Source organism: Phyllostomus hastatus, unplaced genomic scaffold (genome assembly GCF_019186645.2).
Source record: "Phyllostomus hastatus isolate PE091 unplaced genomic scaffold, TTU_PhHast_1.1 phas_contig_17, whole genome shotgun sequence".
Classification (NCBI taxonomy): domain Eukaryota; kingdom Metazoa; phylum Chordata; class Mammalia; order Chiroptera; family Phyllostomidae; genus Phyllostomus; species Phyllostomus hastatus.
In genome coordinates, this window is record NW_025333664.1 from 26,129,475 (window position 1) to 26,265,214 (window position 135,740).

At 41.0% G+C, this 135,740-nt stretch overlaps 5 protein-coding genes and 1 long non-coding RNA gene across 13 annotated transcripts in view; 3 read left to right on the forward strand and 3 right to left on the reverse strand.

The window, feature by feature from the left end:
* Window positions 1-5,197, forward strand: part of CHGB (chromogranin B) — a 13,327-nt gene extending 8,130 nt beyond the window's left edge. Inside the window, exons 4-5 of the mRNA XM_045833727.1 lie at window positions 2,217-3,970; window positions 4,779-5,197. Coding sequence (XP_045689683.1) covers window positions 2,217-3,970; window positions 4,779-4,862 — 1,838 coding nt within the window. The 3' untranslated portion in view covers window positions 4,863-5,197. The remainder of the gene's footprint in view (window positions 1-2,216; window positions 3,971-4,778) is intronic.
* Window positions 5,198-12,583: 7,386 nt separating this feature from the next.
* On the reverse strand, window positions 12,584-25,259 carry TRMT6 (tRNA methyltransferase 6 non-catalytic subunit). 2 transcript variants are annotated; one of them, XM_045832981.1, is made up of 11 exons: window positions 24,974-25,259; window positions 21,268-21,395; window positions 19,472-19,581; window positions 18,844-18,935; window positions 18,634-18,717; window positions 18,249-18,373; window positions 17,129-17,487; window positions 16,652-16,737; window positions 15,869-15,971; window positions 15,679-15,765; window positions 12,584-14,257 (listed from the first exon to the last, which is right to left on the reverse strand). In XM_045832981.1, the coding sequence occupies exons 1-11, from the start codon at window positions 25,099-25,101 to the stop codon at window positions 14,066-14,068; spliced, it is 1,494 nt and encodes a 497-aa protein (XP_045688937.1). In that variant the 5' UTR covers window positions 25,102-25,259; the 3' UTR covers window positions 12,584-14,065. The 2 variants fall into 2 exon arrangements, with proteins under 2 accessions (XP_045688937.1, XP_045688938.1); XM_045832982.1 differs by lacking the exons at window positions 19,472-19,581; window positions 24,974-25,259.
* A 109-nt stretch (window positions 25,260-25,368) lies between these two features.
* Window positions 25,369-66,140, forward strand: MCM8 (minichromosome maintenance 8 homologous recombination repair factor). 7 transcript variants are annotated; one of them, XM_045832571.1, is made up of 20 exons: window positions 25,369-25,481; window positions 27,486-27,547; window positions 28,040-28,192; window positions 28,491-28,574; window positions 30,353-30,435; window positions 30,855-31,004; window positions 33,002-33,105; window positions 33,637-33,835; window positions 36,964-37,049; window positions 38,668-38,819; window positions 39,048-39,243; window positions 42,325-42,355; window positions 42,887-43,027; window positions 46,254-46,395; window positions 52,581-52,776; window positions 54,899-55,118; window positions 55,392-55,601; window positions 56,630-56,706; window positions 64,580-64,769; window positions 65,650-66,140. In XM_045832571.1, the coding sequence occupies exons 3-20, from the start codon at window positions 28,045-28,047 to the stop codon at window positions 65,740-65,742; spliced, it is 2,502 nt and encodes an 833-aa protein (XP_045688527.1). In that variant the 5' UTR covers window positions 25,369-25,481; window positions 27,486-27,547; window positions 28,040-28,044; the 3' UTR covers window positions 65,743-66,140. The 7 variants fall into 7 exon arrangements, with proteins under 7 accessions (XP_045688527.1, XP_045688529.1, XP_045688526.1 ...); XM_045832570.1 differs by having other exon boundaries at window positions 25,399-25,711; XM_045832573.1 differs by lacking the exon at window positions 27,486-27,547 and having other exon boundaries at window positions 25,379-25,481.
* On the reverse strand, window positions 56,758-77,279 carry LOC123814655. Its single transcript, XR_006784975.1, has 4 exons — window positions 77,159-77,279; window positions 67,754-67,838; window positions 61,953-62,152; window positions 56,758-57,089 (listed from the first exon to the last, which is right to left on the reverse strand). It is a non-coding gene; the product is annotated as an uncharacterized LOC123814655 (long non-coding RNA).
* A 97-nt stretch (window positions 77,280-77,376) lies between these two features.
* Window positions 77,377-100,632, forward strand: CRLS1 (cardiolipin synthase 1). Its single transcript, XM_045832576.1, has 7 exons — window positions 77,377-77,833; window positions 80,649-80,786; window positions 85,764-85,893; window positions 94,491-94,576; window positions 95,420-95,488; window positions 97,191-97,282; window positions 99,310-100,632. Exons 1-7 carry the CDS (start codon window positions 77,528-77,530, stop codon window positions 99,395-99,397), a joined length of 909 nt encoding a protein of 302 aa, XP_045688532.1. The 5' UTR covers window positions 77,377-77,527; the 3' UTR covers window positions 99,398-100,632.
* A 3,972-nt stretch (window positions 100,633-104,604) lies between these two features.
* LRRN4 (leucine rich repeat neuronal 4) lies at window positions 104,605-112,526 on the reverse strand. Its single transcript, XM_045833173.1, has 5 exons — window positions 112,339-112,526; window positions 110,616-111,267; window positions 109,273-109,477; window positions 107,924-108,061; window positions 104,605-106,454 (listed from the first exon to the last, which is right to left on the reverse strand). The coding sequence occupies exons 2-5, from the start codon at window positions 111,256-111,258 to the stop codon at window positions 105,233-105,235; spliced, it is 2,208 nt and encodes a 735-aa protein (XP_045689129.1). The 5' UTR covers window positions 111,259-111,267; window positions 112,339-112,526; the 3' UTR covers window positions 104,605-105,232.
* Between the last annotated feature and the right edge of the window lie 23,214 nt (window positions 112,527-135,740).

The window sequence follows — 135,740 nt, forward strand, 5'->3', positions numbered from 1 at the left end:
AAGAGTAGGAAAGAATCACTGGTTTATGGCTTGAACAGACATTAGGGAATGTGTAGTGCAATTTCTTAACAGGTATAAGAATCTCTTTCACCAGGTTGATCTGGTCATCCTTGGACCATCATAGGGATGGAACAAGCATTTTCCCCTTTCAACTTGAAAGTAAGAGTGAGCTTTACACCTTGGTTTTACAGATTGACAATGACTGTGCTTGCTAATCATAGATAGGCCTCCTCTGATCTCACCTGCGGGGGCTTAAAGCTAAATTTAGGAGAAAGTGCTAAGCCTCAGGCACAAGTTGCTATAGGCAGCACACAGTTAACTGGAAAAAGGTAAAAATACTTCTGTTCCTGACCAGCAGGCAGTAGGCACAGCCTCTGCCCTGGGAAGCTGAGACCCTGTCTGATCAGTGGCATTATTTCAGCTGATGCTCAGAATGACGTCAGTATCTGGCCAAAGCCTCCCTGCTTCCCTATGCCTACCTGGCCAGACCCACCAGCCTCCTTGCTGCACATATCACTCACCAGTGGCTCCGAAAAAGGCCAAGGCACAGGTGAAGGGCCAGTTCCCAGGTGTCTGGGTGTCTAAGGGTCACGGAGTCAGGGGCATCTCAATTGTCTCATAAAACCCGAGAATGTCCTCATGGCAGGCTGGGCCTTAAGCAGGGAGATACAGACCTTCCACTATTCCTTGGATATCTTTTGCAAAACAGACCATTCTTTTTGTATTTTGTAAATGTCAGTTCAAATGACTCACCAGAGCTGTTTAATAAAATTACTGTGTGAACCACAAATATAATTTCAAATTTTCTAGTAGCCACATTAAAATGATAAAAAGACAAGTGAAATTAATTTTAATAATATATTTAATTTTATCTAATATATTTTACTTAATATATAATTTAGATACTTCCAATAAATATATGATATATATTATCCAATACATTCAAAATAGTCATTTCCACATAAAGTCAATATTAAGTATTGAGATATTTTACATTGTTTTATACAAAGTTCTCAAAATCTGGTGTCTTACACTTAGAGCACATCTCAGTTTGGACCAGCCACATTTCAAGTGCTAAATAGTCACTGGGGGTGGGTGGTCCCTACAATGAAAGGACAGCTCAGATGTGGACACAGAGCTGTGAGTGGCCTTGGATTCAGGCATTCTCTCTGAACTCAGCGATCTCATTTGAAACCCAAATCTCCCAGCTAACAACTCAGAGAGTGTTAATGGCATATCTCCTTTCACAGGATGTCCTTGAACTAAGGAGGATTTAGTAAAGGATCTGTTGACATTTGGAAAAGATGGGGGAGAACAGCATTCAATTAAAATATCAGTTATTACCATCTACTATTGACTCATAAAACACAAGGATAACTCAGTATACGGAGCTTCATCCTCAACTTTGAGAACATGTTGGGCAGATGGGACCCGAGTGAAGGCAGAAATGGCCTTTCCCCTGCTGTGTAGTTTTCTCAGGGGAGAAGTATACACCTTTCTTATCACCAAATACTAAGTAATATTGTCACTTTCTGCTAGGTTGAGTCTACACAGTTGATTGGGTAATGAAAGCCTGATGAAATAATAATTAAAAAATTTTTAATTCTCTTTTGAATACTGATATTTCTTATTTTGGCTATTTAACTTTATTTAGCAGGGTTCTACTTAGAGCTATGAATACAATGTTAACTTTTCAATTCGTACTTAGAGCAAGTATGAAAAGAATGGTTCTAAATCACACCTCTCTGAGTCTCAAGGTCTTAGTCTGCAAAAAGATGAGGTTGAACTAGATAAATCCTAAGGTTTCTTCTGGTTCTAAATTATAATATTTTATTTTTTAATTATGTATTATTAATTATGCTATTATAGTTGCTCCAATTTTTCCCCTTTGCCCCCCTCCACCCAACACACAAATTATAATATTTTATAAACCTATACTTGGATTTCAATTCACTCATTAGTAGTACCAATGAGAAATGCTGCTGGTTAGGTGCTTTGAAAAAATAAAAATATAGAGAGTTTATTATTAGATTGAAACATAGTCATGGAGCTTTCATACCATTTGCTTTTAAAATGAGTATAATCTTCATTAACTTAAAAAATTATCCAAGTGATTTTCAGGGTCCTTAGGATCTATAGTAATCACTAAGGCTGGTACTTGTTGAACTACAAGCAATTCTGAAGTTATTCTTACTCTTTTTAAATTTTCATTACAGGTGGAAAAGAGGTTAAAGATGAAGAGAAAAGTAAAAATGAAAACACAAGGTTTGAAGTAAGATTGTTAAGAGACTCAGCTGATGCCTCAGAAGCCCGAGGGCCCTCCAGCAGGGAGGACACAGGAGTCCCAGGGGAGATGGACACACAAGGCCCATCAGTGGCCAACACAGAGGGAGGTGGGCACAGCCGAGAGGGAGCAGGCGAGTCCCAGGGGAGCCTCTACCCCTCTGACAGTCAAGTCTCCAAAGAAGTAAAGACATACCATTCTGAGAAGAGTGAGGGAGAGGACAGGGAGGAAGAGGAAGGAGAGAAATATCAGAAAAGAGAGCATGGGGATGGTGGCAGTGAAGAGAAACACCTAGAAGAGCCAGGAGAGACACCAAATGCCTTTCTTGACAAAAGAAATCAGGCCACAGCTAAGAAGGAAGAGGAGGTAGTGTCCAGATACGACACACACTCGGCCAGGCTCCCTGAGGAAAAGACACACAGCCAGGAGAGGAGTAGCCAAGAGAGTCCAGAAGAGACAAGGAGCCAGGAGAAACACGTCCAAGAGTCTAAAAGTCAGCCTGGGAGCCAGGAAGAATCTGAGGAAAGTGAGGAAGATGCCAGCCACGAGGTGGACAAACGACGCTTGAGGCCACGACATCACCATGGGTGGAGCAGGCCTGACAGGTCATCTCAGGAAAGGAATCCTCCCTCTGAGGCAGGGGGACAACCCCATGAGCAATCTGAGGAGTCAAACGTGGGCCCGGCCAGCGTGGGGGACAAGAGGGGCCATTATCCCACCCACGACAGGGCTTCAGAGGAAGAACCCGAATATGGGGAAGAAGTGAGGAGTTACTATGCAGGCGTCCAGGCTCCTGAGAGCCTGGAGGGGGCACGATATTGGAGCAGAGGAAGTGAGAAGTACAGGGCTGCCAGGCCTCCCAGTGAGGAGATCCAGGAGGAGCAGGACAAGAGAAATCGCCCCAACTCAGAGCATGACAACACGGCACGTGGATATGGTAAGGACAGCGAGGAAGAGAGGGGCCCAGAGTGGGGGTACCGCTACAGAGCTAGGGGTGGGGAACATGGTGCCTATTCTCCTCCAAACAAAGAAGAGAAACGATTCTTGGGTGAAGGACGCTACCGTGTTCAAGAAAACCAGATGGACCAGGCACGAAGGCACCTACAAGGGGAGTGGCAAGAGCAGGACAGAAACTACCTCAACTATGGTGAGGAAAATGGTGAGGAAGGAGCCCACGGGCCGTGGCAGCAGCAGGAGGACCTGCAAGACACTAAAGACAACAGGGAGGAAGCTAGGCTTCAAGGCAAGCAGTATGCTCCCTATCACACCACCGAAAAGAGGAAGAGATTAGGGGAGCTGCTCAACCCGTACTACGCCCCTTCCCAGTGGAAGAGCAGCCGTTTAGAGAGAAAAGGCAACACGGATGACAGTTTACTGGAGGGTGAAGAGGGAAATGGCCTGACCTTGAATGAGAAGAATTTCTTCCCAGAATACAACTATGACTGGTGGGAGAAAAAGCCCTTTGAGGAGGATGTGAACTGGGGATACGAGAAGAGAAACCTCGTCCCCAAACTGGATCTGAAAAGGCAGTATGACCGCGTGGCTGAGCTGGACCAGCTCCTGCACTACAGGAAGAAGTCGGCCGAATTTCCTGACTTCTATGACTCCGAGGAGCCCCTGAGGCTGCGCCGCACCTCAGACAATGAGAAGGATGCGGCTCGCCCAGGAGTGCTGACAGAGGAAGAGGTACCGTGTGGGGATTTTGTTCAAAATTAACTTAGGATGGTAATGTTGATATGTTTGAGACGGTCTGAAATTAATAGGGAGACACTGGTGGGGATTAGTCACCATGATAACGTAACCCTACTTAACGGAGTGGAGACAACACCTGGGTTTGATTTCTAATATCTAGCCATTGTCCACATTGCTGCCCACCTCATCCTACTGCTGCGCTTCTCAACCTTGGCCACATACTGCAGTCACCTCAAGAGCTTGAAAAACTACTGATGCCTGGGACCCACCCCCCGAGATTCCACTGGGAACGGGGGGCTGACGGGGCATCGGAATTTTTGAAAGATCCCAGGTGGTTTCAATGTTCAGCCAAGGTTGACAACTGAGTGTTCTGGTGTCTTCCCTTCGTTATTTGACTTTGCATCACTATTTCCCAGGGTAGGAAAAAACAGATGGTAAAGAAATTAGTTGCTTTGGTCTATCTTTGCCAGCTTGTGACCTGTAACCATCCGAAATTTACATCTGGAAGAGGTGACATTAATTGAGCTGTCCCCTTTTCCTCATATTGACTATGTAGGTGATTCTCAAATCTGAACGTGCATCAGCATCATGAGGGATTCCTAGCTTTCACAGTTTGTGATTCAGTAGGTCCCATGTGGAATCCAGGAATCTGCACTTCTGACAAGTTCCCCAGTGGTGTTGGGTGTCTCAGCCTCTAACACATCAAAAATTCCCATTTATACTACCTTAAACTACAACAAAATAAATTAGTCTAGGACCTCATGCTTTTATTTATTTATTTTTTTTTGCGTGTGTTTTCCAGGAAAAAGAACTTGAAAACTTGGCTGCAATGGATTTGGAGCTACAGAAAATAGCTGAGAAGTTCAGTGGTAATCGAAGGGGCTGATGGTTGTTGGAGCCAAGGGCCTGTTTAAGAAGTAGGCTTCACATCACCTGTTCCTACCACATAACTGAGAGACACCATTTATTTACCCAGAGGCAGAAAGTAGAATTTACTATTTATTAAGTGCTTGAGGCAATTAGAAATGTCTTTAATTTTTGCCAGAATGCTATTGAAAATAAGAATAGCATGACTTGTAGCATATTCTTTCTCTGCAAAAATTGACCTATTAACATGCTTGTGACAATGACTGTGCTACCATCCTTGAAAAAAACGTGTTTGCATCTGTTTAAAATAATAAAAGATTCACCTGAAGCCAAAAAGCTTCATGTTCTCAGATTCCTTTGGGCTAACAGAGAAGAATGTGATTTTCAAATCCATTCTTTAAAGTGAATTGTAAAAGACTACACTACTAGGATGTAGAAGCCTTTGGATGCAGAATTTTTTTAAAAAAGTGAAAATTTCAAGAATGTAAAGAGAAAGAGATCAGGAAAACACAGCCATTCCCCTAGGCTAGAGGAAGATGAAATAGGCTTGAAGAACCTGTTTGGAAAAGAAAAAAAAAGCCCAAGCATAAGACACTACTGTAAAAATTCTGTTACCTGGAGGCATCTGGGAGTATCTGGCCAATGGTCAGTTTTCACAGCCAAGGAGAAAGCCTGGGTAATTGGGAAGAACTCTGGATTGGGAATCACAACATGTGGGCTGGCCCAGAAAGATGCCCGGATCCTCAGGGCCTGATTTCTATTGTAAGCAGGCAGGACTTGGACTCTGGTACCAAGTAGCTTTGGATGAGTTATTTTCCCTCTCTGGACCTCAGGTTCATCAGTAAAATAAGGCCATCTGTCTCATTGGGTTGTTATGAGAATGATATGAATTTCTGCACAAGACTCAGAGCAGTGCCTGGCATATAACAGTGGTGCAGGAAATGTAGCCGCTGCCATTGTTACACCCACAGCTTCTTACAGTAAGACAGTTGGACAATTCCTCCTTCTCCCTCCTTTTACCTGTCTTTTGATTCCTCACCAACGAGTGCTTCTGCTTGGTTGATTTCTACTGTTTTGACAGTTCTGGTGAAGAGCTGTTTTCAGGAGGTAGCAAAAGTAAGTCTGGGGATCGTATATGGCTTATATTCATCCAGGAAAGCCTGATTCTCCTTCTGATAAAGTCAAGAATTATCTGTGCTGATTTAACCAGATTATTTTAGATTAATGTTCAGTCTCATACTACTGCAAGAGGGTTTCAGCCTGCAAGTCTGTTTCTCTTTCTCCCGTCTCTCACACACATGCGTACACACAGTGGACACTGCTCACAGGGAGAAGCTGCTGGCAGATAGAGCAAAGCACTGCATGACACCCAAGCTTGGTGACGGTTCACACAGCTTCCTCCTGGCCCACACCACCTTGCCAATGCCCCGTGCATTAGCACATGCTTTTATTTTAGTTTGCAAACACTTCAGGGCAGGGGAGTGTGTGGGCACAAATGATCTATCAGGGATGCAGGCAACACTAAGAGAATCCTGCCTGGTTTGTGTGCCCAGCAGAGTGCCATTTGGGTCTCGGGATGCCACAAGGACTACCCAGAACCACTGATTTCTTTTTTTAATTGAAATGATATATGGCCCTGGCTGGTGTGGCTCAGTGGATTGAGTGCCAGCCTGCAAACCAAAGGGTCACTGATTTGACCTAGTTTAGGGCACATGCCTGGGTTGCAGGCCAGGTCCACAGGTGGGGGCACTCGAGAGTTAACCACACATTGGTATGTCTCCCTCCCACCCTTCCCCCGTCAATAAATAAATAAATAAATAAAATGATCTATATTAATGCTTAAAACATCAAGTTTATGACAAAAACACTCTGGCTGTAGGGAACATGAGGGCAGAAATGCAGACGCCAGTAAGTGATGGTAGGGAGGAGCAGTTACACTCTGGGTCTGTTTAAGAGAGCCATGGCAGGTAGAGCTGATAGATTTGACGTGGCATGAGGGAAAGAGGAGTCACAGATGATGTCAAGGTTTCAGGCCTGGAGAAGAGAGGTGGGGAGACTGCAGGAGGGACTGCCTTGAGTTGGGAGGTGTGGGCAGCTCGGGTGTGTGAAGTTTAACATGTGACTCCACACCAAGTGGAAGTGTTGAGTTGGGTATTTGGGCCTGGAACTCAAGGAAAGGTCTGTGCTAAAGACAATGTGGGAGTCACCATCATAGAGATGGGATTGAAAGCCTTCAAACTGGGGAGATCGCCTCGTGTTACACAAATGAGCCCAGGACAGCCTTTGTGCATTGGCCCCCAGGTGGGTTATTTTCTTCACTGCAGGCTGAGAACTGTTAGCTCAAAAGCCTGCCAGTGCCACACACAAATTTTACACATCATTTATTTTAAACATTGTCCGCATGAGCAAATGTGTAGACATTTAGGGCCTACCTGCTTTGCATACCTCCGCTAAACACCACCCAGCATCTGCTGGCCATTGATAAAATAGTCTTGCAGTTATAAAACCCTGAGCCTTGTAAGTTATACGACTGTTGCTCCTTAGAGCTCTCAGACCCAGCAACTCCCTGCCACACTGCTGAGCGACACTGCCAGACACAAAAGGTACCTCTCCGATTCCCCTCTCCCAGGGAGTTCCCTTGTCCCCCTCACCTCAGTAGCAAACCCAAGGTGTGGCTTCTAGACAGATTCCTGCTGTGAGGGACATCTCCCCCTACATTCAAAACCTGTTAGGTGTCACCTGGTAGAAGAAAAAGCATGTGTGTGCTACTGCCACCTTATGGTCATATCCGTCTTTGATCATTTCCCAAATCCCTTCACTGATGGAGCAAGTATGGACAAAAGTAGACACAAAAAAATGAAGAGGTGCAACTGATGACCCCTAGGGTACACCAATGTTTCTCTAAACATTCATCTCAGAGGTGATGAGGAACTAGTAACAGAGATGGAGGTAGAAAGGCCAGAAGGACAGGAGGGAAACCAGCAGAGTGATGTCCTAGAAGCCAAGTGACAAACCACAGCAAGGAGAGGGGTCAACCTGCTGGACACTGCCAGGTCTGGAGGACCCAGAAGAATCACTAAAAGCCATGGTCACCACACGCTTTCTTAAAGGGCCAGATAGCACATATTTTAGGCTTTGAGACCACATGGTCTCTGTCACAACCATTTGACTGTGCCATAGAACAAAAGCAGCCAGGGACAATACATAAACAAATTAGCGTGGCTGTGTTCCAATGAAACTTCATTTCCAGGCACTGCAATCAGAAAGTCGTGTAACTTCCACATGTCACAAAATGATTCTTCTTTTGTGCCCCCACCAACCATTTACAAAATGGAAAAATCACTTTTAGCTTGCAGGCCATACAAAGACCTGGCAATGAGCCATACTAGGCCTGTGGGCTTTTGCCGACTTATTTTTTTTTTTAATCCTCACTCGAGGACATTTTTTCATTGCTTTTAGAGAAAGAAAAGGGAGAGATAAAGAGAGACATCAATGTGAAAGAGAAACGTTGACTGGTTGCCTCCTTGTATGTGCGACTAGAGACCGAACCTGCACCCTGGGTGTGTCCTGACCCGGAATCAAATCCACAACTTTTTGGTCTATGGGACCAACCAACCCACTCCGGCCCGGGCTGCTGACAGGATTTACATCAATCGTATCTCTTATTTTTGCCTCATCTCTTCCTTGTGCCTGTCACCCCACAGCTTTAGCTACCTCGTGTCACTCACAGGTGATGGAAAAGAACTGGGAGAGACCACTGTACCCACTTGTGGAAAGCACTCCCAAAAGGCTAAGAAACTTCTGCTCTCCTTACCTCCACCCTCTGGATTAATTTCTCCACTTTTGGTTTAGAATTTGTTGGTTTAGAATGCCAACACTGAAACAGATTGAGCCCACTCACATTTTGAAACAAAATTCTTTAACACATTGTCACATGTCAATGTGAAATTGAAATGTCAGGGATCTTTCTGGTCTTGTTTTACTATCTCAAGTAAATGTAACTGCCAGAAGCCTCTATTTTAATGGAACTGTGAAAGAGGCAAAGAAGGGGTGGCGTATATGAGATTATTTCCTATGCTTCAGAGATTTTGCCTGTTCTCATAAAGGGTTAAGAAGCAGTGAATATCTAATAAATGTTAATGAGGGTTATCAGTTGCTTTTCAAATAGCTAGCTGTTCAGACACTTACATTTCTTGCCATCTGACCTGTGCTACAAAGTTAAATCCAACAAAAAAAATCTGTAATCTGTTTTACAAAAACAGAGGCAACATTATATTTAAAGACATTAGATACTCAGGGGACCTTTCTAGAACTGCACTTAAAACCTTCCAAAATCAGCAACACTTAGAACAGCAACTTTCAATGTTTTTCATCTCATGGCACACATAAATCACTAAAATTCCGTGGCACATCAAAAATATACTTTTGCTGATCTGACAAAAATAGGTATTAGTTTGATTCATTCACACAGGACAGCTATTGTTTTGGCTGTTGTCATTTTTTTATTTGACAATTTAAGGGAAGAGGTCAGTGTCCCTGACTAAACAGTCAGGTACTGCATGTTTTGAAAATTCTTGCAGCACATTGGTTGAAAATTGCTGATTTAGAACATAAATCTTTTTTTTAGTTTTTTTAAAGATTTTATTTATTTATTTTTAGAGAGGGAAGGGTGGGAGATAGAGAGAGAGAGAGAAACATCAATGTGTGGTTGCTGGGGGTCATGGCCTGCAACCCAGGCATGTACCCTGACTAGGAATCAAACCTGCGACACTTTGATTCGCAGCCCACGCTCAATCCACTGAGCTTTACCAGCCAGGGCTTAGAATATAAATCTTAATGACCAGTTTAGGAAATGCCTTTTAGTATTTAGTGTTGCTCTTGCAGTATTTAAAACCAATGCTTTAAAACATAATGCAAACACTCTAGCCTTTTTCAGAATTTTGTACATTTGGAGGGGTGTCCTAAACGTCCCCCCTCCCACTGAGTGTACAGCTATCCATGGCCAATTCATTCTGAGAGAAATCTAGAAGCTAGCCACATGACTTCCACACATCAGATGACTATGTCCGTACTGAAGTGGGAAGAAAAGGTCGAGACACACTCCTGGCATAAAGTCTACCCCTGGCCCAGTGCCAGACAATTGAGGGGGAACCCTAAACTCTCAGCTTATTCTTGCACCCCAGCTTTTTGGAAAGCCGGTGGGGCTTGTGCCCACGAGACCCACAGGAGGAGGGCGAACAAAGCAGCAGTTCTCGGCTGCAGGTGAGCACTTACCACAACTCTCTCTACAGCTCAGTGCTGAGGGAGCAGCAAAAAAACTCCGTCTCCTAGTTTCTCCCTGGAAGAGGCTTAATCATTATTTCCCAGCTGCTGCCCGAGAATCGAGCTCATTATCAGTCTGCATTTAGGCACTGACAGCAGTTCTCCCCTTTGGGACACAGAGGGCTTGGTGCTGGCACACCCTCAATACCTGGGAGCCTCTAAGAACAAAGATGGCAGCCTGGACAATCACAAAAGTTTGAGAGACAAACCAGGAGCTCGGACTGGGCTGATTGATGAAGTTCATTTCCTACATGATACCATCAGTCTGTCCAGGCTGGAGAGGTGGCTGCTGTATCTAAAGCGCAGGCACCAACACAGAGTGAAGGACAATGAAGAAATGGAGGAATATGTTCCAAACAAAAGAACAAGATAAAGCTCCAGAAACATGTTAATGAAACAGAGGTAACTGGTTTACTTGATAGAGAGTTCAAAATAATGGTCATAAAGGTGCTCACCAAGGTCAGGAGAGCAATGCACAAACAAAGTGAGGAGTTTAACAGACATATAAGATATATACATAAGCACCAAACAGAAATCACAGCTGAAGGAATTCATCCACTAGCCCAGCCTTACAAATGTTAAAGGGGGGTCTTCACGCCGAAATGAAAGTTGCTGACCAACTATTTAGTAACATGGAAACATGCGACAGTATCAAACTCATTGATAAACAGTTAAATTCACGATAGTCTCACTTATACTCGTAATTCTAAAAGACAAAAAAATTAAAATAACTATAACTAAACAAATTTAATGGATACTCAATTAAGATGTAAATTGTGACATCAAAATCATAAAATGCAGTGTGGGGCGCAAAACTGTAGGGCTTTTGTTTGTGGGTCTATCTGAAGGGAATGAAATCATGGCCTGGAAAAGATGCCTGCACCCCCATGTGCACTGCAGCATCCTTCACAAACACAGAACACGGAAACAAGTGTGTCACCGAACAGATGGATAAAGATGTGAGATATCTCTCTCTCTCTCTCTCACACACACACACACACACACACACACACAATGGATTTACTATTCAGCAATGAGAAAAACAAGAAATCCTGCCATTGGCAATGTGGATAGACCTTATGGTAGCCATTACGTTAGGTGAAATAAGCAAAAGACAAATACTGTATGTCATTTGTATGTGTAGTGCAAAAAGCTAACTTGTAGGAACAAAGACTAGAATGGTGGTTGCCAGGGTCTGGGGGCAGTGGTGGGGAAAATGGGGAGACATTGGTCAGAGGGTACAAACTTCATCATAAAACTGGTAAGTTCAGGAGACCTAATGTACATCATAGTAAGTAGAGTTAACAATACTGTATTATATCCCCGAAAGCTGCTAAACTTAACTGTTTTCACCACAAGAAAGAAATGGTAATTATGTCATGGGATGGACGTTTTAGCTAATGTTATGATGGTAATAAATTTGTAACATGTGTTATCAAATCAATACATGCTCACCTTAAACTTATACAATGCTATGTGTCAGTTATAATACAGCTGGATAAAAAGATTTCATACAATTTTAGTGTCCCTCTAAGCTAAAAAGAAAACCTAATTGGCACCAGTGTATATTCCCAAGTCCCTAATGCAATGAAGAAATAAGATGGACATTACATAACGGTTATCTTTACTTTTTGACTGTCCCTCATTATATTTCACGTAACTCTTCTGGTGGCTGGACATGCAGAAGTCAGAGTTATCCATTTATCTGCTCCAAAGGTGGTTGTCCACTTTACTAACAAGACATAAACATTGTACACTTAGCGGCACTCATGATGTGGGTGTACAAACAGGTGTCTCTGTGAGTTGTTTTTGGGCTAGCAGCACCAGCATCCCCTGGGAACTTAGAAATGCAGCTTTTGCCCACCCCAGACCTACTGAATCAAAAACCTGGGGGCGGGGCCCAACAATCTGGGTCTAATAAGCCCTCCAGGGGATCCTGGTGCACACTCAAGTTTTCAAACCACTTAAATCATCAGTACTCAGTGATGAAGTCAACTACATTGAGAGAAAAATAACTCTATCTAGGTTAGTGTTAACTCAATGCTGGTGTGAGACCAGTCCACAAGGTAACTGCAGGGGCAGCTGTGTGGGTGCACAGGGCCTTGGCAGTGCAGACCCCCAGACTGAGTGGAATGGGAAGGGACAAGGAGACTGGCTGAGCCCCAAGGTGGAGACGGTTCTGATGACAGTGACGAGTGGTGACCAGCCACTACTGAATCCTGTCTCTGCACATTTTGTGTCCTTTTGATCAAATGTGACTGGCTATATATGGGTGACAACTGCAAGGGCTGTTTGCAAAGACAAGTTCAGTGAGGTGCCAACCAGGGCATGTTTTCTTACACTGACCACGTGTCACAATCAGCTGGAAGCCAGTGAACGCGGTGTCACAGCCGGCATCATTAATGTCAGGCCAAAGGATCACAGTAGGAAACACTTTTATTCTTCAAAAGCAGTTATTTTAAGAAAAAAGAATCAAAACTGTACTTGGTAATCACACTGGCCATCATCAGAACAGTACATGCTATTAGGAAAAAGCAGTTTCTTTTTTTTCTGAGATGCTCCTCGCTGGAAGATCTGCATCTATACTGTAACAGTGTGAACAATACACATGATGAGTGTTTACTGAGCAAGACTCATGGCTCTTGCCTTGGCTTACTTTAAACACTTTTCTTGGCTGCAGCAGATAACCAAATAATTTGATTATATTTTTCAGAGCTTAGAAAGACTAACCACCTAATCATGCCAGAGCTTAACAAACCAGCATTAATAATCACCAAAAAAGGCACTTTAAAATACATTTGACAAGGAGTGACACTAATGCAGTAACTGGTCTAAGCCCTGCACTAAACTTTGTCAGAGTTCCTAGAGATAATGCATTCTGGCTCCACATATGTGTGTATATATAAATATATATGTATGTGTATATACTGACATCCATATACAGCAAATCCTCAAATAACATCAGTTCATTCACTATCACTTCATTATTACACTGATGAGATGCCATAAGAACTTAACTCTTGTTTGTATGAACTAGCCCATGGTAAAACTGGTTTCAGTATATATCATTCTGCTTAAAGTCGCAGAATCTATAGACAACGTTGAATGAGGACTTACCATATGTATATATGTGTATACATCTATCTCCATAAGTCTCTGGGGAGTTAAAAACCATGTTTCCTTTCATTGAATAGTGCACCAAAATTCTAATCACTTTATTTGGAACAAAGAATGAAGAGATTGCTGAGTTAATGCAAAAAAGTACTGTATTACACCTTTCTATCAGTAAAAAAAAAGGAATAAAATAAATACTTTACTTTCCTAGATCATCAACTATTAAAATAAGAAAATCTAGCATTTTAAAAAAGTTTATTCCACTGTAGGGAACAGGCCATTGTACCAAACATGTACCAAAACAGGACATTTTTTGGTACTGTAAATCTAACACTCACACATCTGTATTGCTTAGGTTTCAGAGAGTGGAATGAACAAGGAATTTCTTCTACAAATTCCTTCCTTTAAGTACCCACCAAGTTTTAGCTATGTTGTGTTATTCCACTTAGCTTAACACAGTCTTGTATAAATATATTTTTAGGATGTCTAAATTCTCCATTTCTGTACAGAGTACTAAAAGTACTTGCAGCAACGTTGTGAAATAAACAGAATTGGCCATAGCTCAGTCCACCGCACACCCCAGGTTTGGGTATTTTGGCTCAAGGTTTTGACAGACCAAACCCATCTGTGTCAGAAGTGAACACAAGACTTACTTATTTTTCCCAGGAACAGGTGTACAAACATGATCTTAGGTTAGAATATGAAAAACTGATTAGTGATGACATCTTAAATTTAATTACTAACTGTGCAATGCCTGAGAACAAAAATCAAAGCAACTTTTGAAGATTAGGAGTCAGACTCCAGGTATTTCCACTTTTTAGCTGCTGGCTCTTCAGTCTCATGTAATTCTAAAGTGCTCGAGTTGGATTTGAGACTGGGGTCTGCTTTAAGGTTTTCCATGGCAACAGTGAAGCCTGAGAGAAGGTACCCCCCACCTCCACTCATCAGTAGTTTGGGATGGCTTCGATCTGGCAAAACCTGAATAAGACAGAAAGACAGACACTCATGTTTTCCCAAGCAGGTAAAGAACATACTAACAATAAACATGCCAGACATCAGAATTTAAATGACACAGATTCTCTTGAAGATTTAAACAGACCAGTTTTTAAGGAGCTCCTTCCTTCAAATGATAGTGCTGATAAAAGTAGATAAATTGGTTTAAGTGATTTTCTTTTGAAAAATAAAACTGAAGCTGTTTCTCTTAAACCTGACACAACTTTTTGGTGGCAAATGAGCAAACAGCTTGCATAGTGCTCTGGGCCTGTGAGTGGCTTTCTTGTCCTTGGCTCCAGGATGCTTTATGGCCAACGGCGGAGCTTGGGTCCATGGAGATGTAGCCACTGGACATGCACTCACAGCCCCCCTTTCCTAATGCCCTGCTGACTCTGACAAGGCTTCTCTCCTGCTACTAGCCAAATAAGATGGCTGCCATGAAGGGCAGGATGGCTCAGGGCTGGAGTGTCCTGTGTTATGCAAGGACACTCCAAGCTTCAGGGCAGGGCCTGTGGCAGCATGGAGATGCTCCCTCAGATCTCTCTTCAAGAGGGAACTGGCTGTGAGGATTTCAAGCAGCAGAAGGCCTTTAGCAGCTTCCCCAGCATTCACTCCCAGGGAGGCTATGGGCTGCTCCAAGTTGAGAATGGCATATGGCCACCAGGACTGCACCATTTCTGGCCAATACAGGGCTCCTTTACTAGGAAGTCTTTGCTCTGGGGCTTTGCACGATCCTGGCTGAGACTTTCTCCCTCCCCTACCCGCTTTGCCCCTCTTTCACAGCCACCAGACCTGCACCATGGTCTGAAGGCTCTCTCTGCCGCCCCAGTCCTGCTCCCTCCCTGCTTATCATTCAAAGGCATTTCCCCGATAAGTCTATTACACTTCTAATTCCACTTGACAAATGCCTTCCTGAACTGACCTGAACTGACAGAGCCCACCGGTAAATAGTGAAAACTTGCTGCAAAGACACTTCAGCAGACAGGAGAGGGTCACTTTCTTGGCGTGGGGATTTTGCAATTATTAGTCATTCCCTCCACAGTGATCTGGAGGCCTTAAGTAAACACAACCTCAACAGTTTGCACTGTAAATGTCTCTGAATTGGAGTTACTGAGTAATAGATCTTGACATAAAAAGAGAAAAGAAGGGCCAGGCCAGATCAGGGCACTTTCTCTGGCAAAACCTGAGACCTTGATGCTGGCCTTGCACCTCAATCTCTCTTTCCTTGTCAGGTCTCCTTAGCCCTCACATCAGACAGTTTCATATCAATCTGAGTTATAGGCATGAGACTGTTTCATCTCTGTAAACAGAAACAGGGATATCCATATTTAACAACTCCCAGCAGTACTACGGGGAGCCAGAGACTTGGGCGATCAGCTCCTGGGCCTGGCTGTAAGAACGTATACCTGGTAATTCCTGAGCCAGGTTTCAGACAACCGGAGGTTGATGACCCCTCCTCTTTCCCGCAGTTTTGTGTAGCATTCCAGCAGAGGCTGAAGGCATAAAGAAAGTTCTATTAAGAACTAGTGCTTGGGATACAATTTGAGAATCAACACTTGAATACAAGAATTCCCCTCCACTCTGTTTTAGCATTACCTCTTTATACTGACAGTAGACCACGAACGGCCTTGAAGGGGCCACGAAATCCAGCAAAGACAGCAGCAGTGGAGTGGGATGGAAACGACTGGCTACAATTAAACTGCAAGAAAGATGTCAGAGATGTTATTCTCTTTGCTCCCAAAATGGAACATAGGTTTTAGAACACATTTACAATGATCATGCACTTATTTGCATCACTTTTACACAAGGAAGAGCTTTAAATACAACATTCCAAAATTTCCAGATAAAATCATGAGCTACTAATTTCTAGGAAGCACAAGCTGAATTATAAGTTCTCAAGGTGTTTGGCAACTCCAAGTAGCATTTAACATTCTTGATTTAAGAGAATCACCTGGAGTACACTTGGAACCTGTAAAAATTTACTAACCAATGCCCCACCAGTAAATTCAATTAAAAAATCATCTGGAAATAAATCCAACCTTGATGCTGGCCTTGCGCCTCAATCTCTCTCTCCTTGTCAGGTCTCCTTAGCCCTCACATCAGACAGTTTCACATCGATCTGAACGCCCCCGCATCTGCATGTAGGCAGGACTACACATCCCCGGCTGATGCACCATCATTGGAGAAATTTCTTTAAAGACTCCAAAACCAGCACAATTTCCTACCTCTACCAGATGCAGCCTCCTTTCTTAAAAAACCCAAGACAGAATCATCGTCTCTGCTCCCATAGAATCAAAGCAGACAAGCAGAGAATGCTAATCTGTTTGAAGCAGAGCCTACAAACAGCAAGATGTCACCTGCATTCTTTCACCAACGCACCCGTCTGCGTTCCTTTCACTCAGCAGAGCAGCAGCCTCTAAATGTCTTTTCCTCTGCTCTTCTTGTCTCCTCTGCTTTTCTTGACTCTTCAAGAAAAATAAGAAACCGAAGTACTGAGGTCATTCAGACATGCTTATGGAAACATTGGTCTGTCAAAACATTTCAAAAACATTTATCAACTCGGACTAAAGCAGCAGAAGGTCTTATAAATGTATAAGGAAGCTGAAAACACAAGAAAACCCTTATGTTATAGAATGATCATTATGCTACCTCTATACAATGTTTCTGTATCATAAAGCTCCATCCCACAGACTGTATCACACATGTGTGTACACCCCCATACACACTCTTTCTCCATCTGTTTTAGTATTTATTATTTTGGCTGCAAAGCCAAATCAAATCTCAGTGCTTAAATGGGGTTAACTTAGGTCCTGAGTGGAGTATTATGAGGGCAGGGGGACTCTTTAACATCCTTACATAATCCTTTTTGCTTCCTCTCTCTTTAGGCTCCTTGTAGGCTGGATCTGGAGAGATAATCTCCACTGCTCCCTGTTCTTTGGGGTGGTTGCTCTCTGGGGCCTCTGCCGTGCTGTCTTCGTTCTCCTGTTCTGAAGTCTGTTTTTCCTCCAGTGTGTCACTACTTTCTTCAACTGAAGCACTGTCTTTTGGCTCCGATGACAACATCTCAGCAGAGAATGTTCCATTTAGGAGACTGCCCACTTTGTTGAGGGGGAATTCATAAAGACCACTCAGGAAAGATTTGGGAAATCCAAAACATGCTGTGGCTGCCCGAACTGGTCCACCTCCAGGGTACAGCTGAATAATGGAACCAAAACCTGAACAGATAAAACAAACATCTCTTGATGAAGATGACTCCAGATTTTGCAAATCCTCAGGGTCCCCCATAGTAAGAAGACTGAAGGTCTTTACTTGACTCTGTTCAGTGGCTGACAGATGAGATGATGCAGCTCCTCTGGGAGTTTATAATCTATGAATATCCCCAATGGATGTAATGTAATTCCAAAACAGGTAAACAGAAAGTCTTAAACAAGTTTACTCCCACCTGACACTACAGTAAAACTGTGAGCTTGCAAATCTGGATGTCACGTGATTGGTGACTGCTTCTCAGCTTTCCCCCAGTCCAATGACATTACTTTCAAATAAGAGAGTTAAAAGTTCTTATGTTCTAAAGATAAGTGGGGTCACAGAAAGAGCAGCCTAATCAGGTTGTACTATATCTTCCAACAGAGAATACATTCCTAGTATTTTCCCCCATTCAATTCAGGCCAATAAAATGAGCAACAGCTATACAAGAGTTTTCTGAAATCACTGCCCTGGAGGTCTTAGCCAGCCACAGTGTTCAGAACCACCCCCACTGCTACTGAAGCAGGGAAGGGCAACTGCTGTCCAGGGGCGCCAACACAGCGTGGGCTGGGAGATGTGGACCATGCAGAACGGTCCCAGGGACTGGAGCTGCCCAGGCCCAAGTCACTTCAATAACCTCATAGTAATTCAACCGCACTTTCCATGAGATTGAAATTTTAATTTTTTTAGATTCCTTTACTCAAAACGTGAACTTGAAAATGTTAAAACTTACCTCCCATTCGTTCCATCATTGCACCCAGCACTAAGCCTGCACACGTTTCCATTACGATCATTTTATTGCCAGCACGAATATTTCCCAATGTCAACATCTGGGCTAGTGTATCATATCTCATGTGGCTATGAAAAAAAGAATAGTTCATTCATTTTTGGCAAAGCAAGGTCTGTAATTTTAATAATCATTTTTCAAGTTTTGTCACATTAAAAAGCATGTTGATAAGATTATTGATTGCTTTGGCAGCAATGGTAAAAAGAACTTACAATTTATGGGGTAGGAGAATATTTTATGCAGGTGAGCAAGTTTTTGTTTTACTTAAAATCATGACTTTCTTAAAGATAAATTCTCCCCAATTATACTTTTGAAAGGAAACAAAGCGTACTTAATTTTTCCAGGTTCTCTGGCATAATACATAATTGAAAGAATGCGGGTGGATGGCTTCACAACAGTAATGATGGCTTCATATCTGGGGGAAGAAGAAAACAGAACACCAATTTTTAAATACCAGTTTAAAAATATTTTATTTTTAATAATGTTTTTTAAAAAGTCTACAAGAAGATTTAATGTTTCTATCTTTCTCAAACAAACTTACTTCTTTTTCTTCTTTTTTATATATTTATCTTGAGCAAATTCTGTCTTGTCTCGGAATGTTGTGCTATTTTCAATTAACTGCTGAACTATTTCCTATAAGAAAAGGAGCAGATTTCCTGAAATTTTATTTTCATAGAACACATCACTTCAAAGGTTTCTTACCCCAGAATGTATCCAAAGGTCTGATTCTCCAGTTCCTTTTCCACAGAAGTCTAAATGGATGAATTCTGTAGTTTCTTACTCTATCTAGAATTTGTATTAAAATACAAGTACTTTATAACTCTGTTTAAACTAAAATAAAAAGGACATACAATAAAAAAAGAAGAGAGGTAAAGGAAACCTGTCATTCTTGGAGTCACTGGCTGAAAACATTATTGAAAATAAAGTTAAGCTCTAATATGCACTGTTATTAAATTTTCTTTTGCTAACAATATTAGTAATCTTATTCACTTACATTCCTGCATATAAGAAATGAAAATTTTGACATAGTGAATTGCATGTACATTCCAAGCTATTTCTAATAAGTATACAGTATTTTTACATTTTACCTTAGGTAAAATCTGCTTTAAAAACCAAGCATTTCCCTAAATACCAAACAAAAACAAAACACAATATCCTTTTAATATTACCTCTCCTTTAATGCCCTTGTCCTTTAAAGCTTTTATGTCATCTTGAGTAAGTTTCTGAGATTTCCCATCATCAACTATATTTCGATTATCAGTGCCCGCTTCTTTGGTCTCTAAGGAAGGAAATTGCTTTATGACATTTATGATCTGAAATTATTAAAATATCTTCCTTCTTCTAAGTTCATGTCTACTTCCAGCCCATCAGTCACTCAAATTTGGCCTTCCAGTTCCACTGGAATGTACATGCAAACTATCCTTTCTTGCCACTACTCCAAGTTTCTAACTCCTCTTCCCACTCCCACTTTTGCCCCCTTACAACCCACCTGTAAGTCAGTTATCTTTAAAATGCAAATCAGCTCATCTATTCTCATGCAGAAACCACAAAGAGGCTTCCAGTATCAATTAGAATACAATGCAAAGATGATCTGCAAGTTTGAGTATGCTCTGGCCTTTGGCTATCTTTTTCTGGCCTGATTTCTTGACTCCCATTCTCAACCACATTGCCCTTGTTTCTGTCCTAAGCCCCTAATCACAAACCCACCACAGGGCTTTAGTACTTGCTGCTCCCTGTTTGGAATACTCTTAAGACAATGTGAGTGGCTGCATCCTTTCCATCAATCAGAGCTGAGCTCATCACTGCAGCCAAGTCTCACTTCATCCAATCAGGCTCCAGTACACCTCTCTGCTTTGTCATCTTCATAGCACACAACACCATCGGAAATTATGCTGCTTGCTACTCTATTAGATTATTTTTGGTATTCTCTGCTAATATTTTTAAAAATATTTATTTATTTTTAGAGAGGGGAAGGGAAGGATAAAGACAGGGAGAGGAAATGTGGATGTGTGAGAGAAACATTGATTGGTTGCCTCTGGCACTCCTCCAACTGGGGACATGGCCTGCAACCCAGGCATGTGCCCTGACAAGGAATCAAACCAGCACCTTTTGGTTCACAGGCCGGCGTTCAGTCCTGAGCCGTGCCTGTTAGGGCTCCACTAATACATTTTACTAGATGATCCATTTCATGAACTGCTAAAATCGCAATGACTAATCATGCCTGAAACATATTTGGTACTTAATAAAAATATGGATGTTAATTTAAAAGTATTTAACTAACTTGTTTGAACCAGAACTTTAATACTATTTTAATTATTTAGTTTTTATAATTATTTAAGGATACTTAATTTACTAATAAAATATATTAAGTACATTTATTTGAACAAATATTAAGTACTTAATTTTAATTAATAATAACAGCTAAAATTATGACTGCTTAACTATAAGCAAGGCACTATTAAGAACTTTCTATTTATCCTATGACTCACTATGGCCTAGGCATTAAATATTTACTGCCCCATTTTACAGATGAGAATATAAGATTTACAGAATAACTTGTCCAAGGTTACAAGGCAAATAGAGCTGAAACTTAAACCTAGCCAACTGAATTCAAAGCCAGATGTCTTAATTTCCTCCCAATATGTTCACTATCTCAAAGCTGTTCCTCAACTTCTGGGAGCTGAAAGGGCTCTGCATCTGCTCTTACACTGAAGCACCAAGGACTCATGGGATTAAATGCCTGGCCCAAGGTCAGAGAGCCAATGAATGACCGGCTGGAGCCAGATCCAAGTATCTCAAAGCCAAAGGCACACCTTGCTTCATTGCATCAAACTACAGTTCTTAGATTCCGAGTTTAGATTTCTTTAGAGATAGCCTGGGCTGGCACTTTCGAATTAGTTAGGTTTGACAGATTTCTGACTGGCCAGCTCAAGAGCACCTATTACATATACCCAAAGTAGTGCACCTGAAGGAGGCTCTTCCTTTTTCTTCGTAGGCTGAAGGCTTCCTCCACTGGTCACTTCAAATGTGGTTCCGTAACTATGGCCAATGACGTTATCCAGATAGAACCACTGTTTTTCAAAGGTTACTTTTCTGGGAAAGAAAATGCAATCAATTAGTCAATTCTCATTTGCATTCAGTATAGAAAAAATATGTTCACTCTAGTCTATTTCAAATCTGGTCTACACAACGGATGATCTACAACATTACTAGAAAGAATCTGGTTGGGGAAGAGACATAACAGTAATAAAGAAGCCACAAAAACATTGAATTTGGAACGAGAAACAAGGACAAGACATCCCTCCTCTGAGGCATAGGTCTGACTCCAGTTAGTATTATCGACAGGATATCCAAGCTCACAGGCTCTGCAGACTTCCCAATAGCACAAAGGGTGGCCAAGACTGCCAGGCCACTGGACACATTGACACCCCTTGTAACTTACATTAAGAAAATCTCAAAACTGAACAATCTTTGAGATGACAGGGATTTAACAGATTCCCTAGCTTAAATGACCGTTTTCTTGAAAAATTATCTAGTAAAAGCAAATTACATTTACAAATAAACATTACTGACAATATACACATTTGGAAATGGCGCTTAACAATGATGATGCTCTGCTGAGCACCAGGTGACTTTAGCTTTTCCCATCACCCAGATGGTTTTTTTTTTTTTTGGCAGTGAGAATAACATTTATTGAGAATGGCTTATTACAAACAAAATCCTATTATCCAGATTTTTATCTTATTACAATTTTAAAGTGAAATTCCACAAAAAAAACAAGAACCTTTCCTTCCTCAAGAAGAAAACTAACATCCACTGAGTGCCAGTCAGGTACTAGGCAGTATCTGCCAGATGTTTCACCCTTTTTAGTTTAATTCTCACAGTAATTCTGGGGCACAGCTCTTTCCAGGAGAGCAATATGAGACTGAAGGAAAAGTCCAAGGTTCAGTTAAAACGTGGGAGCTGGGATTTGAACCCAAGTCTGCCTGCACCCAAAGCCTGGTTCTTTCCACTGCACCACATGGCAAAGACCAATGGATCTCAGAAGTCCTGCCCAGTTTCAGGATGTGGCTCACACTGATGGACCTCCAACTCCTGGAGGACACATCTAGTTAATTTTCTTTGTGCTGCACCCCGCACCTTCTCTTCCTTTCTCTGTTCCCACAGAGGCTGACCATGACAGAACGCAAAGGGCACATCACTCAGGCTCCCTGCCGAAGGCTTCCTACCACTGCTAGACTCTGAGTGCATCACAGTCCCTACTAGTTCTCTAAACCTTGCCACCCCTCTGTATGTTATGTGTATGTGTCACATCTTCATTAAATCTCCTCACTTGAATCATCTGAATCATTTCTGCAAGATCCTAAGTGATCCTCATAGAGCCAACTCTCTTCTCTGTTGGGTCTTCAGTTCCTAACAAATGACACTCAACATATTTGCTAACATAAAAGCTGACAAAGAAATTGAAACTCAGCTCAGCCTTGATGTGCACCTCCTCCCCATTCTTTGAGTACCCAGTGCTAATGAAATACTGGGTATTTGCTGGGGTAGAGTTTATCCCTCTGGCAGCTGGTTTGATGTGCAAAGGAGGGTATGTAGCTCAAACTGATTGGCCTGGTAGGAGGTCACTACCCTAGTCAGAAAAGTGGGGCTCAGTCAGAGGGATGTGGAGCCAAGTCTTCACGGGGGGAAAAAGTGGGATTTGCAATCTCCTTCTAGATACCTAGGACTACTTCTGGCCAACCAGATGAGTGTAGCCCTAAGGGGAGGGAAAATTTGGCCTGGGATGTAGCTGACCTCAGAGGGTCATTTTCTAAACGTAAACTAATGTTGTGGCTTCTGCCAAGGAAAGTGATAAAAAGTGTTTCCAAATTTTTAAAAATTCTAAAGAGTACTTTTAAGAAACAGATATTACTGACTGCCTCCTTAGTAAATGAAAAATTCTTGCCTAAGCATATTTTTAAGAAGCACACTCAAAAAGCTACATTTAAAAATCAGGCAAGTTAAAAAAACAGTATGACAAGGAAAAAAGAAAAAGAAAAAACAAAGTTTCACCTGTACAGTCATTATACAGTTGTGTAACTTTGACTTCACTGAACTTACAACTTAACAATGTTATACTTCAATTAAAAAGTTTAAATAGTTGGCACTTTCCAAAACTTATGTACTTGGGAGCAAGCACACGTTTCTAACCAGTCTGAAAATAAAAAAAAGTACTGGTTTCAAGAATACAAAATACAGTCCTGTGTGAGCCACAGCCAGTGTGGCTCAGTGGTTGGGTGGTGTTCTGTAAACCAAGAGGTAGTGGGTTCAATTCCTGGTCAGGGTACATGCCAGGTTTTCAGGTTTGGTTCCCAATCAGGGTGCATAAGAGGGGCAATCCAGTCAATGTTTCTCTCCCTTCTTCTCCCTTCCTTCCCCTCTTTCTAAAAAAAATAAAAAGAATACAAAATACCATAATGATGAGGGATATATTATAAAATGTCTCTAATCTCAAGCACCAAAATGAAGATTTTGTCAATGGAGAATTTAGAAAAGCTTAAAAGCTGGTGCCGATATTACTGAACTAAACTTATTTACTGAACTTTAGTTCATTTCTGAACTAAAAGAAATCCCTCCCCCTTTGTATTTATCTTTAGTGGATGGTGTTTGTGCAAAAAAGCTTGGTTGTCATAATGTGAAGCAAAATAAGTCATCTGAACTGAGCACTTACCAGAAATTCCAAGTCTCACAACACCTAGACTTACGGTCTGCTAGCTGTTCTCCTGACACTGCACTGAACTTCCTTCTTTGTCCAAAACACTGTAACAACCCACCTCAAAAGAAAGCTTGGTTGTACTTTTCAGATAATCAAAACATCCCAATACATTTTCACCATTAATATGCAACTGGGATTTAGCCTCACCACCTCTGCTAAAAGTTATCAAAATTCCCACTTTCCTAACACTAAATCAGTGATAACTAATCAGCAGGTTCACAAACTAAACTTAATTTCAAGTTCTGAGAACTTAAGCAAACTGCTTCTAGGCAATTTAACTTTTCCAAAACTCTCATGGCCTGGTGTAAAATTGGGAATCCTAGAGTGACCACACATTCCATGGGAAGTTATTCAGTGTAGACAAGTAGTTCCTTTAGGTAGAGAGAAGAGTCCAGAAGATCACACAAGGCCGGAGAGGTTTCATTTTTGAACAATTGATCCTGGCTGAGGGATTAGGGAGGAAGGGGGTCTATAGGAGAAGGGAGCTGGGGTGGGGTGAGAAGCAAGGATAAGATCAGGGGTAAAGGGTGGGTTCTGTGAGAAAAAAGGAGAGTGGAAGGGAACCCCAGGACAGGAGGTGGGGGACAGAGTGACGGGGATGCGCCCGGGCAATAGAGGGTCAAGAATGGGAAAAATAACTCAGCAGAAAGACTGAGAAGGATGCTGAAGACACAGGAGCAGGTATGAGACCATGGAAGGGGGTCTCTGTAGAAAAACAGGAAGGGTAGAGGAGACCCTGAGGGCCGAGGATAGGATCCTGGGGGAAAAGCCCTCTGTGGGAGGATCCGAGAGCAGACAACTAGAGAGGACGCTGACAAGGACCCACAGAGCCAAAAATGACACCCTGCTGTGAGGGGTATGCAGGGGATCTAGAAGATGGGGAGTTGGACCCTAGGCCAGCGACCTGACTCACTTTCTCCGCTGAACTTGCACTGCTTTGAATACATCTTCCCGTTTCAGCACCACGAAGTCGCCGTCGCGGATGCGGTGGTCCCTGGGATGCTGTGGCTGCGGGTCCGACTGCTCTTCAGAACCCTCCATGACGCCCGGCGGGTCTCCCGACTTCGCAGCCTCTCTCCAGCCCCGGCGCGCGTCGCCAGTCCTCAGCGATCGCTGCAACCAGCTTCAGTTCCCACAAACTGAGAGGACGCCGATCCCACCGACCGGTACCGCCCCCACGTGTTGAGCGCCGCTTCCGTTTTCCGGTCAGACCCTCAGGACAGCTTCCGGGAGCCTCAGGTTGTCCCTCTGGCTGAACTCCTTGATTGGCTGCGTTTCGTCCCGCCCCTTCCGTTTTCCCGCCTTTTGGGCGGAAGTTGCGTTATAGTAGCGCCAAAATGGAACTTGGAGAAAGGCTGAACTGCTCTGCACACATCTTTCCGTGAGCCTTCGGGGACATAGTGGAGAAACAGGTCCCTGAGGTACTCCCGAAGCTCAGACTGGTCCCCGTGTGGGGATGTCAAGAGAGCTGCAGCTGAAGGGAACTACGGGACTTGGCAGGGGTCACTTGAGGATATTGGGGTCTCCTTTCGGCCCCGCCCTGCTTCTCCCCGAAGGGAAGGGAGAACTGGCGGGGCGGATCCGCTCCTACCCAGGAGTCGGTCGGCCCGGATGGGAAGTAGGACGACTTTGGGATCTCTATCCTTTGCCTGTAAGAACTTAGCCTGAGGAGGCTTAAGTGAAGTAGGGTATTTAACGGAGCACAGCAAGCCGACGGATGGCTCCTTTACTCATTTTCCAGTCATACTACTTGCATTTGTGTTGGAAATTTTGCTAGTTATTTTCACCCCGTTATCTCATTAGAGAAAGGAATGCCACGTAGCGTTGTCGAAGGAGCGCTTCAGCTGGGGTGTCTGAAGAGGAAGTTTTGAGCTTAGTACTGCCACCAAACAACTTTGATTTTGATCAATTTCTTTGGCCTTTAGTTTCTTAATTGTTAGTGTCCAGACGATTAGCAAAGTCCTGTCTTGTCCTAACATCGTGATCTTATGTAGTTAACCTATTACTTAAATCTCTTTAAAGAAAGATTCAGATACGTGCTCTTTAATGAATTGTACTACTGTATACGGGTATATTATTTTTATATTTAAAATATGAACTATTTTTTAAAAGACTTTTTCAGAGCAGTTTTAGGTTTACAGAAAAATTGTACAAGGTGTAAAGAGTTCCCATACATATCCCCCCTCCCAATATTCCCCTATTTGCATCCTGCATTAGTGTGATAAATTTGTTGTAGTTGATCGACCAAATTCAATACATTATTGTTATCCAGAGTCCATAGTTTACATTAGGATTCACTGTTTGTACTGTACAGGTCCATGAATTTTGACAAATGCATAATATATCCACCATTACAGTATCACAATGGTTTCACTGCCCTAAAAAATGCCCTGCGCTGCACTTACGTGAGGACTAATTTGTAAAGGTCACATATTTCAATTTATTGATACTCAGCCAGGAACTATTTTTAGGGGTTTAAATTTAATAAAAATGAGTGTCTTGCTATGTACAAAATAGAAAAAAATGTGAAGGCATAATTAGCAAAAATAGTATAACAGATATGGATATACTTTCCAAAAAACTTGCATTTCAACAAATTTACCTAAAAACTGCAAATAACCCACTTAATCGGTATTGACCTAAAATTGATCTTGCTTCCATTGTCTTTTAAGCCAGTTATGGAAGTCTCCTGGAAAGTTAGCATCTTTCCCCTTTGGTCTCCTACAGAGAAAGGGAGGTTGAAACATGTATATATGAGGTCTGTCCTGAAAAAGTCCAGCTATTGTTATGTAATGAGAATGCTTTACCCCACATCATTGTAACCTGGCAGCCAAGGAGAATGGACTGGAATGTGCATGCATGAACAATGAGGACTTCACTGGACTGGTCAGTGGGGGTGATAGATGCCATTGAGTGAGCATGTTGTATTGTGGCCGTTACATTGAAAATGACTTGAGTGAGTAGAGCGATGAATCTGCATCAGATTTTGCATTCAGCTTGAACTTTACTCTGTGGAAACTATTTAGATGATTCAGAAGGCCACAGCTATAGGCAACTGGTGACTGGCAGCTTCATCACCACAATGCACCCACTCATGCATCATATCTTGGACAGAGGTTTTTGCCAAAACATTAAATCACCTTGATGACTCACCTCCCCTACAGCCCAGATATAGTGCCCTGTGACTTTTGGCTTTTCCCAAAACTAAAATCACCTTTGAAAGGGGAGAGATTTCAGACTATCAGTTAGATTTAGGAAAATAGGATGGGGCAACTGATGGTGATTGGGAGAACTGTGTGAGGTTCGAAGGGGCCTGCTTTGAATGGGACAATGAGGCATCATTGTCCTATGTACAGTGTTTCTTGTATCTTCTTCAATAAGTGTCTCTATTTTTCATATTGCATGGCTGGATACCTTTTGGACAGACCTTGGATGTACCCTTCCCCACTCCTTTGCTTCCCCAGAACGGTCTACCTTAGATGCTTGTGTAAGAATATCCTTGTATCTCTGGAAAAAGTGGGTATGGCACTGCAGCATTGACTATATAAAAGATAAAAGATCTATGATGATGTATTCGTAGTGTCTCAAGGGTTGGGATTATGTTCAGCCAGTGGTGCCCTATAAAAAGTCTCAAAATACTGCAAACAAGGTATCTTAATTATCTGTCTTGCTCTCAATTCTACTGTTAGAGCTTCTTGAAAACAAGTACAGTACCTTTCTTTATTTTTATCTCATGAACATTCAGTATGCTTGTTAAACATCTGTGATAGACCTTAGAAAAAGATGAGGATTAGAAGAGTATAGAAGAGTAACTGCAGATTGCAAGAAGAACAGGTTCATACCACATTGTACAGTGCTGCAAACCTGTTGACTATTGTTAAAGTACATTGTATTACTTTCACTTATTTACTAGTGAATGCATTTTTGGGAGCACTATTTCTCCTATAATTTTGATGAAAACTTTCCTAATCTCTCTTAGAAGACATGAATGGAGAGTATAGAGGCAGAGGTTTTGGACGAGGAAGATTTCAAAGCTGGAAAAGAGGAAGAGGTGGTGGGAGCTTCTCAGGAAAATGGAGAGAAAGAGGACACAAACCTGACTTGAGTAAAACGACAGGACAACATGCTTCTGGTAGGGGAGGTCAATGATTGTTTTTGTTTTCCTCTTTTTTTTTTCCATAAAGGAATCTATTCATGCTTGGCATACAAAGCAATTTAACTCAAATTTCAGTCTGTCTTTTACTGATTGAAGACAGACTGCTTGTCTGCCCATTAAGGTAGTTTTTGAATGTTAATATCCAAAAATTCTTATTGAAGCCTGTAATTTAGATACTCTTAATATCAAGTCAAGTTCTCATTGTTGGTAGGTGGAGCAAATTGGAAAAAATGTTTGCTGTTTCTACTAACCTAGTTTTCTGTTTTGTTTTCAGAACAAACCTCACAATCTTTGCTACTACAGTCAACATTAGATCAGTTCATACCGTATAAAGGCTGGAAGCTTTATCTTTCTGAAGGTAGGATAATAATGCAAAAAGTACCATAAATTATAATTTTTTAACTTGTTTTTGGATGCTACATCTCATATTACTATAATTCATTTGCTTACTGATATATACCCCTTCTTTAATATTAGTTCACCCAAAGAAATCACGTTTGTTTTAAGACTATTATATTTAGGTTTTGTATCAGTGGGGAGCACAGAAGTCACACTAGGTATTTCAAAAGAGGGATTTAATATAGGGAATTGGTTATAAATATGGAAAATTAAAACAGCAAAAAGGGAACATTGAGGTAAGCGCCCAGATAGTAGTAACTTCAGGAAGCAGCAACTATCCTTATGACTGAGGGAACAAAAGTTCTGAGGTTACCAGAACCTAGGAATTCAAAGGAGTGGCCACAGCGAAACCATTGCATTGACCTCTGAAGGACACCCTAAAGAGTTGTGCTTAGACATCTGAAGTGAATTAAACTGGTTGCTGCCGGTAACTGGTGGAAGAATGGCACAATTGAAGCTTGAAGTTGGAAGATGGAACTGTAGCTATCCTTTGTAGCTGGAGGGATGCTGAGAAGAATTGGAAATAAGAATAGATTATTTTCTTCTTTCCTGCCACCTTCGAGCCTCTAAAGTGCCTCCAGCTAGCAGAACCTGAAGCAGTCTGGGAAATTCAGTGTGCAGATCTTGATCATAAGGTCACAGGGTGGAAAACAGAGAGTAAACTTGGAACCGAGAGATGATAACCAACACAGGTATCTACAGAAACACAGTTAAGGAGTCTCCCTTTTATAATCAAGAACACCAGCTAATGTCATACGTCTGTCTATATAGGTTTGGAGAATTGTCTTCTCTGTGCTGTTGCAGGATCTAGCTTGTTATGTCTCTTACAAGATAAGAGATAGATTGATCAGTGGTTTTTCCCACTAGACCAGTGGTTTTCAACCTTTGTGCTGCAGCACACTGGTGTGCTGGAACAATCTTTAAACATGCAATACCTGACTTTAGTCAGAGGCACTGACCTGTTTTCCCTTAGATTGTCAAATAAAAAAAATTGTAACAGCTAACACAACAATAGCTATCCAGTATATGAATCAAAATTGTAGCTATTGTGTTTGGTCAGATCAGCAAAAAAATGTGTACAATATTTTTTGGTGTACCACAGAATTTTAGTAATTAGTTTGCGTACCTTGAGATGGAAAAGACTGAAAATTTCTGTTTTTTCAATTATAGTTGACATTAGTTTCAGGTGTACAACATAATGATTTGACATTTATATAACTTGCAAAGTGCTCACCCCGTAAATCTAAAGATATCTGTTATAAATGTTGGTGCTTTTAGGGCCATACCTGCTGTCTGCGTTTCAGGTTATTTAAACCTAAATTTGTTTCAGAACCTTAAGTATACATTTCATACCATTTGTTTCTTTTTTCTTTTTCTTTTAAAAAGATTTTATTTATTTATTTTTAGAGAGAGGGGAAAGGAAGGAGAAAGAGGGAGAGAAACATCAACGTGTGGTTGGTTGCCTTTCATGCACCCATATTGGGGTTCTGGCCCGCAACCCAGACATGTGCCCTGACTGGGAATTGAACAGGTGAACCTTTGCTTTGCAGGTCCATTCTCAATCCACTGAGCTACACCAGCCAGGGCCATTTCATACTACTTCTTGTCTAAATGTACTCAGAAGGCAAAATAATAGGAAAAAGCCACCTACTGTCTGTTTTGTGTTTTTTCTGTCTCAGGAAAATTATGCTTATGTGCATGTGATTATTGGTGCTAATGTCATATTTGTTTGGTTAGTTTACAGTGAGAGCTCTCCTTTTATTGAGAAGATCCAAGCATTTGAACATTTTTTTACAAGGCGTATTGATTTATATGATAAGGTAAGATTCCTATGCAATAAAACACCACTAATCCACTTTTTTGTGTCGTCTAACTGAACAATGTATTTGAGGTGCTAGGTGATCATAGATACTGCAGCCAGACTGTCTTGCTCCAGCTCTCAGCCCTGCCACTTACCTGCAATGTCGACTTTGTTGAACTTCCCACCCTCTCTGTGCCTCAGTGTTTTCATCTATCAATTGAGGATGATAGTATTATTAATACCTACCATTTATGGTTGTTAAAAGGCATAAATAAGTGAATATATTTTGAATATTGGAATAGTGCTTGGCCACAAAATTGACAGTATGTATTACCACCATATAAACATTGTATGCTTTCACAAAGTGTGTAATTGAATGCTCAGTTATAATCAGCTCTGAAAAAGCAATTGTTATGTTCATACCTTAATATTTTATAGGACGAAATAGAAAGAAAGGGAAGTATTTTGGTGGATTTTAAAGAATTGACAGCAGACGACGAAATAGCTAAATTGATACCAAACATAGGAAATGAATTAAGGGATGCACCTGAGAAAACCTTGGCTTGCATGGGTCTGGCAATACATCAGGTAAATATTTGTTTTGTGAGACTTCTGTCAAAATTTTAAAGAAATTTCACAGTAACAGTACCTTCTCTAAAAGATACTTAGTTTTTCAAACAGACATTAGCTAGAACAAAAAGGTTGCTGTCCTAATCCTGAAAGATACCATTCATTCTACATACAACAGCTTACTTTATTTATTTTTCAAGAGAATCCAGTTGTCTTATATTAAGCCTGATATTAAAGATTTGAAATATAAAACAATATTATTCTTCTCACTCAATTGTTTTTAAAATGTTGCTATTTTCATTAAAATAGAGATATTTTAATCACACTTATTTTGTTAAAATGTAATGGGTCTTAAATGAATTAATACATTTTTTAAATTTTTACAATTTTAATATTTTAAGTCATTTTTATCATTTTTGTAATTATTATTCTCTTACAGTTGTCCCAATTTTTCCCCTTTGCCCTCCTCCACCCATCCCACCTCCCCGCTCCCACAGTCAATTCCCACACTACAACATATTACTTTAAATATAACATTTGCTTCTAATTTATCTGAATTAGTTTAATCTTATTAAAGATTGTGTGGACAATAACCATTTTTTCAAAGAACTATACAATCTCATAGGGAAGATAAGAGAGAGCAGTATGGTGTTATCACTTATGAACTTGGAACAAAAATACCCAGCTCAGATTCAGATTCAAATCAGTCTCCATGAGTGTCCCCATATATAAGTCGAAAATAATAATACATATTGTGTCTAATGAGTTTTTCTCAGATTCTGATCCCACAACATATGTAAAAGCACTTTTTAGGTTGGCAAGCACATAAATGCTTCAAGGCAAAGTGCAGTAAATCTCAGGACAGACAGAAAAGTGCTGGGTGCATTTAGATACAGAGATAAGATTCTCAACTGTTGTGGAGGAATGGGGATAGCTCAGAGGAGGATTTTGTAGAGGTGGTGTGGTTTGTGATGGGCCTTAAAGGGGCCTTTAGGACTGGGACATAGAGCAGAGGAAGTAAGGATATCCAGATAAAGGAACAGTTCATTACAAAGGTGTGTACATTGCTAGTAACCTGAGACTAGGAACCTTGGCTATAGTCTTCAGATTCCTCTTGTTCATTATTTCTCAGTATCCAAGTCACTATATCCTTTCATTTCTGTTTTTAAAATGTCACTTAAATCCACCTCTTTTTCATCTTTACTGGCTCTGTCTTAATTAAGACTTAATTATTTTTCATAAACTGTTGCCATACATGGTAAAACATGTTGTTCTTAGAAACTGGTGACTTTTCTACTAAATGAAATCCAAATCCTTTATATGGCATTGAAGGCTTTCCATGACCTGGTTCATTTTCCTCTCCCCACACCTCATTCACCACCTTCATTCACTACCATCCAGCTTTTCAGAATATGTTCTATCCATTCAGCATAGAATACCTTTTTGTTTGCATATCCAAATTTTGAGGGCCTAACTCAGTTGTCTTACTGAGAAACCTTTCTAACAACCTGTTTTCAAAACTTGCATGAGATTTCTACCTGATATTTATGGTCCTTACAACAATTAGAACTGTATATGTGCATCTTATTTTTTTCTTAGATTGTCAGCGTACTGCTTTGTACACAAGTAGATATTAAGTATTTTATTATCCAATGCCAAGGGAGTGGGTATTTTAGAAGTCATGTTTATTTCCTCTATTTTAATCAATAAATATGGAGAAAAAGAAAATGCTTTCTCACTGTAAACCATCCAGGAGGTAATAGCTTCGAGGCAACCATAAGGACTTTTAAAACTAGGTTTAGTTGAGACAGAAAGTAGCAGACAGGATGCTGGAGGTTTTCAGTCCATGGACAACAAAGTCCCAGGTAAAACATAATTCAATATAAAATAAGTAGTCATAGTTGAATATCAGAGTTTTAAAGGGCTATTAAGAGTTCTATTAGTGTTCTGTTCTGAACTACTTACATTCATAAACTTTATGTTTCTAACTTTTAAGTAAATGTCTGTCCTGTTAGGTATTAACTAAGGACCTCGAAAGGCATGCAGCTGAATTACAAGCCCAAGAAGGATTGTCTAAAGATGGAGAAACTATGGTCAATGTGCCACATATTCATGCAAGGTGAGGAATTTGCTGGTATTAAAATATTTAGAATTGGGCGCTGAAGACTGTTTAAGAGTGAGATCCTCATATTATAAAGCAAAAAAAGAAAAAAAATTAGTACAAAAGGTATGAGTTCTTTGTCTCATTGGTCATCACATCCAAGTAAACCCACTGAGAATTTTTCAAAGATATAAATAAATAAACCTTCTCTGCCCAGATAAGTTGATTTCCCAACATCCAGATTTTTGTAAATGTTGAATTTGGATGTGTACATATGAAAACTCTACTGTTTAAATTTAATGATCCATGTAATACACTAAGTGGTGTGATTATATTTTGTTAAATTTATTAGTTTGCTACTAGACACAGAACAAATGGAATTTTGTTCTTTTTTAATTCATCTTTATTTTAAGATTTTAATTTCTTGTTAAAAGAGATGAATAAGGTAATCATCAGGGTTTTGTTTTTCTTTCTCAGAATTTATAGAATACATGTCCTAACAGTTCTTCAGAAGTTCATGGATACATATGTTCCTGTTTTTGTTCCTAGGGTATACAACTATGAGCCCTTGACACAACTCAAGAACATCCGAGCAAATTACTACGGAAAATACGTGGCTCTGAGAGGGACAGTAGTTCGTGTCAGTAACATAAAACCTCTTTGCACCAAGATGGCTTTTCTTTGTGCTGCATGTGGAGAAGTTCAGAGTTTTTCTCTTCCAGATGGAAAGTATAACCTTCCCACAAAGGTGATACCATGTTCGTTAACTACTTTATTTACCCTGGTAAAGAAGGCAAATCATTTTACAGAAAACACTTCCTGATGTTTATGAATACAGAGTTTATTTTTCTTTTCAGTTTTTAAATTATGAAATACATCAGGGTATAGAAAAAAAAGAAATAAAATATTTTTCTATCCACCTTTCAGAATTTACATTTTGCCAGTTCCAGATATATTTTTAAAGATATGAAACATTGATAAAATTAGTGTCTCAGTGTTGCCCCCTGCATGTGCCATTCCCCAGTGACAGTCATTTCCCAGAAGTCAGTGTGTATTCTTTCCATGCAATTTTTATATTTTGACTTAATAGATACACACATCAAGTTTTATTTATTCTGCTGGTTGAAAGTGTTCCTTTTTTCTTTATTAGCATTTTTTTAAACTATAGATTTTTAAAACCATGGAAAAATGCAGAGAATAATGTAATTAATATTTATATACCAACTATGAGTTGGCAAATATTAATATCTGTGATTTCAGCTTAATTTTCTTAACAACAACAGTATTACAGTTAAAATTCAAGTCTCTCCGATCCTCTCCCCAGTTCCATCCACTTTGCGCCATCCTTCCAGACAGCTACTTTCTGGAGTTGGCATGTATTCTTCAAGTCTGCATTTTCATACTTGACTATATATGGGGTTTATTTTCTTGTGTGTATTTACATAAATGATATACTGAATGTAACATTCCTCAACATTTTTTTTACATGTGTATTTTGGAGTTCTACCTATCTTGATAATACATTTAATTCTTCCATTTTTATTGTTGGGGACTATTCCATTAAGTGGAATAGTCCACTTAATGGAATAGTCAGTGGCTGGGGACAGCCACTGATTATCTATTCTCCTGGTGAACATTTGTACTTCCAGTTTTTCACAATTACACATGATGCTGTAGAGAACATTCTTGTACATACCTCCTTAGCAGAGGAATTTCTCAGTTATAGGATATGCTTACTTTCGACTTCATTAGGTGCCAATTTACACCCCCTACTGGTAGTGGTAAGAATTAGCATTTCCCCATGTCTTTATTAACACTTGGTGGTGTTAGGCTTTTTAGTTTGCTAGTCTGTTGTGTATAAAATGGTATTTCATTTTTAATATTAATTTCTATGAGTTTTGTCATAGTTGAGCATCTTTTCACATGTTGACTGGCTGTTCATTTTTATTCTTTACTGAATTTTCTGTTTATTGCTTCTATTCATTTTTCTGTTCATGCATTAACTCCCTCCTGATCTTCAGGAGATACATTCCGCAACCCGCAGTGGATGCCCGTAATGGCAGATAGTACTGAACCCTGGATATACTATGTTTTTTCTACATGTACATAACTTTTTACTTAAAGGGAGCACTTTACATCTTTTTGGCATATCAGAATTGCCAGCATCACTGCTCTTGCACCTTGATGCCACTGTTAAATAAAATAAGGGTTACTAGAACATGAGCACTGCAGATACTGTTAAAGTGGATCTGATAATCCAGACAGCTACTATGTGACTAAAAGGTGGAGAGTGTATACAGCATGGATAAGCTGGACAAAGGGATGAGTCATGTTTTGGTAGGGACAGAATGGGAGTGATTTCATCAAGCTTCTGAGAACGGTGCCTAATTTGAAACTTACAAACTGTTTATTTCTGAAATTTTTATTTAATATTTTCAGAGTATAGTTAACTTACAATTATCTGCAGAAAACGAAACCACAGATAAAGGGAGACCACTGTACTATTGATAGTTCTTTATGAATTCTAGATGCTAATCACTGATTATATATAGATACTTTCTCCCAGTCTTTGGTTTGTTTTTTTAACTTCATGGTGTATTTTTTGTAGTATAGTTTTATATTTTGACATGGTCAGATTGATCAGTGTTTTCCTTTATGATTTTTATATTTTATGCCCTGCTTAAGAAGGCCTTCCTCACACAAGCATTGTAAACATATTTCTTACATTTTCTCCAAATACTTTTTAAAAAAATATTTATTTTTAGGAAGAGGGAAAGGGGGAGAGAAAGAGAGAGAAACATCGGTGTGAAAAACATCAATCAGTTGCCTCTCGTACATGCCCTGTCTGGGGATTGAACCTCAACCCAGGCGTGTGCCCTGACTTGGAATTGAACCAGTGATCTTTCACTTTGCAGGATGACATCCAATTAACTGAGCCACACCAGTCAGGGCTTCTCCAAATACTTTTAAGCCTTGTTTTTTTGTATTTAGATCTTTCATGCATCTGAAAATTAATTTTATCACTGGAAAAATGCTAAGAATCTAATTTTATTCTTTTAGATTAAAAGTCAGTTGTCACCAGTTATTAATTAAGCCCTCTGTTTATTTCTACTGATGGATAATGCTTCTTTTGTAGTACACTGTGCTCCAAGAGACATGCAATTTTCCAAAGTCAGGTGGTCTCACTTCTGTGATACTCTGTTAGTTACAAAGTGAGTCAGAAGCCTGTCCAGATTCCAAGAAGGGGAAATTAGACTCCATTCCTTGGTGGGGGAGCGGCAAGATTCATGGGGAGATACTGTTGCAACCATGTTTGGAAAATAAAGTCTGCCACCATCTCTGAATTTATAAATGTACCTTAAAGTCCAATTAGCAAACAGGTGACGTATGAAAACTTAAACACAACTTACTCATATGTTGAGGACTGCCTGTGTGTTAGAATATATATATATTATCCTATACAAACAGTGCAAAAGGAGGCTAGATATGAGAGCTGGTGATTAAAGAAGACCCAGGAAAGGCTTTTGAAAAGAGGAAGATTGAGGCTGAGTATGTGGGACTGTCGGCAAGAGGCATTCAAAGACCTGGAGACTGCATAGGCACAAAGCAGGAGTAGAGCTTAGGGTGAGAGGCACGTGAGGGGCCTTGCATACCCACAGCAGAAGAATAAGAGCAGTGATCTGGAGGGATGAGCTGATAAAGTACCTCAAAAGCTTGTGATACAGAGGTAGTGCAGAAGGAAATAAAAAATCATTGCAGCTCTTACTACATTTTACATTCTGAGAAACATTTTTAAAACAATACAGATAGAACATTTTAACTTGAGATGTGACTGTACTTTATCGAAAATCTGAATGTGAGTAAATCTCGTTACAGTGTCCTCAGCCTACATGTCGAGGGAAGTCTTTCACTGCTCTCCCTAGCTCTCCTCTCACAGTGACGATGGACTGGCAGTCAATTAAGTAAGCAAGCACATCATTTACTAACAGACAGGTATTAGATGCCTCATACTGTGAAGAAAATCTATAATTTTCCAAATTACAGTGATTCTTACTTGTATAGTGATAAAGTATCTAATAAAAGGTTCGGTTAGGAGTCAATGTAGTGAAATAATCATCTTTATTCAAAATTTTTTCTCTATTAGACTCCAGAAAGGATTTGATATGCAAGTATTTTGTCCTTTTGCTAATGAGAAAGAGTTCATTTTCTCATTTATCTGACTCATTGAACTGGATGAATGTAGACCATAATCAAAGCTGTGTAATTTATTCTATATGAGTTATGATCAAAAATAATATTGATCTGAAAGTTTAAAATAAAAATAAAGAATTTTTTAGAAATGGGCATGTTTCATTTTATGTTCTCACTATCCATGAGGCATTTTACTATAGATTTAAAAAAAAGAACCTTTTTTTCACAAGTCAGATTTTGTGTGTGTTAAATACAAGTTTATTCCATTTTTGACTATAGTTCCATAACTTCATCCTAAATGTAAAATATTTAGGGTAGTTTGAAGTTACAGTACTCTCCAGGACACCTGGCTGAAACAGGAGGTAATGGTCTTAAAAAAGTAGAATCTAGGGGAAAGTGAGGTAGATTGCTGACTGCTACCAAGCTCTGGCCTAGCTTTGTGCCCTTCTGCCCTGTAAAAACCAAGACCAACATATGTAATAATTGTTCACTATGCTGAGAGAGTTACAAACACTATTTTGTGAAAGAGGACGTGTTTAAGACTCCTGAGCGTGACCATGTCCCGGTGAGTGGAGGAGCCTGGTTTCCAGCCCATGTCTACAGGACTTGGACCACTGAAGGGTGCAATGAGGGCTTCAGATGTACTACAAGGGCCACAATAAGATGTATGCATAGGAGATTCAGGGTAACTTAATTATTTGAACAAAGTCTCTTTGTTTTCGGGTAAAAACAGCAGAAAGAAAATGGGCTTAAATATTATAACTGGATTTTTCCCACTTTTTAAAAGAATATCTTTGTCAATTACAGTTGACATACAATATTATATTCATTTCAGGTGTACAACATAGTGATTGGACGCTTAGATACCTTACAAAGTGCTTACCCCAATAAGTCTAGCACTTATCCAACACCAGTATTTTCATTGGATTTGAACAGTTATCTTCTGATATTAGGAAATCACACCTAGGGGTATAAAACTTTGGTTCCCACTTTTCTGTATCTTTTTCCTGTATATATTCTGGACATCATTGTGTTTTGCCCATCAAATGGGAATCCAAAACTTTCCCATTTGCTGTTTTCTAAGATTTCAGTATCTTATTTGTTAATGACACCTCTGCAAATCCCTAAATCTTGCCTTTAGTGACTGTAATTTTGGTGGACATTTGGGAGGGAGGGTGACAAATGCACATACTCATCTTGCATTCCCATCCTTAACTGCAGACTGCTGAAGTAATTTTAGATACTACATTGAACTTCTCAAAATAACTTTTAAAAAAATAATTGACCCTTTATCTAGCTCAACACTATATGGACCCTGAATAGTTAATATGTAAAAGAAATAACCCAGAGTCAATATGTGTACTCACTGAAAATTGCTGACCTTTTTAGAATCCAGGAGCTGATGTCTGATGATCAACGAGAAGCAGGTCGGATTCCACGAACAATAGAATGTGAGCTTGTTCACGATCTTGTGGATAGCTGCGTTCCAGGAGACACGGTGACTATAACTGGAGTGGTCAAAGTCTCAAACGCCGAAGAAGGTGTGGTGTGATTCTTCTCTCAGTAATTTGTCAGCATTTATCTTTTCCAAAGCTACTTCTGAATCTCCATTAATTAAGGGAGTTCCTTGTTTCTTACATAGGTGACACTTTCCTTCTGAAATAAAGTTTTATTTGTAGCTCATTGTGCCTTTCTTGTACATTCTACTTGAATCTTTGTAGGGAAAATGAAAATATCAATTATTACATTTCATCCTTTGAAATTTACAGGTTCTCGAAATAAGAATGACAAGTGTATGTTCCTTTTGTACATTGAAGCAAATTCTGTTAGCAATAGCAAAGGACAGAAATCAAAGGCTTCTGAGGATGAGTGTAAGCACGGAACAGTGCTAGAGTTCTCACTTAAAGAACTTTATGCCATCCAAGAGATTCAAGCTGAGGAAAACCTGTTCAAACTCATTGTCAAGTATGTATGGTGTTATCTGCAATTTTATTATGTATTTGTTTGTTGGGGTGTTCTTGGCTACATGTAACACAAAACTAGTCAAAATTGTTACAAACTAGTGTTCATAGGCCAAATCAAGTTAACTGCTCAATTTTGTTTGACCCAGGAGCTAAGAATGATTTTTACATTTTTTAATGGCTGATAAAGAATCAAAAAGGAAGGATATCTCATAATATGTAAAGTTATATGAAATTCAAGTTTTGCAGCCCATAAATAAACTTTTATTGGAATACAGCCATACTCATTCAAAAGAGTTCAGGGTTGAGACAGAACAAATGGTTTGCTCACTGTAAGAGGACCAGACAGTAAGATAATTGCTTACTGTCTGGTCCTCTACAGAAGAGTTTGCTGATCTCCAGTTTAAGCACTAAAGAAAATGTACTCACAAGTTCCTCAGCAGAAGAGTGATGAGACAGTGAATTCCAGAGTTATTTCAGTTAGTTGTACGTAGGTTTTGTGGGGTTTTTTACCTTTTAAAAACTAAGAGATTCACATAGAAATTACTTACATTCGGCATCTTTTATTTTCTTGTTATTGCCATGCAGTAGAGAAGAAGCAAAGTAGAGGCATTTTTACATTAGCAGTTAAGAGCTCTCTTTTTTTTTAATTTTAAAGATTTTATTTATTTTGTAGAGAGGGGAAGGAAGGGAGAAAGAGAGAAATATCAATGTGTGGTTGTCTCTCCTGTGCCCCCTACTGGGGATCTCGCCCGCAACCCAGGGCTGTGCCCTGACTGGGAATCAAATCGGAGACCCTTTGATTCGCAGGCCAGGACTCAACCACTGAGCCACACCAGGAAGGGCAAGAGCTCTTTTTTGGAGATAAACCTAAATCAGAATCTTGCTTCAGCCACTTAATTTCTAGTCTGATCTGGAGCATGTTACCTCATTTCTTCTTCAATTTTATCTTAAAATGGAAATAATAATACTCGTCTCAGAAGGATGTTCTGAAGATTAAATGAGATTTTGTTAGTTAACATAATTAACAGTGCTGTTATTCTGTTACTTTTTGGACATTTCTTTGGATAATTTTGAATAGGGGAAAATGAGACTGAATAATACGGATGTCTAAGAGAGATAAAGGACTGAGGTTTGAAATGCATTGTAATAGAAAACTGATCTAGGCTTTGGGCACTAGGAGAAATTGACACTTTTTCTTTCTGCCTTTAATATGGTAATTTCACCAACTAAGAAGAGTATGGAATTCCTCAGGGGTTCTTTGTTCTTAAATTCCCAGAGACCCCCTCTGAATAGACAGCCATCCCAACCACCCTGGGAGAGAGAATGCTGAGGCTGGGTGAGGGCGAGAAGTGATGGTGTGGTGAGCGGTCTGTAACAGGATCTGAGGAGCTGCCTGCTTGGGGATCACCTCTTTGACTGACTGGTTTCTCTCAGCAGTTATAAGTAAAAATGAACATATGTAGTGGTCCTCATGCAATCCTTACAGGAGATAAGTTAGAATGAAAAACTAGGGTTTTCTTCCCATGGTTTGCTTTTGCCTTTTAGTTCTAAGTTTGTGATTTCAACACCAAAACTAGATTTTTTTTGTTAATCTTGCAGGGGTCGGCAAACTAGGCAGAGAGTGCTTATTTTTGTATGTAAAGTTTTATTGGAACATAGCCCCACCCATTCATTTCCATATTTATTGATCATTGTTTTCAGATAAGTATTCTGACCAAGATAGTAGAACTGAAAATATTTATTTTCTGGCCCTTTAAGAGAAAGTTTGTTGACCCTCAGCAGATGAACAAATGGAGGACCATGAAAGGAATATGGAAAAGACAGTGGAAGGTCATGTTTTAGTTTAAGTTCCTTTAGAAGCAATGATATGATTTGAGAAGTGTAGTTTATTTGGGACTTGATCCCCATATATACTGGTAGGGGGATGGGGAAGGGAGACAGAAAGGGTAGCAGTCAGTGTGTGGTTCCTTAATGAACAGGTTACTCCTAGCATCCAGGTGTCAATCCTCCTGAGGACTTTGGGACACTAAAACTGTGTAGAACTCAGTATTTTTTCAACCAAGGACCTGGGTTTGGGGCTGCTCCTGGGAATGTTGTATAACTCAGCATTTCTAGCCTGACCAGCGTGTCTGTGGCCATAGGTCATAAAAAGCCCTTCAACAGACAGGTGCAGGTTCGAGGTGGGAAGCCAGCAGCTATTTTGCAGGAGCATGCTGGATGGTGAGTACCAAGGGAATATGGCAGGAGACCAATATCCGTGTTTGTATGTGTTGAAAGGGGTAATGATTCACAATTTTACTCTTGAGCGTATCTCTTCTTCCCTGTCTATTTTTTAGTTCCTTGTTTGTACAATAAATAAATGTAAATGTACTTCTTTACATTCATATGTGGTCTTTCTTATTCTGATCCTTTGACTTGAACTGAAGAAAATGAAATGTTATCCTATCTTAAGACATTCGTACAGCCCACAGTTTTACTCTTTTGTCTCCTTTCAGTGGCTTGGCTGCATAAGTCTAAAGATGTCTATTCATGTAAAATACAATATAATTTATATCCTAAACTGGAAGACCATGATTATGGTGCATTTTAAAGGCTAGTAACATAAAATGATCAACAGTATATTTGGTTACTTTAAAATACCAAGTATTCTATCTCCTTTACTCTGGCACACCTTTTAAGCATTCTTCCTTTTATAGATTAACCAAGAATTTTGAGAAATTCATTTAATATTGCAATAAAATTTATTGAGTTGTTTGATGGGTATAAATTATTTATTTTTCTTTTTTGGATGCAATATAAATCAAATTAAGCAAACTTTAAAGTAGATCTTCTAAGACAGGGGTGTCAAACTCATTTTCACCAGGGGCCACATCAGCCTCACGGTTGCCTTCAAAGGGCCAAAATAATTTTAGGACTGTGTAAATGTAACTACTCCTTAACTGTTAAGGAGTTGAAGTTACATTTGGCCCTTTGAAGGCAACTGCAAGGCTGATGTGGCCCCTGGTGAAAATGAATTTGACACCCCTGCTCTAATAGATCAATGAAGTAGAAGTGAGAATTTATGCTGTATTCTGTTTTTCAGCTCACTTTGCCCTGTCATTTTTGGCCATGAAGTAAGTATTTTCTTCATCTTTGCTCAAAATATATAAAGTTGGCAAAAACAAAACATAAAGACTTTATAAAAAATAGCTAATTTCTGTTGGCCACTTAATTGTACATATTTTAATATGAGTCATTATTCTCTATGAAGGAATGATGTAACAGGCAAACTACAGCCCCTTGTAGGAGAAAACTGCTTACCAATTAGAGTTAATAGAAATAGACTTCTAAACTGACTCTGGGCATAAAACGTTAAAGCAGAAACTAACAAATATTTCTTAGTTTTATGTAGAAAGGATTAATGCCTTGCAAGGTAGCTCTTCACTTAGCAAGTTTGAAGATACTGCTCTGATTTTATGTGCTTTCTAGTTTTTGCTTTTTAATCATTTACCTTATAGTAGTGTATATGATTAGACTTGCTTTTCTTAGGAAAAAGTTCAGTCATGCTTTAAAAGACAAATAAATATTGTAAGTATAAAAGGAGCAGCATCCTGTTTGCTAGTCATCTTTATGTTTTTCTCACTTTTCCTTCTTTCACACTTGAGCTTGTTAAAGCAGGTTTGGCATTAGCACTGTTTGGAGGAAGCCAGAAATATGCAGATGACAAAAACAGAATTCCCATTCGGGGAGACCCGCATGTCCTTGTTGTTGGAGATCCAGGCTTGGGAAAGAGTCAGATGCTACAGGTAGGAAATAATCACTTAGTATTTGACCTTTTGCTTATCAAACACATGAATAATTTATAAATGAATTTGCTCAAAGCATGTAGTGTTTGTGTTCTAAAGGATATAGTTTGTCTGGTGGTGTAAGTGAATTGGGGTTTGTGTGAGTAATACACAACTTGTATCTGACCATCTTTTCAAACTGAGCCAGTCCTCTGTTGCACAGGTTGCATAGGTATGTTGGTCTATTGAGACATCAGCTGTGTGAAACATAAGCCATTTCCCTAACCCCTTTGTTTTGTACCCGGCATTGCTTTGCTAGTCTTTATTACAGCCTCACCTGTGGACATAATAGCTTAAGAAAGTAAAGCGGAGTCACCCACTATCTCTTCACACAGCTACATAAACAGTGTATTGGGCTTTAAGAATAATCAGCCCTGGCTGGCGTAGCTCAGTGGATTGAGCGCGGGCTGCGAACCAAAGTGTCGCAGGTTCGATTTCCAGTCAGGGTACATGCCTGGGTTGCAGGCCATGACCCCCAGCAACCGCACATTGATGTTTCTCTCTATCTCCCTCCCTTCCCTCTCTAAAAATAAATAAATAAAATCTAAAAAAAAAGAATAATCAGATAAAGGGTAAGAGCTCTGTTGGAATACATTTCAACTGCTTCTGAATCCAAAGCAAGGCAGCTTCTGTGACCAGTCTGTTGCTGGTCCCCAAGAAATTTCTGCCTCTGCCAATCAGAGTCTAGTGGTCCTCCCTTCAAGGGCTTATCATGACCCTAGAAGTTACTGCTTGGTGGAATGCTTGTGGTTTCCTTGGAGGGACACCTGGTAAGCCAGCCATAATGTCATTTCTAAGAATGTCCCTGTTCTGCATTTATACTCCATGCCTTGTGTGGAAAAATGTGACTAGACCAGAGGCTCCCTTGCACTTTGGTAAATTTTAGTCCTTTGACTACTGAACCTTTGTCCAGGGATTGGGAACCCTGGCTACACATTAGAATCACATTTGGAGCTCTTTGGAAATACGGTGGCCTGCCCTAGGCCAGTTGAGTTAAGAGTCCCTTGGTAGCCCTGGCTGATGTAGCTCAGTGGATTGAGCACGGGCTGCGAACCAAAGTGTCGCAGGTTCGATTCCCAGTCAGGGTACATGCCTGGGTTGTAGGCCATGACCCCCAGCAACTGCACATTGATGTTTCTCTCGCTCTTTCTCCCTTCCCTCTCTAAAAATAAAAATAAAATAAAATCTTTAAAAAGAAAAAAACCTTAGGAAGCAAGAATATATTTTTTTTAAAAAAGAGTCCCTGGGTTAGAGTCCTATCATCTGTACGTGTGTAACCCTCCACAAATGATTCTGATGTGCAGCTAGGATTGAGAATGGCTTTGATCTGGTTGTACAATAAACCCACTGTCCTTCACGTCAGATGATTCTTTGTTTCTTTACGGCTCAGTCATTGTTAAACCAGTCATTTTAATTTTTAATCTGACATCCATGTTTCCATATTTTGTTCCTTTTGACTAACTGGGCCTAAATTTAAAAAAAAAAAAAATTCTGCACTGAGCCCTTGGCAGCCTGGCCTAGAGTACCTAGCCAGAATATGGATTTGAAAGGGACAAATGGCACAAGGGGGTTTAAGTCGTTACACTTTCTTTTCCATCTTTTATAGCATTGTGTGTGTGCTACACAGAATTTTGAATTAGCATATTATATGTGGAAGCCTGGTTTAACCTCCACAGTGTCTGATCATCTCTATAAATCATTTAATTTCTACATTTTGTTTATAGTATATAAAGTATCACTTTTCTCTTCTTTTTTATTTACAAAATATGTCTTGGCAGATAATGTTTCCAAAATACATTAAATGGCACTTAAAATATTTTAATACCAAGAAATGACATTGGCAGTTTTTCATGTTTTTTAGACCTGGGAATAATGCCTTGAAAACCCTGGCTCATCCTGGCCAGTGGAGTGTTGTCCTGTAACTGAAAGGTTGTAGTTTTGATTCCCGGTCAGAGTACCTACCTAGGTTGCAAGTTTGATTCCCCTGTCTTGGCACATGCAATGTCCAGTCCAGGCATGTATGGGAGGCAACCAATTGATGCTTCTCTCTTGCATCAATGTTTCTCTCTCTCCCTCCTCTCTCTCTAAAAGCAGTGAAAAAATGATGTCCTTGGGTGAGAGTAAGGAAGAAACCCCTGAAAACAAAACAAAAAAACACTGGCTCAATTTAAAAATAGAAGTTGTAATATTAGTGGACATTAAGTGTTGTAAATAATGGAGGGTACTATGTATAAATCTGCTAGTCCCACTAAGCCAGGGTTTTTAAAAGTCAGGCTAACACTAATAGTTATGAGTCAGTTTACTTTGTATTTTCAGTCTCCTTTTGTTCTGACCATTTAGTAAACTGTTGTACTCTAAGACTAACAAACAAGGAATTACAAGTAACAAAAATAATTATAGCTACCGCTTATAAGTCAGGCACCATAGGGCCCCTTGGGTCGTTCACGGCACAAGTCCAGATCACACTGGCATAATAACACTGTGGGCGCTGTCTCCTGAAGTTGTGCAGTACATAGCCATGTACAGTGGCCTTGCACTGGGCACTTACTGTGTGCCAGGTACCAGGTGAAGTGCCTTCCATCCGTGATCTCATTTATTCCTCAGGACGTTATGTGATAAAACATAAGGAAGCTGAAGCCCAGAGAGGTCTGAGAGCCACATAGCCAGTACATGGTAGAGCCAGGATTAAAGCAGGCCTGCCTGACTAGAGGTCCTTGTTTTTAACTGTTGTGCTAGTTGATGACTCCTTTGATATGCCGTAGATGATTTACTGAGAAGGCAAGCATCATTGAACCATTTTATTACTTGATGTTTAAAGAAACATTAGAGACTTTGAAATTGAAATTGGTACTCACATTTTTGCTGTTTGAACTTGAGCAGGAAGCATAAAATGGAGTTGTGCAGAATATTCTCATGACCACAGACATCAGAGTCAGAGTGCCTGGGTCTGATGGAATCCTGACTTCACACCTTTGTAGCTGTGTGAGCTACTCACTCTCCGCAGGCATGGGTTCCTGCGTCAGTACATGGGGGTGTAGTAATACCTCCTTCTTACCAGGATGGTGAAAATTGTAGGCTAAAGCTCTTAGAAGACTACCTGGCATATAGCTAAGATTTGTGAGCAATTGCTATTAGCTATTATTTCCCTTTGCTTTGGGTGATTCTCTTAAATTTTTTGTTTCCTCAGGCAGTATGCAGTGTTGCTCCACGTGGTGTGTATGTTTGTGGTAACACCACAACCACCTCTGGTTTGACTGTAACTCTCTCAAAGGATAGCTCCTCAGGAGATTTTGCTTTGGAAGCTGGTGCCCTGGTACTTGGTGATCAAGGTAAGAGACCAAAGATGATGATGATAATTCTGGGCTTTTCAAAAATGTCTTTTCCTTTTCAGTCAATTTCTTTATATCCTGTTCAAGAGGCATTTGGACAGCACTGTCTCAACCAGTGAGTTGAGAATGAATGCCAGAAAAATTAACTAGAAATACAGTACTATCTTTTTTATTTATATCAATACTACAGAACTGGAACTGGTACATAATGTCATTCATATTCAGAATCTTGTAGCAGATACACTTATATGTAAAAATTAAAAAGTCAGGTTAAAGAGGTATAGCTCCCAGCACTCCCCATTTCATAACACCCATCACATCCGTGGTTTGTTTCAAGGCTTGTTTTAAGCTGTACAGGGTTGGGTAGGATTGGGTATCTTGACTACCACATTCCTATTGCCTCATACACAGGTGCACAATAAAGCATTGTTGAATGCATTACTATTAGCTCAGAGTAGTTCTGGATGCCTTGGAACTAAAAAAAGGTGAGTGTTATCCTTTGCTCTCAGAGGACTTGCAATAAGAGTTTAGAGCTGTTACCTTAAAATCGGAAGTTTTGCTGTATTTTAACCCATCTCATTAGGGTGTTTTGTTAGTTTGTGTTTTCAGTTTTTGATTGATAATTTATAACAAACCCAGTTAGTTAGAGGGCTCAGCATGAACAAATCTTCAACAAGCTTTGTTACCTAAATTTTTGTGATACTTTAACCCTGTTGGGAAAACTTGTTCCTATGCATTTGTCAGGCTGTGCCCAGATTCCAGTTCATCTAAAGTCATTCGTCCCTTCCAGTTTGCCAGTTACCTCCACATTTCTGAGGCTAGTACCCATGCCGTGTCTGACAGAGCTGGTCACCGCCCTCTCCATGACTTTGTTTCCAGGACTCTGCACTCCTCTAGTTTTCTTCCTACTTCATCCACCTCTCCTTCTCGGTCTTGACTTGTTGTTCATCTCTCCAGCCTCTTAACTGGTTGGCACCTCAGAGTGCTTGGTTTTTGTTCTGTTTTTCTTCTTGGTCTGTATTCACCTTCTCGATGATCTTAGTCTCATAACCTTACTTACCTATATGCTGAAAATTTCCAAATTTATATTTCTTTGCCTCTGAATTCCAGGCACATACTTCTTATTGTCTATGCAGTATCTCTACAACTCTCTCATCTTAACATGTCCAAAACTAAAATCCTGATCTTTCTCTGCAATTATATTCTTTTTATAATCTTTTGCAATTTAGTAAATGACAGTTCTATTCTATTTGCTCAAGTCACAAAATGTAGAGTCATCCTCAACTTTTTCTCATGCCCCACATCCAAGTCTGTCAGCAAATCTTTTTGGTTCTACATTGCAAATTCAGTCAATCTGTGAATAACATGGTTTGAACTGCATGAGTCCACTTATATGTGGATTTTTTTCTTTTCTGTTTAAAATATTTTATTGTTTATGCTATTACAATTGTCTCAATTTTCCCTCTTTGCCCCCCTCTACCAGCCATATGTTTTTTCAATAAATACATAACAGTACTGTAAATGTTTTTTTTCTAACTTTATTGTAAGAATACAGTATATAATACATATTACACACAAAAGATGTTAATCAACTATTTACGTTATTCATTAGGTCAACAGTAGGCTATTAGCAGTTAAATTTGGGGGCAGTCAAAAGGTATATGTGGATTTCTGACTGACATGGGGGTCCAGCACCCTTATCCCTGTGTTCAGGGGTGAAGTATATATCCAGTGTCCGACCTTTTCTCTGCTGCTGCTACCCTGATCTCTCACATGGACTATTACTCTGATCTCCTCTTGGGGTGCCTGTGACTACCCTTGCCCTTCCTGTTCTTAACAAGGAAGAGCAATCCCATTGAAACTTAAATCATTTTCTTCTTCTATTCAAATCCATCCAGTGGCTCCCTGTCTAGTGAAAGTCCAAGTATTGATAGTAACAGGGCCATTCCCATTCAGGCCTTTCATCACTTCTTCTGCCTCATTACCTTCTACTTTCCTCTATTTCCTCTTCTCCAGCCACAGTGGCCTCCTTGCTCTCATCACGACCATCATCAGTGCACCAAGCACATTACAGTCTTGCATCAGGAACTTTGTTTTTGCTCCTCTTTGCATGGAATGTTCTTACCCCAGATTTATCTGCAAGGCTTGTTCCCTTTCCTCTCCCAAATTTTTGCTCAAATGTTGCCACCTCAACAAGGCCTTCCCTATAAACGATATTTTAAATTATAACCCCCATCCCCATAGCAGATGTTATTTTCCTTACTCTACTCTACCTTTTCTTTCTATAGCACTTAGTACCTTCTAATATACTATATGGTTTACTTTTTAATAGTCTGCCCGTCTGCACCAAGTAGAATGTAAACCTCATGGGGCAGCTATATCCCACATGACTAGAACAGAGTACAGATTTGATCAATATTTGCTCATTGGAAGTGATAGTATGTTTATTCAGTTACCAGGTGAAGAAAATAATAAATAAGAGGATACTCATTATGAAACTGCCAAACTTTTCATTAATTAGAAGTTGTAGGTGATGTGGGATTTGGCTATACAGATAGCCAATGGGATTTAAGACATGGAGTGTTAAGAGCCTACTGCCTTTTCTTCCAAATATAGATAGATAAGCCAACACTATGCTGGTAAAAGTTGCACTGTTAAAATACAAAGGAATGTTAGCAGAGCTAGGGTCCTAAAAACAAATACAGGGTCCTGCTAACACCTTTACTGAACACTTACAGGGAAAAAAAGGAGAAATAGGGCTGTTTTATATTTCCTTTCTTCAGTATCTGATGAAATTACCAAAAAATAGTTTTTTAAAAAAGCAACAAGATTTATCAATTGTAGGCAAAGAAAAGAAAGTTTAAAATTTTCAAGGTTTAAACTTAATACTTTAAAACCAGGATCAGCAACTTTAGTCCACAGATCAATTTAGTCTTCAGCCTCTTTTAGTATAGTCCATAAGCAAAAAAATTGTTTATATATTTTTAAAGTATTAATAAAGAGCAACCAAAAAACCAAGAATATGTGACAGGCTCATAAAATGTGAAATATTTACATCTGCCCCTGTAGAGAAAAAGTTTACCCATTCCTGCTTTAAAAACTTTGAAAAGTGGCAGTGCAAGTAGCAACTTGACTTTGTTTATACACTGCCCCCACTCCTGAGGAACTGAAACAGTAATCATGAGACTTTCCAGTAATACTGTAAGTTCCAGAGAGAGATGGACTGACCTCTGAGCTGGCATGCTTACTTGCTCATAGAGTGGTTAAGAGAGGTTTAACCACAGCAACACCCTGTGGAGATGACCACCTAACAGGTTGCACATATATTGGGAAAAAGGGAGAAAAATAGTACAAGGTAATAAGGTTTGAGAGTGATTTCCCTGCAATCGCACAGTCACTACCTGGTATTGCTGGGAACTGTACTCTAACCTTCTGACTTTAGAGCCCATGGTTTTCTTTTCAAATTACACTGCCCTAAGAAACCCAATTATGAGACTCCAAAAACCCAGCTCAAAAATCACCTTTTTCTTAAAACCTTTCCAGATTTCCCTTCCCCTTTTAACTTTCTACCATCCCCAGAAAACTCATCTTGTATAATTATGGGTATCTTTTATAGTTGTTGAAGTATACGATCTTAAATATGTATACACTATATTTTGCTGTGTATAATGCACTCCCATGTATAATGAGCACCCACATTTTGGGGCCAAACTTTTAAGAAAAAAAGTGTTTTGTTTTAATTTTTTAATTCAATTATTTATTTATTTATTTATATTTAGATACCTTTTTTGTATTATAAAGGAATTTTAGCATTTATTTTTTAACATACTGTGATATAAGAAATTTTATGTAACCAGTAATTACAAAACACAAGAACAGATATAAGGTATAAGACATTTTATGTACTGGTAACAAATGCATGATATTTACACATCATAGAAGGCCAAGAATGCTCCGTCACTATCAATATCAGAAGTATCGTCTTCAATTTCTATAGTACTGGTGTCTTCTGAAGAGTCACTTTCCTCGTCCCAGTAAATTTCGTCCTCACTTCTATCCATAGCATTGCTGATGCCGCATTTTTTAAACGATTTCACAACCACTTCCTTCTTGACACTGTTCCACGATCTTAGGATCCAGTCACAAACCTGGGCGATCGATGCTTCCTTGATCATGCCTGTAGGTAGTAAATCATTACCAGCTGACTGCATCCAAAATGTCCACTCTCTCTTCATTAGGTCCTTAAAGAGCTTGTTTACTGACACATGAAGAGGTTGTAGTTGGCTAGTTAGTCCACCAGGTATCACAGCAAGTTGGGTTTTTAAGTCCGCTGCAATTGCTTTTGCACTGTGGGTAACATGGGCTTTGAAGTGATCAAGAACAAGCAAGGCTGGTTTTTTAAGTAATCCTCCAGGCCTTTGTGACCAGACTTTGTTAAACCAGATTTTCATGCCTTCTTCATTCATCCATCCCTTTTCATGAACGTGGACAGTAACTCCACCTGGAATCTTTTCCTTTGGAAATGTTTTTCTTTTAAATATGATCATAGGTGGTAGCTTTGTCCCGTCTGCACAGCAGGCTAGAACAACAGTGAAATGTATTTTCTCATGACCACTAGTTTTAACAGCCATGGTCTTTGTTCCTTTGACGTCCACAGTTCTGTTGGATGGCACATCAAATGTGAGTGGGACCTCGTCCATATTGGCGATTTGGGATAGATCAAAGTTGTAAGTTTTTCGAAGATTGATAACATAAGAATGAAATTCCAAAACTTGTTTCTCATATGCTGCTGGAAGTTTCGGGGCAAGTTTCGTTCGTGTTCTCATGCTCAAACCCTCTCTCTTCATAAAGTTAAAGCACCATTTAGGTGTTCCTGAGAAATCATCAATGTTTTTTTCTTGTGCAATCCTTTTACCTTCTTCTTGTATCATCTTGGTTGAAACAGAGATCCCAGTTTGATACTGCTTCAGAATCCAGCTCCTCACCTCCTGCTCCACCTCTGGCCACTTGGGTGGTTTCCCTCTCATTGCCTTCTTCTGTCTTGGCATCTGGAGAAGCTTTTCTTCCTGTTGCCTCCACAGTCTGATGACACTCTCTGTGGGAGGAGGTCCAAAGTGTCTCTCAGCAGCTCTGTTGCCATGCTTTTTAGCATATTTAATAACCTTTAGTTTAAAGCTTGCAGTGTACGAAAACCGTTTTGACATTTTCCCAGAGATTTTCCAGTAATTTCTCCCGCCTATAGCATATGAAAACAAATGTCACACTGTTCACCCAATGGTAATAAAGTTGGTACCAGCTATCTTATCAAGTGGATCACAATCGGAATCGTCTGTCTTACTCTGTGGATGAGAATATGTTGCTCTTTGTTTCATTTTCTTGAATCACTGGTTGAAACTGCTTTCACTGCAACTTTGTTGTAAGTTCAACAAAACCAATGATCATGTTCCAGGGTATTATTTTGCCTACAGATATCATTATTGCTTTCTAGAGTTACACTTTTAATGCATAAGCATAAATAAAAGAATTAAAAACATTTATATGGATACAGAATTAGTACCACCCATGTATAATGTGCATCCTTATTTTTCCTTCAAAAACTTTGAGCAAAAAAGTGCACACTATACACAGCAAAATATGGTATTTTATCTCACCTGTTTGGATTTAAGCCTTTAAGTTTTTTAAGGGTCACTTTCATATGTTCTTAATTTTTGTAAACCTCACAGCATAGTGCTATCCCTGTGGAAAATGTTGAATGAATAAATATCACATGAAAGTTAGTTAAATAAGCTCCTGCTGGTATGGTTCAATTGGTTGGGCGTTGTTCCGCAGACTGAAAGGTCTCCTGTTTGATTTCCAGGCAGGGCACATGCCTAGGTTACATGTTCAGTCCCCAGTTGGGACACATATGGAAGGCAACCAATTGATGTTTCTCTTTCACGCTGACATTTCTCTCCCTCCTGTCACCTCTCTCTAAAATAAAAAATAAAATAAAATTTATTTTAAAAAGTTAAATAAGATTTTATTTGCAATGAAATAATCAGAAATTCTGTATTGTATGAAATGTTATCATTTTAACTGCTGAAAACAATGGAGATACTGTTTATTGTGGAATAATTTCCACTCCATAAGATTTAGAACTTGACCAAAGGACAGTTTTTTTCTGTATTATTTTACTGTGGTTATAGGTATTTGTGGAATAGATGAATTTGATAAAATGGGAAGTCAGCATCAAGCCTTGTTAGAAGCCATGGAACAGCAAAGTATCAGTCTCGCAAAGGCTGGCATGGTTTGTAGCCTCCCTGCAAGAACTTCTATTATTGCAGCTGCAAACCCAGTTGGAGGACATTACAATAAAGCCAAAACAGTTTCTGAGAATTTAAAGTAAGTCTCTTCAAACGTTTATACCTTTACTATACTGAATCCCTGTAAGGCAATACAAAAAAGATAACGAAGGGTATGATGGGTAGTTCATAGACATTACAGGTTTCCAGTAAATGTATAAAATGTGTTTGAACACCAAAAATTAAAACAACGAAGTACTGTTGATATCATCCAGAGGCAAGCATTTTAAATATTAATAATCATTATTGGCAAGGGGGTGGAGAATTTAGCATTTTGAAGGACAAGTTGGCATGTTCATCACTATTATAAATGTACACATTTTGTTCCTGCCAGTTCTCTTAGGAACTGCACTCACAAAAACAGTCACACAGGTGCACAAAAATACGTTTACAGGCTGAGTGTTACAGCATTGTTTATCACTGACAAAGACTGGGAACAACTTAAAATGTTCATCTATAGGGAACTGGTTAAGCTATGTAGTAAGACTGTACAGTGGAAAGGAGCTTTGTAAGTACTGGTAGGAGAACACATCTGTGCTTTACTGTTAAGTGAAAAGAACACATGATATACTCATATATGTGGTATGATCCCACTTTTTCCCCAAAACAATGTTTTTATCTATGTGTATGTGCTTTCTCTTCTAATTTGTCCTACAAGTTGCACAATGTGAATAGGGAGGGGAAAATAGACTTAATTGATGCAAAGGGAGAAAAAGACAAAAGAATGCCTCAGATGAAAAACTGGAACCTTCAATTCCTCTAGGGGAGAAAAGCTAATTTTCTAATGTTTATTAATGTGATTATTACTTCTAATGTAGAAATGGTACATGGTAAAATACATAATTGTACTTTGAGATTCTGGGTATTTTTGCATCAGCATCAGCACCACCACCAAAAAAGTCAATTTATTAGTTTTTCTTAGTAAAATGAGAAAGGGCCATATTGGAAAGATCAGAAGGATCCTAAAGGATCCAGGGGACATAGATTCTGGACTTTAGTGGTACCATAAGCCTGTTTTGGGATGTTGGTCAAATTTGTTAATCACTCTAGATTTCAGCTTTCTTGTCTCAGAGGAGTTATCTGATTAGTGGGTTCAGAGATGATTAAATGGAATACTGCATTTTTATTAGAGTGACTAATTAGATGCTTCTTTAAGAAAAAAATGGGCTTTTTGCTTCTAAATGGGCATAAATGCTTTGAGAGACTCAGTGTGTTTGTGAGGCAACAGATGTAAAAGATTAAGAATGTAATTAGATACTTTTGATATATCATGTAGCATTCTAGCATTAAAAATTCAAAGATCCTACATCATAGGGAGTGATATAGAACACAAAGAATTCAGTGGTTTGGCTGGTAAGAAAGGGCCATGTCTTCAACCTACCAAAGGATGGTACATATGAGGGGCAACCCCCAAAATCCTGGAATTTATTTATAAAAAATTGTGTATTTAGTCTTACATGTTTAAACTTTAGTCAGCTTCAAAGTACTTTCCATTTGAATCAATACACCTATCAAGACATTGTTTCAACTGCTCAAAACAGTTTTTGAACTTGTCAATTTTGATGCCTTCTAGTGCTTCTGCTATTTTTTGTTTTACCTATTCCACATCAGCTAAATGTTTCCCTTTGAGGACATTTTTCATGGGGGTGGGGGAGTTGCTTGGGGCGAGATCGGATGAATATGGAGGTTAGGGCATAGAGGTCATACCATTTTTGGCCAAAAACTGTGGAACACTCAGCATTGTATGGTCAGGTGCACTTGTAAATCACCCATCATAAAATGGGAAAACATGTTGAGTCTTCCAAAAAAAAATTCACTGAAGCCAAACACAACCTCTTACAACAACGGCAGCTGGTGCACTGATACAGATGGGTTCCTAGAACACTCACCTAGCGGGGGAGCTTGTTCTACAAGGGGCCTGCCCTCCAGAAGATAATTCAGTTTTTGTGGGTGTTCCCTCGTATAAGGCTGTGCACATGTTGAAGGGCATATGGCCTGATGTCTCTGGAGTTGGCGGGTGTGTTATTCAAAAGTTGTTGCTTGTTTCTGTAGCCTAAAACCTTTTTAAAGTTCTACGTGCAACTTGAGTAATAAACAAGTTTTCTAGGTTTTCAGTTTGTTTTTATGCCAATCATTGTTTCTTCTCTTTCATGCCTCTTTAGAATGGGGAGTGCCCTGCTATCCAGATTTGATTTGGTCTTTATCCTGTTAGACACTCCCAATGAGGACCATGATCACTTACTCTCTGAACATGTAATTGCAATAAGAGCTGGAAAGCAGAGAACTGTTACCAGTGCCACAGTAGCTCGTCTGAATAGTCAAGATTCAAATACTTCTGTACTTGAAGTGGTTTCTGATAAACCATTATCAGAAAGACTAAAGGTACAAATGTTCGTAATCATTCAGTTCACTTCTGTTTGAATGTCAGAGTTGCGTATTGTAGAGCAGTAGCATATAAACTTTCATACCACACCTTTTACATTATAATACAATGTTATTTGAATTAATCTATATTAACTAGACCAAGAGCTAGAACTAGTGTGTTTGGCTTGAGAGTCTTTTTGAATTTTATATTTATCTACTGAAGTTATTTTAACTGAAAGATTTTAGTTGCCACTTATCCTTGTATTCTTGGACCTTTTTATCATGTGTCAGGTGGTTCCTGGAGAAACAATAGATCCAATTCCCCACCAGCTATTGAGAAAGTACATTGGTTACGCACGTCAGTATGTCTATCCAAGGTTATCTGTGGAAGCTGCTCAAATTCTTCAAGACTTTTACCTTGAGCTCCGGAAACAAAGCCAGCGATTAAATAGCTCACCAATCACTACTAGGCAGCTGGAATCTCTGATTCGATTAACAGAGGTTTGTTTAAGTTGATATTTTCTTAGCTTAAGAAAGGCTATGTAGGCCCTGGCTGGGTAGCTCAGTTGGTTGAAGTGTCATCCCTATATACCAAGGTTGTGGGTTCACTCCCCGGTCAGAATCAACCAATGAATGCATAAATGAGTGGAATGACAAATCTATGTCTCTCTCTCTCTCATCAGTAAATAAAATAATAAAGAGGACAGAGGAGTAATACGATTTCTCTCAATCTTCTGCATGACAGATTTGGTTTTTCTTTTTATTGGGAGGCATTAGAAATTATTTTTTTAAAGGTTTGGTCATATCTTTTAACTATAAAGAGCCACTTCTTTCTAGGCACAGGATCATGTTACCATGCAACTGTTTTTTGTTTGTTTTTTATAACGACACTTAGGAAACTCCGATAGTGTGAAGAGTGGTTAGGTTAACTATGGATGTTAGGATTTCAAGTTGAGTATTTGAGAACATGGAATGTATCAAATACCTTGAGTATTTGATTTGGTAGATGACAGATCCATAAAAATAGTGCCCCTTTTTCTAGCAGCAATAATGTCTATTTGCAGCTATGTATGGAACACTAAGAGAACACTGGCAGTTAAAGTGAGGTGGGCCAGAGCTTGGGCTTTTTGCTTCTAAAATGTGATTAACTCCTCTTTGTTGTGTTAACAGATTGATTAGGTATAACTTCCTGAAAGTAAAAGGCAAGAAAAAACCAAGTATATTTCATCATCAAATCTTCTGAAATGAACACAGAAAGATATGCTAGTAGATAAAAATTGGTTTTAATCTGTATTTAATATATGTCCTGCCAAAGTGAGTGCTAATCCATATTTTAAATGAATGATTATTCTTATACTTGGATCTTCAAATCACTTTTTAAGTTTTTTCATATTATAGCTCCCTTCTCCAAAAGCCAGTTTTTGTGTAAAATGAATAAATGAGAGCCTAGATATAACTATCCCTGCTCAAACAATGTTAAATATATCTATAATATTTTGTTATCTGAAAATAGTTGTTTTCTTTCAAAGGCACGAGCGAGGTTGGAATTGAGAGAGCAAGCAACCAAAGAAGATGCTGAGGATATCGTTGAAATTATGAAATATAGGTAAGATTAAATTTTTTAATGTTTTAAATAAAATGTCAGTCATCTTTCCATTTCAAATACAGATTTTAATTAGGCCAAGCAAAATTGTTTTTATTTAGTCCATTGGATCACATTTTACTCTGAACAAACTGTACTTTCTTCATTTAAAATATCTGGATAGCCCTGGCCAGTGGGGTTCAGTTGGTTGGAGTGTCCTCCTTTAACCAGAAGGTTGCAGGTTTAATTCCCGGTCAGGGCACGTACCTAGGCTGCAGATTCAACCGGTCTAGGTGCGGGTGCCTGCGATCCCCAGTCTGGGCTGCTACAATCCCCAGTATAGGCGTGTGTGGGAGGCAGCCAATCAATACTTCTCTCTTGCATCAAGTTTCTCTCCCTTTCTCTCTCTTAAAAAAAGAGAAAAACAGCAAGGAAAAAAATGTCCTCAGATAAGGATAAAAAAATAATAAAAAGATATCTCTGGGTAAATCATCTTTACATAAAATTTTTTTTGAATGGGCAATACATTCACACAATTCTAAAATTATTTCAAAATTACATATTTTGAGAAGACTTCCTTCCATCTGTTTACCACCCACCCTTCCTCTCCACCAAAACACCATTACTGTTTTGTAAATAGCATATCTTACAGTGTTCTGTACCCCTTGAAAAATTTTGACATTATATCTAGAGATCCTTCCCTATTAGGAAATAGGGACTTCTTTTTTACAGCTAAATAGTATTCTATTATTTATTTTTTAAGTATATTTTATTTATAATGCTACTACCGTTGTCCCAATTTTTCCTCTCCTTTATCCCCCTCTGCCCTGCAACCCCACCTTCCTGCATTCCCCACACCCCCTTAGTTCATGTCCATGGGTCGTACACATAAGGTCTTTTGACTTCTCCATTTCCCATACTCTTCTTAACCTCCCCCTGTCTATTTTGTGCCTACCAATTATGCTTATTATTCCCTGTATCTTTTCCCCATTCTCCCCGCTCCACCTCCCCACTGAAAAAACCCTCTATGTGATCTCCATTTCTGTGATTCTGTTCCTGTTCTAGTTGTTTGCTTAGTTTTTGTTTTTTTAGGCTCAGTTGTTGATAGTTGTGACTTTGTTGTCATTTTACTGTTCATAGTTTTGATCTTTTTCTTAGATAAGTCCCTTTAACATTTCATATAATAAGGGCTTGGTGATGATGAACTCCTTTAACTTCACCTTATAAGAGAAGCACTTTATCTGCTTTCCCATTCTAAATGGAAGCTTTGCTGGATAGAGTAATCTTGGATGTAGGTCCTTGCCTTTCATGACTTGGAATACTTCTTTCCAGCCCCTTCTTGCCTGTAAGGTCTCTTTTGAGAAATCAGCTGATAGTCTTATGGGAACTCCTTTGTAGGCAACTGTCTCATTTTCTCTTGCTGCTTTTAGGATTCTCTCCTTATCTTTAATCTTGGGTAATGTAATTATGATGTGCCTTGGTGTGTTTCTTTTTGGATCCAATTTCTCTGGGACTCTCTGAGCTTCCTAGACTTGTATGTCTCTTTTCTTCACCAGATTGGGGAAGCTCTCCTTCATTATTTTTTTCAAGTAAGTTTCAATTTCTTGCATTCAATGTTGGAATGTTTAAAGTTGTCCCAGAGGTTCCTCAGCGTCTCATTTTTTTTTTTTGAATTCTTGTTTCTTCATTCTGTTTGAATTGGATGTTTATTTGTTTTTGTTCCAAATCATTGATTTGGGTTCCAGTTTCCTTCCCCTCTCTGTTGGTTCCTATATGTTTTCCTATATTTCACTTTGTATAACCTTCATTTCTTCCTTTATTTTGCAGCTGAACTCAATCATTTCTGTGAGCATCCTGATTACCAGTGTTTTAAACTCTGCATCTGATGGATTGTCTGTCTCCTCACCACTTAGTTCTTTTACTGGCGATTTAATCTGTTCTTTCATTTGGGCCATATTTCTCTGTCTTGGCACACCTGTTATATAGTAAGGAGCAGAGCATTAGGCATTTGCCAGTGTGGGGCAACCCTCTTCACTGTGTTGTGGCGTTCTCTGTGGGGAATGAGTTAGGGAGGGAACAATGTCTCATGCTTGGCTCTTGCCCCACTTTCCTTTCCATCACTTCTCTAGCTTCCCACAAGTAGATTGTGCCCTTTCAAGTGCTGAGTCCCAGGTGGGTGGGTTTGTGTACATTCTAGGACCCTGTGGGCCTTCCCAGTGGACTCTCCTATGAGACTGGGAGTTTCTCCTGCTGGTGCAACCCCCACTGATTTTTACAGCCAGAGGTTCAGAGGTTTTGAGTCTTTAGTTTTCCCATACTGGAACCCTGGGTTTCACAGTCTGTCTTGCTCCCCAGTTGTTCCTCCTGGTTTATCTGTGCGTAAATGTGGAAATCCGGGTCAGTCAGCCCCTGCCTCACCGGCATTGTCCGCCACCTTGTCACACATCCTCTCTGCCCTGGCTGCCCATCTCCGCCCTTAGCACCAGTCTGGACGAATGTTTCTTTAACTTCTTGGTTGTTGGACTTCCATGCAGTTTGATTTTCTGGCAGTTCTGGTTGTCTGTTGTTTTTAAATTGATTCTTATCCTCCTTTTGGTTGTGCAAGGAAGCAAAGTGTCTACCTACGTCTCCATCTTGACCAGACCCTGAAATCCTAATATTCTATTATTTAGATATGCCAGAGTTTAACTAGTCCCCTATTGCTACTAAATACACATTTCCCATTCTTTTCTTCTTACAAACAATATTACAATGAGTAATCTCTGTAACATAATTCATATGTGGGTAGATATATACCTGTATGAGAAATTCTCAGAAATTATATTTCTGGGTCCAGGGATAAATAAATACTTTAGGATTTTAACAAATATTGCTAAATTGTATTCTTTGCATTTTGTCATTTGATAGATCATGATTCCTAGCAGGTAAAAAAGAAGAAAAGTTATATTTCAGCTGATCATATATGTCTACCTTAGATACAGATGTTTTTAATCAATAAAAGCAAAGGCTGATTATTTTAGGTAGGTTTTCTTTCAGTTCATAATTTTTAATAGGTTCACAGATTCATAAACTTCAAAATTCCAAAGTTCAAAAAGTATACAGTGGAAAAAGTTTCCTCCTACACTGTTTACTAGCTGCCTAATTCTGCCTTCTCTTGCCCCAGTGGTGACAACAAATCTTTTGTGTTACGACTTTCAGGTATAAAGTACCTACCAGAACTCTGTATCTGTGTATTCTTTTTTTTTTTAATGGAGAAGTAGTAGCATACCACAAACATTTTTTTTCATTTATAATTCATCTTTGAGATCATTCCATATCAGTGCCTAAAGAGCTTCCTTTTACTTTTTAATAATTGCATAGTATTCCATTATGTATGCATCATAATGTAGAAACTAGCTCTTTTTAATATGTTCTCACAGCAATTAAATATAAATGTTAGGAATCTACTTTTCCAAGGCCAAAATATATGTTAATCTAAGGGTGAGATTATTTTGTTGAGCAATTCAAAAGTGTTTTGTTTTTGCCCTGAGAGCCCCTATTCTGGGGCTTGCTTGGCGTCAGAACCAGGTGACTCTGCCGAGTTGTTCCTCTTTGGCTCTGAGTACAAGGGGCACAGCATAGCAGGAAGAGCGTAGGCCTTAGAGTCTGACCTGGAGCTGCCACAAGTTAGATTCCATTTCTTAGTCTCCTTCTGTGTAAACACACCACAAAGGATGGTGCTGAGGTACAGCCTGGCAACAAGGCTATAAAAAGTGACAAATATGGTCCTGGCACATTAGTGAACACTTGATAACTAACACTGTATTTATGACCAATAGCTCTAGCTTTGATGACATGACACTGAGAGATCTCCCTTTCTCTGACCCATACCACACACTGAAGGCTTAAAAAACTGGCAGATCCCATATCATAGATCATAAACTTCTAAAATTATTACCCTTTTCAAAGGATTTCTTGGGTCTAGTCTTTTATGTTTTCTTTCCATCTATTTTCTGGTAGCTCTAAGCTGCAGATCCCTTTCTTCCTTTCCTCAGAGAAAGACTTTATGTGGCTGTCTCTTCATTCCCCAGCTGGTACTGGCAGGTCCTTGGAGGCCACTCGGTTCCCTCTGCCGCCTTTAGAAGAAGCATGCTATATGGGCAGAATGGCACCCATGCTCCCTCTTGAAGATCTAAGCATTAACCTGCCCTTTGTTTCTTGCCCTATAAGCAGCCTGTGGACAAAGAGGACCTTTATCTTTAATTCTGTATCATAATTTGTTAGCAACAGTGAGGTTACGGTCTTTGAAAGCTCTAAAGACTCAAGAATTGATAGCTCTTAATGATTCCTGGTGCCAGAGCACTGGCTAACAATGAGTAAGATCAAAAATAACATCCCTTTCAAACAATTCCTAACACAGTACCTTCTATATCTGAATATCTTACTGGTTTAGCATCATACAGTATTGAACCATCAGTTTTCTCTCATATATGATTCAGTACTAGGTTTTGAGGGGTCTTACAGGTGAAGGCTTTACCAAGCTTGCTTTCTTCCATCTCCAGTGGACTTCATTGTTGGGGACCCTCTAGTTGCCATTTATAAGCAGCCAGATAGTGTAGGAAATACCAGACTTTCTCATACAGCATGCTGCCAGTGGCTCACATATGAAGCAAAGGAATGGCCACAAATACCAGTTGCCTTCCTGACTTCCTGTAGGAGACCAGATCAGTAAGAAATCTGAAACTGCCCTAATAGTGATCCCTTTTTTCATTAGAAAAGTCAGTCACTGAACCTAACCAAAATTCCAGAAAATTTGTATTCTTTTTTTCCTAATTAAAACAAGGACCAACAGGGAATTCTTATGTAATAAGAAGCTGCCTCTTTACTTACAGTCTAGAGTGTGTATCTCTGTTTGTATATCTTGTGCTTAAACTCTCCACTTTTGGGGTCGAGCTAAGATTGCCACTTCTCTTTTCCTTTTAATGATATCTCGCCCTTTGGGTCTTCTGGTGCCTGATTCTACTGAAAAACATCAAGTGCTTCCACTTCATAAAATGTTGGCTGTCAAGCAAATCAAGGGTCAAACTACTCTGATCACCCTTTCTCTTAACTGGAACATTCTCTTTTTGAGGCTTTACCCTTACTCAGTTTCCCGAGGCCTCAGACCCCAGACTTTGCCTCAAGCAGCCATCTGGTATTTGTCCACAATAAATCCACTGGTCTGTGCAGGCCATCAATTAGTTCTTACATCTGAGCTTAGACTTTAGCAAGAAAAATTATGCTTTAATTACCTTTTCAATAAAAATGCTGTATAGCTTATTTATGATTAGTTCTGCATGTCTCAGTAATCATTTATACACTGTTTGCATGTGCTTTTCCATCCAAGAGGAACTCTTAGGCATTTCCTCATTGAACTTGTTTGTACTGCTTCTCAAAGTAGCCTTGCTGATAAATCTGAATTATTTTAGGCTGTCAGTTTACTTCTGGACTCCTGAAAAAAGAGGTGTCATTATTAAGTGTAAATAGTACCTACATGAGATTACCAGTTTCCCTGACTTGTCTTGAGATACAGTTAGTTTCCCTAAATTGAATGGGGTTTTTTTTTACTGGCTTTTATAAAAATTTTCAGATAAAATAGTTTGATTCCAAATGATTGGAATTACCTGGCACAATTTCCATGCTATAGATTAAGACCCAGTTAAACACATTGAGACAAGATTGTGAATTGTTTTGTTACACTTAACATGCTTGCTGTCCTTAGTCTGCACTCTCTGAGAGCAGGAACTTACCTGTTGCATTTACCAGTGTATTTCCAGGGCCCAGCATCATGCCTAGTGCACAGCAGGCCCTCATGAAATGTTTTTCTTCGATGGTAAAGTTGACCTTAGTAATCATCTTTCATTCATTATCTCATTTAAGAGTTCTTATCCCTTCAGCTTTTGAATGTTTGCCCTAAATGTGATTTTAAACCTAAAATGTGTAGTTAAACTACATTATAACTGGGAAGCATAAGCCTAAATAAGAAAAATCTGAACTGTGATATAGTTTATCATAGTTATGAGAGCACACAGCTGTAAAAATGAAATGTGTATTGGCAACAGTTCACAAAGCTTTCTCTTAAAGTTAAAAATATACTAGGACACAAGAGAAGAGCGCCACTCTTATTTTTTTCCAGAGCTACCCTTTAAATGTAAGAGATTATCATGAGTTTTTTCTATTTCAGGAAAGTAGCTAAAATATTTTACATTATCTTTCTTCAAATCTGAAGCATGTAGCTCAGATTAAAATACCAGATGTTACATAGCTATTGTAACTTTTGGCAAGACAGTTAACTTGACTAGACTTTTTTTCTTCATCTGTAAAATGGGAATAAGAATAGTCCCTAAGTCATAGGATTGTTGAGAAGACCAAATGAGATAGGATATGCTAAATATAATTAAGGAAAATATTAACAATTATAATTAATGTATCCTAAAGCATTTTTGACAACTATCTGAGAAATAACCATATGGTAAAATTATATGGTAGAGTAATCAGTCATAGAAGCCTTGCTTTGGCTGATGTGACTGGCCTGCAGACCAAAAGGCTGCTGGTTGGATTCCCAGTGAGGGCACATGCCTGGGTTGCAGGCCAGGTCCCCAGTTGAGGGTGAGCAAGAGGCAGCCGATGTTTCTCTCACACATCATTGTATCTCTCCCTCTCTTTCTCCTCTCTCTAAAAACAAATATTTTTTAAAAGCCTTAAGTAAGATTATACTGTATTGCAGAGGGAAACATATACTCATTTGTCTTATTATCATTTATTAGTCTTATTTGAATGACACGTATTCCTATTTGTGCAGTTCATTCTCTTTCAAGTAGGTTTTCACCTATTTTAGAAAACCAAATGAAGCTCCGTTTTTTAGTAATCCTTTAAATTCATTCCTTTGAGCTCTTTAAGATCAGGGATTGGGCCTACCCACTGTGGCTCAGCTGGTTGGGCACTGTTCTGCAAAGTGAAAGGTCACCAGTTTGATTTCCAGGCAGGACACATGTGAATTCGGTTCCTGGTAGGGGCGCTTATGAGAACCAACCAATCGTGTTTCTCTCCCTCTCTTTCTCCATCCCTTCTCCTCTCTCAAAAAAGAAATAAAATCTTAAAAAAAAAAGAATAGGGATGGTACCTGTTTTGTTCATCTACTATAAGCCCACTGCTTAGTAGGTGATCAATTTATGTTTGATTAATTCCTGATTAAATAACATCTTTGCCTCTAAACTTGACTGTGAGATTATATCTGTCCCAATATACAGACACAGGTTCAGGCCAGGACTCAGCAATAGGGCTGTATTAGAGAGGATGGCCAAATATATGAAACTGGTGTTTTCAGACTTCTGGCTAAAATTTATTGTCGTGTTTTTTTTTTCTCTTGATGATACTATGAAAATAAGAGGGAGCAATAGAGAAAGGGAGATAACAGGTATATCCTTTAGCCTCTAACAATGATTACTACAAGTCATCAGAACCCTTAAATTCATTCCTAGAGTATTTTTAAACACCTATTTGTCAGATGCTGCACTGGGAGCTGGGAACACATCTTTACCCAGTAAAGTCTAAATTTAGTATGTTTAAATTTTTTTTGTGGATCAAAAAAATGTTCCAGGTATTTATGTTACAGTCTGTCAACTTTCTATTTTTATGCATTTCTCTTTTCAAGTTCAGAAGTTTCTTAAGAAAGTGTCAACTGTCCAAAATATATTTATCCCCAGTCTGTACCATAGTAAATTTCACAGTGGCCACTCACTAAATATTATATGTTTAAATCTCTGCTACATGAGACCTATGGCTACTTCCACATTTTTCTTATTATAATCTGGAGGCCTGTAGTAAAAATTTCTATAGCCACATCCCTTTGTGTAACTTTGTGTTTATTCCCATCAAGCATGCTGGGAACTTACTCTGATGAATTTGGGAACTTAGATTTTGAGCGATCCCAGCACGGTTCTGGAATGAGCAACAGATCAGCAGCAAAAAGATTTATTTCTGCTCTCAACAACATTGCTGAAAGAACTTACAATAATTTATTTCAGTTTCATCAACTTCGACAAATTGCCAAAGAGCTGAACATTCAGGTATGATAAACCAAATACTTAATAAATCTTTTTTGTAATAATGTCAGGTCTTTAATAATGTATAATAGAATTTTTAAATATCAAAAGATTTGGAGTAAAAGAATGGAGTAGGCATTTTGCGAAACAAAAACAAATTTGTTTTATTTAAGCTATGAAATTAGCTGTGTAGAGCTTTAAAAAGTTTTTATCTTTACCTACGTTTTTTTCAGAAGGTTTTTCAGTGTCATGATGGTTACGAGGACGCACTGTTGGCAGGCTCAGTTTCCATGTGGGCAGTCCCTTCCTTGTGAGCGAGGGATCAGAATGTCTCTGAGCCTCAGTTTTTATAACTGGACATTTGTACTTCTTAATCCCCTTCCCTTTTTCTGCCATGTAAAACAGTTTAAATGGAAAATTGCCCATTTAATTTCAAAAGCTAGTCTAATTTTTGTTTGGAGCCTTTAAGCTAAAGCAAATATAAAAGATTCTCTGCTGCAGTGGCTGGGTTGCTGAGTTGGTTAGAGCATAATCCAGATATGTCAAGGTTGTGGCTTTAATCCCTGGTCAGGGCACATACAAAAATCAGTCAACCAATGAATGTGTAAGTAAGTGGAACAACAAACCACTGTGTGTGTGTGTATGTGTCTCAAATTGATTTTAAAAAATTCTGTGCATACTGGAGTTTTCATTTTTTATTAGCTTTGCATTATAGAATCCAAAGTTCATATGTAGGCAGTTTTCTCTGTTAGTACAAATAATTTATTTTGCCCAAGATATTTGACAACTGTATATTACTTTTTGAGAGAGAAATTTTAAAAATCATATTTTTGTACATTACTTTAGTGGGCTCTTTTCCTTGTGATTTGTTTGTTTGGGCTAACTCTTTTTTGTTTTCTTCCAGGTTGCTGATTTCGAAAATTTTATTGGATCACTAAATGAGCAAGGTTTTCTCTTGAAAAAAGGCCCCAAGGCTTACCAGCTTCAAACTGTGTAAAAGGACTACGAAACTAGAACCTCCTGGGTTTATTAGCAATTTAAAACCACCCCAAAAATGAAGAGTATTCAGAAAAATACTGTTCTGAAGAATGACATTCTAAAAGTAATAGGAAAGGAGTGTTGAACCAATTTAAAAAGTGATAGTTATTTGTTAATTTTTACAACTTCTATTAAGTTAAAAATATGTTGTTTATATTTTTTATCTAAATGATGTAATTATAAACTATAGTTTTGTTATTGACCTTTTATTCTTATACTTGACAGTTTTACACACCAAGTGTTCATTTGGGGAAGCATTCACAGTCACGTTTTCCCTGCCACAGTGCACCCCACATGCCCCAGTCTCCGATCTGGGGAGCATGCTCCACACAAAGTTACTGTTTAATGTTGAAAAAGTTCTGCAACAAAAAAATGAATTTATATCTTTCAGAAATAAATTGAAACTTTATTTATCTTAACATCTTAGTTACTGAAACATTTTTAAGATGTATTTTATTACTAAAGATAAACATACTTATTTTAAGTAAATAACTGCAAGACTTATATTAAAACCTGTACTTTCCATACTTCCACACTCCCTAATTTTCTGCTCAATCTCAACTGTGTTCCTATTTATCTCCATTTTTCTAAAGGACATGCTAATACTACTAATTCTTAAGTTTTCAGTTTTAAAAATTAATTTCTTACTACAGAGGGTCAGAATGTTCTCTGAAACCCTTTTACATACATACATAGTCACACTTGCCCATTTCTTCCCAATTTAGTTATCACAGTTTTTAGGTAAATCTGTATTTACACTGTTATGACTTGAATATTATTCATTTATTTCTTGTACTCTTTGTTGTCTCTGGAATTAAAACTTTTGTTTTTTAACTACTTAATTTTATATGTACCTGCCACTAATTTGACCCCAAGGCTCCACTGCAAGTCTACGTCTCTTCTCAGAACATACAAACAAACGTAGTAGTTTATTTTAACTTCTTGGAAATCTCCCTCCTGGAATTCTCTGACCTTTTCCGGTCAGAACTATGCAGCCTGTCACCTCGGGACTTCTCATTTTCTCTCCCATTTCCTGTCTCCTGTGTTGTCTTTCTTGCTTTACTCCCTTCTTTTGGTGGAACCCATCTTCTAAGTAGCTTCCTGAGAAAGAATCCATAGGGCACATTCTTCCCTCACCCCTGGATTAAGAGTCTGGGCACAGAATTTTAGTTTGGAAATCATCACTCAGAATTTTAGATACTGCTCTGTTACTGTCTAGAAATTCAAAGCCAGCCTCATGTTTATTCTTAGGCACATGACCTTCTGCCCCCGCCCCCCATTTCACCTCCCTTTTTCCCATGGTGTTCTAAAATTTAGTGTTTAGTAACTCCAACATGGTGGCTTCTCATGCCAAAAACTTGGGGGGTTATCTTTACCTCTTCTTTCTCTTGTGCCCATATTCATCAAAACAAATCCTTTCAGCACTATCTTTAAACTATCTGAAATCTGATAGTTTGTTATTACTTCTATTTCCACTATTCTTACCCATCCCACCATCTCTTGTCCAGCTTTCTAAAGACAAAGACTTTGTTTTATTTACCGCTGCTACATAGCAAGTCAAACAGGATTTGATCACATACCCCTATGGGGTAGACACATGTAGAATGGGTGACTATACCACTTACAAATAAGACAGTGGTACAGAGCCTAACTGAAATGGTTAAGGAAATTGATTTAAGAGGAAAAATATTAAGAAAATTAAAAATTTTGTAGTAACAAGATGGAGGTATTTTACCCCTTCTCTCCTGTGAAGCTGTTCAAAAGCAGTAAGGAAACTCAGAAACAAAAATACAGAGTCTAACTTCTGTGAACGAGGAAACAAAACCCAAACCACAACACTAAGAAGAGCTGCCAAAAGCAATGAAGATGAACCAGGCAGCTTTGCACGAGGGAGGAAGCAGAGATGATGACTGTGGCTGAAGGTTTTAGAAGAAACCAACAAGGTGTTTCTATGAGTATATTTTGCATACCTTTTGAAGCCAAAAGTAAAATCTCATGTTTGCGAGAGTGAGAACATGGCATACAAGGTGGCAGTGGCAGCTTCTCTGGACCATCCTGGAGTACAAGAGAGGTGTTAAATGAGAAGTCACATAGATTATCTGGTTTGAAGGAGAAAAATAAAACAAAATCTGTCCTCACATTTCTCCAAAGCAATATTGTTCACTAAAACAAGGAGAAATGCCTACAAAAATTTTTAAGGAATAATTTTATACCCAGATGTTTCAGTCAGGTACTTGGTTGATACCGAGGAGTCGGCGAACTCTGTGAAGGGCCAGATAGGCTTTCTGGGCCATTCAGCCTCTGTCACAAACACCCAACACTCCAGCACTGTAGCACTAAAGCAGCTGTAGGTAACACGTAAGCAAATGAACACGGCTATGCTACAGTTAAACTTGATTCATGGCCACTGAATTTTGAAATTTTCACATATTGAGAATACTGAATAGTTTTGTTTTTAAAAATCATTTAATAATAGGTAGTGGGTCAGATTTGGCCCATAAGCTATAGTTACAGATTCTTGGTTACAAACAATAGAAACTGACTTGAAGCAGGAAAATGAATTCTCTTAAAGAATTTTGGTTAGCTCAAAACTGTTGGAAGGCTGGTGAACCAACAGGATAGGCTTCGAGGTGGACTGCCGTAACCATGTCTTAGAACGGGTCTGAAGAGGAAGCCAGTGCCGCCTTACCAGCACATGGGGCTGTCTGGGTGTCCAACCTGCCATCTGCAGGCCGCTTGTAGCTCAGGATGTCTGAATGCGGCCCAACACAAAATAGTAAATTTACTTAAAATATTGACTTTTTTTGGTTATGTGTCACAATGTATTTAATGTGTATTACAGGGCAACTCTTCTTCCAGTGTGGCCCAGAGACACCAGAACGTTGGACACCCCTGCTAGAGGAAAGTCCTGCTGTCTCCATGCTGACTGATGCCACTTCTGTACCAGAAACCCTGAGAAATAAACCTGTAGGAAGGTGGAAGAATGCTCCTACCCACAAGAAGAGAGCAACAAAGGGTTCTTCATGGGGCCTCCCTGAATTTCAGAACTCAGAATAGAAATCTCATCCAAAAACATCTGACTGAAGAAGGCCCCTTTCATAAGAATGGTTGGGAGTTTTCCAGGTTCTATTTTGGGGAGGCAGGACCAATGAAGCCAGACTTCCCCATATGTTAATGAGAGCGTTCAAATGGTATCGGTACTGAATAAAACTAACAAATGCTTCCTAACATACAAGAACCAGAAAGTGTAACCACTCTTGCAGAATGGTTGAATGTTTAACTCTAGGATCAAAACTTAAACAAAAACAAATGTGGGGATTATTGCCATAGAATAAAATGTAAATGTCAAATTCTTATTTTTAAAGAAGGGGGAGAAGGTAGATAATCGTGTAAATATGGTGATGTCTTTATCTTTAAAGGCTGGGGTGGAGAGTTAAAAGTTACTTAAAACTACTAAAAAAATCTATTAATGGAATTAGAAGCAGATTTCACAAAAGTCAACACATAGATATCAATCAAAATAAAGTGATAGATATGAAAGGAGAGAAAAAAGGAAATACTAATATATCATTGTTCAAAGGAGAAAATAATTGTTTGCAAGGCTGTAGGTTAAGGATATAAAGTTTTGGAAAAGATACAAACCTAAATTACCAGAAGAAATGCTTCTGTGTTTTCTATGATTCTGTGTTATCTATTTGGCTCCATTTAATCACAGGCCAAACTAATGACCAAAGTTTTTTTATGTGTCCCCTGTGATCTACCTTTGTTGATAAAAACCCTTCAACTACAAATGTTTCATTTCCTTCCCAAATAGGGTGACGTCCCACTTAACAGCTTCCTACCACTACAGCAATAAATGCCACAGCTTTCCCTCCTTCCTGCCTCCTAATGGACCTTGCTGCTTGCCCACGTGGCCCCTTGTGACTGATGTGCCCCTTCTCTTGGGAAATGTAGGCAATGAATTCTTTCAAAGGCCATTGTCTTTCTGCCTTTGTCGACTTATACCTGAATAGAACAAATCCCAATTACAAATTTTAGAACAAATATACAAAGCAAACCAAGAAAAGATGACATCATGAAAGTTTAAAATAAGAGCCTAACATTTATGACAGAAGTAAACTTAAACCAAATAATAAATGCAAATAGGCCCTGGCTGGTGTGGCTCAGTGGACTGAGCATGGGCTGCGAACCAAGGGGTCGCTGGTTCGATTCCCAGTCAGGGCACATGCCTGGGTTGCAGGCCAGGTCCCCAGTATGGGCCACAGGACAGGCAACCACACACTGGTGTTTCTCTCCCTCTTCTTTCTCCCTCCTTTCCCCTCTAAAAATAAATAAATATTTTTAAAAATGCAAATAGGCTAAATTCACCTACTGAAGTAAAAAGACTTGCAGATGGGATCACAAACTCCTATATGCAAGATACACCTAAAAGTGAATTAGAAAGCTAAAGGTGTACCAGAAAAATGCAAACGAAATGAAGTAAGGGTGAGATGGCACCTGCAGATGTCCTTCCAGCCCTCGCCCCGAAGCCACACAACTCAGTTTATCCATGTACATCTCTGATGCCACCTGCTCCCCACCCAAAGCCGTAGCCCAGGATATAGATCAATGGACAGAGTGTTCAGGAGGCCAGTTTCTAACAGAGAGAAATCATTGCCTGCCACAAGCTGTGATGTTCCTGAGGGATGACTCTGCCTTGCACAGCTGTCTGCTCCTCTGTTGTCATGGGTGTGATCCTTGGGTTCTTTGTGAAGCTCTGAGACACTCCAATTGTCAAGACCAATCATTGGACTCAGCTGGGTCCTGCTCATCTCCCTCACCTTCTGTTCCCTCTGCTCCTTACTCTTCATCAGCTATCCCAACACAGTCACCTGAATTATTCAGCAAATAACATTTGGAATTGTCCACAGTCTCAGCCCAAACTGCTACTGTGGTCCTGGGTTTGAAGGTCACTGCACCAGAGAAAAGGATGAGGTAATAGTTGGTATCAGTGGCTCCTAACTCCATCATTCCCATTTGCCCTCTTCACCAACTGACTCTGGATCCTGGCTGGGAACCTTCCTTCCCTTCATTCCCATAGATGCATACCCTGTACATGGCCACATCATCATCATGCGCAACAAGGGCCCAATCACTGCCTTCTACTGTGACCAGGAATACTCCGGCTCCTTGGCCCTGGGGGGCTTCTTGAATTTCCCGACCCAGAACCAGTCTGACACCTGCAGTGAGGCCTAATTGTTGATGTTCAGCATGCTAGGGTTCTGCATTGTCTGGGACACCCTCCTCCCTGTTTACAACACCAAGGACAAGGTCATAGAGGCCATGGAGATCTTCCTCAATTTGGCCTCCAGTGAGTGCCTAGTAGGCTGCATGTTTGCTCCAAAGTGTTATATTATGAAGGCTGGACAGCAACACTCTGCATTAGTTAAGGAATAAAACACCTTCTGGGAGGAATAAGCCTTCTTATGTTGTAACTCCCATGTTTTCTAAAATAGTGTCAGAAATTAAAGCAAAACCATTCTTGCATCAGACATCAGATTGCAATTATGACTTACTGTCTTCAATAAAAACAAAACTCTCACTTGTTTTCTAAAAGTGGCAGGGGCAACACAAACCTCAGCAATTCTACGTTATACCTTTTAATTTCATTTTGGATTCCTCCCATTAAATCTACTAAAAAAAAAAAAAGAAGGGTGTGATCTTAATATAAAAAGAGGCTGATACCAGGACAAAGTCCATTCAACAAAAAAAGGTATTTCTAATACTAGGGGGAGCAATTTGTAATAATTACATAATAATTATGGCTATGAACAAGACAGCACTCAGAAGCAGAACTACAGGAGACACTAGGAAACAGAAACACATTGATAGAAGACTTTGGTTCACTTCTCTCAGTTCACAGTAGTCGAGTGGACAAAATTAAGGCTATAGAAGATGTGAATAACATAATTAATGAGGTAGATCTAACTGATAAATACCAAAGTCCACACCCTGAAAACAGAAGGTACCTTGTTTTCAAATACTTGTGGAAATTGCAAGTGTTAACCATAAAATAAACCTTAACAAATTCCAAAAAGTAAAATTAGACAATATTCTCTTATTACCAATTAGAAACTTAAAATTCTTATGTAAATAGATTGAGCCTAGAAATAAAACCAAAAATTTCATATATTGCCTATGAGCTAACACTAATCCTGGGAAACTCAGAATATCACTGCAGATCTAAATTGGATGAAGTAGGGTGGTGGAGCTGCGGTGATCACATAATAAATGGAATTTGGGCCCAAGTCCATCAGGGACCCATTGGGTCCCTGAACCTACCCTACAGTTATGAGTTCCTGAATGCATAATTGGAATAAACATACTTGTCAACTTGAAGAATCTCCTTTGCTCCCTCATTCACGGATCAGGGCTATTATGCCAGGAAGACCAAGTATTGTAATAGAAAGACCACAGTAGTAAACCAAGGGCAATGCTGCATTGCCAGAGGAATCACAGGGATTATTGCCACCAACTCTTCTGGAAGATAAAGGAGTGCACTATTTAACTCCCTTTATTATCTAAGACATCTCTTAAAAAAAAAAGCAGTGGGATATTTTAAATTACTCATATTACAGCTGCCATTCCAAATGTAGTCTCTTTAAAGCAAATCAACATAGAGCTTGGAACTTAGCATACAGCTATAAATTTGGCAATGTTATTTTCTCTATTCCAATGAGAGAAAACTGAAATCAGTTTGCTTTCACCTGCCAAGGAAAACAGTATTGCTTGAATGCCTTATCTTGGATCTGTGACACCCCTGATTTACTGTTACAATTCAGTGTCTACTTTTGACGATCTCATCATCCCATAGATGCCATTCTGGTCTACCCACTGGTGACACCATGCTAACAGGATGATAGGTGAGCAGACCCAGGATATCCTAGATGCCTTGGCAAGTCATCCATACCATATACTTGGAGATAAAACCCACAAAACTTCAGGGGCCTATCTCTTCAAGGAAGCTTCTAGAGTCCAGTAGTCTAGAGCATATCTGAACATATCCTGAGAAGTAAAAGTCATGTTGCTGTACTCAATAGTTGGCCAGCTTCTTTGGATTTTGGAAGCAAGATACAACAGAGGAGGTATGCTATCCTGAGCCATTCATTGTGTAACCCATAATACTTCTAATTTTGAGGGGGACTCCGAACGAAAGAAGGCTGGCCAAGGCTGCAGTACAAACATCTTTGTGACACTGTGGCTCTAAGAGTCTGGGTCAGATTGTTGTATGGTGCCTGGCCCAGGGAGGTTCTGACAGGACAAGCATGACACAGACCTCTAGGACTGGAACACACCAGGCACATTCCTACCCGAGGGCCTTTGCACATGCTGTTTGTTCTGTGTGGGATGCTCTTCCACCAGAGAGCGACATGGCTCATCCCTCAAATGTTACTTTCTTATTGACATCTTCCCATGTAAATGTCCTTTCACAAAAAGTAACTTCTACTTGGTTTTCAGTGGTTCTCTCAGGCACTATAATTTAATATCCATGTGTATTATAGGTTCTCTCTAAAATCAACCTCATTTTTACCAAAGAGAGTCAAATTAAGACTAATGTATTTGCAAAATAAGTTATTTCAATAAGCTTGGCCTGATTATTTCTGTAAGTACAATAAAAATAGCAATTAATTATATAGTGTCTTTTAAAAAAAATTTAATTGTATTTTTTCCCCAATATAGGCTCTTTTAAAGCTGCTTTGCTGGAATTTTTCACAAGGAATCTTCAGATTGAACTTTAAAAGGTCCCTGGGCAGGGGGGTGGGAGGAAGTCCCTTGAGGCCAGAAAAGCCAAGCCAAAGACTTGTCATCAGACTTTGCCTGTAGTACCTTCAGTTTGGGTTAATTCCTTGCTTCTCAAGGTCTCCAAAATATCCTGAGGTTCCAGTACCTCCCAGGAAGTGGCCTTTCTGATTCACCTGGTAAGGTTGCTGAACACTTTTGTTACTAGGCCAATTTTTCTAAGACTTTTAATGGTTCTCAAAGTCAATCTTTGTTCCTTAGAGCTATCTGGTCATATCTGAGTCTATACATGTCTTTGTCAAATACAACATTCTAGATAAAGCCTTGGTAATTTAACCAATTTCCAATTGTGTTCTGTTAATAAAGAATACAGATTCTTATTGAATTTATACAACAAAAAATATGACCATGAAAATAAGACTATTCACTGATTCACTGAGAGCTTTTGAATTCTGGAGGGATCTGATAGAAAAAGATAAATGTTTCAATTCAGCTTACAGTTTGTTCACCAAACTGCTCTAAGTCATAGGTCATTTAAGAGAAACAAATTTGCATATATCTGGAAAACAAGAATTTAAAAAATTTGCACTATTTCAAAGGCCAAAAAATTATAATCATCTTCATCAGTTCATTCAGTCCCATGTAATTCTTGTTTATCTTGATCTTTTCTAAAAAACAAAGAAATTTTATTTATTGACTTAAAGAGAGAGAAACACTGATTTGTTGTTTCAACTATATATGCATTCATTGGCTAATTCCTATATATGTACTGACCAGGGATCAAACCCTCAACCTAGGTGTATCAGAACAACACTCTAACCAACTGAACTACCTGGCTGGGGCCTCTGGTTGGTGTTTTGTCACAAATCTCTCAGCTGCCAGTCCTGGGAGCTAACAGTGTTCCAGCCAGTGAATTCCTCTGGATGGCTCTGTAAAATTGTAGGGGAGAAAAAATAATTTTTATTCCACCCTTCTAGGTTCTTCCGGCTAGTCTAATAATCAAATTGACATGAGACAGATTAGCAGAATGTGGGCCAAAGGGGGCCACATACTAAACCTGATAAGCTCAGGGGAGGCCTGCATGGTGGGTCTTACAAACTCAGAGACCAAAAGTAACCACATAGGATGGTCTGAACATAAAAATTCCTAACTAAAAGCTGGTCATGGCAGGTAGTCACGTCCTAAGCCTGTATCTTCCTTGACAAAGGTCAATCTTTACCTTAAGTGAGTGTGTCTATTGTCCTTTTGCATCTAAGATTACTCTGAAATGTCAGAGTAATTTTCTTTTCCGTACCTACGGCACACAACCACCAGCATCAGAGAATGAAACCACAGAACTCTTGTTACCTTGTTTTCCGCAGACTATATCCATGTGCAATAAATATTAACTAACCTGTACCCACCAATGTAAAAGTAGTGTTTCTCCATTTTGCTTTTTATCCAATTACTGAGATTTCCCTGCTTTGCTTTCCCACCCACTTAATCCCTGATTGCATGTAACTCTCCTTATGTCTCCTCCTTTCATTCTGTTTAAAATAAACTACAAAACTGCCATTCTCCAGAACATTTTTATTACTATACTAAAAGGGGTCCATTTGCCTGTGTGCATCAAAGCCCAATAAGATGCAAACAGAAGTTTGTAGCAAAGAAAGTAAAGGTTTATTGTAAGGAAAAGATGCCAATCCCAATCACAGGTAAGCAAACACTCTAAAACCTAGCCCCCTCCCCAATGGCCCACACAGGAAAGATTATATAAAGGAAAAATTTTTTTGCCTTTACTGATTGGTTGGGGCCAGGGTAGGGAGTGGCTGATCACTGTATCAGGTCTCTGGTGTCATTCTGTCTAGTTTCATGAGGGTGGGGTAACACAACTGAGGTGCTCTTACCTTTAGTTTGACCAAAACTGTTTCTGTGGCCAATAGACCTGAACCTTGTTCTTAGAGACAGTACAATGCTAACCACAATCTGATGTCCTAAGGGCTTCATGATTAAGGAAGGGGAGTGGAGGGAGAGAAAGGAGAAAGAAAGGGTCATGCTACAGAAGTGGAGTTTATGTGCAGTTATTTTTTCTTGATCCATGGAGATTTTACTTCCTAGCAACTGATGTCAATTTGTCTCAAATAAACTCATAAAAATTCTCTACAGGTTTAGACATTTCTTACATTGACAAGGAGAACAGCAAATTTAAATTTTAAAACATGTATATCTTGTATGTACATGGGAGAGACCCAGGAACACTGAATAACTTGGCAAAATGGCCTTAAGCCATCACCTTAAGTACCACCTTATGCTAAACACAAAAGATGTTGGAGGTGGAGGGTTAGTTACGAGGTTACCAGGAAAAGCACCATAAACAACGGTAAGATTGTTACATACATTTAAGTCCACTCCTTCCCCATTGATAGTGAAGACAGCCCTGGTACAGTCATGGGAACACACTTACAAATGGGGATTTCCCTTATAAAAGTAAATGTCCTTTCAGGAAGAGTAACTTCTACCTGGCTTTCAGAGTGTCTCCCAATGGCTTCTGTTTCTTAAAATGATCCTTCCTAAAATAATAGACCAAAGAGGCATATTTGGGGTTCATGAACTCAGCTCCCCTTCAGCATTAAGAAACATTCAAATTTAGCCCTGGCTGGCGTAGCTCAGTGGATTGAGCGTGGGCTGCAAACCCAAGTGTCGCAGGTTCGATTCCCAGTCAGGGTACATGCCTGGGTTGCAGGCCATGACCCCCAGAAACCGCACATTGATGTTTCTCTCCCTCCCTTCCCTCTCTAAGAAACAAATAAATAAAATCTTAAAAAAAAATTCAAATTTGATTTGACACAGAACTGAATAAGAAAACAGTTTCGAAATCCTGCATTAATAATATACTAATAAGTATAATGTATGCTATAAAACTATATTAGTAATTAGTGTATATTAACCAATTAACAATCAATTATTATTTTGGATATATGTTTAGTAAATCTTTAATTTACTGATTATAGAGGAATGGAGAGAGAAATATTGATTTTTCTTGTTTCGCTTATTCATGCATTCATTGCTTGATTCTTGTATGTGCCCTGACCAGGGATTGAGTATGGGGACAATGCTGTAACCAACTGAGCTACCATCCAGGCCCAGTAAGTTTCTGAAGCTCTCTAAACCTAGGTTTCCTCATCCATAGAAGTGTAAAGGTAATAAAGGACCCTATCTTAGAGTTGTTGGAAGGATTAAATGGGATAAGCGTTACATATATAAATCTCTACATATATATATATACACATATATATATACACACACAGAGAGCGCAGGCTTGCTTGCTTGGCTATAGTGAACACACTGTTCAGGTAAACAATTAGTAGTTATTGACATTTTCTAAAATCCCGTATTTTTGGCATATGCAACATTCAAACGAAGAGAAAGTTGGGAGTTGGCATTGATTACTTCTGGACCACTTTATCAATATTTAAACCTCACAAGAGAGCCCTAAGGCCGCCACGCACACCTCGGAAGGGGGTCCTTTTGCAAGCCGCGAGTTTGGGAGAACTTCAGGCTCAGACCCGGGAAGGCTCCTGCCCTCTCCCGGCCAGGTCCACCAAGCGGTCACTCACCCCTCCCAGCTCGATGCTCTTTCTAGTCCCCTCCCCACGGACTTCGTCGCGGCCAGGAGCAGAGGCGCAGGCAACACGCACTACCCGCTACCCGAAAGGCCACGGGGCTCAGCGGCACGCGCCTCCCGCTCCGCCGGGGGCGCTGGGAAGTCCAGTGGCGGCGGTGTCGCAAAAGCGTCGCGAAGTCGTCCGTCCGCCCTTGGCGGCTGCAAGCCACCTGTATAAGAGGAACGTGCTGGGGTTTAAAAACAAGTATGGAAGTGTCCGAGGTCCTTGGAGATTTAGGGCAGTTGATGGAGAAGTGGCTCGTCGGTGCCCCAGGCTGCTAAACTCTTGCTGCCTTCGTTGCCGCGGCGTAGCCGCAGGGCCATGCTGGCTTCGCGGGTGGCGCGTGGCTCGTGGGGTGCCCTGCGCGGAGCCGCTTGGGCGCCGGGGGTGCGGCCAGGCAAGGGGCGCGCCCTCGGGGCCCTGCTGCCGCCCGCACCTATCTGCCTGGGCTGCCTGGCGGAACGCCGGTGGTTGCGCCCGGCCGCGTTCGGCCAGTGGCTGCCTGGGGCAGTCCCGCGGAGCCACTGTTCAGGCGCGGGGAAGGCGGCGCCCGGGCCCGCGGCCCAAGAGGGTGCCGCCGCCGAGGCCCGGGGCGGCCGGTGGGGCCCAGGGAGCGCCGCCAGCCTGGTACGTACGGAAGAGAAGGGGCAACCCAGGGTGGGGGGTCGCCGGCCCTGTCGGGGCTCAGTTCTGGATGCTGATAATGTGCTTTGATTGGTTCTGGTCGGGCGCTTCGGTTTCACAGCTTTGAAACCGTTTTCTGGAGAGAAGTTACGGGCAGGTTATCCGTGTGGGATGAATTTCAGAGGTACCAACAGTGTCCACTTTCGGTCTCCGTAGTCAAGTTAGACTCCTCAACCCCCGCTTCTATCCGCTTTGGTTGCTGGACCGGCCCAGATATTGCATTGATAAATATAGCCTTCACTGGTCTTAATTTAATGAAGGGAATCCCCACTGTTGGGGGAAAGTCTGTGGGAATCCTTAGAAAGGTATACAGGCCTTTCTGTTTGCTCGTGCAGGTTTCGTTCACTATTATTTGACCTTTGGCGACCTTACATACTATTAGATGACTGATAATTAAATAATTTAAGTCTTAGTTAAAAGACTGATCTCTAGTTACAAAAAAAGAATAAAACTGTCTTGAGGTAACGGAGGGAAGTATTTGTCTACGTACCTGTTGAAATACTGCCCAAGTAGAAGACACCAGAGCATGAATGTAGGAGAGCTTTTGATGTCACGTTAGCAAGCCTCATGCAATTATTACATCTTCAATTGTTATGTCTTCAGTGCGCCCCAGTACTGCCTTCAGCAGTTGTGCAGCATGGGTTGAGGTAGTCACATCCTGGCAGGGCTCTCGGCATCTCTGATAGCTAAAGCATGTCAAGGTTTGAAGGCTGGGTGCTCTGAGGTTGCCTATGCTCGCTGAAGCCCTTCCCAGAACGGCGGTAGTTGGTCGAGTATGCCACAGGTTATTTGGTTGGGTAATCTGAGATAAGGTGTCTTAATTTTAATTTAGAAATTTACAAGTTTAATGATTATAAATTAACGAGGTAACTTGATTTTGACTGATACATAGTTTATGTGGCGTTAAAAAGAACCTCTTTCACTGCCTTCGACCTGGTTTATTAATTCACCAAATGAAGTGATCTGGCTGTTTGCAACTTTGTCTTTAATTTTGCCCCAGGAATATCTGAGATTAATTTTGGGCATCTTTATTCTGACCCTTTGCTTTGTTATTCCTTTTTCTCAATCATGAACTATCAAGGCCCCATCCCCCCCATCCCACCAGTTGTGTCATTGACTGGGTGTTTGACTAATTTTGTACCACAGTGTGGTCAACAGACTTACTCTTTTTCTCTGAAACACTCTGACCTTCGAACTTGAATTTGGAACATATTCCAAGAATGTTTCCATTTACTGGTAATGATATAATGTGGTCTGTTTTCAATAAAAGGTCCCTGGGTAGAGATTTGTATTGCTTTTTGTTGGGTGATTGTTTCCAGGAGAAGCTGAAGTTTTTCTGTAGCTTTCAAGGACAGTATTCTGCCACCTGATCCTAATAACCCCATTTCCTGCCAAGCTGAGATGCACATTTCTTGCCAGGTTCTGTTTAAAACAGAAACTTAGTATCTGAACTCGCTTATAGGATGGTTCATGGAATTTTAAAAGATGTCTTTAGAAATGGAAACGATCACTTTAAAAAAATCAAAATAAATGTTCTGGCAAATTGGTTACCGATTAAGAAAGAAATTAACTAGGGTTAATCTTATGAGATAGTCCCTTGGGGTAGAATTGGCAGCCTTGACACAGTGTGGGAGAAAAGGCCAGGCTTTAGGGAGAGACATTTTCTTGATATTATTTATGTATCCTGTTGTGCAAGGTGTCTTAGAGGCGGTAGGCTGAGGCTTTATAGAGTTAAAATATCCTCTCATGAAACATTGTTTGCCAAGCAAGAAATGTTCTTCAGAGCAGCTGCCAAGAAGCCCTTTTGTTAGTGTCAATTTAAAACAGCTTGGCTCCAGACGAAGTTTCAAGGAATCATAAAACTCCCACAGGGGTTTCTAATTGGGGATCTTAACATTTCTGTGGCTATTTTGAGTTTTCCAAATTTCTCTCTATTTCCTAAGGATCTCAATCCCTATTCTTAGTTCCATTTTCTTCAGCAATTCTCCAATTTAGTAGTGAGGTTATGGAATTAACTGTCTTGTCTCCCTCTTCATTCATGTTAACAGACACTGTGTGTCATTTAGTATTCTTCTGATGGGTACTAGAGGAGTGAGGGAGGTTATTTGCAGTAAATGCTTTTAAGTCAGAATGCCATGGGTTGATAATTTGGCTTTTTTTCTGACACTTTTCTACACTGACATCCCTTTGAAATTTCACTTTTAAAAGCAGTATTTAAAGTTTTGAATTTTAATGGCGGTCATATATTAAAGGCTTGATTTATATGGTAGATAATATGCATTCTTTCTTGAGGAAGAAAACTCACTCAAAAATAGTAGACTCTTTAGCCTCCCTTTAGGTACATGACTCATCTTCTGTATTCTTGACAGTTTTATTTTTATTTTTTAAGAAGATTTTGTTTATTTTTAGAGAGAGGGGAAGGGAGGGAGAAAGAGGGATAGAAACATCCATGTGCCAGACAAAAACTGGTTGGTTGCCTTTTGCACACCCCTAACCAGGCATCTGGCGGGCAGCCCAGCCATGCACCCTGATGGGAATCAAACTGGAGATCTTTCAGTTTGCAGGACAATGCTCAACCCACTGAGCCATACCAGTTGGCGTTCTTGACAGTTTTAGAGTGATGTCTATAAAAACAATTTAAAAACTCAGTTTAAAATTTACAGTATATGTAACTTCTGACCCTTAAGTGTATTTTTCTAATGTATATAGTTATTTAAAGTATGAATTTAATTTAAATTTTGTTGTCTTTGTGTTTCAGTATGAAAACCCGTGGACAATCCCAAATATGTTGTCAATGACAAGAATTGGCTTGGCCCCAGTTTTGGGCTATTTGATTATTGAAGAAGATTTTAGTATAGCGCTAGGAGTTTTTGCTTTAGCTGGACTAACTGATTTGGTAAGTTATAAAGTCACTCACTTCCTTTCCACAGGCCAGAGTTTCTACTACATGGAAACAGCAGACTTGAGTCTGCTCTTCCTTGGAAGGAAATCCTCAAGATGAACTTCACCTGGCACTTTGTGTAGGGCTTGTCTTTAGCATCAGTGTGGGACTCTTATTCTTTATATGATCTAAGGAAAGTAGTGAAGGTTGTATGAAGGCATAGGAGAGGGAGCTTTTTACTCTTGGTTTTTAACTTCTTCATAATAGAAAAACACTGAAATTTCCAAAGAGCCAAGTACTTGCATTAGAGATAGAAATAAAGGAAAGAAGCTGTGCGACTATTTTTCTCTTTATTGTAATAGAGAGAAATAACTCTGATCTTCAATGAGATTTGGTTGTTACTGGTGGACAGGGAAACAGTGGGCTAGTTGTTGTGATCAGGGAGCTTGTAGATGCCGGAGCCCCGCTTGGGGGGAGGCCACCGGCTCCCCACATATCTGGCCTGTGATCCATACTCTTCTGACCACTCAGCAAAAGACCCTGCCCTAGGTGGGCATTAGGCATCCACCCTTCTGTTCCCCCAGCAGTTGGACAAAGGAGAGGAGTGCTCCTGGGCACCACTGTGTAGAGGGTGTAGAGGGCAGGATTTACTTGGGCCACCTCCAATTAGAACTTGGAAAATAGTTTTATAACAGAAGACTACATTATGTGTTAAATAGGCTTTCATAGACTGGCCGGCCATTATCCTATAAGACATAATTTGTTTTCATCTCCTACTTTGTTTCACCAGGGATTTGAAATGGCTTATAAAACTACATGTCCTACAATAACACAGTTGAGGGAAGTAGGGAAAAGGTAGAGGAAAAATTTAAAGTCCGGGCAAAATAGGTACAATATATTCTTGTACAGGGCTGGCTGAGATCCATATGAGCACCCACGACAGGCAGTAATGATTTGGTGCTTCTAAAAACTGGTTTGTTTGAAAAACTTTGCTCAATATTTAGTGAGAATAAAGAGAAACTAGTTTCCAGTTAATAAAAAGTTTTACAGCATCTTTCATTGTAAGATCAGTTATTGTCTTGAGGTTCATAGAAACAAAATTCTACCTGCCAATAGCTGGTGAACAATGTGGAACTGGCTGAAGATTTTGCAGGATAAACAAAGGAGGGCATTTGCACCAGTATCTGGCATTTCCAAAGATGCGTCAAACATGGTCCAAAACGGCTGCCACCTCTGGTTTTCAGTTTTCGGTCCTCTTTGTCACAGCTTCTCCCCAGTCTCACAGTCTCTCCTTTGTTTTGTTCCTGCTTTTATCTCTGAAGCCTGAAGGCCTCTGCTCATTAGTAATATGGTCTCCAAGCCTGTCCAAGGCTTTTTATACTAACAATGGAATTTTTTTTTTTTTGGAATAGACAAAATCTTGTTCATCTATTGGATTTGATTTTTTTTTTGTTTGTAGATTTCTTTAGCTGCCACACGAGATTGCAATATTCACTGAAAGGGAGGAGCCTCATTTACATTTTCATATATAAAACAGTATATTTGGAAACCTGAGTTAACTGGTATTATAGTTCATATTTATTCCATGGAGGTTTTGATGCCTCCAGAGTGGCTGCTGGGTAGATGGCTGGATTCATTAAAGGTTTAATCAGTGGAATGAGAAGGCCTGATTTACGTTGTTTATGGGGAGTGAATTATTGGAAGGTGAGAGTGGAAGCAGAGAGGCTGGTTAGAAGGCTTCCAAAAATCTTGAGGGGGTGGGTCATTTGGACTTAGGTAGGAATTTGGAATGGGAGAGAAGTGAATGGGTTTGAGATCTGTTTTGAAGATAGAGTTGATACATTGATGGATTGAATGTATGGGGTCAGAAAAAGTTAAATATGACTGGTAGATTGTTACTTTTTTTTTTTCAACAAGCAGGTACATGGAAATTAACATTTTCTGGGATTAGCAGCACTCCGGGTAGGGCAAAGTTTGTGGAAAATACCAAGAACTATTATACCTTTTTTAAAGTCTTCACTTGAGGATATATTTACTGATTTCAGAGAGAGAGGAAGCAGTGGAGGAGTGGGGCAGGGGGAGAAAGAAGTATCGATTGGTTGCCTCCTGTATATGTCCATGTCCTGACTGGGGACAGAACTTGCAACCCAGAAATGTGCCCTGACTGGGAAGCAAACCTGTGACGTTTTGGTTTATGGGACAATGCTTCAACAAACTGAGCCACACCAACCAGGGCTGTTGTGCCCTTTCATGTAGAGTTATCAATTGGGTAGTTGAATGGAGTACTTCGGAGTTGGAAGAAGTCATGGTTAGAGATAGATTTGAGAGTTATCAGCATATAGATAGTCAGGTCTGGGCAAAGTCAATATAGGCTGTGATAAGAGAAAGGGTCAGAGGAGCGAGCAGTAAGCAGCGCAATGGAAAGGGAACAAGAAAACGACACTGAGAAGAAACAGCTGCCGAGAAAGGGAGCATATTAGGCAGTGAGGTGTCCCAGAAGTTAGGTGAAGAAAGTGCTTGAATTTGTGTTGCTGTCAAGTCACCTAAAAATGTAGACTTTATTGGTGACCTTTATGAGTACCATCCATAGAGGATGGGGACAGAGTGGGCTGGTGTTCAAATGCGAGGTGGTGATGACAATAGACATCACTTTGAGGAAGCTTTGCTTTATAGGGTAATAAAGAAATGGGGTCAAGGAAGAATGGTTTTAAAGATATGTATACTGGGGAAAATTCTGTTCTTAATTAACTAATTAATGTTCGGGTAGGATGGGAGAGATTGACGATGCAGGGAAGGTGGGGAAGGAGGACGACAACTCACAGAAGGTGAGAGGACCTGGGATCAGGGATCAGGGAAGGCAGAGAGAATGAGTGGGTTCCTGTAGGTGGTGGATTTGGAGGTGGGAATAGGAGGGAGCGCTGATGGTCTGTTTCTGTGCTGCGTGGAAGATGTAGACATTGCCATGAGCTAGAGTGAGAGGTTTTGGAAGGGATGGAGTTGGTTTGAGGTGAGAGGAGACAGTGTGAAAAGAGAAGGTAAGCAGGTGTAGTGTGTCCAGGGAATACTAAGTGCCCAAGGGAGATCTGGTGGTCATGAATTTGAAGTGGCGTCAATCAGCCTGTTTGTGTGTTTTTTTTATCCTCACCTGAGGACATTTTCTCATTATATTTAGAGAGGGGAAGGGAGAGAGAGAAACATCGATGCAAGAGCGAAGCGTAGATTGGTTGCCTCCCTTATGCACTCAGACCAGGGATTGTACGTGTCTGGATTAGGGATCAAATGCATAATTTAGGTATGTGCTCTGACCAGGAATCAAACCTGCAACCTTTCGGTTACTGGACACCGCTCCAACCAACTGAGCCACACGGGTGGGGCTGTTTTGTCTTTTTGTTTGTTTTTGATTTTTTTTGGTAAGTGTTCAGCTGCTTGGGTACAGGCCTGGCTGGAGTACACAGGTAGTTGTGTTCGAGCAGGAGTAAGGGGGAATGGAGTAGGGAATTACAGGTGTTTGAGAGCAGGGATGCTATTGATGAACTTGGAATCCAACATGGGTAGAGGAACAGTGAGGATGACCCGGTGAAGATAGTAAAAAGGGAGCTGAGGTTCCCTGAGGTCAGAAGCTGAATTGAAAGCTGAATATTCCAGTCCCCACCTTCCAGTACTCCTGTTAGCTAGTTTTACATCTGGTCTGGCTGAGAATTAAATAGGTTCTTTCAGTTGTGGTGATACTATTTAGTAACTGCTTTCTTGGAGGATTTACTAAATGTTGATTGCTGAAGACAACCAGGCCTTTGAGGTATGTAATACTGTTTCTGTTTTACAGATGAGGAAACTGAGGCTTAGTGAAGCCAAATAATTTGCCCAAGGTCACACAGTAAGTGAGGGAGCCAGGACTTTAACAAGTTATGTTCTGTTGCAAAAAGCAAGTTCTTAACCATTGTCCTGTGCTGCTGCTGTCTCCTCTAACTCATTGGAATACTTAAGATATAGAGGACTTCTCCTACAAGATATACTGTGTTAAAATCCATCTAAATTAATTTGATAGTTTTCCTTGGAAATAGGGTTAGAACATTTTTGAAGCTTAAAGTTAAATAAAATCAGTAAAAGCCAAGCAGGGACTTGGAAAACCAGAAAACACCCACCTTGTTTAATGGGATAGGTGATACTTGGTTTCAGTTCTTTTGTGGCCCCAGGGTGGGCCTGGAGATCTGGATCTTTGTGGTAAGACATTGAATATTTAAATATTGGCAACTAATTCATACTTATAAAAGCTTTGAGCAGGTCATACAAAACCAGCTTGTGGGCACCATTTGGCCCAGTGGCAACCAGGTATGCCCTCTGCTTAAAATATAATATGTTTGCAAGAATAGTAAATAAGTAATTTTCATATCAGAGATTTTAAGAAGGCCAGGCATAGAGGATTGAGTGTTTTATTCAAATATAGGTCATGCAAATGCAGCCAGATATGGACTCAACAGTGGCACTAAACAAACAAACAAACAAACAAAAACCCTGAAAATAATTAAAACTGAGGGAGTTGGATGATATCATAGAAAAGTAGTAGGTAAGAGCAAGTCTCACAGTTAAAGGGAAGTCCTTGCAAGTGAAAGCAGCTTCAGCCCAAGGCTCAAGAGGGGGCCTTCTAGTCCATGCTCTGTCAGTCATGCTTTCTATAAGTTTTGGGGGGATTTCTACATCTCTAAATTTGTGTCTGGGTTCATCCCATGAAAGGGGCATTGTGAAAACATTGAGAAATACTGGAAGGCTTTGAAAAAGAAAAGTACCTTAGAAAAGTGAAATTATTTTCAGGCCAGTTGGTAATTTAAAAACTAAATATTTACCAGTGGAAGACTAAGAAGGTTTGGGGGTAAGAAAGAAAGATTTTATTTACATTTTATAAAAGTATAGTTGCTATTCTGGTATCTCTTCAGGATATCTACTCTGTACCTATTATGACATTTATTTAAAAAAACAAACAACTTCTATTTTCAGTTGGATGGATTTATTGCTCGAAACTGGGCCAATCAAAAATCAGCTTTGGGAAGTGCTCTTGATCCACTTGCTGATAAAATACTTATCAGTATCTTATATGTTAGCTTGACCTATGCAGATCTTATTCCAGGTAAGAATGCTGACATGCGTACTTTTTATTTTAATCCTCACCTGAGGACATGCTAGAGGGGAAGGGAGGGAGAAAGGGGGAGGGAAACAATCGGTTGACTCTTGTACAAGCCCTGACTGGGTATGGAACCTGCAACCCAGGCATGTGCCCTGACAGGGAATTAAACCCATGACCTTTCAGTTTACTGGACGATGCTCCAACCAACTGAGCCACGTGGGCCTGGGCCATGTGTACTGCCTTATAGCACAGGGAAGAATGACGTAAGTCAGCTTAGGATTTCTTGTAGGATATTTGTTCCAAAAATACATTTTTCAACTTCAGACTGTTTTCTTAATTTTAAACTGTTGAACTGTTTGGCTTATAAAGCTATTTGCTTTACTTTAGAATTTATGTCCTTATTATACTAGTAGAATTCGTTTAGTAAGATCGTTTAAAGTTAAAATTGAGCAGATATTATTTCACAGTGCCAATTCATATTATTCTAGATTGTTTTGAAACTGTTATATGTTCTTAGTGACTAGCTTTTTGAAATCAATTTAAAGTTTTCCTAAGTAAAATTTAATCATAGTAAATTAGAACTCTGAAACTTTGAAGATCTCTAATATTTCACACTTTTGTTAGACACTATTATGCAATTTCAAATTGTGTATATTAGTTTGTATATTACATTATGAATACTCCTCCTAGCAGAATTTTATGATCTTTTGCTTTGCATTTTGCATGTGCTTTTCTGGTTGTTCGCCTCTCTCTTAGTTTTACTTCGCCTCTTAGTTTTTCTCCCTTGGTTCAACTTAAACTATTTCTAAGAGTTTAAAATAGTATCTGAGAACAAAGAAGCTGCTACATGGTATCTCAACAAATAGCATGTATTATTGACATTTGAGAGGAAGAAATTTCAGCCTACTATAGAATCCTCTAGACATTTTTTTCTCCTCTATCTTTAGGCTTTGAAATTCCCATACTAAATTAAAAGATGAATTGGAGTAATGTTTATATTTATGTGCTTCTTTGAAAGTCATAATTGTGTTCATATATCGTTGGTGGGGTTGAAGGGGGCAGGAGTGGTCTCATTCTAATAAATACAAATCACTTGGGAGGAAAGAATTAAGGAGAATTCAGTTGACCTTATTGTTTTTTAAAAGATTTTATTTATTTATTTTTAGAGAGAGAAGAGGGAAGGGGGAAAGAGAGGGAGAGAAACATCAGTGTGTGAGACCAACATAGGTGGTTGTTGGTCTCTAGCCCAATGTGATTTCTGACGGTTCTGAGTGATGGTGGTTCTATATTTTAGTTGTAATTTTGATGTAGGTTATTGTTGTCATAACTTAATTTTATATATTTCTTAAATTCACATGATACTATTTATCAAATCAGTGTTCATTTAGATTTTTTAAATTAAGATTTTATTTATTTACTTTCAGAGAGAGGGGAAGGGAGGGAGAAGGAGAGGGAAAGAAACATCAATGTGTGGTTGCCTCTCATGTGACCCCAGCTGGGGACCTGGCCTGCAACCCAGGCATGTGCCCTGACTGGAAATCAAACTGGTGACCATGCAGTTTGCAGGCCTGCACTCAATCTACTGAGCCACAACAGCCAGGGCTGTTCATTTAGATTTATCTTTATGTTTACTTTTTTGGTTTGTATTGTTGGAGTATTTCAAATCTTCCATCTGGAATCATTTTTCTTTTGTCTAAAGTATATCTTTAGAAATTCTTTTCATATGGATCTACTGGTAGTACATTATTGTCTTTATTTCTCTGAAAATATTTTTTATTTTGCCTTTTTTGTGTGAGAAAATTTGTGTTCTACTCTTAGCGAATTTCAATTAAAATAATAAAGTGTTATTAACAGTAGTCCTTGTTAACCAATAAATATTTGAGACTGTAAAACAAAAGTTTTATTTGGCATCTTAAAGACACAGATCCAGGCAGCAACCCAAACTGCACCCTGGAGACAGCAAAGAAAGGCAGGGTTTGTAAAAGCAAAAACCACAAAATGTAATTCTTCCACGCAAGTGAAAGATCCTGGGGAGTTGAGCAGGGATTGGTTAGTTCCTATGTGCAAAAACTACAAGGAAGTAGGTAAAGTTCATATGTGTCCATTTGGCAGTTGTTATTCCAAGATGATTGTTTGACCTTGAGCTGACTTCAGCAATTTATTAGCAGTCCTGAGAACTGAGGCACAGGGTGTGCACAGGCCCGACTTTCTTAAGGGCCTCCCAGCTCTTTTAAGTGAATCTCTTAGCAGTGTTTATTTTGTGTTTTTTTATATTATAATCATTATGTTGTATATTATTAGACCATATTCATCTTAAAACTTAAAATTTGCCCCATTTCTAGCCTCTGCCTGTTTCTCCTCCCCTCCACTCTCTGGCACCCACTCTGTTACTGTCTCTGAGTTCATTTTTTAAGTTTCCACATAAAAGTGGTACTGTGCAGTATTTGTCTTCTTTCTGCCTGATTTTGCTTTTATTCTTGAAGGATATTTTTGCTGAGTATACAGTTTTGGGTTGGTAGTTGTTTTCTTTCAGCACATTTAATGTACTTAGTTATTTTTTTGTTTCTGTTCTTGGTAATAAGAACACTGCCCCTCCATGTCTTTTTTGAAGGGAATGTTTTTACTTTGAATGCTTTAAAGATTTCTTCTTTGCCTTTGGTTTTCTACAGTTTCACAATAATATTTCTTAGTATGAGTTTCTTTTTATTTATCTTGCTTGGGATTTACTGGGCTTTTTAATTTGTGGATTGATATCATTAATCAGTTCTCAAAAATTCTTAGCCTTACTCTTTAGGTATGCTATTGCTTATTTTTCTGTTCTTTTGGAACTGCAGTGTACCTCTGTCAAACTTTTTCACAGTATCTTTTAAGTGTGTTACATCTTTTCTGTACATTGCCTCGTGTTTCTCTTGCCAGGCCCCATTTTGGGTGCTGGCCAGTGCACTTGCTCATTCACTTCACCAGTTCTCTCTTCAGCTGTGTCAAGTTTGTTTCTCTCGTCATATTTTTCAGTTATCAAATTTCTATTGTATTCTTTAAACTTACAATTATCTTTTCTAGTTTTTAGTTCTCGGCTGAAATCTTTGTTTTTATAGCCCTTTGAATATAATAAATTTAGTTGCTTTATAGACTTATAATTCTAAACTCATATCTTTCTGAAAAGGGTCTTTCTCATTTGTTGTTTCTGTCCATTCTTACTTATGGTATTTTGTGTCTTTGGTTATTTTTGACTGTTTAGACATTGTATTAATGTTTAAAGAAGAATTTGGAGTACTATTTTTACGTGTAGGAAAGAGTATTTTCATCGCTCTTCAGAGAAGAGACTTTGTTCAGTTCTGAATGCTAAGAAGCTGGGACCGCCTGAATCATCAGGTGATGAGACAGTCTTGTAAGGCCTCAGTGCTGTCCCCTCTCCCAGTCCTGTGGGATAGTCCTTCAGATTCCAGCCCAGGGCCAGGAGGTGGTTTCTCAGATCCCAGCCTTAAGGGCTCTGGGCTCTGACTGCTCTCTCCCAGGCCCTCTGAGGCTACCAAAAATTCCATTCAGCTTTGTGCCCTACTTCCAAGGAGTAGGGATGGTGGCTTTGAGTGTGTAACCTTATTTTTTTGAGTTCTCACTCTTTAACAGTCATTAGCCTGACACTTTCTTAGCATCTTGTAAGCTTTTTACTCTCAAGATTTTCTTTTAATGTTTTTTAGTTGTCTTAGCAGGAGGATTGTTTTGGATTATTTAGTCAGAAATTAATGGAAGCTCAGCCCAGGATTTTTTCGTTATCCTTGGTTTATGCTCTAGATACTACTTGAATTTGGTGTGAGTCTTTCATTGTGCTAGGTATTAAGTAGTTCACTTCAGTCTGAAAACCCATGTGGTGCCGGTTCTGAAAATTATATCATGTCTTTGATAATTATGTCATGGACATTTTAATTTCTAAGAGCTCTTGTTCCATGCTCTCTTTTTAAAAAACCTGCCTTTTTAAATAAAATTTTCTAGATAAATAGTATCATTCAGGATGTCTTCTGCTTCAGAAGCAGTCTATCCTTACCTGTCTATCCTGTTTATATAGTCATGCTCCGCATAACTGTTTTTTGTTAGTCACTTGCATGACAGTGGTCCCACAAGATTATAATGGCTAAAAATTTCTATCACCTAGTGATGTTGAAGCCACTGTTATGTCATAGAGCAGTACATTGCTCATGTGTTTGTGGTGATACTGGTGTAAACAGACTTACTGTGCTGCCTGTCCTATAAGTGTAGCACGTGAAGTTGTGTACAGTACATTATGCTTGATAAAAATGACTGTGTTACTGGTTTTTGTATTTACTGTTCTATATTTTTATTCTTATTTTAGAGTATACTCTTTCTACTTATTAAAAAGTTTGACCCTGGTCGGGTGGCTCAGTTGGTTAGAATGTCATCCTGTGCACCAAAAGGGTGCAGGCTTGATCCCTGGCCAGGGCATATAGCTAGGCTGCAGGTTCGATCCGGGGTCTGGGCGCAAAAGGGAGACAACCCATCGATGTTTCTCTTTCACATTGATGTTTCTTTCTTTCTCCCTCTCCCTGTTCTTCTCCTTCTTCCTCTTCTACTTCCCACCCTTCCCCCCTCCCTCCCTTCCTCTCTCTCTAAAATCAATAAAACATATCCTTGGGTGAGGATTTTTAAAAAAAGTTTGCTGTAGAGCATTAGCCATGTTATGCTAACAGCATCTTGTGCTTACTGTATCTCTCATTTGCATCATTCTCTTGTGTGAGATTTAATCTTGTGTTGCTGTGTGTGTTAACTTGCTATACAGGTTTGTATAGCCTAGGAGCAATAGGCTATACCATATAGCCTAGGTGTGTAGTTGGCTGTATCATATAGGTTTGTGTAAGTATGCTCAGTGACATTTGTACAACAAGGGTATCACCTAACAATGCATTTTTCAGAATCTATTTGTCTTTAAGTGGCACATGTCTGTATGTGTTTTTACTTTTAAGGTTTTTTTTTATTGACACCCCCCCCCCACCATATTGTATCTGTTTCTTTCAGATTCCATTTTTTTTGTTTGTTTTGGTCTTTATTTTGTGATGGAGACTTTCTGAAATGTCTGGTGATCCTTGGCTGCCTGCTTATATTTTAGGGAGGCATAAAATGTTATTTGAGCTCTGTCTGAGCATTGGTGGAGTTTGTTGGGCAGTGTGTTTTTCTCTAGGGTGAAAGGCAGGACCAGGCATGGCCCTGAACTCTCAGTACCTGTACATCTATTCTGTAGAGAAGTCCTCTTCTTGCCTCCAGTGTTTTAGAGCAAAGCTGTGGGAGGAAGCCTGGGATGGGAGTAGCAGATTTCAGAATGTTGATTTTCACTTAATCCCTGTTACCCCAGTGAGCCCGAGCCCTGTGTTCAGAGATAACAGGTAGGACAATGGTTGGCACACTTTTTCTGTAAAGGGCCATATAGTAATATTTGAAGCTTTGTGGGCCAGCTGGTCTTTGTTGCAACCATTAAACTCTGCATAGAGAATATATGAATGAATGAGAGTGGCAGTATTTCAAAAAAACTTTGCTTACGGACACTAGAAATTGAATTTCATATAATTTTCACATATGAAATAGTACTCTTTTGGGTTCCCCCTTCCCCAACCATTTAAAATCATAAAAACCACTCTTGGCTGCAGAGACTCACAGCTCTGGTACAGAGACCTGGTGGAATGGTGTCAGGCCGGGCGCCAGGGGTCTAAGTGCCTGCTTCTGCAAACATCTGTTTGTGAATAACTTAGGCTTCAGCTCTCCCCACTCTAGTAAGACAATTACTACTAATAAACTTAGTTAGAACTTGAAATTTATCTTCTCTAACCATTCTCTTTGTCTTTGTGACTTTACATCTTCTCATTACTATCATTTTAGATGAGTTTTCCAGAGAGATGCATATATGCACTCTCATATCTTCTTTTTACACTGCTCCTTGCTCCTTTAAGAAATTTGCTTTCTTCCTCAGCTGGGATAATATTTGTCTTTCTCATTCTCTCTCTGGAAGAGGAGAGAAGGATAAAAACAAATTCTTTGATTTGTTACATTTATGACAGTGTAGGATGTGAATCTCAGGTAATTTCTACTTGCTTATGTGTGTTCTGCCACATTTACCAAGTAGTGATTCCTTGTCATATCATTATATTATTTCTGGTTTCACTCTATAGCAGCTTCTCATTGCTGGTTTAAATAAATTTCTATAATACATTATTAAATTTATTATTTTCAATGCAATAACCTATGATGTTGATAATGGCCACTTTTAATATGTACAAGTGACTTAATTTTATTATTTCCCTTTAACACTAAGAAGATTTGTCCATGCTGCATTTCTTTGTTGCAGACATTAACTATATATCAGACAGTTAGCAGCAAGGGAGGAAAACCTTAGAGCAATTCCCTGGCAGATTGTACACCCTCTCACCCACACTGACATGCTATCATATTCTGGTAGGCAAAATGAAAGCTGTTCTAGCCCTGGAAGGAAGGGGAAGGGAAGGTCAGGAGAGAAAGTAGGGTCACCTAGAAGACTTGAAAGCTAGGAAACTGGATAAGAGTGCCCAAAGAACCAAAGGAAGAGCTGCATAAATACTGTCAGTTGGCAGAGGCCTTGGACATCAGCTAATGCAGCAGGGTCCAGCTGGCTGTGCTTGTGGCCCCCAGGGAGGTTTCACCTGTGATTTTTATGAAGCTCCGCAGGTTGATCGTATGATGGACAGTCTAGCTTGGGGACCCTGTGATTTTGTTAGCAATCCTTTCCTCCCCCAGACTGTTACAGGTGGTAAACTGAGTCCAGAGATGCTAATTGTTCGTCACACGGCTGGGTTGGCACCTAATGCAGTGCCCTGAGCATAGGCTGTGAGTTCCACAGACCTAGGTCCCATTCTTGGCTGTCCTAACTAGCTGGTGACCGTTGGCCGGGTTATGTGATCTGCCTGAGGCTTCTTTCCATATTTGTAAAATGGGGATAATGATCCCTATTTTGTGTAGTTATGTAGATTAGGTGACATGTGTGAAATACGTAAAACAAAGCTCAGTAAGTGGTAATTTTGGTAGTTTAAAGAAATGGAACCCAAGTCTTTGCAGTGTATTGAATTGTCTCCTCTTCTGCAGAAACCTCTTATTTAGGATTAAGTCGCATACTTTTTTCCCGTGGTGATGAAATACATTAATAGGTGTTTATTTTCTTTTCAAGTTATGGAGGTTTACTATATGTAATTTGCATGAGTTTGCTGCATTTTAAAGTCTGATTGCTGTTAGGTGTCACTGGCTAATGATTGCCATAAAAAGTGTTTTACAGGCACAAAAATGCCCTAAAAATCATGGCAGGCTGGCTTTTGTTACTTGATTCATGTGGCTGTAGCTGTGTCTTCTGTGTGCTCCAAATGCCATAACTTGCGTAGATAACCATTTTCTCTTTGAAAATAGTCTTGTCATCCAGCACTAGGCCAAGGATAAACATTTATGGTACATCATAGCTGTGACCCACAGAGAATTAAATTTTAAATCTGTAGTTAATTAGATTTTCTCAAGTTGCAGAATCAACAGAATGTCAGAACTAGAAAGGACCATAAGTACAGCCAGAAAAGTAATTCACAAAAAAGCTGTTCAGAAGTATTATGGAAGGGGATGTACATGATCCTTTTATGTTAGTAACTGAAACATTTTGAACGGACTTTTAGCCTTGGGATTTTCCCCTGCTTTTTTAAAAATATTTTTTTTCTCATAAAAATGATACATGTTCATGGTTAAGACTTCTTACAGCACAGAAGGGTATAAAGTAAAACAAGTCCTCTGCCCTCCCATTCTCATTCAACAAAGGAGTAGTAGGGGTTCCTTGGGCATCCATCTGCAGTATCCTTCTGCTGGCTCTGACTCTGGGGTCATGCTGTAGAATCTTAGGAATAATGAGAAGGTATTGAGAAGTTGAATTCGTGTTTAATGAGAATTCACTGAATGAAAGTGGCAGGAAGAAAAAATTGCAATTGCCAGGGTGAGAACTGGCCAGATAAGAATGAAAATATTTTGTTTCTCCGCAGGTGGTACATATAGCAAATTTTACTGTTTGTAAAGTTGTCTAGAATGCAGAAGCAAGCAATCAAAGGTCCGTAAGATGCTAGAACGTTTTGATTCCTGACATCCTTTCCAACCTCTTTACCATTTCATTCTCTGTAACTATAATGAGCATGGTGATCTTTTTTCTGCAAACTCACAAAGCTGAGAAATAACAAAAGAGCTAGTGGGGTAGAGCTGGGTAGAGCTGCTACTGACAAGTAACTGCAGCTTAAAATGTGCAAGGAAAAAAAAAAAAACCCAAAAAACAAAAATAGGCCTAGAAGATCAACATTCTGAAAGGCAGACATAGACTTTGAATGCCATAGTCTCTTCAGTTGGTTTTGAGTGCAGGTTAAAGAGTATAAAAATCAATGGTTCACTCTAAGGATCCTAAACCTTCAACAGGTGTTTATAAAAGATGAAAATTTTTACTTATGAGAAACACCAGTTTATGGTAAGGCTGAGTGAGGCTTTATTGTATGTGTAAAATCTTAGCAATTTTAAAAATCCCAATCAAAATTGTTGTATTTGATTTTCAGTTCCACTTACTTATATGATAATTTCAAGAGATGTAATGTTGATTGCTGCTGTTTTTTATGTCAGATATCGAACTCTTCCAACACCGGTGAGTTTGTTTCAAAGAAAATATTCTTTTATTATTACTCAGAACTTAAGGCAAAAAAGAATCAGTCTGTTGTATACTGAGTTTCACTTTATGAAGATAATTTATGGCAGTTTCTTCTTTTTAATCTATTTACCAAGAACTTTTTAGAAGCACACATTAACTATCATCTTGCTATAGTAGTTGTTCAGTGAATATATGAATAATAAGTTTAAAACAGGCTTGTTTTGTGGTAAGTCCAGATTCTTTAAGTTGATACACATAAAACTTAGACCAGCCAGCCCCATCCAAACTCCGTGAGGAGTGTTTTGCATAACCAAGCCCTTTTGCTGTCTAATTAATTGAGCCACTACTATGGACTTTCTAGAACTGATTTTTTAAAATCACAGCTACACATGAGCATGGAATGATTTATTTGCATATTTGTTTATTGGTTTTACAAATATTTGAGTATGTAAGCATACCATAATGACCTTGTCTTTTGGCTCCCAGTATAGTTGTTTTTTAGCCTATAAAAGGCAATGAATGATAAGGGAGATTTATTGTGTTTATTTAGTAGAAAGAAGTATGAGGCAGACTTTATGATAGCTATTGTGTTAGGATTTTATAGGAATTAACAAATAAACATGAATATTTAAAATCCATTTCAGTAATGTGTGTATGATTTATAAAGAATGTAGATGATACTCCTTTAGGGAAACAAAAAGTACAGATAAAGGCTGACCTAGCGTAGATTCAGGCATGTGGTAAGCACTCAGTAACTGTTAGTCTGCATATAATAACAAAATGTTTGTTTTACAGTGAATGCTAAATTGAGTAAATTTTATCTTTTTTGTCCTCTGCCAGCGAACACTCTCCAAGTATTTCAATCCTTGCTATGCCACTGCTAGGTTAAAACCAACCTTCATTAGCAAGGTAAGAGACAAACAGCATCCTTTTAAGCTTATAGCAATGAATACAAATCTCAGTCTAGAGTTGCTGAAAATGAGACAACTTTACATGCATTGACTGTAGTGGGTAAAGAGTAGGATCATTAACTCAGTTTTCTTTGTCCTCAAAGCTTTTTGCATTTTTGTTTGTTTAAGATTTTATTTATTTGTTTTAGAGAGAGGTAGTGGGAGGGGAGAAAGAGGGAGAGAAACATCAGTGTGAGAGAGAAACATCAGCTGGTTGCCTCTCTCACATGCTCTGAACAGGACCGAACTTGTAATCCAGGCATATGCTCTGACCAGGAATCAAACTGGTGACCTTTCACTTTGGATGGTGCCTAACCCACTGAGCCACACCGGTCAGGACCTCAGAGGTTTTTGGATCTTTAGTAATGCATTGTGTTTTCACTCGGTGGTCTGAGAATTTAAGATGAGGTAATAGTGCCATCATTTAGGGAAGGTTCCTTTCTGGTTTCAATACCCACCTCCCTGTGGTGAAAACAACATATATAAGGTCCTTTTGTTTTCAAGATGGATTGTTACATGCAAAGGGATGGGGGAAAAGTTTTTATTCAGAGTTGAATAAACAACTATTGTTTTTAGTTCTGCATCCTTATTTCCTGAGCCCACTTCAGGATAATAACGGTGGGCCAGTGCTTGCACGCAGTGAGGGCACTATCACTGGTTCTCATGGCACTTCTGTTTTTCTGTTAGCTTTGAGAAGTTTGCTCTAATCATTCTTGTGTCCCATCCTTTGTAATGAAGGTTTGACAGGTTAGGGATGTTGGTCATCTTCAGGACAGAGGGGTTATTTTAAACTTACAGACTGCCTGGGGTGGACCTTTATCTACATATGTGGGTTTTGTTTTTCTTTTAAATTGAGGTGACTTATATCACATAAAACAATTTGATACAGATAGGAAGTGGCTTAAAAAAATGGAGGGACAAATGCCTCAAATCCTTGGTCTTGCAAGAAGTTCTCCAGGCAATTTTTATTACTTATTTTTAAAATGAAGTAGAATTCTTATAATTGGGTTGCAGAATGGATGACAGAATGTAAGTGCTTCTTGAGGCACAGCACCCACTGATTCATACTTCACCCCCTCTGTCCCAGAACACTTTTCATGATAAGTAGAGGGAGTCTCCAATGTCTTTCTGGTTGGTTTCTTCCTCTGTCCTCCATGCTGCCCTTTAGGGTGGGGAAACTTCACTTCCTCCAGACAGCTTCTCTCATGGAAATGAATGCAGGTCAGTGTTTGACAAGTAGGCAAGTGATAGCATTGAATGAAGTGCCAGGAAATCTGGGTTCTAGGCTTGGATCTGTAGCCTGCTATGACTACATGCAAGTCACTTAACTAATTTCATTGCTTTTTATCTATGAAATTATTTCTGTATTCATAGGGATGTTTTATTGAGCTGAAAAAAAAAGGCAGAGAACTTTGCAACATATTGAGTTGCTATAGAAATTCAAGATAGGGGTAGTTTCTGACAGTTGCCCTTCTCATCACTGTAAAGAGCAGACAGGTGGACCAGTTAGTGAAGTTCACCCGTCTATGTGAATACCAGCTTCTTTGGCAGGAATATTAGAACATCAAACATAATATGGGTGTGTTGTTATGCTATCTTGTGAGCTTGAAACTGGACCTGGTTGACACTGTTCATTTATGACTTTTTTTTTTTTTTTTAAGGTAAACACAGCAGTCCAGTTAATCTTGGTGGCAGCTTCTTTGGCAGCTCCGGTTTTCAATTATGCTGACAGCATTTATCTTCAGATACTGTGGTAAGCTAAATTTAGCATTTACTGTGAGAATGTCAACAAAATGGCTTGTCATGGCCGTCCTAGAATTACTGTGTTCTTACAGTGCTTATTGAGCACCAGCTGGGCAAAGCAAGAGGCTGGATTTTATGATTGATACCATTCTTAAGAAGTTTACTATCAGACATGGGATGTCGAAGTTCTATTTGTAGGAGCTTTTGTGCAAGTTAAAGGGATTGAGAGGTCCAGATAACATGTTGGGGTTTTGGAGAAAGGAAAGATATTTCCAGGTAGGAAGAAGAGGGACAGCTTCAAGGGGGAAGTGGCATTTGAACCATGAGTCTAGGTGGAGTTCCTAAGGGAGAGACTGAGAGAAAGCCATTTAGGTGAAGGACAGACCCTGAGCAAGGTCAGGGGCATGGGAGAATCAGCTAGGGAAAGTGCGTCCAGCTTTGTGAAAGGGCCATAGTGGGACAGAAACTTGTAGAAAGAAGCTTGAATTTTATTTTATTGTGCTTATTTATTTATAGCCCTGAAAATGTGTCAAATTCAGACTTTTCTCAGGGTCCAAATGTGTTACACTGATAATTGAAGCATAGCATCCTTAGCATACTTTTAACTTTATAATTAATACCTTTTGCTTGATCCAGTCTGAGCCAGAAAATAGTTGGTTAACCAAAGTCAGTTAAGCTAAAGAAGCTTTAAAAATTGTACCCACACTAAACATTTTCTAAAACACACATGCATGCATTTATTCTGCTTCATCCTACATCTTTTGAATAGGACCAGTGCCCTTTCTTTAAAAAAAATTTTTTTTTAAATCCTCATCTGAAGATGTGTTTATTGATTTTTTTATTTAAGAGAGGGAAGAATTCAAAGAAGGAAGGAGGGAGGGCGGGGGAGAGACAGAGACAGAGAGAAGCATCGATATGAGAAACGTGAATCCATTGCCTCCCGTACATGCCCTGACTGGGGATCAAACCAGCAACCTTTAAGTATATGGGACAGTGCTCAAGTTACCAACTGAACCACCCAGCCAGGCCCAATGCCTTTTCTTTGAATATAGGTTCAGCAAGAGAAGTTTTTTGTTTTTGTTTTTCTTTGAATAAACACGAGCCATATAGCCTCTCTGATTTTCATGTTCTCATTTTAAAGTGACTTTAAGACTTTAAGACATTGACAAAGCAGTCTGAATATAGAGACTTTCTAGGTTTTGTAACATTTTTTCTAGTATTTTGACAATCGCATTGCGTGCTTGCTTTGACAGTATTTTTTAACTTGCCTTTTTTTATCAAGTCTTTCCAGAGCATCCAACTTAGTCCTCAGATACAGCAACTTTTCCTCCTTGTGGGTTTCACAGGTTGATGTGTGAATGTAGAATATTGAACTGGCACAAACAGCTCTAGGATCACATAAAAAGTCTCGAGGGTCCTACCCCTGACCTGGTGGGAACAGAAGTGTGCGGCGCAGTAAAAGCAGCCTGTTAGCTGCGAGCATCCAGCAGGCCCTGAGCACCCCTGATCTAATTTCAAAGAGAGAGTCTGGTTAATCTGACAGTTCACTCAAGGAAAAGTCAGAAAAGAAAGCTGAAGTTTATCTGAAATGACTCAGGTAGGAAAGAGTTGAACACTCTAAGCAGCATGAATGGTAGCAGAGGCACATAGCTCTAGAGTTGAAGCCAAGCCGGGCTCTGACGTGGTTCTGTGGTTCTGTGGCTCTGAGCAACTTCTCTGGGGCTCCTTCCTCCTGTAGAGGGTGAGGTTGTTGTGAACATAAAAGGAGAGCTAAGACACCTAGAGCAGTGTCTGGGCAAAAACGACAATTGCTAGTATTATTATTTTCTTGGGCTCAAGAACTAGCTTAATTGTGTAGTGTTACTAATTCAGGTAAGTCTTAAAGAAAAGCAGCACATTTACATTCTTGTAGTTAAAAAGTTTACACCACACAGCCTTTTTTACTTTTTAAATAACTCTTTTAAATGTATTTTTTATGATTTTCACAAAGTTACTGATTTTTTGACCTGACAGCTAACTTCTTTCTTTCCATTAAAGGTGTTGCACGGCTTTCACCACCGCTGCATCAGCTTACAGCTACTATCATTACGGTCGGAAAACGGTTCAGGTGATAAAAGACAGTTGAAGGTCATGCATCATTGTTAGCAAGGAAGCAATATACATCATCGGCGGCAGGGCCAGGAGAAATCTACAGGAGTTTCCCTCTTTTGGTGTTCATCTTGAAAAAGGACTTGTCACAACAAACCATGTCATCAATATTTAAGTAATGGCATTGAAAATAAGCTTGATCATGGGCATATGCAGAATTTTCAATGTATTTTTAAATACAAATAAAACTATCATTTAGAATTTTTTAAGTTTCTTGATTAGCTTATAAGGAACCAATTAATTCCAATTATTGTCAGTCATTTTTTAAATGTTTTTTTAAAAAATAGTCCAAAGCATGGAAATGTCTCTTTAATAAATTTTAGGTTGCTCACAAAGCACTAGGGAATTTCCTGCATTTAAATATATAGGCTATACAACGTGGCTACACAATTTTATGTTTAATTTGATTGGTGTACATATTAATAGTTCCTGTGGTTAATATTTGATCATTTAGGATAATGACAGTAAAGGTAGCTTAGTTGTGGATGGAGTAACCTTATAAAGGGGTTATGAAGATCAAAATATACCGAGATCAAAATATGAAGATCAAAATATACACTGAACATGATGTTCAGTAGTCTTCCAACCTCTCAGGTGCCTAATAGTTTATGTATCAGGATAACAAGTAACAGAGGTAGGTGGAACATGAAGACATCCATGAGCCTACACCATCCAAGAGGCAGTGGATTATATCATGCCTTCCCACTGTATTTCTATCATGGTAATGTTTGTATGATACCAGAACCTGTACTTATATGTTTGTAAATAATACAAAACTATTTTTTCAAGTTTTTTAAACTTTGGGGAAATTTTTTTTGTTGAGATGTTAAAAGAATAAAAAAGCTGGGAAAAAATGTACCTTCATCTTGGGTTGTTTGTATAGCATATTGTAGTCATTTGTTGTGTAGGTTTTCTGATTCCTGAAGTTTGTTCAGATGTGTCACTTGCACTTACATTGTAAAAATAATTGGTTTGGGACCTTCTGACGTAAAAGTCCTTACTCTCACTACCAGCACGTTCAGGAGAATGGGAGATACAGGGAGAAGGAAGAGGAAGACAAGGGCTGGTGCTGGTGTTCCCTCTTATCAGTGGAGGTCAGTTGCTACCAGTTGTGCTGGGTTCTAACCCAAGAATAATGTGAAATTATTTAATGTGATTATCTAAACAACCTGTTTACCTGTGTTCAATTAAAATGGGAAGTTATAAGAAAAATTCATGTCTCATGGTAGCATCCTTGGATCAGTGTGCCCCTCTGTTGCAAGGTTCTGGCTTCCTTGTTCCCAAACTAGCTGCTCAGCCACCCTTGGCTTGGGACACGTAGAAGCCTGCAGGCAGGGACGTTGCCACTGAATGGAATGGAGGGTGGTGAGAAGGAAAAGAGGTGGCATGTGGCTGGTTCTTTCCTTCTGGAATCACCTGTATAGCCTTAGCCAGGGAGGCGGTGAGGCTGAAGGTAGAAGTCTGGACCACCCAGCAGGCACATTGAGCGTGTCTCAGCTCTAGCCAAGTGTGAGCACACTCTTGGTGTTCCGAGAGAAGTTGAAATGCAGTAGCTACAGGAAAGATGAGGATTTGGCACTTCACTATGCTTGCTTACAGTGTAGTGTCAATGCAATTTGGAGTGACTTACGGGTTGGACTCACAGTCTCTTTAAAATTAAGGTCTCACCTTCAAGCTGCCTCAATCCTTAGAAAAGTGGTCCAAGTCTCCTAAGGTTTTTTTGATACTGAGCTGTTATAAAATGTCAGTTCTGTGAGTTTACAAAATGTCGGAGTTGTATTAGGCAGGTGTGAGTGTTGATGCATACAGACTCAGTGCATGGCAGAAATTCATTTTGGTGCCACCACACAACAGACTCAGTCTCAATAGTAGACTTTATGCTTATTAATCACAGTTTTGGATTTTGCTGTGCCACTTTTTAAAAAAAGTTTTAATTAGGAATTGGTAGATATCTTTTGAATCAGTCCAGTTTCTCTCGATTACACATGGGATGAACCTAGTCACACACTTTAGAATTCGGGGGAGCTTGTTTTCAAAACCAAAGATCTAGAAATAAATAGTACGGTTTAGTTATTCAGCCCAAACTTGAATGTACTCAGTTTCTGCAGCAGGGTTTTTTATTGCTGCACATTTTGGAAACAAAAGATACAAGGGAATCAAACTAGACTTTTTTTTTTTTTACAGTAGAAATAATTGTTGTTGTGGGTTTAATTGTGTCTTCCTCAAAGATATGTTCAAGTTCTAACCCCTGGCTTCTTTGAATGTGACTTTATTCAGAAATAGGATCTTTGCAGATGTAATCCAGTTAGGATAAGGTCATACTGAATTTGGTCAGCCTTAGTCCAGTGTCTAGGGTCCTTGTAAGAAGGAAATTTGACTTCTGGGTGTTTATCTGAAGGAAATGAAATTACTATCTTAAAGAAATACCTGAATACCCATGTTCATTGTAGGATTATTTACAAGACAGAACGACCTAAGTTGTCTGTCAGTGAACGAGTGGATAAAGGAGACATGATGTATGTCTATACAATGGAATAGCATAGTATTCAACCATAAAAAGGAAATTATTATTTTTGCAGGAACATGGAACTTGAGGGCATTACACTAAGTAAAATAAGTCTGAGACAAGTTCTGTATGACTTCACTTATATGTGGAATCAAAAAAAAAAAAACTCCATAGAAACAGGCTAGTGGTTCTCAGGGGTGAGGGTGGGATGGGTGAAGCTGGTCAAAATATACACACTTCCAGTTACAAGATGAGTAAGTTCTGGGAATCTAATGATCTCCAGAAGACAACACAATGACTGTAGTTAACAGTACTGTATTATATAATTGAAAGTTGTGGAGACAGTAGATCTTAGTAACTGTCAGGTGCTGAAAGTGTTCGCTCACCTTATTGTAATCATTTCCCAATATATACATATATCAAGTCACATTAGACACCTCAAACTTAGTGTTTTATATCATGTATCTCAATAAAGCAGGGGGGAAATAATAGAAAAGGGAAATTTGGCTACACACACACACACAATGTCCTGAGACAGCGAAGGCATACATAGACAAGAGTGATAGATGTTTAAGCCAACAGACACCAAGGATTGCTGGCAACCACCAGAAGCTAGCGAAGGGGCATGGAACAATTCCTCCAAGTCTCCAGAAGGAATCAATGCTGCTGATACCTTGATTGTGGATTTCTGAACTGTAAGAATTAATTTTTGTTGTTTTAAGGCACCCAGTTTGTGATAATTGTTACGATAGCCACAGAAAACCAACATCAATACTACTGTAGAAAATTAAAATCTAGAAATACGACCCCATTATAATTTTATAAAATCACTTTTTCTCTAAGATTGTATAAAAATGAGGAAGGATGAGCCCTGGCTGGCTTGGCTCAGTGGATTGAGCGCAGGCTGCGCGAACCAAAGTGTCGCAGGTTCGATTCCCAGTCAGGGTACATGCCTGGGTTGCAGGCCATGACCTACAGCAACCGCACATTGATGCTTCTCTCTTTCCCTCCCTTCCCTCTCTAAAAATAAATAATTTTAAAAAAATGAGGAAGGATGAAGTAAGGCATATCCCACACACACATGCAAATCGTGAAAGCATTGTTTAATGCAGAGAAATGTTTTGACTTCAAGCTAGAGCCTGAGGTTCTCTTCTGCTCATTTCTCTAAAAAAAACTTCCTGAAAATGAGCACATTATGCTTCTTTAAAAACAAAAAGTTCGTAGCTCCTTTGTCCACTTACATAAAATGCAATAAACATTGACTTCATTTATTTTTAAAGATTTTATTTATTTTCAGACAGAGAAGGGTGGGAGAAAGAGGTAGAGAAACACGGATGTGACTGTGTGTCTCGGACCTGGCCCACAAGCCCAGGCATGTGCCTGATGGGGAATCAAACCAGCGACCTGTCAGTTCACAGACCTGTGCTGAATCTACTGAGCCAATCCAGCCAGGGCAAATATTGACTTTAGAAAGGAGTCTATCCTGTGTTTCACAAGTGTTCCCAGAAGACTGTTTTTTTTTTTTTATTCAAATGTATTGGCGTGACATTAGTTGATAAAATTATATAGGTTTCTGGTGTACAAACCTATAATACATCAACTGTACATTGTATTGTGTTCACTCCCCAAGTCAGGTCTCCTATCACCATTTATCACCACCTTACCCTCTTCTACCTCCCCCCGACCCTCTTCCCCTCTGATAATCACGGTGCTATTGTCTGTGTCCATGAGTTTGTTTGTTTTCGCTTGATCCCTTCATCTTCTTCACCCAGCCTCATAACATCTCCCCTCTGACAGCTGTCAGTCTACTCTCTATGAGTCTGTTTCTATTTTGTTTGTTAGATTATTTTATTCATTAGATGCTACATATAAGTGAAATCATATGGTACTTGTCTGTCTCTGGCTGACTTATTTCACTTAGCATAATGCTGTCCAGGTCCATCCATGCTGTTGCAAAGGATAAGATTTTCTTCATTTTTATGGCCAAGTAGTATTCCATTCTGTAAATGTACCACAGCTTTTTTATCTACTCATCTACTGATGGACACTTGGGTTGCTTCCAAATCTTGGCTATTATAAATAAACTGCAGTGAACATAGGGGTGCACACCACAAAAAATCCCTAATAGCCAAAGCAATCTTGAGAAAGAAGAACAAAGTTGGAGGACTCAAGCTACCTGACTCAAACTATACAACAAGGCCATAGTAATCAAAACAGCATGGTACTGGCATAAAAACAGACACATAGATCAATGGAATATAGAAAGCCCAGAAATAAAGCCATACCTTTACAGTCAATATTTGGTAAAGAATGCAAGAACATACAACAGGATAAAGATAGTCTGTTCAATAAATGGTGTTGGAAAAGTTATGTGCAAAAAACAAAAAGCTAGACCACCTCCTTATGCCAACACAGGAATAAACAAAAAATGGATAAAAGACTTTAATGTAAACTCACAAAACCATAAAAATCCTAGAAGAAAACATAGGTAGTAAAATCTTGGACATTTCTCACAGCAATATTTTTTCTGATATATTGCCTCAGGCAAGGGAAACAAAAAAATAAGCAATTTGGACTACATCAAACTAAAAGTTTTGCACAGGAAAGGAAACCATCAACAAAATGGGGAAAAAAAAACAAAAACAAAAAACCATCCCACTGAATAGAACATATTTGCCAATGGTACATCTGATAAAGGGCTAATATCCAAAATTTATAAAGAACTTGTTAAAACTCAATAACAAAAAACAAGCCAATTAAAAAATGGGCAAAGATGTGAAAAGACTGCTGTTTCAACTCTAAAGCTAGAAGCACATTTTTGCCATATCCGGAAAAGTGACTGAGAAACCGGGAAGGCCTCCGGAAACCACCATCGCTTTTCCTCACACCCAGTTCTGAGGTCGAGAACCCACCGGAGTCCATTCCTTTACTAACAAACATGTGCCTTGCTGGAGCTTGACCAGACGGAACTTATTTCACGTAGTATAATGCTCTCAACTTCCTAAAAGGGTTTGAGTGTGTCACTAATGTAGTATAAGAGGCTGGATTAGAGACTTTGTTTTATCTCTTCCTACTTCCACACACAGTTCTGTACACCGAGGAGCACCGGTGGCTATTGAAAAATAAGAATGGCCCGTTCCAATACGAGAGGTCTCACGTGGGCCACCACGTTTCTGGAAACAGCCACAGCGAAGTAGAAGGAAGGAAAGTGTGTGCTGGAGGAGTGCTTGGCTTCTCGGGAGTCAGAGACTGTCAGAGCCGAGAGGGCCGTGATTATCCAGTTCGACAGGGGGAGGGGAAGCTGGGCTAACTGAAGGTCTGCAGTTTCAGCGGGTAGTCAAAGGCTGGGTTCTTGTAGGCCACCAGGTGCGTGTCGTAGCATTGCCTGTGTGGCCTCCGGCCCCGCCTGCAGAGACACAGGGTCAGCAGCAGGGTGCACACGAGCAGCAGGCCGCTGGCGGCACACAAGCCCGCGAAGATGAGCACGAAGCTGGGCTTGGTGGTGAAGGTGGCGCACGGCTCCCTCCAGCCCGAGGCCTTCGGCTGGCTCAGCCCCGCGCTGTTGGCCGCCTGGACGCACACGCGGTACGTGGTGCCCGGGGAGAGCCGGTACAAGGTGTGCTGCCGGGCAGTGACGTAGATGTCCCCAACCACCGACTGGTTGCCCGGCCAGCCCTCGGGAGAGTAGCTGATCTGGTAGCCGCGCACCACCGAGTTAGGGGCGCACCAGCGGACAAGCGCAGATGTATCGGTGGTCTCTGACACCCCTTGCAGCCTGGGAGGGTCTGGGATAGTGTCTTCCCTGCTGAGCCCGGGGCACCGGCACCGCAAGCGCCTCTGCAGGTCTGCGCACGGGGTCTGGAGGTGCTTACAGGGGTGGTAATCACAGGGGACGTCCTTGGGAGGCGCTCGGACCTCCTCATCCTCACTCTCACTTGAGTCGTCCAAAAGCAGGATTGGAATTTCATCCTCGGAAGGGCTTGGGTGGGGAGCCTGCGGGGTGGCTTGTGTCTTCCAGTCGTGCTGGGGTGTGCTCAGTGGGCTCCCGGAGGCAGGGAAGAGGCCAACCTGTTTGCTGGCCGGTGGGGCAGTGGCAGCTGAGATGTTAGGGTCAAGGATAAACCCGGCAGTATGTACTTCGTGCTCTGTCCTGGCTGTGCTTGCAGCCCTAGGTGGATGGCTGGAGTTTCTTGGATCTGATGCAGAGATGGTAGCAGAGGCCGTGGCCCCCTCCCCAACACTGCTGTGTGACAATGCAGCTCCTGAGATGGGACCCACAGTGTGGGAGGGGGCTGTGGTGACACTCTGTGGGCCTCTCACAGCTTGAGTGGAGGGGGCTGTGCTGGGCGGGGTGAAGGACCCCTGTGTGGATGGTGTCTGGGTACAGCAGAAGGAGGAGGGTGAGTTGGAATCAAGGAGAGTGGTGCTTTGGTCCCAGGGGCACACACTGGGCAGCTGGGACAGCGGGAGAGGAGCTGAGAAGGCCCCCAGGGATCCTGCAGCTGGTGCGCACAGAGTGTCAGCTGCCCTGGAAGGGAAGTTAACCAGATAAAAGGTAATTTTGGCATCAAAACTGCTTTTGTGCTGGCCTTTGCATACTCAATGCAGAGAATCCCTTTTGCTAAGGCTTGTCAACACACCTACCAGGTACCTCAGAGTACACACTAGACACACAGCATCTCACTGACGTTTAAAGAAACCTGTGGAGGAGGCTCTCAGGAGGCAGAGGAGGAAACAGAAGCTCAGAAAGAACTACCTGCCTGAGATGCCACGGCCAGCAAATGGCAGAGCCTAAACCTGGGTAAACACTGTGAAGGGCAGTCCAGATTCTCTAAGCGTTCTCACCTGTCTGCCCCCTGGCCGTGAGTACTAGTCACAATACTCACACTCGTTAACATTTTTCTGAGTGCTTAACATGTGCTAGGGACTACTGTTAGCACTTTACTGTATTGATGGATTTAATCTGCACTACCTTATGAGGTAGGCACTGTTATCCCCATTTTACAAATGAGGTGGTAGAGGCCCAGAGAGGTTAAGTAATGCAGCCAAAATGAACAGTAGGATGTGATGTGAAGAGCCTGCACTCTCAACCTCCTCATTAATACAAAGTTCGACCCTTCACTGCAAAGGGCCTGGGTGCTTGTCTTTGGAATCCACATGAAGCGGAGAAAGGGACAGACTGAGCCTCACTTGTTTCCAGGCTTGGGTGGGAGGCGAGAAAAGGACCCCTACAGAACAGGGGATGTCCCCAAAAGTGAGCTGATGGAGCTGGTTTTAGGGTGCTCAAGACCAGAGGTGTTCCCAGCCCCCATCCTCTTCTTGTGGCCAACCTGGGCATGAGGCCCCACTGCAAAAATAGCTCTTTCAGGTAAGAGCCAATGAGAAGTTTTCATAGGACTTCTGTCTGTCCCACTACAGTTCTGTAAGTCCACTGGCCTTGGACTGAATGACACAGGAGGCCAGGCTCCATTTGGGGGGTTCATGGGAGCCCAGTGCTTAAGCACAATTTTGGAGGGAGTTGGATACTGCCTCTTCCACCCAGCAGTTGCATGAATCTAAGCAAATACTCCTCTCCTTTGGCCCCAGTCCACTCATCTGTAAAATGGGGTAATGATAACCCTACTCTGGCAGAGAAAAGCTAACTGTTCACTTAGGCCATTTCTTTTTCCTACTGGGAACAGAGGTAGACTACATTTCCCAGCCTTCCTTGCAGTTAAGTGTGGATGTTAGTGGTAATGATGAGCCCCACCTCCAGGTCAGGCCCATTAAAATCTTCCATATCTGTTTGTCCATGCTCTCTGCCTCTCTGACTCACCGGAAGGGAAGCAGAGCCTCCATTAGCTGGGTCCCTGAATGTGACTACATGAGAGATGGCCACCCTGCCCAACAATGCCAACCTGCCCAGCCTGGTTATGTGAGCAAGACATGAGCTGGGACAACTTCAGTTCCAAGTGGCTGACCCTCTCCCCTTAGTCACCTGCTTTGTAAATGTGTTACCTGCTTAGGACTATCTTCTTTGCATTCACAAGGAGCCATGACAACTCACAGCTGCAAGTGAGGGGGTTGCCAAAGAGGTTGATGGATAGGACCTGGGAGGAATGGAGGGTCCAAGGAGGGAAGGAACTCAAGTTGCAGCTGAAATACACAGAAAATCAATTGTCAGGCTTTTACAATCAGGTCTAAACGATTCCCAGAGAGCCATGGTGGTGTATGGGAAAACCATTCTCTTAGGGATTAGTATACCATCTAACCGTTAGATGATATTACTTTGGGCAATGCTCGTAATGACCTTGGGCTTCTTTTTTGGTCATCATTTCACAGATGAGGAAACTGAGCTATGGAAGTGCTAAATAACTTGCCCCAACTCACAGTGTGGTGGAGTCAGGATTTGAGCCCAGGCAGTTGGGCTCCACATACGATGCCTTACACACAATGTTGCTTCAGTCTAAAGCTCAAAAGAGGGGTCTGAGCCAGAGGTATCACTCTCATCAACATATCACCACCATCATCATTATTATCACCGTTACTGTCACTATTGCCAATACACCATATTGCCAACATCCTCACAATCACCATTGCCAACATCACCATCGCTTTCATCATTACCATCCTCACTGTTATCACAGCCACCTTCATCTGCACTAATGTTATAGAGCACACACCATCTGACAGGCTTTGAGCTAAGTGCTCTACATCTTCTCTCTCCTTTCCTTAATGACAAACGCTGAAGTGAAGCACTCTGGTTGGGGCTGGAGTGGGCAGAGAAAAGACAGAAGTGGCTACTTCCCAGGGCCCAGGTGTGGGTGCCCAGGAAAGGAGGTGGCCTGGGATCTTCTTCAAAGGGATGCTGCCCTTCCTGTTAGGAGTCAGGAAGGAGGGTGGGTAGAGTGGCACTTTGGACATCACTAGGGCAGAAGGCACCAACCCTGGGTGCTCACTGCAAGTAGGACTGTTCGACTCTTTCACTTTTCCTCCCTAGACCTGTGGCTGACTGCTCACATGGAGACACATGTAGTTGGAGAAATAAAGAACCTGATGCCCTCACCCCTTCTTCCCATGCAGGTTACTCACCCTGAGCTTAAAGGAAGCCTTACATGCATGAGAGTTTGAAGTTTTAATATTACTCTGGACAGAATTGAGGTGCACAGTTTCAGGCTGGAGGGACTACCTGGGACAGGCCCAAAGATACCACCCAAAGGGTAAGGAAGAACAAAACCCCAGAGAGGACTTGAAGGAGCCACTGGAGGAAAATTAGAGTCTGCTTTGCTCTATAAAATAGTTATACCTACTTAGTATAGTGTAATGGGCAAAACTGAGTCATGGGATTCAGAAATACCGGTACTTACTTCTGGAGCAGAAGGAGCTGTAGGTGAGGAGTGTCTTGAAAGATGTGTGTCTGGACAGAGGTAAGTGCTGGGGAATCTTGACAATCCAGCTGTTGCAGGTCAGGGGTCATCTTGAAAATGTCCCCCTCCAGGCTCCTCAGCCTGGGCATGTTCTTTAGGTAGAGGGACGTGAGCTTGGGCAGGTCTCTGATCCACCCTGACTGCACTGAAACACAGAGGGGAAACTGCCCACTACCCAGGAAGACACTAACTGAGGAGGCTGGCAGGGCATTACTGAAACACCCAGAGTGAAAAGGTGAGTTGTGAACGTCATTGCTGAGCATGGGCACAGTGGCAGCTTTGGGGATCTCAGGGCCATTTCAGCTGAGAGGCCAGTCCTTCCTTCCTTCCCTCCCTTCCTTCCTTCCTTCCTTCCTTCCTTCCTTCCTTCCTTCCTTCCATCCAGCCCAAGGTGGCTGAGGCCAGAAAGGAGAATGATAAACCCAAGACCACACAGCTGGGAAAGGACAGAGCCAGGACTTGAACCCAGGACACTGTCTCCAACTCTGCTGTTCTCCCACATTCTTGTTAAACCCCACATGGAAATACCCCAAACTTTACTCTGATGGCTACCAGGAGTGAAGAAATTTTCAAGGAAGGTAGGGAAGGGGGAGAAAATCAGAAGGCTGAGTGAGGCCCAGAAACCTAATTATGTGGCTCTCCTCATATATGGATAATGTGTCCCTTCCCCTCTGTTTCCAGTTCTTGCTCTTTTCTTTGTGGTGGTGGGAGAGGTGATTCTAGACACATGAAATGTTTTTTAAAATAATGAAACCAACCTTGTGAACCAGAGTCAGAATACACCAAGAACAGAACTGGTATTCTTACTTCCCTCCTGTGTATTGTTTAAAGGGGTCAACATTTGCAGACATGATTTTAGCCAACCAAGTAGAAAAGGCCATGAAGTCATCCTCAGAGCATCATTTGCATCACATGAACTGCCTGTTTGGTGCTAATCAGCTCTGAATCAATGCATCCACTTCCCCATTCTACTACCATTCTCTAGCTCTGCTGGGTCCCAGTGCCACAGGGAGGCTGAACGTTGGTTTCTGGACCCAGAAAGCTTGGATTTGTATTTGGAGACAACACTTAATGAGCTGTGAGACCTCGGGCCATCCACCTTTCTGGACTTCGGCTTCCTCTTAATGCAAAACCGAGATGATAGTTCCTACATCGGGATTCAAGGAATTAACAACTTCCGTGAGGTGTTCCCAGCAGGGTGTGTGTGGCTCAGGAAATCCAGAGGCCTGCCCGGGAGAACATGCCCAGCCCGCCTCTAAAAACCGGTGGAGCCCAGGACTCACCCTGCTTGAGGAGCGTGCCGCTGAGGTCCAGGACCTCCAGGGTGGCTAGGGGCGCGAAGGCGGTGTCCGCGATGTCCATCTGGGCGCCGCTGCCCAGCGCGGTGCGGGAGAGGTTGAGGAGACGCAACTCCGGGAAGCAGGCGAAGGCCCGGGGCGGCAGCGACTGCAGGGGGTTCCCGGAGAGCTCGAGCGTGCGAAGGCTGCTCAGAGCGGGCCCAGCGCACGGTGGCAGGGCGGCCAGCTTGTTGTAGCCGAGGTCTAGCGTGTGCAGACCCGTGGGCCAGCCGGGGCCCCAGAGCAGTGTGCCAATGCGGTTGTGGTGCAGCGTCAGCACCTGCAGCTGCGGCAGGTGGCCGAGCTCCGACGCGCTCAGGACGCTCAGCAGATTGTGGCTGCCGTTCAGGCTGCGCAGTGAGCTGGGCAGGCAGCTCGGCAGGCGTGCCAGGCTGCGGTTCGCCAGGGTCAAGGTCGTGGCCCCTGTGGGGAAGAGCCCCTCGCAGGGCGAATCCGTGGTGTTACTGGCCCCGCTTTCAGAGGGGCCCTGCTGAGTGAGCCGGAAAAGAAGGACCCTCTGGTGGAGAGGCCCCGCCAGGCTCAGAGCCCGCGCCGTGGGCAACAACGATAGCAGCAGGGCCAACCACATGGTGCGTAGCTGGGAAGAGAACAAGGTGAGAGCCCATTAAATCCTGAAGAAACACCCTCAAACGATGTGTAAAGCGCCCCCTACCACCAGGCTTTGAGGAGGAGCGCAAGTCCCGGAGTTCCCCAGCGGTGCTGGGGGCACAGTGACTTTGCCTCTGCCGGCTTTCCCCCATCATCTCCCCCAGGTGCACCGTGGCACCTCCTGCTCTTCCTTCTCCCAGCGATGCCCTTCCCTCTAATTCTCTGGATGCTAACCCACAGGGGACCTCCTGTAGAAGGCCTCTCTCCTCTGTCCCATCTGGGCCAGAATCTCCCAGTACCCTCCTCGGTTTCCTTGTTCCCATCACATGAACTTCTTGAGGGAAGGGAACTTGCCCTTTATCACTGCAAACCCCCCAGGGCCACGGGTGCTGCTGCATAAACAACTATTAATAACGAGCCAGTGAATGACTTCAGGTATGTGGCTCTGCTGGAACATGAAGAAGGGACTTGAGGAAGACTTTTTCAGTCCCAGCAAAACTCATTTGCGCCCATTTCCTCCTTAGAACTGCCCAGCCTCAGTGAACCCTAGTTTGCCTGTCACCTGGTTTGCAGGTCACATTTAAAAATAGGTTCTGGAGTCTCTTTCTTAGGAGGGCCCTCAGGGTTGCCTTCAGGGAAGAAAGGAGGCCCTAGACAGCTGGGAGGCTTGGGAACCTGGAGTCAAGAATTTCCTGGTCTCATGTTGTTCCCAACAAAAGCCAAGGCTCCTGAGGTCTCCCATGCCTGGAAGGATGGCTGAGTCACCAGATGTGGAGTTTCTGGAGCACCCAGGAGCACAAGGCAGCTGGGAGATCAGGTAGGGGTAGATCAGACAGCCAGGGCTGGTTTAGGAGTGGCAAAGCTACTTTCAACCAAGCCTTGGCCTTGATATTCTCTCATTTCTGTACATGTGTGTTTCTGCTCCAGCTATCTCTGCTGACCACTGAGTCTCTGAACAACCGCCCAGGCCTCCCTCTTGCTGTTTTGGTGTCCAGGCAGTAAGAAAGACCCTGGAAACTGAGGCCAGGAATCCATGCGTCCGGCAGGGTGTCATACTCACCAGAATCTGTCCTTTTGGAGTGTGGAACTCCTGGATGCCCCTTTGTAGTTTTCACTCTTGTCTTCTAGATCCCAGGAGCCAGTGAGTTACACAACAGCTCAACTCCGAATTCCAGAGGGAGGCCTGTTTCCCAGATGCTCCTGCCTCCAGCTCCACTCACTGAGAGGCCTGAGATACCCCAGTCCCGGCCTCCCGTCCTTCCTTACATTGTGGTTTTCAGTCAACACCCTTACTGCCTGTCTCCTCCTCCCACTCTGGGCCTGGACCTGCCCCTTTCCAGGCCTGCAACCTCCTTCCAGCCCTCCCCCATCTTCATCTCACCTTACACTGCCTTTCCAGCCCTGAGACATGGAGGGAGTCAGCTCTCCCGGCCAAGGTGAGGGGTGAAGGCTGATGGGCAAAGTGAGGCAGAGGGGGTACAGTTACCTCCCAGGAATCTGATCCTCCTGCTGGGAGGTTTCCATTTTGGGGGATGCTTGGAGAATGAATGGTGAGCTGGTATAAGAAAGAAGCCCCGTGCCCCAAAGGAGGAAGGTGCCCAGTCCATAGGAAGGTCTGCAGAGACGCACAGGGGAAAGTGACCAGAGATGGGTCTTCAGAGGAGTCTGCGACAGGGCAGGCTCAAAGCAGATCCAGAAGTCCCCAAGAGGATTGGTTTGGTTTCTCTGAGGCATGGTTCGGTGACAGAGTGGAGGTTTGTCTCTCATAAGTAGTGGGAATAAATAAAGAGGATAGAAATGTAGAAAGAACATTCCCACCTGCGAGCCGGGGTTATTGATCCTGGCTGACAAGAGCCCCAGGTCTCCTCAAAGCCCTGGTGATGCTGTGCGAGCCTGTTTAGAGCACATCTGTTCAGAGCAGGCAATGCCCTGCTCTCCCTAAGTTCCAACGTGGGTTGTTTTGTCTGAGGACCTTTGATCTGCACATCCCCTCCTGCCAGACCCAGGGTTAATCATCCTCAGTGCTATGTACACAGACCCTAAGACCAGAGCTCCATGAATCTTTCCTCCTGCCTGCCCTTATCTCAGTAGCCCTAAGGAAACACAGGACACCTCTGAGCTGGCATGTTGAGTTAATTGGATAATTGCACATCCCAGGGGATCTCCTTTTTTGACCTTCTTCACCCCAAACCTAAAACTATCCTTTCAGCCACTGTGCCAGCAGGGGTCTTGCTGCTCAGAAGCATTCCTTTCTCAGCCCAGGTGGAGGCAGGGAGAGGCCTGTTCTGTGCAACCATGTCTGGGGCAGCACAGTCATCACCCCGGGAGCCCAGGCCCTGAGGTAGAAACTCTGCACCATGGAAAACACAGGACGCCAAGTGAGAGGGAGAAGTGGAGGCCAGTGGGTGGCCTCAGGTGAGGTCCTTACCTCTGCCTTTGTTTGGTTCACTAAGCACAGAGAGCACCCAACAGGTCAATTAAAACATCAGCTTCTCTCAACCAGGTCTACCCTAGAGGTAGTGGGCCACCTGATGCCAGCAGAGCTTTGGGGAGTTCAGGCAGGGCTGCCTAGGTGAGAGGGAGCTGAATCCACCTCTTCAAACAGAGACCCTGAGGAAGAAGTAAGTTGGCCTCCCATGGAGGGCTATAAATGAGGAATCTAGCCCTGGCTGGCATGGCTCAGTTGGTTGGAGCATGGTCCTATAGACCAAAAGACCGCAGGTTCGATTCTTGGTCAGGGCACACACCCAGGTTGTGGGTTCAATCCTCAGTCAAGGTGCATATGTGAAGGCAACCAATCCATCGATTTATTTCTCTCTCTCTCTCCCTCTCTACCCTCCTCCTTTCTCTAAAAGAAATGAAAAAAATGTCCCTGAGTGAGGATTTAAAAAAAGAGAACCCCAGGGAACAATGTTGGGGTGCTGCTTTGTACACTAGGGGGAAAAAGGGGCTGGAGAGGCCCTGGTTGCAGAACTCCCCTGAGGTCATTGCCAGCACTTGCTCAGAGCCCCAGGCCGTCTGACCCAACATCTTATCTCTGCTGCTTGCTGCTTAGCTCATCACTGGTGTCCAGGGCCTGGGCTGGATAGGCCAACCTGAAATCTGAGCTCAGCCCTCTGGACTGCTCTGGTGTTCTGGCTCTGCTCATACCAAACCCAAGCAGACACACCCTGGGTAGGCTGCCCTGAGCTGGGGAGCCTGGGGGCAGACACTGCATGGCACACTGCTCAGCAGTCTCACCCAGGTACACTCTGCTTGTCACCACCATCCCCTTTTTAATTTTTGTTGTCTTTATTATTATTGTTGTTGTTGTTATTATTATTATTACTTCTTATTGGTCTCATTGTTAACACATTCATTGTTTAGTAATGTGTTATTTAGCCCCCGTGTCTTTGAGTGTTTTTCAGTTTTCTTGTTGATTTCTAGTTTCATACCATTGTGGTCAGAGAAGATACTGGATATGATTGCAATCTTCTTAAATTTATTGAGATTTGTTTTGTGTCCTAAAAGGTTGTCTATCCTAGAAAATATTCCATGTACACTTGAAAAGTATGTATATTCAAGCCCTGGCTGGTGTGGCTCAGTGGATTGAGTGCCAGCCTATGAACCAAAGAGTTGCCGGTTCGATTCCTAGTCAGGGTATTCACCTGGTTTGCAGGCCAGGTCCCCAGCAGGGGGCATGCAAGAGACAATGACACATTGATGTTTCTCTCCCTATCTTTCTCCCTCCCTTCCCCTCTCTTTAAATAAATAAAATCTTTGAAAAAAGAAATAAAAAGAAAAGTATGTGTATTCTGTTCTTTTGCTTTGGGGTGAAATGCTCTGAAGATTTCAATTAAGTCCATCTGATGCAGTGTGTCATTTAAGGCTGCTGTTTCCTCGGTGATTTTCCATCTGGAAGATCTATCCATTAATGTCAGTGGGGTGTTAAAATCCTCTACTATGACTATATTACTGTCAGTCTCGCTCTTTATGATCATCAAGATTTGCTTTACATATTGAGGTGCTCCTATGTTGGGTGTGTAAATGTTTACTTCGTTTATATCCTCTTGTTGGATTGCTCCCTTTATCATTATGTACTCCCTTCTTTGTCTCTCACTGTATAGCCTTTGTTTTAAAGTCTATTTTTGTAGGATATAAGTATTGCTACCCCAGCTTTTTTTCTCTTTCCATTTGCATGAAATATTTTTTCCCACAGACTTTTAGTCTGTGTATATCTTTTGTTCTGGGGTGGGTTTCTTGTAGACGGCATATATATGGGTCTTGTATTCTTATCCATTCAGCTACCCTATGTCTTTTGATTAGAGCATTTAAGCCACTCACATTTAAAGTGATTATTGGTAGGTACATATTATTGCCATTTTTTTCTTTTAACTATGATCTTCTCCTCCTCCTCTTCCTCCCCCTTCTCCTCCTTCCAGGACCTTCAACATTTCTTGTAATATTGATTTGGTGGTAACAAACAGGTTTAGCTTTTTTTTAAAAAAAAGATTTTAGTTATTTATTTCTAGAGAGAGGGTAAGGGAAGGAGAAAGAGAGGGAGAGAAACATCAATGTGTGATCGCCTCACGTGTGCCCCCTACCAGGGACCTGGCCTGCAACCCAGGCATGTGCCCTGACTGGGAATGGAACCTGTGACCCTTTGGTTCACAGGTCTGTGCTCAGTCCATTGAGCTACACCAACCAGGCTACTTCAGCTTCTTCTTGTCTGGGAAGCTCTTTATTTTTTCTTAAATTTTAAATGATAGCCTTGTTGGGTAAAGTAGCCTTTGTTTGTAGGTAGGCCCTTGCTTTTCATCATTTTGAATATTTCATGCCATGCAATGTTTCTGTTGAGAAATTAGCTGACTGTCTTATGGGAGCTCCCTTGTAGGCAAATAACTGTCTTTCTCTTGTGGCTTTTAAGATTCTCTCTTTGTCCTTAACCTTTGCCACTTTAATTATGATGTGTCTTGGGGTGGGCCTCTTTGAGTTCTTGTTTGGTACTCTCTGTGCTTTCTGGACTTGTATGTCTTTTTACTTTACCAGGGTAGAGAAGTTTTCAGTCATTATCTTGAAGTAGGTTCTGAATCCCTTGCTCTTTCTCTTCTCCTTCTGGTACCCCTGTGATGTGAAGGTTGTTATGTTTCACGTTGTCCCAAAGGTCCCTTAAACTATCCTCATTTTTTAAATTATTTTTTCTTTTGGTTGCTATGATTGGGCGATTGGGTGGTTTTTTCTACCTTGTCTTCCAAATCACTGATTCAATCCTCTGCTTCATCCAACCCACTATTTACTCCTGCCCATGTATTCTTCATTTCAGATATTATCTTTTTTATTTCTGACTGGTCCTTTTTTCATAGTTCCTCTGTCATTTTTCATGCTGTTGCAGTTCTTACTGAGTACTTTGTAGTTCTCACTAAGTTCCTTGAGCATCCTTATAACCAATTTTCTGAATTTTATATCTGATCATTTGCTTGCCCCCATTTCATTTAGCTCTTTTTCTGGAGATTTCTCATGTTCTTTAATTTGGGGCATATTTCTTAGTTTCTCCATTTTGCCTGCCTGTTTGTGTTTGTTTCTATGTATTAGGTAGATCTGCTCTGACTCCCAGCCTTGGTAGGATGTCCTGTGGGGTCCAGTGGCAGAGTCTCCTCAATCACCTGAGTTGGATGCTCCAGGAATTTCCCTTTTGTGGGTTATGTGGGTCCTTCTGTTGTAACTGAGTCTTGACTGTCATTGATCCATTCATGTGTGGGATAGACCCTCAGGCTGAGTAATTGTGAGGCTCAACCCTGAACACAGCATGTGAGGGGCTTCGTGGGTACTGACCACACAGTGCAGAATTTGCCTCGGTAGGGTCTGTCACCTGCTGAGATCTCCCTTTGAATATGCCACTAGTGAAGTGATTGGATCCTGATCCGATGTTATTTGAGCTGACCCCTGGGTGTGTTGGTTCTGGGCCTCTTGGAGGGACTCTGGTGCAATCCAATGTCAGATGCTACCTATGGCTGGCCCTGGGCAACCTGCTTGGAACTACAAAGCTATCCACAGTTTGTAGCTGCCTCTGCTGGCCCTGGGTGTGTGCAGGAAGGACCAAGCTTCATACCCAGGCTGGCTTTTACCCGCATCAGACCTGGGGCTGGGTCAGCAAAAGTCCCAAGGCACCCTGAGTGCCTCTGCCTCTAGCTGCCTCTGCTGCCAGCTGTCTATTAGGCAGTCACTGAAAGAACCTCTGACAGTATTGGAGTTGCATGAGGTAGGTTCTCGGTGAGTCACTGGGTGGGGGCAAGTGGTGTTCACCAGGTTGGTAGAGATTCAAACTCGGTGCCAGTGTTGGGTTTGAGGCTATTAAGCAAAGTCCCTGGGTATACCAAGCCTAGCTGCCATCTGGTGGGTGCTCATACACATTTACGGTGGGGTAGGGTCTCTGGGAGTCATCAGGGTAAGGCCACAGAGTTTATCAGTCCCAAATAGACCTAGGTTGGGTTCTATCTTGCTCAGGCATGTGAGGGAAAAATGGTCTTGTCCTAGGGTCACACAGCTCAGTCCGTTCAAATTTCTTCTGGGGGGAGCCCAAGCTCAGCAGGGCGGGGCTTCCAGGAGTTGGGAGGATGGGGCTGGTGGATCTCTCAGTGAGGGGAAGTGCTGGTCGGGCTTTGGGGAAGGTGGGTGGGTGTGGCCCTGGCCCAGAGTCCCACAGTTCAGTCAGTCCAGATCTTGCCCAGCCCTCCACAGGGTGGAGCCACCAGGAGTCAGGTGAGCAGGGCTGTTGACCATCCCTATTTTTAAACTGAGCACTTTAACTAGAGTCAGAGCCTAACACCGTATACATTATCATAACGTATTGAATCATCACCAGGTTCTGACTATTATTCCCACGCTTCAGATAAAGAAACTGAGGTTCACAGAGGCTGACTAGGCTCTGGAGCACACAACTAGTCAGTCAGTAGTTTGTCACTGCTTTTACATTGCATTCCATAGGCTCCAGCTTTTCACACTCTAACACTCCCTGTAAGCCCAAGAGAACCTTTCCCAAATGTCTAGACAGACCGAAATCATGTGAGAAGAGAGACCAAAATCAGATGAGAAGTCTGGAAAGTTGGGAAAGTTTCTTTCATAGTTTAGCAGCTCATTCTCTGAAGAAACAAAGCCAACTTCCTGGGTCCCTGAGGGCCCAGGACTGAGGTAGACACCTGGGCAGGGCCGCTGGGCACCTCTTGGGAAGGCCCCACTGTCTTCTCCAGCTTCTTTTCTTCTTCCAGCACCTCTGGGAGGTCAAGAAAAGGTGACTGAAGTGTTTGTCCCCTCTGGACAAGAATGCTACGGTCCCATAACAAAGTCTTAGCACCAAGAAGTGTGTCCCCCTAATGCCAAACCACACCAAATGCCATGCTGCCTTCTGCCCACCACCGCTTTCCCCAAGCGGCAGCCTCTGCCTGAGAGCTCTTCCCCTTGCCCACCTTACTCTCCACGTCACCTCACTCTGCCGTAACTACTATGGGTCCCCTCAAAAGTTCACCCTGAGATAAGGACTTGGATACAGGTAGTTTACTTGGGAGATGATCCCAAAAAGCGTGGAGAAGGAGGGAGGGAGGGAAACGGGGTAGGGAAGGCACTGCAGGTGTGTTAATGAGCAGGTCACTCAGCCCCACGGGGTCCCTCTGAGAAACTGGAGAACATACCTGAGGATTGTTTCATCAAGTGGCAAGAATGTGGGGGTATTTACCCATCAGCTTCTGCTTCTTGCTGGCTTGAGGGTTCTTGTGGCTTTAACTCCCTGGCATACCTGACTTGCTCTGAGCATGGATCAAGCCACTCCAGGGAGGGCTAAGGGGCTGGGTACCCAAGAGCATCTGTTGTTGCACCCTTCAAGATTTTGCCTAAGCAGGTGAATCACCTTTTTTTCCCAGGTGACTCAGGCTAACTGCCATCAGGCAACTTGACATGGCTCCCCTAATTTAGGACTAAACTTCCTGAGAAATGGGCCACATCATTATTCTTGGTATCTCAGGTGCCCATGGTAGAGTCTGGTGCTCAGGACAAATACTCAGGAATGAATGGAAAGAGTACATGGTGAGGCAGAACGTTTTCCATGGTGCCATGGAGTGAATGGGGCAGAGCTCAAAACAGCAAACATTCAGTTCAAATGCCTGGGATTCGCAGCCCAGGTCTGTGAGCATCACAGCTTTGAGAAGGGCTCAAGTGAGAGATGAACTGGGGAGGCGTGGTGCCTGGGGGTAGAGGCAGGGGTGGAAGGAGTGATGCTTCCAATCCAGACTCCTGATACTCTCATGGATCTTTGCGGGAAAGGTGCCATGGAAAATTTTTACAAGGTTAGAGTGTTAGTAAAACCCATAGCCTGTGGGGGGGAAAGAGAGCCAGTGATTACACACACAGCCACATTTCGTTTTGAACTTAGATTTAAAAAAGTCAATCAGGGATTCTTGGCCTTAGAAGTGACTTCAGAACTTGTCTGGTTCCACTCCTCCCTGTCCATTTTAGAGAGGGGAAACTGAGCCCCAGAGAGGGAAATTGGCTCACTGAGGTCACATAGGTGAGTCCCAATTATCCAGTGAGTAGAAAGGGCAGCCTAATACTCACAATTCTATTCTCGGCTCTAGGCTTATTTGCACAGCCGACCAGGTCTCACCTGCCCTGGCATTACTAATTAACACTGTGGGTGCTTTCCCACAGATACGCCTGAATAAACACATCTGGTGTGTGTCAAGTTCCTGGGCAGAGTTTCCAGGGATTCTGACCCCATCCCATTCCCAGAACGCCAGAAATAAATACCCACCCCATACAGGTTGCCCCAGAGATCTAGAACTGGTGCATTCCCAGGGAGTCCTGTCTGGCTCTGCTTACAGTTCTGGCAGTCAGGGGAGGGGTGAGGGGGGCTGGCCTAGATGGCAGGTGTCAGGTCAGGCAGTTGCACTGCCCTCCAGACCCCAGCTGGCTCCTCTGAGGGCTCTTCCCCCCAAGTGCTGGGGCTGGAATGCACAAAGTTGAAGACTGCATTCTTCTCTGACACCAGAGATAAGCCGGAGGAAGGGGAGGTGACTGTGGGAGGAGGCAGTACCAGGTTTTTGAGTCTCCAGGCAGCCAGCTCTCACAGAATGGTATGCAGAAAAGAGGCTTCCAGGCAGCCGGGATCACGATATCTGAGTGGGTTCCGCTGATGTGGCGGACCTGCTATGAGGAAGTGATCTTCAGGGAAGAAAATACTGATGAGTTGAGGCTCATGTTATTTTCCCATTGAGACATCACTTAATAGCAGTAAGATGTCAGCACGAGAATTTGCAGAATGCTTCAAATTAAAAAAAATGTTGAGATCGTTTTAAAATCTGTAGTGGAAAAGGTTCAAACTGAAATGAGATGTCAGACTCTAACCTGTCACTTTACTTTGTATGTAGCTGTAGAAAGTGGGACGAGATGGTACATAGATTGCTTTTATAAAGCACATTTAAAAAAAAAATCATAGTGGTGGCACATGTGTTAAAGGTTTTTAAATTGGGACAGGATACTGGGTTTGCATCCTAACACTGCTATTGTTTTATTGGATACAATGTCTATATTCTTAAGCTTCTGTCTGTCTCATATTTTTCATCTGTAAAGTAAATAAATGAATTGATTCAGGCTTAGTAATTCAGCACACATATGCTGAAAACACGCCTGGACATGCCCCAATGCTCAATATATAAAATGGGGACTCAGGCATGAACAGGACCAGACCCTGCACTCAAGCAGTCCCCAGTCTAGGAGGGGCAGATGACAGAACCACCACAAACAGTGTGTGTGCTGTCATGTCACAAAGGGCTGAACTTAGATCCCTGTTAGCCCAGGGAATGTGTCCAGATTGTTCCCTACTGCAACCCAGGGCCTGGCAGCACCCACACACGATACATGCTTAAGAAATATTTGCAGAATGAATGCACGTCTATTAACTGTGACCTCTGCTTCTGTTTCTGATCAGTTACATTTCCTTATTTGGGATTTTCCACAGAAGAACAGTCAGGGTTTTCCTGTATATTTATTTAGATTTTTATTAATGTTCAAGGAAACTCTTCCAAAAGCAAAAGTGTTTGAGTTGCCTAAACAAGGCAGTTATTTGGAATCTCATGGAGCTTGAATATTATTTATTCCCCATGGCTACAGCAACTTGAGGACACACTGTGTGCAATGTTCAATACTGTGCCTACTGTGGATGCTTAATAGCATTTCGTTGGATGAAGAAATATGGACTATCCAGTGAGCCTGTGAGCATATGCTTAACATCATTAGTCACCACGGAAATGCGAATTCAAAGCACAATAAGATACTGCCCTGTACCCACCAGAATGCCCCAAATTAAAAAGATTGACAGTATCAAATTTGGGGAGGATGTGGAGCACCTAGAACTCTTACACACTGCTAGTGGGAATGTCAAATGGTGCAACCACTTTGGAAAACTATTTGGAAGTGTCTACGAACGCTAAGCACATACCTACCTAATGACTCAGCAATTGCACTCCAAATTTATACTCAAGAGAAGCAAGTGCATACGTCTGCCAAATGAATGTTTATAGGAACTTTAGTCATAAAAGTGCGTAACTAGAAATAACCAAAAAGGCCCTAAATAGGAAAATAGATACATAAATTATGGTCTCTTCACACAATGGACTACTGCAAATCCATGAAAAAGAAGAAACTGTGACATGCTCAAAAACACAGATGGATTTCATAGACATTGTGTCAAACAACAAAGCCAAACACACAAGTATACACCATACATTTCCATTTATACGAAGTTCAAAAACAGGCAAAATGAACCAATGGTCTGAATAGTGGTTACATCTGAAGAGCATCCCAGACCAAGGGCCCAGAATGTGCAAAGGAGTGGAGGTGTGACAGGCATGGGTGTTGAGGGGAGGGGCAGTTCCTGTGGCAGGAGGACAGCAGGGGCCATGTAGGGAGAAGAGGTGAGGAAGGTTATTTGGGTCATTTTGTAAAAAGCTGTGTGGTCATCATCAGTGCTATTTGCCATATAGTGCAGTTTCCTCTCCTGGCCACTTTAGGATTGTACTTCCTGGCCCTTTGTGGTGGAGTGGGGCCATGTTTTCATGTTTTGTTCTGGCCAGTGAGTCGTGATTTATTAGTTACTTTAATGTAATTTAAAGACCAGATCTCCCCAGAGGCTAACCATGTGGATATACAGTGTGGGAAATACATTTTATGATCTTAGGTTGTTTGTTACTGCAGCATAGCCTCAGCTATTTGGATACAGGCCTTGGTTATGGTGCCAAGTTCATTCATTCATTCATTCATTCATTCAACACACTGAGTGTCTGCTATGCACTAGCCATTGCTCTAGATGCTGATACAGGCCCTCCTCTCAAGGAGCTTCATTCTGTTGGGGAATACAGGAAATAGTCAAGTAAATGAATAAGGTAATTACAGTTTTCAGGAAGAATAACGAAGGAAGTAAACAGGCTGAGATGACAAAGAAATTAGTCATCAAGAGGGTTGCTTCATTAGAACTGAGACCTGAGGATGAGATAAAGCTGTCCTGTTAAGAAGCATGAGATAATGTTCCAGGGAAGGAGATGTGCAAAGATTTGAAGGCAGGAAAGAGCCTGCTATGTGTGAGTCACAGAAAGCAGATCTTTGTGGCTGGAGGGCAGTGGGTGAGAGGAGAGGCAGGCAAGGACACTATCATGTGAATACATTGTACATGGCCTGCTTTATGTGGTAAAAGCCAGTCTTGTTGCTCTGTTCATTGTAGGCAAGAGCTAAGCTAGAGAGTTACATGGAGAGGGTGTTGAAAGTATCTAAGGGGGAAGTGATGATGCTGGCTTGAGAGTAATGACAGTACAAGTGGAGGTCAATATACACATTTGAAATATGTTTTAAAGTGGAACCCATGGGACTTGGTAATGGATTGGAAGTGATGTACGGCGGACTGAATAACGGGACCCAAGATAACCATGTCTTCATCCTGGAGACCTGTAAATGCTACTCTATCTAGCAAAAGGAACTTCATGTATGTGATTAAGGTAAAGATTCTGAGATGGAGAGATTATCCTGGAATATCCAGATGAGCCCTAAATGCAATCACGAGAATCTGTATAAGACAGAGGCAGAGAAGAAGGCCTTGGGGAGATAGGAGGAAGGTGCTACACTGCTGGCTTTGAAGACAGAGACCCAGGACAAGGCTTTAGAAAGTGGAAAAGGTGAGGAAATGGACTGTCCCCTAAACTCTGTTGGGATTTGGCCCTCCTGACCCTTTGAGTTTGGCTCAGCGACACTGATTTCAAATTTCTCACCTTGAGAACTCTAAGAAGATAAATGTGTATATTATTATTGTTTTGTGGTAAAACATATATAACATAATATTTATCATTTTGACCATTTATTAAGTTAAAAAATAAATGGTATTAAATACATTCACAACATTGTGTAACCATCACCACTATCTATGTCTAAAATATTTCTATCACCTGCGACAAAAACTCTGTACCATTAAAATAATTCCCAACCCTCACCCCCAACTCCTGGTAGCCTCTATTCTACTTTCTGTCTGGATCTGTCTATTCTAAATGCTTTTTAAGAGTGGAATCATATGAGATTTGTCCATCTGTGTCTGGCTTATTGTCATAGCATATATCAAAATTTCATTCCTTTTTATTGTTGAATAATACTGTATGTTGTTTTAAGCCACCAAGTTTGAGGTAACTTGTTACAGCAGCCATAGGAAAGTAGTACACAAGAGAGAAAAGAAGATATCGAGCCTATCCCTAGCCCCTTGGGCCTGAGGACTGGATGGACTGAGACGCCGTTTACTGGTGTAGAGAAGTCTAGGAAAATCACAAGCGCTGCTTTGGCCATAGTAAGTGTGAGGTGTCTGTTAAACCTCCAAATGAGATGTTGAGGAGATAACTGGACATCTAACTCTGGAATTCTGGGGAGAGGTTAGAGCTGGAGAGCTACCATTAGAGGCATTGTCAGAGAGAGGGTGCTTAAAGCTAATAGACTGGTTGAGGATACTTGGGGAAAGTGCGTAGAAAGAGAGGAGAAGGGGACATTTGAAGGTGGGGCAGAGGAGGAGGAATCTGCCTAGCAGGAGGAGAGGAGACAGCCAGGGAGGTGGAAGAAAACTCAGGAAAGTTTAGAATCATGAAAGTTGAGAAGTTGAGAGAGCGTTTCATTAAGAAAGACACAGGCAAGCAGGTTTTGAGAGACTGAATAATGGAGGATATTTATTACCTGGACGAGAGCAGGGTCTAGTGGGGGACAGAGACAGAAGCCAGAGAGGAGTGAGTTAAGGATATGATGAGAAATTGTGTCTTAAAGCTTTCTTAAGTCTTTGAAGAAGTTTCAGTGTGAGAAGGAGCAGAAAAATGGGGTAAGGAGTTTAAACCCTTTTTAAGGTGGGATGTTTTGTTGTAGTTATCTGTGGCTGCCTAACAGTATCCTAAAGCTGAGTAGCTTGAAGTAACAGTCATTGGATTCTATTCCATGAGTTTGCGGGCTAGGAATTTGGTCAGGGGTCGGCTGAATGATTGTCTTGTTTCACATAGCATTGACTGGAGGCAATGGTAGTGTTCTCCTGTTGAAAGGGCTGGTTTTGAGGGTTCAAGGTGGCTTCACCCATAGGACTGATACCTTGATGGGGATGGCTAAAAGCCTGCACTCACCAGACATTCTAAATTGGAGTGCCTTATTTGTGCTCTCTCTGGCATGGTGGCTTCAGGGTAATTGAAACTTGTGTAATTTCAATAGGCTCAGGTCTCCAAAAGGGAGTATCCTGTGAACCGGACAGAAGCTACACGGCCTTTTCCCCCTACATGTAGAAGTCACATAGCATCACATCCCTGCTGTACTCAATTGGTCAATCCAGACACAGGCCCACCTAGACTTAAAGGGAGGGGGCATAGACCCACACCTCTTGATGTGAAGACAGTCAAAGAATTTGCAACCATGTTTTAAAACCCTTGCACAGAGAGAACATGTTTGCAGCTGGATGATAGCGTACTAGGAGATGGGAGGGGTAAATGATGCAGAAGAGAGAAGAAGAAACTGCAGGAATAAAGTCCTTTGGAGGTCATGAGCAGACAGTACTCGGAAGGCTGGAGATCAGGCACTTGCCTCACTGGGGCAGGAGGGTAGAACCACATTATGAGGATTGATGCAGAACGGAAAGATGCAGAGCGTAAAGATGTGGCTGTTCCCAGCTGTGATAACTTCACTCTGCTCAATAATGTACAGGTGAGCTCATCAACTGAAGACAGGTGTTGAGGAGGGCTGAGAAGAAAAGGTACAACATAGTGATTTCAGAGACTTGGAATGTTAAACAGTTTTTTGAAAAGTGGATTTTAACAGTATGGCTTCCTGTCATTATTAAAAATGATATAGATTATGAGTATATGGTTATTAATCCTTAATAACATATTAATAACAAAATCCTTTATTGGTGATTATTAATACTAAGTATGGAACCTATGGGAGATACTCCAAATTCAAGGAAGTTGCTGATCAATTCTTGTTCACCATGCATTTTTTAGAAGGGAGGCACGATGTTCTTTTTCCCTTGTATTTCTGGAAGAAGTAGGATTCGTTTCATGAAGGAAATCTGAGGAAGAATCCAAGATGAGAACTCTGAGACCATCTCTTTTTTTAGGAGAATCAAGAACATGAAAAATACCTATATATTTTACTTGAGAGGACATTTGGATCACCAACTCCTGAAAGTGATTTTAAAAAAAGTTTTCTGATAAGATTTGGTGTTGAGCGAAGTTACTTGGTAGGTGATCTCCTTTTGCAAACGAAGCTTTCAGTGTTGAAAATATGTAATTCTTGTTCTGGAATTGCTTTCAGAAGGAGTTTATGATTCACACACACATACACACACAAAACAATCACCAGGGTTATTTTTATTTATTAAATCACTTACAAAAAGATTTTATTTATCACAGTCTCCTAATTCCCTGCCTTAGATATTTCCAAAAACACCCTTGATCCTCCTGAAAGGAAGTAAAATTCATGAACAGTAAGGATATCCCAAATAAGGTGAATAAGGCTGTGCTAAGAATTTCCTAAGGAGTGGTCTCAGGATGTTTTGAGCAGCACCATTGTGAAGGGCCACTCATACTTTACAAAATCACATCGTGTCAGGAGTGATTGAGGCCTTAGAGTTACCCAAAGCAAACTTATTACTATACTTATTACTATACTTTGTTCCTTTCCCTCCAGTATTCTTCTTACCAGTGGGGTTGCCATCTACCTAACTAGCAAACAAGAGACTGTAGGTCAAGCTTGATCCTCTGCTTCATTACTCTCCAAATTCACTTGTTTACTGTTCACCACAATCAATCAGGAATATATTCAGCTGCAAGTTACAGAGAATCTACTTAATTGTGGCTTAAACATATTTGCTATTTTCTTACATAAAAAAGTCCAAAATTAGGCAGCTACTGGTATCTCTTCAACTGCTCCATGATGACAAACTTTTTTTTTTGTTTGTTTGTTTTTAGGCTCCACATCTTTACTGTATTCCCTTTATCTTCATGCATGTTGCTTTCTGGTTGCAAGATGGCTGCTGTACCTCCAGGCATCACAACCACATTCAAGTCAGAAAGAATGCAGAAGGGGGAAGATAAAGCATATCTTTCTTTTTGTCAGGACAGAAAAAAATGTCCCAGAATCCTTCATAGCACACTTCCTGTTAGGCCTCATTGGTCAAAACTGGGTCCTACGGCCACCTGCAAAGAAAGTGAGATGTTAGGGGATAGGATTGTCATGATGGTGCAGAACAATAACAATCCATCACTGGGGCCCAAATCAAGTTCTGTTAGCACGGAAGAAGGGAAATGGTTTTGGCAGGCAAATAAATAATGGTGTTGGTCTCAACCACAGAGTCTGCTGATTTTAGTTTAGGCACAGGTCTCCAATTGCCCTACCTCTCTTTCCACTGACTTAGCTCCAGTCTTCAAGTGTTTTAAGTCAGCGGTCACAGCAGCCTCTAAACTGACTCTCCGAATTCCAGTGTGGCCGCCCGCTCTCCATCTTCCATCAGTTGACAGACTTGTATTTCTGAAATGCAAGTCTGATCACAGCACCTCATGGATAAGAACGGTTGCTGGCTCTCTCTCTACTAATGGCCCCTCTGCCAAGCTTGACCTTATCCTGCTCTTCTCCCCATGAGGCAAACTCTTACTCATTCTTCAAGGCCAAGCCTAAAGGTCCCTTCCTTTGGGAAATCCTACCTAACTTGCTCCCAATTCTAACAAAATCAATTATTACCTCTTTTTTAAATTCTCACGTTTTTTCCATATATCAAGAATAATACTAATTATATAGCATTATATTGTTATTTGCTTATTATAATCTGCCTCTTGCTAGATTATAAGCTCTGTTCAATATATTATCCTTAGCAGCTCACAGAATGCCTGGCACATAGCAAGTGCTTGTGACTGAGGGAGTTAGTTGTCTCCCAATACCTATTCAAACCTTCTCTATCCTAAAAGAACCCTTATTTTTAGTTCAGCCCATGGCTTCTTTGAATAAAGACCAAATATTTCAACCTCCCTTGTAGTTAACTGAAGCCATGTGACATAATGCCTGGAGCTAAAGCAGCCATGTTGCACCGTGAGTGGACTTTGTGAGCAGAAGCCATGCCTAGTGGAGTGGAAAGGCAAAAGGATGTGGGGCCCTGACATTACATGTTCATATGCCTTATTGGTGTAGGCTCATCTTGGGAGTTTTAGGTGAAGGAGAGAAAAACCTCTCTTGTTTAAGCCTCTATTGTTTGTGATTTTCTTTCTCTTGTAGCTAAGCAATTCTAATGGATAGAAATTTATATATGTATATATAAATATATTATATAAATTATATATTAAATACATTATTTAAATTATATTATATTTAATATTATGATTTAAATATATTTTAAATATAAATTATATGTAATATAAATTATATATAAGTTATGTAAAAATTTATAGATATAAATTACATATATTTATATATAAATTATATAAATATATAAATTATTTAAAATATGCAATAAAATTACACATATTTATATTACACAAATTGCATAGACTATATAACAGAAAAATATATTATGTATAATATATATGTGAGTGTGGTTGAATTACATTGTCTGAACCCTAGAATGGCTTAACAACTGTAGGCCCAATAGGCTACATTAAGGTCTCAGATATATTAGAGCTATGTTTACATATATGTTTAAAACATGTGAATACTAGGCAGGGCATGCCTCACAAATCCCTGTGCTCTCATGTCTGACCAACGGTGCTCACATACGTCACCTATCCCAGAAGGTATTTGTGTTTTCTGCCCTTTATCCTACAGTAGACTTTACTTAGTTTATAAGCAATGAATTATTCAACAGCTTCTTGTCAAGTGTTTGGCTGCCCATTTATTTGCTCTCCTGATGTTTACCTGATTTAAAGGGCCATTTATAAAGGGAGAAAAAGGTCAGAACAAGAACATTTCGCTGAGTATCTATAAACAGAGCTCACTCTCTCAGGAATTGACATTAATCTCTCTGGTCAAATTGACAATCATTTATATGGAATGGTAAGACCAGGGCCAAAATGTGATTAAGTTCAGAAGCAGTCAAGGGGATGGGGGTAAATGGGGTTGTCTCTGGCCATGGTCTGGTGTTTGCTCTGTTGGGGAGAAGGCAGAACTCTCTCCTCCCTCCCCTCTTGAACTACACCTCTGACCCAGAATTACAATCAAATGTCATATTGGACAAGAGGGCCAGCAACTGGGATCTGAAGATTTTTGTAGTAGAAATTTTCACGCTTTCAGCATTCAAAATCTGGCGTAATATAATTGGAAGAAAAAATGTCCATGGAGGTTTGGAAGTCCTTACCCAACTATGTTCTGGGAAAAATCACGCCGGGGGTATTATCACAAATAAAGACAACCTAGGGCTGTTAGCTCAAGAGGCCTTGCCATTCACATGGGAATATCAGGAGTAGTGCTAGAGCATAGCTCAGGTCAGAAGTCTGAAGTTCAGCTCCTCACTTCCTACATTCTAGTGGGGTGACCTTGACAATTTGTTGACTTTTCTGTACACAGTTCCAGTGTGTGCTAAAGCTGGCTCACCCCTCTCAAAGAGCTGAGTGTTTTAATCTCTCTCCAATTCTGTGTTCACTGATGTCGTGGTGGCTGTGGTGGGAGTACTTACACCAGGGAAATTCTCACACTGGGGCTGCCTTCCACCCATAGAGTTATGACGCATTAACCAGCACACCACTGCACATTTCCTAATTTGTACAATGGTGCTGATGATACCTACCTCACCCACAGGTTGGGTTGAGAGAACTCATGGGAAGCACAAGTGATAGATCTTAATGCATGTTAGCATTCTAATTCTTTTTTTTAAGATTTTATTTATTTATTTTTAGAGACGGGAAGGGGGGAGAGAGAGAGAGAGGGAGAGAGAGAGAGAAACATCAATGTGCAATTGCTGGGGGCCATGGCCTACAACCCAGACATGTGCCCTGACTGGGAATCGAACCTGCGATGCTTTGGTTCGCAGCCTGTGCTCAATCCACTGAGCTACGCCAGCCAGGTAGCATTCTAATTCTTTTAGCTGTGCAACATTAGCTCATTATCATTAAAACTGCTCTTTGGGGAGGAAGACCCCTGATTTCACTTGCTCTAACATTGATTGACATACCCGTTTAACCTCCTGGTATCCTTTTTGCCCCTGGGGCATAGTGGAGTGCTTCGGCAGCCTGCCAACCTGCCACGAAATCGGAGCTTCAGAACTCTGTGGCCTGATTCAGATAATGGGGCTGTGTTGGCAGAGAGATGCCAGATTTGGAAGAAAAGCACATACGTGGTGCAAAGACCCTGAATTATTACATCAGAGTGGGGAATGTACCTCGATCTGACTATGGGGGAAAATGGACCATAATGAAAGAATGCTGGGGTCCAGAGGGCTACAGAAAACACACGGTCTTAACCCTTGTTTTACAGTTGAGGAGACACTTTCAAACTGGGGCTTGGATTTTCCTCTACTGTTGTTCCAATGTCCTTTTTGATCAGAGTAATGTGCTTAACTTTGGGCTATGGTGAAAACTTGATTAAGTTTAGAATCAGTAAGAGAATTTACTAGATAGGATTAAAGAAGCAAGCAAGAAGATATCTTAAAATGGGGATGTAAACTGGTACAGCTGCTATGAAAAACACATAGTAGTTCCTCAAAAAAAAAAAAAAAGATAGAGCTACCATGTGATCCAGCAATTCCACTTCTGAGCATTTACCTGCAGGAGATGGAACAACTGTCTTGGGGAGATGTCTGCACCCCTGTGTACATGGCATCATTATTCACTATGATCAAGACATGTAGCTAACCTCAGTGTTCGCCCGTGGATGCATGGGGAAAGAAAACGTGGTATACATATACAATGCAACATTATTTAGGAATAAAAAAGAGAATCTTGCCATTTGAGAGAACATGGATGGACTTTGAGGTTATTGTGCTAAGTGAACTAAGTCAGACAGAAAAAGACAAATACTGTATACTTTTCACTTATATGTGGAATCTAAACAAACTGAACTAAGAGAGACAGAGAACAAACACTGTTTGCCAGACATGAGGGTGGCAGATGGGGGAAATGGTTGAAAGTAGTAAAAAAAAGAAAAGAAAAAAATATCTTAAAAGATGTAGCACCATATTCTACATGAGAAGTTTTTGAATTCTTTTTTTTTAAAGATTTTATTTATTTACTTTTTAGAGGGGGAAGGGAGGGAGAAAGAGAGAGAGAGAAACATCAATGTGCAATTGCTGGGGGCCATGGCCCACAACCCAGGCATGTGCCCTGACTGGGAATTGAACCTGCAACGCTTTGGTTCGCAGCCCGCACTCAATCCACTGAGCTATGCCAGCCAGGGCAGGTTTTGAATTCTTTAGGGCAGGATCACAGCTCCATGATTTGCATTCATCCAGGACTAATATAGATTCTTTTTTTTTTATGGATCTGGGATGACTTAATAGATGCCATATAAAAATACAAAAGCAAAAATCAGAATACAGGATGATATGAAGACTAGAAAGACACACTTCAAAATGCCAACAGTGTATGTCTTTGAATAGTGCTAGTGTGGATAGATTTCTTTTCATACTTTTTGTGACATTTCATCATGTATTAGTCAGCTATTCCACAATAGTGCTGCTTAACAAACTACCCCCAACCTCACTGGCTTACAGTAGCAAGAATTTATTCCCTTACTAATAGTCTGTGGGTCAGCTGATCTAGCTAGGCTTGTGGACTTGTGTTAGCTAGGCTCAGGCTGTGGACTGAGTTCAGATCTGCTGCATGTGTCTCATTCTGAGCCCAGGTGATTAACTGGGGGACCTGGTTTCACAGTAGATGGCAGGACTGCAAGGGGCCAGCCAAATTGTACAAGCACATTGGAGGCCTCTGCTCACATCATAGCCATTAAAAAAGCCATTGGCCAAAGGAAGTCATATGGCCAAGCCCACATCAGTGGGGCAGGAATATACATTACCCACAGTGGGAGTGGAGCAAGTATTTGCCGAGTAATAATCCAACTATCACACAAACTATCATACTTTTTTGAAAACATCTACAAAAATACTTTTATAGTTGAAAAAATGTTCTCATTAAAATAAAAATACTTTATTTGTATTGCACTTTATAGTTTTAAAAATATCTTTTGTTATTCTCTCACATATTCTTTCAATAGCCCGGTGACATGGTGGGGAAGGCAGTGTCTCCATTTTTAAAGATGTAAAAACTCTGGCTGCATTATTTTCCTAGAACTGCCCTAACAAATTACCACAAGCCTGGTGGCTTCAAACAGAAATAATTTTTTCACAGTTCTGGAATCTAGAAGTCAAGTGTAAGCAGGACCATGCTCTCTCTGAAGGCTCTCGGGAAGAAGCCCCTCCTGGCCCCTTTCTAGTTTCTGGTGGCTGCCAGCATTCCTTGGCTTGCAGCTGCATCACTGTAATCTCTGCCTCCAATGTCACATGGCCTTCTCTCTCCCTGTCTCTCTGTGTCTCTTCCCCTCTTCTTATAAGGACACCAGTCATACTGGATTGAGGACTCACCCCAATTTAGTATGGCCTCATCTTAACATGATTGCCTCTCTGAAGGCCTTATTTCCAAACAAGTTATTATTCACAGGTTCTGGGTAGACATGAAGTTGTAGGGGACATTGGTTAACTCAGCACACCGGCTTACAGAGTTTCTGGCATTGACACTCTTACTTGACAATTCCTCCCTGCCAGCGGCATGCTACGTGTCTTAGGCAAGGGCTTCGCAAACTTCAGTGTGTACCAGGGCGGGGCAAAGAGGCGCCTAGCCTGGCACTGCATGACCCTTATGTTTGTGAAGGGTCCTTAAATGTTGTGCCCTGGTGCCCCGCTTGATTCACCCTGGTCCTGGTCCTGAGAGATTCTGCCTCGCCGAGAAGTGCTGCTGGTCCAAGGACCGCACTCTGAAGAGCAAGGCCTCAAGCTGCCCTCTCTGTGGGTTTAATTTCAGTATCCAACTCTCCATAGCAACAAGGGTACTTTCCGTTTTGAAGTTGGGCGTGTGGGCTTTGTAACACCCAGAAAAAAAACACTGGTCCCGCTACGTTTATTAAGATGACACTGGGTCATATGGGCTGGCCCGGCTCTTTGGGAACATTTTAGGTGGTAGCACAGAGATACAGGACTCCTTTGTAAGCACCTCCATCCCCAGCCCTGCCCAGTTCCTGGAGACCCCATCATTACAGCACTGGCTCCCTGGACTTCCTCAGTGTTGCCAGCAGGAGTGACCTTGCTCTCTCCTGACCACCATAGCGGGCACAAGTGGGCTTTTCTTTACCAGCCCAAACCAGGTACTAGGCCTAAACCCACCACCCCATCATCAACACTTGTGCCTATGTGTTGAGCCCTGGGCCCAGGTCCTGTGCAAACTCCTACTCTTTTCTTAAATATATCTAATTTCTAAAAAAATTATTTTTTGTAACTTCCCTTGCCTTTCTGTCATGGGCCCTCTTTGGAGCCACTAAGACCTCTGAATCAGATAACACAGGCCTGGGGCTCTGGGCACTTCTCAGATGGTTCCGCCTCTCCCTCAGGGCTCACTTTTGTGTCCCAGGGATCTCAAGGAGCAGCCAATGGCCTCACCTCTCAACTTCCACTGGCAGAATGTGGGGTAGCTCAAGACACAGTCCCTCCACCTCAGAGAACAGATGGCTGCCTGGCCATCAGCCACAAGGAATCAGAAAAATAGTCTCTCAGGGCCCCTGTGTCTCAAAGCCCCTGTGTCTATCACAAACCTGTAGCACTTTCACACGCCACGGTGGCTCCCTCCCTGCTGCCATTGTTGCTTCCCTAACACCATGAACAGTACCAAGGCTGGAGGAGGCGCGGTTGCTTTCCCACCGATCTGCGCTGATCTGCTGCTATCAGTGTGCTCCCCTGTAATGTGTGATACGGGGCACGTCCACACCTGCTGGTCCTCTGGTGGTTTTCAGAATATCAGGAGCACTTACGCAGCTCCCTGACTTGGAGCTCCTGTGCTACACAGAAGAATAGAAATAATATCCTGCTAAGTTTGCAGACGACATTCATTATTTGGAGGTCCCCTGAGGGGAAGTGGCTATGGGAGTTTTCCTCTGTAACAGTGGAAGAAACAGGCACTCAGGGGAATCACGGGACTTCAAGATGATACAGTGAGTCAGAGGAAGAAAGTCAATCTATTTAGTCAAAAGAATCTTTTCCACAGTTGTTAGTTGGGAGCATTGGTGTGTCTAGAGAGAAACTAATTGCCATTCTGTTTATGTGTTTTAATTCATAGGGGCTCTTCGGAGGTCACTGAGTTTTGATGCACCCTGGGATGTGTGGGTAAATGTGGGCAGTCTTTTTCTGAATCATGTGATCTGGTGTTACCCAAAGTGGCTTCCATGGGTCTCTGGGCTCAAGGGTGGTTTACTAGAATCCCACCTTTTATTCGGCAGGAAGGGCTGTGCTCTAAAGAGGTCAGAGAACCTGCGACAGTGGGAGTCCAGGCCAGCACAGCCACTTGTGAGGACAGAGCATGGAGCAGGCTGATGTTCTGTTCTCCTGTGATAGCGCTCAGTGTTTCCGCACAGCTCCGGAGGTACCAGGTGCTGATGGGCTGGGGAAACGTTAACATCAGAAAGGGCCAGGTGCTGAGTCACCTTTAATTTTTCCATCCATGGTTTCCAGGATCCAAAGGCCCGTGGGGGTAGGGAGAATAAGGGAAAAAAAGGGGCAAAATATCAGAATAAAAATGCTCCCTCCCAATCATCACCCTTCCCCAGAGATTCTGGGGTAGGAGAGGAGGGAGGGTAGAAGGCAGGAAAATAACATTTGTGTGGGAAAATAGTGAAAATAAGTGAGATGTTAAATGTACTGAAGTGAAAAAGAAGTAATAATTAAAAGAAGTTTTTAGTGATTTTAGAAAGTAAATATTGCAAGATGTTTTGGCTTCTAAGTGCCTACAAATCAAAGATGACTTTTCAAATGACTCATTTGCTTACTTTAAAAAAATCCTCACCTGAGAATATGTTTATTGATCTTACAGAGAGTGAGAGTGAGAGAGAACATCAATTGGATGTCTCTGGTACATGCCTCAATTGCACTTGAACCTACAACCTAGGTATGTGCCCTGACTGGGAACTGAACTCACAACCTAAGTATGTGCCCTGACTGGGAAATGAACCTGTGACCTTTTGGTTTGGTTTATGGAATGACGCTCCAATCAACTGAACCACACTGGCCAGGGCTCATTTGCTTCTTTTTTGGCCTGGGACTAAAAACAACTTTCCCAGACTCATAAATAAAACACTCTCCAGGCAACTCATTTCTCTGGCTCCCAGAACTTTCTGATCCACCTGCACCACCCACAGCTAACATTGTGGCAGGCACTCCCCAGCACCCCTTACCCTCTCCTACCCGTGTGAGGGTCACAGGGAACTCAGGGGAAGCCTGCACTTAGGGTTGGGGATGGGCACAGGCATTTCAACACTGAGCAGTGATGGAAATGGAAGGGTGGGATTTGCAGGTTTAAACTTTGTGGTCTTTGGCATTAAGACAAACCTGGTTTTGAACCTGGTTCCACTGTTTACTGGCGGTGTTACCTGGGGCAAAGTTACCTTTTTCTTCTTTTCTAATTTTGTTTTTCAATTACAGTTGACATTCAATTTTATATTAGTTTCAGGTGTACAGCACAGTGGTTGGACATTTATATAACTTATGAAGTACCCCCACCGCCCAGTCTAGTACCTCCCAAACATCATACAGTTATTACAACAGTGATGACTATATTCCTTGTCTTGCACTTTACCTTTGCGTGACTATTTTATAACTGCCAATTTGTGCTTCTTAATCCCTTCACCTATTTTCCCCAGTCCACCAACTGCCCCCACCACCAGGCTGAGCCACCTGTTTTCGCCTCTGTGAAATGAGAAGGCAAA

Bases quoted from the DNA above. Each gene is read 5' to 3' on its own strand.
- CRLS1 (XM_045832576.1), top strand. From the start codon at position 77,528: ATGCTGGCTTCGCGGGTGGCGCGTGGCTCGTGGGGTGCCCTGCGCGGA. The intron at 77,834-80,648 runs GTACGTACGGAA...TTTGTGTTTCAG, and splicing joins CAGGGAGCGCCGCCAGCCTG to TATGAAAACCCGTGGACAAT. The intron at 85,894-94,490 runs GTAAGAATGCTG...TTTGATTTTCAG, and splicing joins CTATGCAGATCTTATTCCAG to TTCCACTTACTTATATGATA.
- TRMT6 (XM_045832981.1), bottom strand. From the start codon at position 25,101: ATGGAGGGTTCTGAAGAGCAGTCGGACCCGCAGCCACAGCATCCCAGG. The intron at 19,582-21,267 runs GTGCACTACTTT...TTCCTTCCTTAG, and splicing joins AAAGGAAGAGCCTCCTTCAG to AGACCAAAGAAGCGGGCACT. The intron at 15,766-15,868 runs GTAATGCTAAAA...TTATGCCTTCAG, and splicing joins TCTACTGTCAGTATAAAGAG to CCTCTGCTGGAATGCTACAC.
- MCM8 (XM_045832569.1), top strand. From the start codon at position 25,672: ATGGGAAGTAGGACGACTTTGGGATCTCTATCCTTTGCCT. The intron at 37,050-38,667 runs GTAAGCAAGCAC...TGACCTTTTTAG, and splicing joins ATGGACTGGCAGTCAATTAA to AATCCAGGAGCTGATGTCTG. The intron at 38,820-39,047 runs GTGTGGTGTGAT...TGAAATTTACAG, and splicing joins AGTCTCAAACGCCGAAGAAG to GTTCTCGAAATAAGAATGAC.
- LRRN4 (XM_045833173.1), bottom strand. From the start codon at position 111,258: ATGTGGTTGGCCCTGCTGCTATCGTTGTTGCCCACGGCGCGGGCTCTG. The intron at 108,062-109,272 runs GTAAGTACCGGT...TGTGTATTTCAG, and splicing joins CAGCTCCTTCTGCTCCAGAA to CTGCAACTTGAGTTCCTTCC. The intron at 106,455-107,923 runs GTAACACATTTA...CTTCCCTTCCAG, and splicing joins AAGAAGATAGTCCTAAGCAG to GGCAGCTGACACTCTGTGCG.